At 44.1% G+C, this 144179-nt stretch overlaps 5 protein-coding genes and 2 non-coding genes across 8 annotated transcripts; all 7 read right to left on the reverse strand.

Moving 5' to 3' along the window:
• Positions 1–331: 331 nt before the first annotated feature.
• Positions 332–32427, reverse strand: CDK7 (cyclin dependent kinase 7). 2 transcript variants are annotated; one of them, XM_056112666.1, is made up of 12 exons: positions 32303–32427; positions 31932–31991; positions 28012–28045; positions 24210–24277; positions 23325–23393; positions 20288–20398; positions 17037–17155; positions 15299–15398; positions 13537–13623; positions 6639–6788; positions 1280–1427; positions 332–526 (listed from the first exon to the last, which is right to left on the reverse strand). In XM_056112666.1, exons 1-12 carry the CDS (start codon positions 32366–32368, stop codon positions 498–500), a joined length of 1041 nt encoding a protein of 346 aa, XP_055968641.1. In that variant the 5' UTR covers positions 32369–32427; the 3' UTR covers positions 332–497. The 2 variants fall into 2 exon arrangements, with proteins under 2 accessions (XP_055968641.1, XP_055968642.1); XM_056112667.1 differs by lacking the exons at positions 28012–28045; positions 31932–31991; positions 32303–32427 and having other exon boundaries at positions 24212–24277.
• Positions 32428–37092: 4665 nt separating this feature from the next.
• KGD4 (alpha-ketoglutarate dehydrogenase subunit 4) lies at positions 37093–46449 on the reverse strand. The gene is made up of 4 exons (XM_056112669.1): positions 46361–46449; positions 40474–40537; positions 39430–39617; positions 37093–38019 (listed from the first exon to the last, which is right to left on the reverse strand). Exons 1-4 carry the CDS (start codon positions 46400–46402, stop codon positions 38002–38004), a joined length of 312 nt encoding a protein of 103 aa, XP_055968644.1. The 5' UTR covers positions 46403–46449; the 3' UTR covers positions 37093–38001.
• An 8839-nt stretch (positions 46450–55288) lies between these two features.
• Positions 55289–70216, reverse strand: CENPH (centromere protein H). The gene is made up of 9 exons (XM_056112668.1): positions 70043–70216; positions 67593–67648; positions 64386–64434; positions 63922–63996; positions 62044–62100; positions 61435–61498; positions 60561–60612; positions 58311–58474; positions 55289–55790 (listed from the first exon to the last, which is right to left on the reverse strand). Exons 1-9 carry the CDS (start codon positions 70144–70146, stop codon positions 55695–55697), a joined length of 717 nt encoding a protein of 238 aa, XP_055968643.1. The 5' UTR covers positions 70147–70216; the 3' UTR covers positions 55289–55694.
• Positions 60095–60219, reverse strand: LOC130021873 (small nucleolar RNA SNORA54). The gene has a single exon (XR_008792220.1). It is a non-coding gene; the product is annotated as a small nucleolar RNA SNORA54 (small nucleolar RNA).
• Positions 70217–73693: 3477 nt separating the features above from the next.
• On the reverse strand, positions 73694–83647 carry CCNB1 (cyclin B1). Its single transcript, XM_056112665.1, has 9 exons — positions 83627–83647; positions 82861–83031; positions 82610–82759; positions 80569–80751; positions 76723–76881; positions 76260–76496; positions 75877–76017; positions 74129–74239; positions 73694–73958 (listed from the first exon to the last, which is right to left on the reverse strand). Exons 1-9 carry the CDS (start codon positions 83645–83647, stop codon positions 73851–73853), a joined length of 1281 nt encoding a protein of 426 aa, XP_055968640.1. The 3' UTR covers positions 73694–73850.
• An 11490-nt stretch (positions 83648–95137) lies between these two features.
• On the reverse strand, positions 95138–128205 carry SLC30A5 (solute carrier family 30 member 5). The gene is made up of 16 exons (XM_056112664.1): positions 127870–128205; positions 119657–119779; positions 116661–116727; positions 113922–114007; positions 112004–112091; positions 110985–111072; positions 109627–109703; positions 109257–109427; positions 108068–108356; positions 107707–107915; positions 106603–106760; positions 104649–104778; positions 102698–102899; positions 101767–101993; positions 97222–97350; positions 95138–95976 (listed from the first exon to the last, which is right to left on the reverse strand). The coding sequence occupies exons 1-16, from the start codon at positions 127968–127970 to the stop codon at positions 95806–95808; spliced, it is 2316 nt and encodes a 771-aa protein (XP_055968639.1). The 5' UTR covers positions 127971–128205; the 3' UTR covers positions 95138–95805.
• Positions 128206–130682: 2477 nt separating this feature from the next.
• LOC130021931 (U6 spliceosomal RNA) lies at positions 130683–130787 on the reverse strand. The gene has a single exon (XR_008792257.1). It is a non-coding gene; the product is annotated as a U6 spliceosomal RNA (small nuclear RNA).
• Between the last annotated feature and the right edge of the window lie 13392 nt (positions 130788–144179).

Consider the following 144179-nt stretch of genomic DNA (forward strand, 5'->3'; position numbering starts at 1 on the left):
CTTGCTCGCCTTGCACACTACTGTAAACCTGTGATGACGTACGGACCATATCATCAAAGCAACTAGTAGTGATTTTTATTACTGTATTAATAAAATGCATTTATAATTCTATACTTCTGGGAACTTTTTTTGGGGGGTCACACCTGGCGATGCACAGGGGTTGCTCCTGGCTCTGCACTCAGGAGTTACTCCTGGCGGTGCTCGGGGGACCATATGGGATGCTGGGAATTGAACCCGGGTCGGCCGCGTGCAAGGCAAACGCCCTACCTGCTGTGCTATCTCTCCAGCCCTGCTTCTGGGAACTTTTGAACTTCAATTTAAAGAAAGAGAATTGTTTTAAAATACATTTAATAAAAATAACCCAGTTTTACATATTTTACATGTGTAGAATATTTACAGATTCCTTCTACAGCATTTACTGTTTACTATTTTTCCATCATTTGCCTTTTGGACTTCTTTTTCTTCAGTAGTAAAATACTGTCCAGTGTTCTCTGTAACTAAAAAATTAGCTTCTTGGGTAATACTCCTAGAGGGGGAAAAGAATGAAGTTGTTCATAGGTAATCTTATGAAAATTTTAACCAGCTACCACTGCATTCCAACCAATTATTTTTTAGTAGCACTTGTTAAATATTAACCACACTCTATAATAGCTGGAATTTATAATGTAGTTACACAATTCTCAAAACTCAGATATACTTCTAAGTGCCCATTTCTATGACCTAAGTATTCTTTTCCTGTTTTTGCTTTTGTGCCTGTGCAGTGCTCAGGGGTACTCCTGGCGCTGCACTCAGGAATCATTCTTGGCAGAGCTGGGAGAGCGTCTTAGATGCCAGGGATCAAGCCTGGATCCAAACTTGGGTCAACTGTGCACAAGGCAAACACTCCACTCATTGTACTATCACTCCGGTAGTAGAATTCTTAATGGAAGCAAATTTAGCTAAAATACTACTCTATCCACTCTTTTTTTTTTTTTTTTTTTTTTGCTTTTTGGGTCACACCCAGCGACTCACAGGGGTTACTCCTGGCTCTGCACTCAGAGCTCAGGGGACCATATGGGATGCTGGGAACCGAACCCAGGTCGGGAGCGTGGAAGGCAAATGCCCTACTCGCTGTGCTATCGCTCCAGCCCCTACACTCTTTGTAATTTACGTTCATAAAGTAGTGCTGGGAATAGCTCACAACTACATTTTTTAGATGTCCTTCAGTCACTAGATATAAATTAGCTATTTCGTTTTCTGAACTCACTTCAAGGGTTTTTGTTTTGTTTTGTTTTTTTACCTTGTTCCAAGGTCTCTGTTCGTTTCCGCTTTGTTGCCACAGCTGGGTTTGACTGCTCCTTTAAAGTTTCCACTGGACAGTTTGGTCTTGGCAACTGACATCCAGGTGTTGGCCCTGGCCGATTACTGAAATACTTAGTTTTCAATGCCTTTTAAAAGAAAAGATACCACAAAAAATAGATCTTAAGTGAAAAGATGAACTATGTTTTTTGAAAAGCTAACCTCCAAAACTGTTGAGAGCATAAAAATGAGAGGGCCAGAGAGAAGGTACAAGGGTTAACACCCTTACGTAGCTTGCTAGGTTGAATCCTGGCACCAGATATGGTCTCCCAGGCAACCCACATGTGGCCTGAATACAGAGCCAAGTGTGGTACCTGAGCATTGCTGTTGTGGCCCAAACACCACAAATCACAAATCACAAATCATCCTGTTATACGTCGATTGCCTCGAGCAGGCCCCAGTAACGTCTCTTTCATCCTAGACCTGAGATTATATTCAAGGCCCTTTAAGAGAATGAGATCCATCATTGTTACTGGTGTTTGGCATATTGGGTACGCCACGGGGAGTTTGCCAGACTCTGCCGTGTGGGCAGGCTACATTCGGTAGCCTGCCAGTTTGTTCAAAGTAGGAGTGAGATAATAAGATGTCATAATAAGGTGTAATCCCATCAACGGCCAAGACTCAGAGACTATAAAATCCAGCTCCCGGACGAGAACAGTGCAGTCTCCTGCCCCTGCGCCTGGCTGTTCCTCGCCGGGGTCCCTTGGAGGGGAGCGGGTTGAGCTTTCCTCCCCGCCCCGACCAGGGCTCTGGCAGCCGAAGACCTCCAGGACCAGCCACCACCATGCTGAGACCACTCTCCGCACACATGAAGGTACTGGCAGAGGGACAAAGTCACGTGGGTTCCGGGGCCGAGATCTCCAAGCCTACTCGGATTGGGGTCGAGTATCCTCCACCCAGATCCTCCAAACTCCAGTAGGCGGGGGTCACACCCACCAACTGGCCCCCTGGCGCCGTGTAATCCCATCAGCGGCCAAGACGCAGAGACTATAAAAACCAGCTCCCGGAAGAGAACAGTGCAGTCTCCTGCAGGCCCAAACACCAAAACCAAAAAAACCCTATGTAAGGTCAGAGAGACAGTATAGGGATTATGGCATTTGCTGACCCTATATAGATCCCTGGCATCTAGGTCCTCCAGCACTGCTGGGCTAGAACTCTTCTCCAACTCCAACTAAAAAAAAAAACCAAACAGGGGCTGAAGGGATAGCACAGCAGGTAGGGCATTTGCCTTGCACGCGGTCGACCCGGGTTTGATTCCCAGCATTCCATAAGGTCCTCTGAACACCGCCAGGGGTAATTCCTGAGTGCAGAGCCAGGAGTAATCCCTGTGAATCGCCAGGTGTGACCCAAAAAGCAAAAATAAAAAAAAAATAAAAAAAAAAAACCAAAAAGCACATTAACATGGATTCCACCGTGCAAGCCCCGAGGTGTCCCCCAGACGCGGGAGACAAAGCAGATCTTAGCCTCTCTGTCTCTCCCTTTACACCGCCCAAGCCGAGCTGGCCTCTTCTTCCCACCCACCCAGGTCAGTTTTCCTGCCACCTCTCAAACCCGGGACGTGGATTCCACCGTGCAAGCCCCCAGACGTCCCCCAGATGCCGGGAGACAAAGCAGATCTGAGCCTCTCTGCCTCTCCCTTTCCGCCGCCCAAGTCGAGCTGGTCTCTTCTCCCCATCCAGTCTTTACTCTGGGGACACACACCAGGTATCCGTGGGGGTGTGGCCACTTTAGAAGTGGGCATGGCCTAATTTCGGCCGCAAGTAGTTTACTCGAACCAAGAAATCTATGCCCTACACCTACACATCAACATGAAGAAACAACGCAAATCCCGCCACAGGGAGACGACGAGGAAACAAGTCCAGAAGCCTCAGTAGGTGCTAGCCACCTTAGGGACCTCTCTGACAAAGAATTAAGATATGAAGTCATCAAGATGTTCAATCAACTCAATGAAACAGTCAGACAGATATCCACTAAATTGAAAGAGGACGTGAAAGAAACAATCGATCGCACAATCGACAAAATACAGGAAGAAATGAGAGCGGAAATTGGAAAGTTTCGCACAGAAATAGCAAGGATCAGAGATTCCATAGATGAAATCAAAAACTCACTCTGTGCCCTCAAAAATAGAATGACCACAGCTGAGGAAAGAATCAGTGAGCTGGAAGATCAGCTGCTCCAAGCCAACACGCAACAACAAACAGTGGGAAACGACCTCACAATAGCTCTACAGAGAATCAAAGGCCTAGGAGACGATTCCAAAAGAAACAACATTAGAATCATTGGACTACCAGAAGCTCAGGGAAACAATCCCAATGAAAAAACCATGGTTAAACAAATCATTGCCAAGAAATTCCCAGAGCTCCACAATACAGCCATTCAGATTCAAGAAGCCCAAGGGTGCCAGCTAAAAGAGACCCTAATAGAAACACTCCAAGACATACTATAGTTAGAATGATCGATGCTGCCGATAGTGACACAATACTGCAAGCAGCAAGGGCAAAAAAGGAAATCACATACAAAGGAGCACCCCTTAGATTCACAGCAGACCTATCAGAGGAAACCCTCCATGCCCGAAGGCAGTGGCGAGATAGAGTGAAAAAACTCACTGAAATGAATGCTTCACCAAGAATACTCTATCCGGCTAAACTCTCACTCAAAATCGAAGGAACGTTACAGTATTTTCTAGATAAACAGCAGCTGGGGAACTTCATAGACTCAAAACCAAACCTAAAACAAGGGCTAAAGGGGCTACTATAAGACAAGACAACCCCCACAACCACAACAACACCCTTACAGAAAGATGACACAAAACCCCATAACCATACTCTCTCTCAATGTCAACGGTCTAAATTCACCATTTAAGACACACGGAGTGGCAAAATGGATACAGAGACAGAACCCAACATTCTGCTGCCTACAAGAAACTCATCTCAACACTCAGAGCAAACACAGACTCAAAGTCAAAGGATGGAAAACAATCCTGCAAGCAAACAGCTCCTGCAAAAAAGCTGAGGTGGCCATACTAGTATCCAACAACATTAATTTCACCTTGAAAAAGATTACAAGGGACAGTGAAGGCTATTTTCTCTTTATCAAGGGATACGTACAACAGAAAAAAATCACACTCTTAAATGTATACGCACCTAATGAGGGAATAGCTAAATATTTAAAACAACTGCTAACAGATTTTAAGGAGGACATTGCTAGCAACACAATAGTAGCCGGAGACTTCAACATCGCCTTATCACCTTTGGACAGATCAACAAGAACAAACCCCAGCAAGGAATCATTGGCTTTGAAAGAAGAAATAGAAGAGAAAGGGCTTATAGACCTATACAGGGCTTTAACCCCAAAAAGAAAGAATACACATTCTTCTCCAGTGCACACGGAACATTTTCTAAAATAGACCATGTGCTAGGACACAAAACATACCTCAACAGAATCAGGAAGATAGAAATAGTATCAGCCATCTTTTCAGACCATGATGCACTGAGGATAGAAGTGAATCACACACAGACACGGAGAACCAAATCAAACACCTGAAAATTAAACAACTCAATGCTGAACAACGAGTGGGTCAGGAACAAAGTCAAGGACGAAATCATATGATTTTTATCTTTTCTTTTGTTGATATGGTGGATTATGTTGATTGATTTCCGAGTGTTAAACCAGCCTTGCATCCCCGGGATGAATCCCACAAGAAAGCTAGAAATGGCTGAATGGGCTGGAGCACATGCTTTGTATGCAGGCCTAGAGTCGCTGGCTGAATGAACCACATGGCCCCATACACACTGCCAGGCTTGCACCCCGCCCCCCCCAATCAATACAAAAATCCCAAAAAGAAAAAAATAGTTTAAGGAACTTCTCACAATTTATCCATCTTCAAATTCCTACATCTATACATGTTCAAATTTCAAAGCATATGTTGGAGGTGGGCATTGGGGTTAGGGTTTAAGTTCATACCCATGGTGTTTAGAGTTTACTTCTGGATCTGTGCTCAGGGATCATTCTTGGTAGGACTCGGGGGACCTGGAATGCTAGAAATGCTAGGGATCAAACCAGGATTGGCTGCATGAAAGGAAAGCACCTTACCATCCTGTACTATCTCTCCAGCCCATATAAATTAATTTTATAGAAACTTCTGTAAAGGTACAATAAGTGAAAACGATTTAAATTCCAACAGTCCTCCACAATTTCATGTTTTACGTAGAAGGGTTTGCCAAAGATTATTCCTATTTACTAGCAGTACAGTTTTTTGTTTTGTTTTGTTTTTATTTCATACTAAAATTCCAATAGAATTTTATTCTCAAATAGTTTAACAAATTCATACTTTATTTTTATCATGGTATTATTCAACCATATTCAGCCATAATAATTTAATAGTTTCCTTCTGGGTGATCCAATTTGTATTGTCTTATTGTACTTTAACAAAATATAGGAACATATTGTTACATATAAAGACTTATGAACTTTCTTTCATTTTTTGTCAGTTTCCTTCTTTGGCAGGTAGAGAGGTTGGGCCCTGCCTAGCAGTGCTCAGGATATTCTCCTGGCCCTGTATTTATCACACCTGACAGGGTTAGGGGGGATCATAAGTGGTGCCAGGAATAGAACCTGGGTTAGTTACGTGCAAAGAAAGTGCCTTACCTGCTCTCCAACCTCCCAGAGTTTTTTTTCTTTTTTTTTTGGTCACACTGGCAAAGTTCAGGGATCACTCCTGGCAGACTTGGGGGATGCCAGGGATCAAATCCAGGTCAGCCACATGTAAGGGAAGCATCTTACATGCTATCCTATCTCTCCAGCCTTATAGCCTGTCTATCTTTTAAGTACAAAAACTGTGTTTTCCTTCCTCTAAACTACTTATAAGTCAATTATGAAATATATATATTTTTTCCAAATAAATCTCCTGTAGTTGTATATGATGTATTCTGAATGGTACTTGAACACCTTGGCGGGGGGGGTGGGGATAGTATTCTTTAGAACAAAGCAAAAACAAATCCTCCCAATATTTAGAAATTGTTACAGCTGCTATGAAATTCTATTTTTATTTTACTGATGTTACACTTAATATACTCAAGAGGAGCAAGGTGAGAGCTCAAAGGTCTAGAGCACATACTTTGTATGTGCGAACCACAAGTTCAATCCCTGGCACTGCACTTCTTAGACCCGTCACACCCTTACCGTGCTGCTGAACTATAAAAGCCTATACCATGACACATGACTTGCCTGAGAACTGCTTGGGAACAACCCCTAACCCCTCAAAACAAAAGATAATCCTCAAAGAAGATAAACTGAAATACCTGTGTAGCTGTAATTCGAGTACACGGATTAAATAAGAATAAGCCTTGTATGAGATCCAGTAAATCATCTCCTGCTGCACTGAAGATGTGTTGTAACGGGATTCCAGGGAAGCTTTTAAATGTCACAAAATCTGGAAGACTACACATGTCCTGAAAAATTATGTTGATAATTAAAGCGAGTAAAAGACTTGAAAAGCACACAAAATCTCAAATGAAAGAAATAAACACAAGGAAGATATAATCTATACAGAAAATTCCAAGTAATAAATTTTAAACCTCTTAGAATTAGTGAGCAGTCAGCTGCAGAATATAAGATAAACATACTAAAACATAATAATTCTAAATGCAAGTAATGGACAAGGAGACACTAAAATTAAAAACAAGTGCCATTTAAAAGCACTCAAAAAGAATAAGGGGCGTAGGAGATGGTTTAAGAGGTTGGAGTGAATGCCTTGCATAAGAACCCAAGTTAAATCCTGGGAATTCCAAGGACCACAAAGCATTGCTGGAAATGATCCCTCCTCCTGCCTGTACCACTGAGTGGGCTTCTATCCCCGAAACAATAAAACTGCTTAGGTACAGAACTCCTATACTAAGCTACATTACATTGACTAAATCAAAAGTTGTAAAAAGACTGTGAGACCTATCGTATTCATGAATTGGAAGAGTCAATACTATACGTTATACACATCAAGAGATGAGCAGGTTTAACATAATTCTTGTTGTAACCCCTGAGCATCACCAAGAATGACCCAAAAATTTGAAAAAAAAAAAAAAAAGTTAAAAAAATTACAATGAATCATCACAATGCACCCATCAGGATACCTAAAATAAAATAATGAAAACACCACCATATCCTGAGAACGTTACACAGAGAAGCTGAATTATTCTACATTGCTGTTAAGAACATAGTTTTTTAGTTCATTTTGAACATAAAATAACAGTTGTATAAAATAAATATTAAACTACAATACAACTCAACAGCTGCATTCCTATCCTGTATCCTAGAGGGGAAAAATACCAATTTGTGCTTATTTAAGAATCTATACATGAATGCTTGACTGCAACCCTAGTTTTCCTTCTTTTTATCTTTTTTTTTTTTTTTGCTTTTTGGGTAATACTCAGCAATACTCAGGGATTACTCCCAGTACTGGTGGTGCTTGGGGGACCATATGGGATACTAGGGATCGAACCCAGGTCAGCTGCATGCATGGCAAACACCCTACTGGCTATACTATCTCTCTAGCGTCCCATAGCTTTATTATTCAATAGACCCCAGACGCAAAAAACCTTCAATGAAATGGTTAAACTGTAGAACATTCATAGTTCATGACAATAAAAAAGAATTATTGATACAATATAGGTGAATTTACAGACTGTACTTTTCTTTCTTTTTTTTTTTTTTTGGTTTTGGGTCACACCTAGCAATGCTCAGGGGTTACTCCTGGGTCTGCACTCAGGAATTACTCCTGGCAGTGCTTGGAGGACCATTTGGGATGCTGGGGCTTGAACCCGGGTTGGCCCCGTGCAAGGAAAATGCCCTACCCGCTGTCCTATCACTCTGGCCTTACAGAGACTGTACTTGAATGTAGAAAAGGTCCCCACAGCTAACATATTTATTTTTTCGTATTTTGGGTCACACCCGGCATTGCACAGGGGTTACTCCTGGCTCATGCACTCAGGTATTACTCCTGGCGGTGCTTGGGGGACCATATGGGATGCTGGGAATAGAACCCAGGTTGGCCTCATGCAAGGCAAACGCGCTACCTGCTGTGCTATCGCTCCAGCCCCACCAAAGCTAACATATTATATGATCCCACTGATGAAGATTCTTGAAAAGATATGATAGAACTGGTAACAGATTAAGGAAGGCATTGGGTGGAAGTGACTGTAACTATAAAAAGACAACATGAAAGGTCTCTGTGGTAATGTGCTATGTCTTAACATCAATGTCAACATCCAAGATGTAATGCTGCACTAATTTCCTAAGAAGTTACTATGTGGAAAGCTATATAACAGGGCTCTAGGAAAAGGATGGAGAGACAGTACAGGGGTTAAGGTGCTTTCCCTGCACACCGCCCATCATGCTTGATCCCTAGCACCATAAGGTTCCCAAATAAAACAGGAGTGATACCAAACTGTCCTCCCTGCCAAAAAAAAAAAAAAAAAAAAAGCACCAGGGATAATTGCTATGGTTTCTTACAATTGCATTTAATCTATAACAGTTTCAAAATAAGAAACTTAATTAGGTGCTGGAGAGAAGAAATATGCAGATGATTTCATGTAGTTCCCTGAGCATACTTGAGGAGTGATTCCCGAGCAGAGCCAGGAGTAAACCCTTAGCACAGCTGTGTGGCCCAAGAGCAAAATGAACAACAAAAAGGATCCCGCACCCCACCCCACATTTGGGCCACACCCGCAGTGCTCAGGGCTTACTTCTGGCCCTGCACTCAAGAATCACTCCCAGAAGGGCTTGGGGGGTGGGTGGTGGGTTTCTGGGGATTAAACCCAGGTATGGTGCATTTTCTTTTTTTTTTTTTTAATTTATTTATTTATTGAATCACTGTGGGAAAAGTTACAGAGCTTTCGGGTTTAGGTCTCAGTCATGTAAATATCAAACACATTTCCCTTTACCAATACTTATTTTTAACCCCGAACCCCAATAGACCCCCACCTCCCACCCCTCTCAATTCTTGTGAGGCAGATGAGTTCTAGTTAATACTCTATCTACTTTGACTAGATAGATTGTTTCGATAGAAGATGCACAATTATTGTTTAGAGTTTACGACCCACCCCCCACAATCAGATATGCTGAAACAGCGTTGTGAAATGATTTGCTTTCTACGACTTGGTTTAAGAATAAAATGATGGATTTCTGCTATTTTACTTATTAACCCTGGAAGAATTTCTATTAAAAGTTAGCTAGTTAAGAGATTGGTTTCTGTGCCCTGGAGTCGTGGCCGTGCCGGAGAGCCGCTCGTGGGGGGCAGTTGGCGACCTCGGTGGGGCGTGGGGGACGGCCCACAAAGCCCCCCTTCCCATGAGGTCCCTGCCGCTCCCGCCAGCCCCGGCTCAAACCTGCTGTCCACAAGGCTCCCGTGCGGCCGCCATCTTTCTTTCCAGAGAGGAGCGGGCGGGCCGGTCAATGCCCTTTCCCCTCCGGGCAGGCTTGGTGGCGCGGTTCAACACAAGTCCATTTGCTTTTCTGCTCCAAGCTGCTGGTTCTCTGTGCTAAGTCCTTGTGCCTCCGGGGCCGTGGCCGTGCAGGAGAGCCGCTCGTGGGGGGCAGCCGGCGACCTCGGTGGGGCGTGGGGGACGGCCCACAAAGCCCCCCTTCCCATGAGGTCCCCGCCGCTTCCGCCGAGCCCGGCTCAAACCTGCTGTCCACAAGGCTCCCGTGCGGCCGCCATCTTTCTTTCCAGAGAGGCGGAACAAAACAAAACAAAAAAGGTGTGGCCCCCAAATGAAAAATTAGAAACAGGACATCAGGAAATTAATAAAAACAAAACACCCCAGCTCTACTGTAAAAACATGGGTGGCGCGATAGCACAGCGGGTAGGACGCTTGCCTTGCACGCAGCCGACCCTGGTTCAATTCCTCCATCCCTCTTGAAGAGCCTGACAAGCTAAGAGTACCCTGCCCACAATGGCAGAGCCTGGCAAGCTACCCGTGGCGTATTTGATATGCCAAAAACAGTAACAAGTCTCACAATGGAGACGTTACTGGTGCCCGGTGGAGCAAATCGATGAACAACGGGAGGACAATGTTACAGTGCTACCGTAAAAACATAAGATTTCCACTAGAAGGAGCCTATTGTCTATTAAGTTAAAGAATTTCCTAAAGCAATCCCCCTTCAAAAGTCCTATACGGGGGCGGGGGTGGGGGGTAGGGTATGGTGCCGCCAGCAGGTCAACCTGTACCTGTGAGGTGAGTGCATCAGCAGCCTGATGGCGCCTTCAGACTTCCAGATACCCCAAAATTGCTGCTGTGCCTCTGGCCAGACCCCAAAAACTTGGGGCAAAGTTTACCAAGAAAGTACACGGCCAAAAGTTAGGTATGTGGGAGACACACCCACAAACCACCTCCAGCTCAGCTATATAACTGGAAGCAAGGCCTCTCTGGTTCCTGATTGAACTGCTTAATGGCCATGATTCCAGAGACTCAGAAACAAATCTCAAAACCCAGCGGCTTTTGGCAGAAATGCGTCCGGTCCCTGCAGTAAATTACCAGTGCTGGGCCAACCCAGGTGGGAATAGGTTTCATGCCTTGGCCTGTTACCCCCCCGGTGGCCCAGTAGCCGCCATCCTTCAGAGGCCACTGGACAGTCAGGTTTGGGCCCCCAGTGACGAGACACGCAGGGCCTCACAGGATGGGGGTGGAGTTGAGCCTGTCCTCCCCATGCCAACGAGACCCCAAGTCATCGCCCATGAACGGCCTCTCTGGCTCCTGTTCAAGCTGCTTAACGGCTATGATCTCAGAGACTCAGAAACAAATCTTGAAACCCAGTGGCTTTTGGCAGAAATGCATCAAACCCCACAGTAGGTTATTGTTGCCGGGCCACCCCAGAGGGGAAAGAGTGTTGTCACTCTACCTGCTCCCCCTTGGCAGCTCAGTGGCCGTCATTCTCCAGAGGCCATTGGACAGTCAGGCTTGGGCCCGCAGTGACGAAACTTGTTGGGCCTCATGGGATGGGGGTGGAGCCGGTCCTGTCCTCCCCGTCCCAACGAAACCCCAAGTCATCGTCCACGAACGACCTCTCTGGCTCCTGATCAAGCTGCTTAATGGCCATGATCCCAGAGACTCAGAAACAAATCTCGAAACCCAGTGGCTTTTGGCAGAAATGTGTCTGGACCTCACAGTAGGTTACTGTCACTGGGTCACCCCAGGGAGGAAATGGTGTTGTCACTCTGCCTGGTCCCCCTTGGCGGCACAGTGGCCGTCATCCTCCAGAGGCCATTGGACAGTCAGGCTTGGGCCCGCAGTGACGAAACTTGTTAGGCCTAACAGGACGGTGGGGGGAGGCGGGCCTGTCCTCCCCACCCTAACGAGACCCCAAGGTAGGGGGAGGGTGTGGGATGGGGGTATACTGGGGTTTTTGGTGGTGGAGAATGGGCACTGGTGAAGGTATGGGTGTTTCATTGTATGACCGAGACTTAGACCCAAAAGCTTTGTAGCTGCTCTCATGGTGATTCAATAAATAAAATTATAAAAAATGGAAAAAAAAAAGTAAGGTGGAGTTCATAAACAATTCAATCAGCTAATCAGTGGCTGAATAAATAGCAGCACTCTTACAAAAAAAAAAAAAAAGAAAAGTCCTATACGGTAGAAATAAAAAAATTATTCTGAATCCTCAAAAAAACAATTTAATAGTCATATACCTTATTTAAATTGTCTAAATTTAGATTTCTTCTGCTAGAGGTACAAATAGAGCCTTTTCAAATCTCCAACAGTTAAAAAAAAAAGTCCTAAAGGCCTGAGAGCGAGCTCAGTGGCTGGAGCTCCAACTATGCCTGCTGAACCCAGCATCATAGGGTACCCCAAGCACAGCCAGGAGTCAGCACCCAGCAGGGGGAAACAAATCAAATCAAACAAGTACTTGAATTAAACTGGGTTTTGTTTTGTTGTTTTGTTTTTAATTGAGTACAGGTCTATCAATTTGAACACATAAATAATTTGTAAAATCACCACAATTAGGAAACAGAACAGGTTCATTATTCTCCCTGCAAAATTCTCTTGGATAAATCACTTAATTTCACTACTCTGCAATTCTCTCATCTGTAAAATGCAAATAGCACCTACCTAATAGGACTATTGAATTAAAGGAAACATAACTAAATGTGGTTTAAATATAAAATCTATGAAATGTTTCCAATGAATGGTATTACATGACATAATGAACAAATCATAGCTATTAGGACAATGTTTTTCAACTGGAACATATAGCAAATTTAGATATAAAGTTGAGGAGGCCAAAAAATAATACAAGTAGTAGAGCACATGTCTGAGTGAGGCCCTGACTTCATTCAGCCCCAGAACACTGCTAGGTGGAACAGAATAGCGCTTCAGGCATGTGCTCAGGGATCATTCTTATAAAGGCTATGGGGACCATACAAGGTGCAGGGGATAGAATCCGGGTTGACCACATGCAAGGCTAGTGCCTTTACCATGTTATGTCTTCTTCACCCACACTTAGTACTTTTTGTTGGCAATATAATGGGTAAGATACTTAAGAACCAGGGAGAGGGCCAGAGAGATAGCACAGTGGAGAGCGCATTTGCCTTACGTGTGGCTGACCTGGGCTCGATCCCCAGCATTCCATATGGCTCCCCCCGCACCGCCAGGAGTGATTTCTGAGTGCAGAGCCAGAAATAACCTCTTGCTGGGTGTGACCCAAAAAGCCAAAAAAAATAAAGAACCAGGGAGATATACTGGCCTTGTATGCTTGTGTGTACACATCCTTAGCTATGCTTTACACCAAATTAATGTATAGGCTTAACAACATAAGTAATCACATATTCTATCAAAAGGCTAAATGTAAACAGATCACAATTTGGTGGGGCGGGGGGGGGGGGCAGCTGGGCCAAAGCTGATGATCTACCGGGGTCACTTCTGGCTGTGCACTCAGGAATTACTCCTGGCGATGCTTGAGGGATGAGATGGGATGCCGAGCTGGCCATGTGCAAGGCAAATGTCCTACCCACTATCCTATCACTCTGGATCACAATTTTAACCTTTCACTTCATACAAGTTGTGCAAGGAGTATTTAAGACAAAAAAGGAAAAACTAAGACAACATATTTAAGCAGTTTCCACGTGGTTGCTCTATACAAAGGATATAACAATTAAGTAATTTTACAGAAACTTAACTAAACTTCAAAGAAGAAAATATGAAAGCTTACAGGCCACTGTTCTTCTGTTGGTGTGCCCAAAGTTTCAAAAATTTTTGTAAGCTGATCAAGATCTGAGTCTCCAGGCAAAAATGGAACCTGAAAGAAAGAAATTTCAAGAAATTTATGTCTTGATTTCTTCCGTAAGCTGCCAAATGGATGAGCTCAAAAGCTGAAAATATACTAAAAAAGACATTTAAGAGATAAACTTGGCAGAGAGACAGTCAAAGAACTGAGCGTAAAGCTTTTGCTTGCAGAAGGCCAGGATTCAGTCCCAGCATCAAACAGTCCTCCGAGCACTAAGGGATATGGCCCCAACACATCAAAAAAAAAAAAAACCTTTTTTCTCTGGTATGCAGAAGCATTTTCTGTGTTCAAGGGAACAAGAAAGCTGTATTTGTGTCCTGTGTCACATTTATTTCAATATATACGGCTTACAGGAAGGGAGGGTAGGGCCTGGTATCTAGAATGTAGAGTGAACAATCTCTCAGCTTCAGAAGGATTCTCCAGTATTCCTTGATCCTTACTGTTCAGAAGGACTAAACTTTTGTTGTTTTTGTTTTGGGGCCATATCCACTGATGCTCAGGAACCACTCCTAAGAGTACACAAAGAATCATGCATTGTCAGAAATTAAACCCAGGCATGATCTCCTGCATGCAGAGCACATATCCTAGCCCTCTGAGCTATCTCCCCAGCCTAAACTAATCTTTTTACCTAAAGAAGTTTCTAAGTCAGTATCTTTATCTCCAGTCAAAGAGAGTGTTAAGATGGTCTCAGAGGAATACAACAGACGAGGTATGCTTTGCCAAATCAGAGCTAAAATGAGCCTCTTACATATATTTACAGTTGCACAGAGTTCCACTTACTATGAGTTGTATAAATATCTCTTCAATTCTACTTTTTTTTTTGGGGGGGCAGGGGGACACCTGACAGTGCTCAGGGGTTACTCCTGGTTTTGCAATCAAGAATTATTCCTGGTAGTGCTTCAGGGATCATATCAGATGCCGTGGTTTGAATCTGGGTCAGTCATATGCAAGAGAAGTGCCCTACCCATAGTACTATTGTTCCAGTCCCATCTCAACTGTACTTTCAGGTAGCCCAAACAAAAATTAAGCCCCAGGAGTACAAAAGTTCATCCTACACACATCTAGTTGCTATAGAGACACTACCATATTCCAAATCAATAAAGCTGTTTTTTTTTTTAATTTCAGATCACAGAGATCTCTAATAAAACATCAATGGCTCCAAATGAGAGGTGCTCTAGTCTCACATTATGATTCTGCATGTAGGGAGAAGTGGTTTTTTTCTTTTCTTTTAACAGTTCTGCTCATTGATTTTTTTGCTTTTCGGGTCACACCTGGCAATGCACAGGGGTTACTCCTGGCTTTGCACTTAGGAATTACTCCTGGCAGTGCTCAGGGGACCATATGGGATGCTGGGAATCGAACTCAGGTTGGCTGCGTGCAAGGCAAACACCCTACCGCTATACTATCACTCTAGCCTCGCATTGATTTTTTTTGTTTATCTGAACAGTGTCTTTCCACTCTGGGAAGATAAATTTTTTTCTTTTTATTTTGGATTTTGGGTTTTGGGGACATACCCAGTGATGCTCAGGGGACCATATGGGACAATGGGATGCTGGGGATCAAACCCAGATCACTACGTGCAAGGCAAGCACCCTGCCTGCTGTACTACTGCTCTGACCCTGGGAAGAAAATTCTTAAATATAAGAACAGATACCTAATGAGGTATGTACATCAATACAAGACTTACCCTCAGAAGCAATTCTGCTAATATACAGCCAACTGCCCACATGTCCACACCTACACCGTACATTCTGGCACCAAATAATAACTCAGGGGCCCGATACCACCTGAAAAGAAAAAGAATCATTTTAGCATGGAATTACTGGAGAATTTTATCTACAGAATGTGAGATGGGGCTTAGGAGAACTGAACCCAGGGCTCGTACATACAAGGACTATGCTCTGTTATTCAGCTACATCCCCTAACTCCAAGGCATTTCTTTTCGGGAGGAGGATGGGCGGGCCACACCCGGCAATGCTCAGAGGTTAAACATGGCTCTGCAATCGGAAATCACTCCTGGTGGTGCTCAGGGATGGTGGAGATCGAACCCAAGTCAGATGCAAGCAAGGTAGGAACTTTACACACCGTTTCCCAGTGTGGGGACAGAGATACTAGTACAGAAGAGCACTTACCTGGCATGCGGCCAACCAGGTTCAACCCCAGGACCTATCAAGAGCAATCCCTGACCACAAGAGTCAGGAGTAAGCTGTGAGCACAGCAGGTGCAGTCCAAAGACAAGAATAAACTCAGTGAAGCACATCAAAGCACTGACTAAATTCTTTTATTAACTCAAGAAAAGATGGCCTGGGGCCAGAGCGACAGTATAAGGGTAGGTCATTTGCCTTGTACGCAGCCCACTCGGGTTCAATCCTCAGCATCCCCTATGGTGCCCCAAGCACCGCCAGGAGTAATTCCTGATGCAGAGTCAGGAGTAACCCCTAAGCATTGCTGGGTGTGACCCAAAAAGCAGAAAGAAAAGAAAAAAAAGAAAAGAAAATTAAAGATGGTCCTGGGGCCAGAGAGAGAATCAGAGTGCTTGCCTTGAACGTAGCCTACCCTATTTGATCCCTAGCACTACATATGGTTCCAAGAGTCCCACCAAGATGATGCAGAACCCTGCCAGGTGTGGCCCCAAACCTAAAGAAGTACAAGTGGTAATATGAAAAACTCAAAGTATCACAAGCCATGAATAAAGAGAGAGGTTAAGGTGCTTGCTTTGCATGAGCTGACCTCAGTTCAATCTCTAGCACCACATATGGTCTTCCCCACAGTACCACAAAGAGAGATCCCTCAGTACATATCCAAGTGTACACTATGAGCATAGCCAGGAGTGACCCAAGCCACCTCTGCATATACATATCAACACTTTTTATATAGTACATTGACATAAAATGTGTCATCAGAACTAATCAATGAAATTTACATAAGACATAAGACCCTTCCCCCAAAGTCAGCTGATTGTTCAAGAAGTTTGAAAACTACCTAAAAAAATGTACAAGAACTATAAATTACTCTTAGGTGTAAGTAAAACTGAACTAATACCCAGAACTAAACTAATTCAATTGCATTTGAAAGAAACATTGTAGTTTTTTAAATCAGGGGCTGGAGAGATAGTACAGGGGTTAAGGTGCTTGCCGTGCGTGCTGCTGACCCAGATTCTATCCTTGGAACTGCGTGGGACCCCAAGAACCACTGCAAGCACAGTTAGGAGTAGCCCCAAATACTGGCAGGTGAGGACCCCTCTATCCCATTAAAAAAAAGAAATACATTAACATAAATAGTCTACAATTTTAAAAGATCAACCATTCCTGAAATCTGACAAAATAATTCAGAGGAAAAAAAATATTTCAGAGAAGCCAAACAGTGTTTACTTATGATTAACATCCTATATAATAAAAGATTTAAGTCACTTAAGTGATTCTTACCTGGTCACTACCTGATGTGTATAGGCTCTATTGGGGCTCCCAAATGATTTTGCGAGGCCAAAATCTGCCAGTTTTAGAACTCCATTCTCATCTAGCAACAAGTTGTTTGGCTTTAGATCCTGTATCATGGAGTTTTTTAAAAGGTTAACAGGATGAGGTAGAATGACATCATGATACATTCAGTTGGCTTACCTCTAAACTTATTAACAACAGGGTAACGCCCACATTTACGTATATTTTGTTGTTTTGGGGCTACACCCAGCCATGCTCAGGGCTTACTCAGGAACTATTCTTGGCGATATTCTGGGGAACCATATGGGATGCCAGAGAAGAAATTCTGGTTGATTTGATACAAAACAATAACCTTACACACTGTACTATCACTTCAGCCAGTATCATCACATTTTATTTTTAATTATATTTTGGTTTTGGGGGGCCACACCCAGCGATGCTCAGGGGTTACTCCTAGCTCTGCACTTAGGAATTACTCCTGGCGGTGCTTGGGGGACCATATGGGACGCCAGGGATCGAACCTGGGTCAGCCGCATGCACGGCAAACACCCTACCCGCTGTACTATTGCTCTGACCCCTCATTATATTTTAGACTGATGTAAAATACTATTAAAAATCAACGTAAGATTGGTCACATATAAAGTGAAACCTTAAGATACCCAACTTCAAGTTACCTACTTCACAAAGTTGCTGTATTAATAATTTTCTATGAAGAACCTTTGGAAGCTGAAGTGTGGCCCCAACCTTCTTCACACCAAACCCAACCCCCAGCCCACCCTGCCACACCCACCAAAGGTGTGCACCCATCAATGTTCTGTATGCCCATGATTGATATTTTTATATTTTATTTTGGGGAGATCCTGGCAAGCTACCAAGAGTATCCTGCCCACATGGCAAGGTCTGGCAAGCTACCCATGACGTATTCGATATGCCAAACACAGTAACAAGTCTCACAATGGAGACGTTACTGGTGTCCACTTGAGCAAATTGATGAACAACGGGAGGACAGTACTACAGTGCTATTTTGGGGAGGGGAGTGTCACGGTTAAAACCCAGGGCCTCATACATTTAAAGGTTCACAACTGGGGGCCAGAGGATAGAGCACCTACTTACTTTGCACGAGGTCAACCTGGATTTGGTCCCCAACACCCCATATGGTTCCCCAAAGCCCTGCTAGGAGTGATCTCTGATAAGGAGTAAGTCCTGAGTACTGTTGGGTGTGGTCCTTCCTTAAATAAAAAATAAATAATAAAGAATTTCACTTTGAGTACGTGGGATACCAGGGATTTGACCCTGTAACCATGTTTGCATGGCAGACAGTTTAATCCCAGACCCCCAAGTGTCTAAATTTACTAAAGTGCATATATAGTGCTGTTATTACCATATACAAAAAAACACATTTTTTGAGTGTTTATGAGGAGCCATTCAAAGGCTGGGGGGGGGGGGGGAGAGGAAAAGGCACTTGAGGCCACACCCAACTGCACTCAAGACTCACTCTTTTTTTTTTTTTTGCTTTTTGGGTCACACCCAGCGATGCTCAGGGGTTACTCCTGGCTCTGCACTCAGGAATTACTCCTGGCGGTACTTTGGGGACCATATGGGATGCTGGGAACGAACGTGGGTCCGCCATGTGCAAGGCAAACACCCTACCCGCTGTGCTACCACTCTGGCCCCATCAGGACTCACTCCTGACTCTGTGCTCAAGGACCATATCGGGTGTTGGGGAAAAACCTGAGCCAGACAGGTGCAAGGGAAGTACCTTAACTGTTGTACTATACATCTCGGGCTCTTTTAGAAACATCTTGAGGGCAGGAATTTTGCCACACCCAGCTGTGCTCAGAGGTCACTCCTGGCAGTGTGCTCAGGTGTCCATATGCAGTAGGGGGATGCACATGCAGAGGTTAGCTGCATGCATGAGAAGAGCCTTAAGCCCTGTACCTCCTCCGGTCCCAGAACAATGGTCTAAAGCCAAAGGATCTAGGTTCTGGCACTGTCACTTATTAACTACTGATCCTGAAAATAACATATAATCCTGGTCTGGTCACTTAGCAACTTCATCAATTAAAAAAAAAAAAAACAGCCAGAAGAATTGGGTCTCTTTCATTTCTGAAGTTCAAAAAATAGGGACCTTAAGGAATAACTCATTAGCGTAGACCAGCTGCCCTGCAAGTATATGGTCACAAGCTCAAAACCCCAGTACAGTCACCTACACTGAGCCTGACCTGGCAGCTCTGCTCTGTGATCTCTGGCACCATAAGCAATTTCCAGCTGTACTGCAGGCATGTGTGTGTAAACACCACCCAGGTGTACAATGCCCAGTAAGCAGTGCCACTCAAATATTCATTCCCCAACTCAAGAGTGTCACCCTTACGTGCCTGGGTATAAGCATGACAGCCAAAGGAGTGCTACTGGTGCAAATGGTGGTGTAGTAACAGTGTCTGCTCAGAGCAAAAACACTAACAGTGCCAGGTAAGAGTGTTTGCATTGCATTAAGCAGACCCAGGTTTAATTCCCACTCTGTATGAGCTCCCGCAGGAGTGATCCCTGAGTGCAGAGCCAAGAATAAGCCCTGAGCACTGTGGGTATGGCCCCCAAACCATAATAAAGATTTTTTTTAACTAAGCACTACCCACCAAAAAAAATTAATAATATTGTAAACAACATAGCCATAATAAGAAAAATAGAGGTGGCTAGAGAGATAGTACAACAAGTAAGGCACTTGTCTTGCACACAACCCACCCACGTTCTATCCCAGGAACACTGCCAAGAAAAACTTCTGAGTGCAGAGCCAGTATGAAGCCCTGTGTACAGCCGGTTGTGACCCAGAAACAAAATAAAAAACAGAAGGTCAGGCCCAGTGAGCATCTGAGCCAACTGCTTCAGCATTGCACTCCAATGTGCAGCCCCTGGCACACACCAGGAGGGAGGGGCATCACAGTCAGGCGTGTGGGCGACCCTTCATCATCGCAGTATCATCATCAACAATGAAGGGAAGATGAATGGGAATAGGGAATTTATTTTTAATAAAAGGGTTAACAAGTTTTTAGTGTTCTCACAAGCACCACTGGGTGAACTGAGCAGATATAGAGGAAGAAGTTGGGACAAATAGTCCAGCTCTATCTTTGTATGGTCAATTCACAGACACAGACCAGTTATGAACAAAATTGGTTACATAAAACATGTGTATGAAACATCTGAAAAACTTGTCCACACCAGTAAGACTGAGTTCAAAATCTTACCCTGTGTAGGATCCAATGTTGATGTAAATACTCCAACCCTTGGAGAGTCATCAGCATGTAGGCTTTGATGTGTGATGGTGTCAGCACAAGACTATTATCCTTTATAATCACCTACAAAGCAGGTATATAATACAACCATACTTCATTATTTCAAATAAAGCCCAGCATATAAAATCATTTGTTGACATAAAATGAGTTCATTCACACAGGAGACTCTCAAGAGAGGGTGCCTTAAGTTTCCTTAGAAGCAATGTCAGAATTTCTAATTACGTTATCTTTGGCTGGCTGTGGGGGGTGGGAAAGGCAGCGCTTTATCTTCTCACTTTTTGCTTTTAGGCATGAATGTAGCAAACCATCTGTTGTTTGTGCTTGCCCCAGGACATAAGACTGTTCAGATAATAGGGCTGAGCACTCATTCCTTTGGGAACCTACCTGTTTCCAGCTTGGTGCATATAGCTAAAACAGGACTGATCATTACTTACGGCCTCCAGAGGCCGATCCATTACCCAGCCATCACAGTGCAGTTTGCTGGTCAAGAGACAGATTCAGGGATGTGTATGATGCAAGCCAAATCAGTCAACCAAGTACCTGTGCTAGTGTCCATGGGAATGAAGCTAGATTCCAAGCAGATAAAGCATTTTCTTTCCTCCAGGATTATTTAACTCTAAGGATATGAGCTAGAGGTACCTGAATACAGGCCCAAAACAAAGGCAATGAATAAAATAGAACTGAGTTAAAACAGAGAGTTCTGATGGCATTATTTGTGACTTGCAATTAACATTAGTTAATTCCTAAACCAGCTTTTTGAGCTATAAATTTATTTCTCTTGGTATAAGCCAAGATTTAGATAAAATGCACCCCTTTTAGTTATATAACTACTACCATAATAAAAATAAAATTCAATGAACTCTTAAAAATTTCTTTAGACCCCCTCTGTACTCAATCCTTCCCTCCATTACCAACACTGACAATAACTGATCTCTAATGTCTCTTTAGTTTTTAAGGTGAGGCTCTCCAGAAGTGCTCAGGAGCACAGAGGCCACTCCCAGTATTGCTGCATGGGCTGATGGTTCAATGTTGAGGCCTGGTGATGACATTGCCTGGGTGAACAGTGCTGGGGGTCCCCAGGGCCATCACATCCATACCCAGCGCTACTCAAGGGTTATGTGACACTCAAGATCAAATTTTGGACCTCCACATGCAAGGCATAAGCTTGAGTCCATTTTTGATCTCCAGACTATCATGTAAGTGAATCATCTAATACACAGTCTTCTGAGCCTGATTTTCTCATCATCTGCTGCATATTTCAGTTTTTTGAAGGAAGGTTTTGGGGTCACATTTAGTGGTGCTCAGGCTTATCACTGACTCAGGGCTCGCAGAACATTCCTGGCAGGGCTTGGAACCATATGGGGTACAGGGCAAGGAACCTATTCAGCCGCATACAAAGCCATTTACCTGCTGAACTTTTGTCTCCAGCTCCAGCAGTGATTCTTATTTTTGGGGGTTTCGGGCCAGGCCCATCAGCGGTCAGGGTTTATTCCTGGCTCTGAGTTCAGGGATCAGTCCTGGAAGGGCTCAGGAGACCATATGGGGTGCTGGGGATCAAGCCCCAGCCAGCTGTGTGCAAAGTCACCCACTTTACTATCTCTCCAGCCTGTTCTAGTGGTATTGTTTAAAATTTCTAAACACCATTCTATAATATTCTCCGGCCCTCTCGGAGAGCCCAGTAAGCTACCGAGAGTATCTTGCCAGCACAGCAAAGCCTGGCAAGCTACCCGTGATGTATTCCATATGCCAAACACAGTAAAACAAGTCTCACAATGGAGAGCGTTACTGGGCCCACTGGAGCAAACCGATGAACAATGGGGAAGACAGTGCTACAGTGCTACTTACTTTGTTTATACTATTGTTACATCAAGGATAACTTGAGTTGTTTTCTGTTTTGAGCAATTATGAATAAAATTAAACATCCATACCATCTGATTTCAGCAGAGACATATTTGTTTCTCTCGGATAAATACCTAGATTGGTATTACTAGCTCGTAAATTGAATGTACATTTAACTACGCAAGAAACTGCAATACATCCTGAACTGAACACCCTGATCCTATCTGATCTATAAACAGGACTGGGTCTGGTTAGAAGATGGCTTGGGAATACCAGTGCTCCAGGATTCGGGGTTAGAGATATAGCAGAGTGAGTAAAGTGCCTGCCTTGGACAAAATGGTCCCCAACCCTAAGAACAGATGGTTTTGGCTTTTTAAAGAACAGCATTTTTTTTTTTTTATGTTTTTGCTTTTGTTTTTGTGATCACACCCGGAGTGCTCAGAACTTAATCCTGCATCGGAGCTCTGGGATTACAACTGGCAGAGATGAGGAGCCATGCAGAATACCAGGGATTAAACCCAGGTCTGCTGCATACAAGGGAAGTACCCTACCCACTTCATTATAGCTCTAGTCCCTAAAACAGCATTTTCAAAATGTTGAAATTCTGTAACAATTTGCACAAACTAAATCCTCAAATACTCCTCTAAAAATGAAGGCAGTAAGGAATAGAAAAGTTGGCATTCACAAATGCTAATGAAATCCATTTGCACTGGAATACAGCTAATGACTGGGCTAAGAGGGAAAGTCAACTCGCAGAGCACATGTCTAGCAAGTGCAAGGCCTCAAGTTCTATCTGGGAACTATTTCTCATGAAAGAACTCAGGAGAATCTTGACTTGAAATTACATCTAGATTTCAACACAATTAAGCATTCTTCTGACTAGCAGTATTTTCAGAAGTGTAAAATAAATGTACTTTTTTTTGGGGGGGGTTTGACTTTTTGGGTCACACCTGGTGATGCACAGGGGTTACTCCTGGCTCTGCACTCAGGAATTACTCCTGGCGGTGCTTTGGGGACCATATGGGATGCTGGGAATTGAACCCGGGTTGGCCGCGTGGAAGGCAAATCCCCTACTCGCTGTGCTATTGCTCCAGCCCCTAAATGTACTCTTCTGATAAACAACAAATTCTCTTAAGAATTTTAATCTTACCTCTAGATCAGTTTCCATAAAATCAAAGACTAAACTAATATTAGATTTATGTCCAAAAGCATCCAAGAGCTGCAAAACACAATTTATAATATCACAATATGGTTCTATATTGAATATAAGACAGTACCAAGCCAACTGACATTATTTAAAAAAAAAAAAACTTAAACTAGCACTTAGAGACTTAATTCCATGTAATGTTTAAATAATTTTATTGCATATGATATTTATTTGCTAGAAATCAGTACTCTGAGACACGAAATGATTAAACTTTACTATTTCTTAAAAATCACTAAAAATTTCTTTCCTCAAATTTCAGCAGCTATATTAAAATAGAATTAAAGAAAACTTTCATCTCCAATTCAGAAAAATGCCCCAAATTGGTGTTTAAGAAATCCTCTAAATATAGCAACAGTAATTATCTCTCATTAAGTGAGTACATTCGCCATGCAGGCACTATTTCAGGTACTTTACACGAACTCCCAACCACCCCATAAGAAAGGAAATGTGGCAAAGTAAAGGAAATGTACTTAATGTCTTACATATGATAAGAACTTCCAAGGCTTCACAATCTAATAAAACTAACCTGCATGCCAAATTTTATTTGCTCAACCAGACTTCACTATTTTTTAAATACAGTGTCTCCTGCAAAATTTAGAAGATATGTTCTATCCTGAAAACACTGTTTCTGAGTCACACTTTCTGGTTTTACTCCCTGCGGCAACACACCAGAGACCTTACCTAGGTTACAAACATGGTGCTCCACAGAATCATTTCTGAGGTACATTATTCTGCTAAACTTTTACCTTTCCTACAAGGCTCACCTAGGAGCCTTCAGTCAGTGATGGCAAGGTTCCAAGCCCCAGAAACAACTTAGGTCATACTCACACCAATTATATTTGGATGACTTAGCTCCTGTAATAATTTTATCTCTCTTAAGGCTGTTCTATTTATACCTGCATAAAAAGACAAAGTCAGAAGTGAAAAATAATTCTAAAGATTGCGTCTTTCTTAAAAAAAATTGAGGTTGAAGAGATAGTATGGCAGATAGGAAACTTGCCTTACATGCAGCTGACCTAAGTTTGATCCCCAGCATCCCATATGGCTTCCCAGGCACTGCCAGGAATAATTTCCGAGTGCAGAGCCAGGAGTAATCCCTGAGCATTACTGGGTATTGTCCAAAAAGAAGGGAAAAAAGAAAAGAAAAATAATGGGGACTATTTTGGCAATTTTTGTAAAATATGTTCTTCTGTTACATTTATTTTTCAGCTTAACACAAACGATGACAAAAGATAAAGTACTTATTTTATGGCATAACATCTAAAGACTGTTGAAATGGCATGTACAAGTATATAGTGCGCAATAGCTAAGTTAATAATAATTTCCCTTCTCAAGACCAGGCGAGAAGCAAGCAGGCCAGCAGTTAAATTATACTTTTGATTTTTCATTCTTTCATTCCTTTGTTTTGGGCCACACCCGACGATGCTTAGGGGTTGCTCCTGGCTCGGCACTCAGGAATTACTCCTGGCAGTGCTCGGGAGGACCATATGGGACACCAGGAACTGAATCTAGCCTGGGTTGGCCTTGTGCAAGGCAAGGTCAAACAAATATATAAATATTCATTTACAATAAATATGTAAGTAATAAACAAAATGTAATATAAAACAAATGTGTGAATAATTATGCAAATAAACATGTGAATAATAATTCCCTTCTCTTGCCAAGTAAATATTAATGGCAGAACCTTTGTGCTAATAGCAAAACAGTGATAAGATAGTATATCTTTTCCAATGTAGAGGAAAATATATAAAATTAGGGGCAGACCAATATAGTACAGTAAGTAGGATGCTTGCTTTGCACAAAGCCAACCCAGGCTAGATTCAATTCCTGGCATCCCATGTGGTCCTCCCAAGCACTACCAGGAGTAATTTCTGAGTGCAGAGTCAGGAGCAACTCCTAAGCATCGCTGGGTGTGGCCCCAAACAAACCGACAAAGGAATAAAAGAATGCAAAATCAAAAGTATGATCTAAATGCTGGACCGCTTGCTGCTCTACCATTCCAGGGAAAGCTTGCCTCTGGCTGATAATCACTGGGCCTGTTCCCTAAACCTCCTGGGTCCCAACAGGCTCCATACCTGACCAATGCCATATTAAGGCCCATTCACAGATCAACAAATTCATGGTGCTCACAGTTATTTTTTCTGTCATTCTGTGAGGACAGACAGAGAAGACAGGAGAGCAAGCTCTAGCTTAATCACTTGGAGGGGTTTACTACAAAGACTCGCCCCCAGCATAGCAAGAACACTAGAAAACCAATGGGGAAAATCCATAGAAACCTATCAAGTTCAAGGAGCGAAGAGTATGACCGAAGACATAAACAACCACAGTAAATCCTCAGGCAGTGTCTCTAGTGACACTATGATGAGGATGTTCAATGAGTTCAAAGAAACAATAGCAGAGGTAGTCGGCAATGCACAAGAAGTCTGAGTGTCGATGAAAAATCTACTATAATCAGAAATGACAGTAATGAAGAACATGGTAGATAATATGAAAAATGGTCATCAGAAGCTCTGAACAGCAGAACAGCAGAAACTGAGCAAAAGCTCAAGGAGCTCCAAGACGAGGAGGAGGAAACTCCTAGGAAACAGAAGGTGGAAAGTAGTCTGAAAAGAAATGAACAGAATTTCCAGAACCAAAGAACTATGGCAGAGTTTAAGAGAAACAATATAAGAATTATCCTAGTCCTTAAAGAACAGGAAAGCAAATGTTACAAAGAAACAATAAAGAACTCATTAATAAGAATTTCCCAGGGGCTGGAGCAATAGCACAGCAGGTAGGGCGTTTGCCTTGAACATGCCTGACCCGGGTTAGATTCCCAGCATCCCATATGGTCCACCGAGCACTGCCAGGAGTAATTCCTGAGTGCAGAGCCAGGGGTAACTCCTGAGCATCGCCGGGTGAGACCCCAAAAACAAAAACAAAAACAAAAAAAAAGAATTTCCCAGAGTTGAGGACTACAGGTACTGAGATCCAAAAGGCCCACAGGGTCCCAGTAAAAACATATCCAATTAGGAAAACTCCCAAAATATATTAATACTCAAAATGACAAAATACAAAGACAGAGGCTGAATACTGACTGCAGCAAGATCAAAAAAAGGACTTATATATAAAGGAAAGTCCAAAAGATATAGAGCAGATTTATCAAATGAGACTCTACAATCCAAAAGAACATGAAAGGATATAGTACAAAAACTCAATGAAATGAACACCTCACCTTATCCAGTTAGATTATTATTCAGATTTGAAAGAACTATAGAGAGCTTCATGAACAGGCAACAGCTTAGGGAATTCATAGCCTTGAAACCAGTTTTGCAAGAAGTGTTAAAAGAGCTTCTTTAAAAGAAGAAACTTGGGGTTGGAGTGATAGTACAGTGGGTAGGGCCTTGCACGTGGCCAATCTGGGTTCGATTCCTAGCATCCCATATGGTCCCTCGAGCACCGCCAGGAGTAATTCCTGAGTGCAAAGCCAGGAGTAACTCCTGAGCATCGCCGGGTGTGACCCACAAAGCAATAAATAAATAAATACATAAATAAATGAAGAAACTTTCCATCATTTAGCACTGAGCATGGCACTCAATAATGGTGCATATGGCTGTACTCTACTAGATTAACAAACAGGAATACATCATCATAAAGTAACTTTTCTTGATTTTCTACTAATTCTATCTGCCATTACTTTATTTTTTTATTGGACCAAGAAATATGAAATAAATTTATTATATGCCTGCCAAGGGGGTAGGCTGAGGGGTGGGATGGAACATTGGGATAGGAGGGAAAGAAACACTGGTGGAAGAAAAAAAAATATGATTTAACACATAGGTGATGGATCCTTTTTACAGATTTTTTTTCCCCTTTAAACTGAACAGAACCTAGCACTCTAGCAAACAAGTTTTGAAAACAGAACAAATAACTCTTTTCCAACAGGAAAAGGGATGTAGAGGTGGACTAGATGAACGCTGGACAATGGGGGAGGGTCTGAGAAACTTGGTGGTTTGCACAAAGCCTATACATCAAAAGCAAAAACATTAACAGGAAAGACAGGAGAGAAGGGAGGGAAGGGAAGGGGATTTTCTCCATACACCTTTGGGGTGTTTTTCTGCTGGGGAACTGGGTTGGGCCACATCCATGGTGCTCCGCACTTATCCTGGCTTTGCACTTAGAGACTACTCCTGGTGGTGCTCAGGGAGAGCAAATGGAGTGCCGGACTGAACCCAGTTTCACTGCATGCAAAGCAAGCATCCTACTCACTGTATTATTGTTCTGTCCCCCACTTTTTGTATTTTTTCCATGTATCTTTCATAGTAAGCCTTGTGTACTTCAAAAAAGAGTATATCCTGAATTGTTAAAGTAACCAGAAGTTCGGAAAAAGATGAAACAATGACTTGTACTACCGCCTGAAACAGTAATGAAGAGCACAAGACAAGTCACTCCTTACCTGCTGCTGTCCATTTACTGAGGGGACTTCAGAGTACCTTGAAAACCCAAACAGAAGAAATAACAACTATCCTGTCTCCATCCTAAGAATATCTTCAGACTTTCGTGACCCCACAGAAACTCTAACACTAGTATTAGTTCCATTAGAATTAGAATGAGAACCGTTCTGTTTTGTTAGAGTATACGAAGAACTTACCATCTTTAGCTTCTGACCTATGTCCAAGTTTGATCTAGTAAAGGGAAAAAAAGCAGAGTATTATTATAATATGCTGAATATTTAAATCATAAACACTGCAAAAAAGTCATAGTGAAAATATGTAACAACTCACACACACAAAATTAGTAGGTATCAAGGGAGTGGAAATCGTAAGACAAAATTAACAATATAAAAGCAAACTCTGTCATTTCTTGTCTGTTAAGTCTCTTACTTACACATATAATGGAGTTCAGAAAATAAGTGTTCTTTATTTTTGGAAGAGTAAATGTGAAATATCTGAGGGCAGTTTGCCCTAAAGGAAAACAAAATAATAATAATAAAAAAAACCACGATGAAGTACAGGGGTTAAGGCCATAGGTGTATGACCCAACAACACAAAAATGGGGGCCAGAACGACAGTACGGCAGGTAGGGTTTGATCCCTAGTATCCTACATGGTCCCCTGAGCACTGACAGGAGCAACTCCTGAGTGCAGAGCCAGGAGCACTGTCAGATATGATAATAAACAAAACAAAACAAAAAACCCACAAAAATGTGTGAATTTTTGCTTTTGTTCTGGAGCCACATCCGAAGGAGAGGGTGCTACCCAGAAGAAGGATCAGGGACAAAGCAACAGGAGTCTGGCTTTAGATTCCCCACCCAGAAGGCCAAGGGGACAACCAGAAGCTAAAGCAGCAAAGATGAGGTAGACGCACGAACCCTCACGGCAGTGTTTGGTGGGGGAGCCTAGGTTTGGAGGCCTGAAAGCTAGTCGCTTCTTCTACTTACTTGCCAAATATTTGTTCCCAAACAAAATCAAAACAAACTCAGACACCCAGCAGTGCTAGGACTTACTCCTGGCTCTGTGCTCAGAGATCACTCCAAACAGGGTTCAGGGGACAGTATGTAATGCCAGAGATCAAACCTGGAGTCAAGCATGTGCAAGGCAAGTGCTTTACCCACTGTACTATCTGCCTGGCCTCTATTCAAAATGCTTTATGCATCACTGGGTGTGGCCCCAAAACAAAGACAAAAGAAGACAGAACAAATGAAATCATCTGGGAATTAGAAGGAATTTCAAATGCTCAACAGACAGATGTTTAGTGTGGCTAGAATACAATGAAACTGACAGAATCAAACAGATAAATTTCTAGTCTGCAAAGGCACTGGCGTTGTGGAGATTCAATCAATTCTGTTAGAAGTAGTTGTCATCATCTGCCACCAGTTTTCTTAGACAACAATTACCACAACTTCCAGAGCTTTGCCGGAGACTTAGCTATGTGGCCTTTTGGCCAGCGTGTACAATTTCTATTATTGAAGCAGTCACTGTGTCTCCAGGAGCTGCAGCTTCTCTGTAAGCTTGCTGTGGCAGAATAAAGAAAGAAGGCACATACACATTTCTACAGAAATTCCATGAGAGATTTTGAAGAGATGAATCTCTCAAAGAGCGCAGTAACTGGGGGACATAAAGTGTTTCTTTAGGTTAACTCTCAGGAAAGTTTAGTCACTAGCCTTTACTCCTAAGCGACAATGGTACTCTGGGTCACAAAACAATTTCCCTTGATAAATAATTAATAAATGTCCCAGGGAGGACAAAGACTAGATTTAGAAAAGGAGAGTCCAGGATTTTAGAAGGGGCTATCCCTATATCAGCTGGAACCCAGGACATGAGAGAAGTCAGGAAAAAGTAAATACAAAAAGGGCAGGAAGAACTGCAGAATGGAAAAGAGGAAACCAAGAGAGTTCAGTGAAGCAGGGGGCCATGCTTCAAAAAAGAAGCTGACTTTTTGAAGGATGGGAGATATGTGCTGAAAGTGGATAAAGGACCAAACATGATGGCCTCTCACTATCTGTATTGCAAACCATAATGCCCAAAAGGAGAGGGTAAGAGAGAAATTGTCTGCCAGAGGCAGGGGGAGGGTTGTTGGTGGGGAGAGGTTGATACTGGGGACACTGGTGGTGAAAAATGTGCATTGGTGGAGGGATGGGCGTTCAATCACTGTATGATGATGGAGGAGGGGGAGGGGGAGGGGCAGTGGGAGGGGGTGAGGAGGAGGAGGAGGAGGAGGAGGAGCAGGAGCAGGAGCAGCAGCAGCAGCTGAGAAGAGCCAGCTAGAGCCATCATACAGAGGGGAGGGCATTTTCCTTGCACTGGCCAACCAGAGTTTGGTCCCTGGTACCCTATATGGTCCCCTGAGGACTGCCAGACGTGATTCCTGAGTGCAGAACCAGGAGTGACCCCTAAAGAGTTGAGATTCTTAAAGAGCAACAGATTCAAAGTAGAAACAAAAGCCACTCAGGTGGGGCTGGAGCAATAGTACAGTGGGTGAAATGCTTGCTCTGCACAACTCCCTCCTAGATTCAATCCCCAAAACCCCATATGGTCCCTGGACCCCCGACAAAGAATGTAGAGCCAGAGTGTAGAACCAGGAGTAAACCCTGAGCACAACTGAGTGTGACTCCCCCCCACGCCTCTTTTCCCCTCCTCCCCCCAATAAGAACGACTAAAGTGAGGTCATCTACCCCAGCAACAGGCCCTGAGATCTGAAATTTAACAGCTTTTCCTTTAGGGCAGGATCACTTATGTCAGTGGTTAAGGGTACAGCAGTACAGTGGATAGGGCATTTGCCTTGCACAAGGCCTTCGCGGTTCCATATCCCCCCATTCTATAAATCCTATATGGTCCCTCCACACCACCATGACTAATTCCTGAGCGCAGGGCAGGAATAACTCCTGAGCATGGCTGGGTATGGCCCAAATGCCACCCCCCCCCCATATGTATGTGTATGAAAACTTACTTTGGACAACCTGGCAGGCTACCAAATGTAACCAGCCCCCAGAGCAGAGTCTGGCAAACTCCCCGTGGTGTACCCAACACGCCAAATACCAGTAACAATGATGGGTCTCATTCTCCTAACCCTGAAAGAGCCTTGAATATGGCACTTTTTAAAATCTCAGGGCTAGGGGCCTGGAGCAATAGCACAGCGGGTAGGGCGTCTGCCTTGCACACGGCCGACCCGGGTTCGATTCCCAGCATCCTATATGATCCCCTGAGCTACTGCAAGGAGTAATTCCTGAGTGCAGAGCCAGGAGTAACCCCTGTGCATTGCCAGGTGTGACCCAAAAAGCCAAAAATAAAAAATTTTTAAAAAAAAGAAAAAAATAAATTCTCAGGGCTAGGGTGAAGGAGACATTACTGGTGCCTGTTTGAGGCAATCGATGAACAACAGGCTGATCGTGATCGTATGAAAATGGGCTGGAGCGACAGCACGACGGGTAGGGCGTTTGCCTTGTGCGCAGCCGACCCCGGTTTGATTCCTCCCTCCCTCCCTGAGAGGCCAGCAAGCTACGGAGAGTATCCTGCTGGCACGGCAGAGCCTGGCAAGCTCCCCGTGGTATACCGGATGTGCCAAAAATGGTAACAAGTCTCACAATGGAGACGTTACTGTTGCCGCTGGATTTTGATGAGCAACGAGAGGATGTGCTACAGTGCCACGTGTATGAAAACGGGCAATGACCTCAAGCCCCGCTTTAACGGTGGCATCCTGCCATATCACCTTAGCCAGAAAAAAGGGAGCCAGAAACTCACTGCCCAGGGCTGTTCTGAGCTGGGCCGACCTGGGAGTCGCTTGGAGTGGCAAGCACAAAAGCCACTGCGGGGGCTGTTGGAGGTGACAGAAGCGTTTCCCCGGCGATTTTTCTGTGCACAGAAAATCGCGCCTCTGCGATAGGGGCCGGCACCGGTGGCTGCGGACCCCCAACCCGTGGGCACCCACTTGCCCCCACGGCTCCCGGCTGCGAGGCAGGACGGCCGGCCTCGTCGTCACTTCCTCCTCCAACAAGCGACCTCGAGAGTCCGTCCCGGAGGCCGCGTCCAGGAGCTCGTGCGGGCGCAGGGCTCCGGGGAACCGCCTCACTCACTTTCTTGATGGCGACAATCTGGTTGGTGTTCTTGTCTCTGGCCTTGTAAACCGTGGCGAACTAGAGAAGAGGGGAAAAATATATATATATATTATATATATTAAAGCTTTCTTAACGTTAAGTTTGCGGGTCCGGCCTCCCCCCACCCCGTTGGCCATTCTGTCCTTCCCGATCTGGGGGAAGCCACGAAGCCAGGGGGCGCGGGGGACGCGCTGACGCAGCCACGCCGCGGCCCGGCGCTCCTTCCCGCAGGCCACGGCCCGGGGGGCGACAGGGGCCTCCTCGCCGCGGACGTGAGCAGCCGGCCGGCCCCGAGGCGCCCCCCAAGCCAAAGCCGGCCCGCGGCCCCCCGCCCCGCCTCGGCGCCTCACCTGTCCCTCCCCGAGGAAGTCCAGTTTCTCATAGCGCTTGGCTCGCGACTTCACGTCCACAGCCATGGGGGACGCGACGCCGGGCTCCAGTGGCGACGGGCGAGCTCGCGGAGCAGCAGGAATTTAAAGCCACCCAGTCCCGGCCCCCAACAGCCACTTCCGGCGTGCGGGCTGCGGGGCGGAGCTTAGAGACGCCTCACTTCCGGAACGGGCGGGGCTAAGGCGGAAAGCGTCCGGCCCGGGGCGGGCCCCGCGGACGCCCAGAGAGCGTGCTGGTTGGCTCTCCGCGGCGGACCCGCCCCGCCACGTGACTTCCGGTCCCGGGCCGCGGCGGAGTGTTTCTTGGCGATAACTGGCTTTGTCGCTCCACCGCTGTGTTGACTTCAGTGTCTTCCGCGGTTACCTGCTATTTCGCATGCGATGCTCTTAAGTTAGCGGGAATTCCACATCTGTGTGCGAATGAGGAAAGCTTGGCCTTTGTCGCTGACCTCCCTTTCCGGTTCTTGGGCGTCCTGTCGCCATGGTTACTGCTGGCCGTGTAGTCCCGCAGGCTCCTTACCTAGATCGACCTTAAATTATTCAGGGCTACAAAAGTAGAGAAGGAGTATGAGGGAAATTGTCTGCCATAAAGGCGGGGGAGGGGTGGGATAGGCTAGGGGTGTTACTGGGAATATTGGTGAAAACTGCACTGGTGGAGGGATGGGTTTTTGATCACTGTATGACAAACTCTATCATGAAAGCTTTGTAGTAAAACAAAGTTATGCAGGGCTAGTCAAGAAGCCTTCTTACTCCAGTGCCTATAGGAAGACGTTATCCAGGGAAACATCCTAGTTACAGGCTTCGGTTGGGACTCAGTGGTAAAGCACTTGAATGTGTTAGATCATGGGTTCAATCAATCCCATACAGCAAAACAAATCAATCGGGAGCTGGAGTTGGAATGTATCCTGGTATCCCGTATGGTCCCTGTGGCCTACAGCACAGAGCCAGGAGTAAGCCCTGAGCACTGCTGGGTGTGTCCCTTAAACAACCTAGTCAACTGAATGATTTTATACTATGGCACAGACTTTCAGTCATCAGTTTTCTACTCTGTAAAATGGAAATAATAGATGATATTGGTAATTGAGACCCATCATTGTTACTGGTGTTTGGCATATTGGGTACGCCACGGGGAGTTTGCCAGACTCTGCCGTGTGATGGGTCTCATTCTCCTAAAGAGCCTTGAATATAATCTCAGGGCTAGGATGAAGGAGACGTTACTGGGGCCTGCTCGAGGCAATCGACGAATAACAGGATGATTTGTGATTTTGTGATTGGTAATTATGAGGATTAAAAAAGTTTAGATATCTATGTTAATTTAATGGACTTAATTTATTATAATAAACTCGTGTTCATTTATCAGACGTAATTTATTACAATAAACTAAAAAATAAAAACCAATTTATCGGTGAATGTACATTGGGTTCTTACTATGTGTTAAACTCTGTTGTAGGTTCTGAGCAATAAGCAAGAACGAAAGACAAAAGAGCTGCCTCTGTCAGAGTCAACCCAGATAGATGGCCTTCTCAGAATGGGGGTCCCAGATTCACCTTTCTGCCTGAAGGTCTAAGAGCCCCACCCCATACCTGAAATCCTCATACACAGAAACAGCCCAGTTCCACTATTGAACCCCTGGTAACTGGAAAGAGGGCTCAAAGGATTAAAGCATATGCTCTGCATGCTGGATCCTGGGTGTGATCCCTGGCACCCACATGGTCCAGGCATCCTTAAGTATAGTTGCCACTCAAAAAAATTTTTTTTAGTCTTACTTGCTGGAGAGGTAATTCAAGAACAAGCCCATGCTTTGCATATATTAATCCCAGGAATGAAACACCCCTGCCCCAAGCACGGAGCAAGGAGTGGTTTCACGGCACTCCCACAGTAACTCTAAAACAGAAAAAACACTGCCTGTTATAAAAGGTTATATTTTAGACTTAGAGGCAAGGAAAAGCTGAAAGGTCAGGAGCCAAAGAGACAGCCCAAGGGGCTGAGCACATGCTTTGCACTGCAGGACATTTGGGTTTGATCCCAAACTATAGTTTCCTCCTACCCCCCCACCTCCCATTCACCACAATGCTGGAAGTTAAAAACATTGCAGCAGTAAAGTGGTTGTACATCTGACAAGATTCGAAACACTACTGTGACTTCAGTCTGCGTCTGAAGAGCCACCATCTAAATCTACTATCCCCAAACTCCTTCCTTTCAAAGCACTGGTTCTTTGAATAAATTAAGAACTTAAAAATAAAGTGTCCATGTGGTAAATTTGCTGATGTATATATATTGGTTGTGGGAGTAGAATTAATGATAATGCTAGGCAGTAATAATTACAAGGTACTGAGCTAGAGTACTTGAAGTGTCTTAAGAACCCTGATATTAATAGGTCTTCTAAAGGCAACAAAATACCAAGGTTCATAATGTAAAGGCTACATCCTTGCACTGGATCTAGACTACTGTATTTATTTGTATACTTGATCACTTGACTTCCCATTAATCATAGATTTGCTCGAGCTGGCGCCAGTAATGTCTTCATTCGTCCCTGTCGCGTGCGAGTGTAGCCCAATGGCATCTGTTCGCTCTGGGAACATGAAGAGCCTCAAACCGATCGTTCATGATCTTCACGAAGAAGTCTGACCATCTGGTAGGTGGGTGGCCACGCGGTCTTTTGTATACTGGCACCACCTATCTGTAGTCACTAGATATATCATTTCCACAAATTATTTTACCTTTCTTTTCCTATACCCTGTCTGTAATAAAGATCGATTTGTAAGGTAGCTGCCTGGCTAAAATGATTACACATTTCAAAAGCCCTGAGAATTTATTAGTCATTTTAGAGCTAGTATATTGGAAACTTCCAGAGTTTGTTTGATAAGTACTTGGCTCTTTATAAAACTGGTGCGTAAGCAGATGTCTCATATGTTGCAGAAAATACTTCATCTTTACACCTTCTGACAGTCATCTAAATGCCGTGCAGCGTCTGCATAGCTTAACAGTTTACACAGCCCTATCACACATCTGTAACACCCAGTTCCCAAGATGACCCCACAAATTTTTGCACTTAAATACGCTTATGTAATCTCCCTCCAAATATAAAGGTTGTACTGTGTGACCAGCGGATATATACAAATATTTGTGTGATTCTGAGGCTAACTCACAAAAGTGCTGCTACGTTTGCCTTGGGCACTAGGGTCATCTGCTCAGGGATGACTCAGCCATCAAGCACCAGAGATAGTAAAGGATTAAGGCATATGCCTTGCATGCAGCCACCCTGGTTTGATCCCTGGCACCACATGCTCCTGATCCTGTAACAAGTCAGCTACCATGTCATGAATTCACTCAGTCTGAGAGCGGAAGATGTGGAGAAGGACTGGAACTCCTGTCAACTGCCTGCATCACCCTGCCAGCCATGTGAATGAGCCAGTTTGAGCAGGGTCCTCTCCTATCTTCAGATGACTGTCACCCCAGGTGACATCTGAATGAAATTTCATGAGAGACTTGAGTCAACTCCTTGGCCAAACTGCTACAAAATTTCTGACCTGGAGAAAAGAAGAGCTAGTGATTGTGTTTTGACTCACTGAGTTTTGGGGTTACTTGTTACAAAGCTGTAGGCAATACACTAATTTTATCTCCCCACACTACTTGGTACTTTAGAGGAAACTGACACTTGGACAAATTAAGCAACTTGTTAATGGTTACATATATTTAAATGCTTAATCCCTAAAGGAAAACAATAGTCCTCAAGGCCTAAGTAAAATACTTTGTTTTTTGGGTCACATTCCATGAGGCTCCAGGATTATTCCTGGCTCTGCACTCAGGAATCACACCCAGCAGTGCTTGGGACACTACATAGGATGCCAGGGTTCCAACCTGGGTCAGCCACACGTAAACTAAGTGCCCAACCCACTGTACTACCTCTCCCTGCCCTACACAGAATACTTTGCCATGGCTGGACTGACAAATTCTGTAAACATGATAAATTTAAAATGTAACTCAGTAGTTTAAAGTAGCCCTCGGACAGTTCCAGTATTGGGGTTTCTTTCGTTTTGTAGGGGCTTTATTCAGAGGGAAGGCCACACCTGGCCATGCTCAGTGGCTAACCCAGACTCTGCTTGGTGCTTAGGAGAACATGCGCTGCCCAGGATCAAACCCAGGGCTCCTAAAGTGACGCAAAAGCACCGGTCTTGAGAACTCTTCTGATCCCATCGCTGGAGTTTCTATCTACCTGACCCATCTATTACCCAAGTCACACTTTCCTAAGCCCGCTGTTTCTGAAAGCAAAACACCGCCTGCCCTCCTTTTGTTGAAATGAGAAAGCTAAGGAGTGAAGAGAATAGTGCTAGCAAAGAAAAATTCCAAACTGAATTTTTAAATGATGGCCAAATAAATCAACGGGGCCAGGAAAATGCTCTGAAGGGTTGAAGCACATGCTTTGCCTGTGGAAAATGGACCCTGAACACAGCCAGTGTGGCTTCCACACCAACAAACAAATCAATCATGAATTCTAAATGTCTAGAACAGTTTATGGCTAGCACCAAACCTCTAGATCATATTTGCATTTGACAACATTTAGCCAGAACAATTTGTTAGAGGTGCCAATCCCCTCTTCTTCAGAAACTAGAATTAACTCTGAATTAAAAGATCAACTCATAAGCAAGTGGGCAAATATAAAAATGTACACAACAAGAATTCTGTCTGTATTATTCATGAACTACTCATATTATTAGGGATGACTCCTTTAAAACATATTCTAGAAATCATTAAAGGTATGGAATAAATTTATTTAGTTTGTGAGACTTTCACAATATTATATATACCCTTGGCACAGGAAGACCCTGCTAATAGTTTCATAAATAAATATTTAGGTTGATTTATAAAGCTTTCAGACATTAAGTTTGAGAAAAGTAACTTATCAGACTTTGCATACATGATAATAAAAATGATAAAATGGAAAAAAGAACATGACTTTCTTAATAATCCTCAAAACAGAACTCAAATGCAATTTTCTAGTTAACATTTATACCTATGCTATACTCATTTTGACTTATATATCCCACCTTATACTGTAATTTTTGTTTTTCAGATTGAAATTTACACATAATGATTTATGTTAACTCTAGTTCTTAATACCACAAAGTCACCTGTCTTACTTTGGCTATTTTATCATTTACAGTAGCATATACTTATTAAGCCAGTTGTATTTGAGTAACTTTTGTGAATAACAAATATGGAGTCATTTTTTGATTTCACCAAATTTCAAGAATATCAGTTTCCAAAAGCAGCGATTCTGCCTGATGAACTGTTTCTAATGAGAAGCTGAAAGAAAAGCAAAATTATGGGAAAACTAAGATAGTTACTAGACAGTGTGTGCTTTTCTTAGTTCAACACCGATAATATCTGATAACTACAGTAAACTAATACGCTATATTGAAAAATGTATATTTTAATAAGTATAAAGTATATAAACATCTAGGTAAGCTTGTGGAGAAGCTGACCATGATACATAAGTTAGGAGATATAAGTGTCCTTCTAAATTTTCTATATATTTTTTAAACATAATATTTATTAAAACTGTTTAATGTACAATTTCTCATTTGTCATTTTGGAAGTCCTTTATTGTAAAGATCATTCTTTTGTCTGAAGACAAACAGCAGCCACATTCTGAGTGATTATTCTGGACCTCCACGCTAAAAAGAAAAAAGAAATAAGATTAGGTGATATGTTTATAAAAAATGTTTTTACAGCCACTATTCATATTCACACTATTTTAGGTACATAACCTTTAATTTTCAGAATGTTATTTTGGGTCCCCCACAGCTGGGGGACACGCTTATCATGTTAAAGATTATTTAACATGTGAAAGATCAAGGTTGATCTATACTGGTAGTTTTAAGATTTCTTGGACTCAGAAGCCCTAGACATATTTTTTTAAAATTTTTTTATTTTTTGCTTTTTGGGTCACACCCGGCGATGCTCAGAGGTTACTCCTGGCTCATGCACTCAGGAACTGCTCCTGGCGGTGCTCAGGGGACCATATGGGATGCTGGGAATCGAACCTGTGTCGGCCATGTTGGCTGCGTGCAAGGCAAATGCCCTACCCGCTGTGCTATCGCTCCAGCCCCAGCCCTAGACATACTTTATAAAAACATATTGAGGATTCTAAAGAGCTTTCTTCCCATTTAACATACCTATAGCTATTTTGCCACAATGCATTTGTACATATTCCTTTATGCACATTTACTGAAGCTTTCCTGGCTTAGTTATTTTTCATAATGCTGGAAACTATTTCTTAGTTACAAGCACATCTTGCAGACAGTAGGTGGGGGGGCTGAAGAGAGAGTACAGTGGGTAAGGTGCTTGCCTTGCAAGCAGCCGACCCGGATTCGATGCCATATGGTCTTTGAAGCCCGCTGGAGTGATTTCCTGAGTGCAGACTCGGAAGTAACTACTTGTGAAAAACAACAAAATGTAGAAAAAGAAAAAAGGAAAGGCAGTGGGAAGAACACGTAAATCAACATAGACAACTCCAAAAGACAGAATATATAGGGCGTTTGCCTTGCACGCAGCCAACATGGCCGAGCCGAGTTCGATTCCTCCGCCCCTCTCGGACGGAGAGCCGGGCAAGCTACCGAGAGTATTCGATATGCCAGACACAGTAACAACAAAGTCTCCAATGGAGACGTTACTGGGCCCGCTCGAAAATATATATATATATATATATTTCCCCCCTTTGTTTTGAGGACGTATCTGGCAGTTTCAGAGGTTTCCCCTGGGTTAGCACTCAAGAATTCCTCTTGTTGGTACTCAAGGAACCATACCAGGGATAGAATCCAGGTTAGAACCATGCAAGGCAAATAGCCTACCTCCAGTACTATTTCTCAGGCCCTTTGTTTTGTACAGGGTAGACCCAGCAGTACTCAAGGATCACTCCTAGTGGGCTCAGGGACCATATGTGTACCAGGGATCGAACCTGGGTCAGCCGTATGCCAGGTTAAACCCTCTGTACTATGTGTACTCTCTACCCTGTGGTCTGGCGCTGAAAAGCAAAAAATGTTAAGGTATTTTAGAGAGCATCATGCTAAAAAGCAAGAACATACTTGGATAAATTCCATTTCTTCTTGAGAAACAAGTTTCCTTCTGTACTTCTGAGGTAATGTTTTGATCATTTCTGCAGTATCTGGTGGACCCTGGTGCATCAGCCAGTCTGGTGCTTTACTTCCCTTAGAATGCTGTGACATTGAAGAAGAGTGAGAAGGTAGCCCTGCTGACCCCAAAGCTTCAGACACTGAAAAACCAGAACAAAACAGACCAGAAAGTAATTGGAGAAACTGTTCAGGTGATACTTTTTATCTATTTTTGAAATGGTATTATGTTCAAAGAGCTGACTATTATAGTGTAACTCTTTGCATTTACATTTTAGACTATTTACATGGGGTGGGGGGGATTGGAGTAGCTTGGGGGCTACTCCCGGCTCAGTGCTTAGTGGACATGTGGTGGCAGGGACTAAACAAGAGCTCCCTAGAGACAAGCATGTGCTCAGCCTTTTGAGCCATCTCGCTAACCTGCAGCGGTTCTTTTCAAACAAAAAAGGAGGGTCAGTGATGGGACCAGTGGCAGAGCTCGTGCCTTGTATACAAGGCCCTGGGTTCCATCCCTGGCACTGTAGTTTACTCCTCGCTCCACACTCAGGAACCACTCCTGGCTGTGCTCGGGGACCATATGGGGTGCTGGGGATCAAACCCAGGTCAGCTACATGCAAGGCAAATACCCTACTCACTGTATTATTGCTCTGACCCCTGAATAATTTTTTTTAAAAGATTAGCTGGGAGAGAAATTTAGGAATGACTATTATACTCCACAGTCTCTGCAAATATAAGCATGGGATATTCTTCTAAAAGATAGAAAGGGGGAAGAAAATTAAAATTTCCTTACATAAACTATGTATCATTGAAAAATGGAGACAACCACTGTTGAATTAACTTTTAGATGACAGCAATAAAAGCTAAATTTCTATCTGAATGCAATCAAGGTAACATTTTGATATTGACTACAAAAAGCTGCCTTATTTAAACAAGGAATTGTCTATAATAGACTTATAAATGCACGTACATATATACTTTTTAACCTAAAGTATAACTTACCATTAGGTTTAGGATTGTCTCTTCTGTCAGGAAACCTGATTAATGGAGTATGCGGCTTGACTACCTAAAATAAAAATGAATGTGGGGGGGGGAGATGAAGCACTAAAATAATCTCATTAACCATAAGAGACATTTTATCAAGCTTTTTAAATATTTTTGTTAAAAAAAAACTTAGGTTTTACTGACGACCTTAAATTTTACTATTTATTCCTTCCCAGTAGGCAGCTAGTTTAAGAGTTATTAATTTGTTTATCTTATCTACTATTCATAATAAAATGTACTTTATACACTACATTTTACTATATTAACAACTGACCTTGGAGCCAGAGTGCTAGTACAATGGGTAGGGCACTTGCCTTGCATGCAGTTGACCAGGGTTCAATCCCTGACAATCCAAATGATCCCTCAAACTCCACCTGGAGTCTTCCCTGAGTGCAGGGACATTTTTGTACATCGTATTTATGGTGGGTGTGGCAGGGGTTGGGGAAGTAGGTTTCAAGCAGTGCTCAGGAGGCTCTGGGGTTACAGTGCTACTCCTTGGCGCTGCGGTTCAATACAAAAGCCCTGCAGTACCTGGGAAACCCAGGCCAGTCAGTGCTCAGAGCCTCCAGAATTACTCAGTGATACTTGAGGGGCCATGCAGTGCCAGAGAATGAACCCCAGTTAGGCACATACTGGTCACTGTGTTTTACCCACTGTACTATCTCATAGCCCAGAAATATATTTGAGAATAATATTTTTATAAAAGACATTTGAAAAGTAGAACTTAAGTGGACCTCCCATTACAAAACCTTCAGACTATAAATTCTATAAAGTGTCTTATTTACATCTAAAGTAACTGTTTCTCCAAAACAATGTGTTTGGATGCATATGTATATATGTATACAAATTTTATATAAATATACATATATTTTGCATTTTACGAGTACAGAAATAAATAGGTTTCTTAAGACTTACCTAAAAACTCACCACCATAATTCTGCTGCCGTGAGAAAATGCTGAAATATATAGTCTTCCTCAGCATAAAGTATACTTAAGTCTTTCATATTCAAAAAACAAAGCATGTTCCCTCTATTGTTTCTTCTTTATATCCTACCTTCCTGAAAACATGATCTATTCCACTGTCCCTACCTCACTTAAGAATTTAAATGTTCAACATCTGCAGAATGCACTTCAAACTTGGTTTTGGACCATACAAGGCTACTTTCACATAGTTTTTCCATTATCTCTAGCCTCAGTCCTCATTGCTGTCTTGTGCACCTGTCCCTGAAGTTCAGTGCTTTTGTTTTTGGGTGTGTGTGTCGGGGGGGGAGTTGTTGGGCCACTCCTGGGCTGTACTGGGGATCCTCTATGAAATGGAGGTTCAAACCTGTGTCAGCTGCGTGAAGGCAAGCACCTTATCCACCGTGTCACCTCTCTCTCCCGCCCCTATTACAGGTGTTCTGAAGAGCTTGCAATGACCAAATTCTTCATGCCATTTCTCTTCCTATTCAATCTAGAGCTAGTGTTCACTGCCCAGAAAACTCTCCTTAACCCCCACCAACTTTGAGGCTTCCCCTTTCTCTAGACTGACTCTTGTAAATTCGTCCAAATGACAAGCTTCTATTCAGCTTCCAGATTCCGAAAGATTTTAAAACTCCTCCTGAGCACTGGAAAGGGAGCTCAAGAGCTGCACCCAGGTTCCATCCCAGCACTGCAGGGTCCCCTTAGCACCACGAGGAGCAGAGAAGGGAGGAGGTCCCAACATCACCAGCTGTGCCCCCAAACCAAACACTAATAAAGGCCCCCTCTGCGGTCAGGGACAGGGTTCAAATTGGCTGGAGAGAAAGCTCTGCATCCCGAGCACTTATTCCTTCCTCCTCTTTACGCCCCGTCAATGACAGAAAACAAACAAACAAAAACCAACTTTAGTTCCATGATATCCTAAACATCTTAATAGTTTTCAGGGGATAAAAAACTATTGTTCGGGGCTGGGGAGACACTCCAAAGAAATGGAAGCCCTGGGTGGCTGTGTGTGTACATGGAAGTCATGTGCCACTGACCTCTGCGGTTATCTTCTAGCCCAGTAATTACAAATCTTAACTGTGAACTTTAGCCTTTAGTATTTTGTGGCTGGAAAAGGTTGGGCCACATCCCGCCGTGCTCAAGGCTTACTCCTGGCTCTACACTAGGGAGTTCACTCTCAGTGATCGTCAGGGGACCACACAGTACCAGGGATTAAAGCAGGGTCAGCCACAAGCAAGGCAAGCACCTTACCCCTATATACTATCTCTCTGGCTAATATAAAAAGCTTTAAAGTTTGAATTTTACTTATCTACTACCAACTGGCAACTAAAAGAAACACTACTGTACACTTTACACAACCATGTGTGGTATTAAATTCTCAACTCATCTGGGTAAATACCAAAGAATGTGACTGTTGGATTATATTCTGATAAAAGTATGGGTTCTTCAGTAGGAAACTGCCTATCTAAATTCCAAAACAGCTGTATTATTAAAAATTCAATCCCAATGCAATGAATAGAACTATTTCACATGTTTATCAGGATTTTGTTTTACCAGGGTTCTAGATTTTAGCCATTCTCATAGGAATGTAGTAGAATCTCATTATTATTCTAATCTGCAATTTCCTAAGAACACATGATGTACCCTTTTTCATATGCTTATTTGACATCTGTTTATGTTTGATAAAGTGTCTGTTCCAGGAGCTAGAGATAGTGCAGAAGATAGGGCATTTGTCTCGCATGTAGTCAACCTGGGTTCAATCCCTGGCATACCATATAGTACCCTGAGCCTGCCAGGAGTGATTCCTAAGCAGAGAGCCAGGAGTAAACCCTGAGACCATTAAGTAAGGCCCCAAAGCCAAATAAATATATTAATAAAAATAAAGCTGAAGGAGAAGCTTTCCATCTTCTATCAAAAAATAAATAAAATAAAGTGTCTTTTCAAAACTTTTAGCCATTTTCAAGCTTCTCACATTTATTCACATGACTTCAATGATCTTCAAAGCCTTGAGAGTGCTGGGTTTTGTTGGCTGGATCACTATTGTTTTTTTAAAAAATCTAATAATTTCACTAAGATTCTACCAACTTGTCAACTTTACTGGCTCAGTTCACTGCTCATCTTTTATGTTACTTCTCGTTTAGTTTTAACTTCTGACAGGTTCTTTGCCTTTATTTCCCTTTATGGGAGGGAAACTGGGGCCACACCTGTCAGTGCTCAAGGGCTAGTCCTGGTGGTGCACAGGGGATCAGATACAGTGCTGGGGATAAAAATAGGATCTGCTGCATGCAGACAACTGAGCCTTTTCTCTTATAGACTCTACACTATCAGTTCCAAACCCTTTCATTTCTGTTGTTCCCTTTCCTTCCAATCACTCTTTCCATCCTTTCCCTTGTATCTGGCTATAACCCACAGTATTCAACGTTGTCTCACCGTTTTCTTGCTTTCACCTCCCTTGTACAAATTTATACCCTGAATCAGTCTAACCACCATCCTCCTCCTATGCCTCATGCAAGTTATTTCCTGACTGAAACACCAGCACCTGTCTATTCTTTTATTTGCCCAAATGTACCAAATATGTACTTTTTGGTATTAGATATTGAATTTGTACCTATATTCTCCTAAAATTCCTTCTGCATACCCTACAGTAGGGGCTGGGGCGATAGCACAGTGGGAGGGCATTTGCCTTGCATGTGGCTGGCAGGGCCGACCCCAGTTCGATTCCTCCACCCATCTCGGAGAGCCCGGCAAGCTACCGAGAGTATCTCATCTGCACGGCAAAGCCTGGCTAGCTACCCGTGATGTACTCGATATGCCAAACACAGTAACAACAAGTCTCACAATGGAGACGTTAGTGGGCCCCTCGAGCAAAATCGATGAACAATGGGAGGACAGTGCTACAGTGCTACCCTACAGCACAAACCTCCCTACTTAACAATGTGATATTTTGTGAATTCCAAACAGTCTGTGCCAGTCTGTTGAAATACTATTCTTTCTTCAAATTTTGGATCAACAGCCAAATTCAGCTCTATGGAGACACCACGTTCATCTTGGCACCATAATTCAGTATGAGCAAAGGCCTCAATCAAAGATACTCAAGAAATTTTGCTGGGCTGGAGAGAGAGTACAAAGGTTAAGTAAGGTGCCAGCTTCTCATGCAGCTGTGGCCACTACAAGCCAATCCCAGCACCACACATTTTTCCTGAGCACTATCAGGAGGGATCCTGGGGCGCAGTTCCTGAGCACAGCTGTGTGCTCTCCACACCATTTAACTTTTTTTTCTACAGTGCTATGCAATTAATGCTCTGTGTGTGGGGGGGGGGAGGGGGGTGAACCCAGTTGGCTGTACTTGGGGTTACTCCAGTTTCAGTGCTCAGAAATTACTCTTGGCGGTGCTCCTGGGACCATATGGAATACCAGAGATTGAACCCAGGTCAGCCTAGTGCAAGGCAAGTGCCCTATTCACTGTTAAATCTTTCCTGCCCCAAGTAGAACACAATTATTGCATACTGTCAGCAATTTTCTTTGCATTATGAATATGGGCATGAGTTTTTGTACACTTTAGGAGCGAGACCATTCCTTATATCTCTAAGCCCCCTTTCTTGCATGTATCAGTAGTTGTGATTACTGTGTCCTACCCTCATTGTAACAAATCTACCACACATCATTCATATGTTTTTTGCCCACTAATCCAATTTTAAACCCAGCTATCAATATATCAAAAGATACTTGTCCTTTGCTAGATGTTCCTTTTATCCCCAGAGAATCTTCACAAACATTCAGTAATTTCCCGCAAAATAAACTTCCCAATAAGTAAATGAGGTTTATTTCCGCAATGGGAACAAACACTGTGATCTGGGGTTATCGTTCTCACTGTTTCAGCTTAAAATTAGGTCATTGAAGAGATGAGGGTGGAGAGAGAGTATAAGGGAGAAGACCCGGCTTCCTCCACAGCACTGCAGGGGTCGTGTCGTGTCGCGTCGTCTCCCCCCCCCACCATCCCCTACTGTAAGCACCAAAACAATAATAAAATGCGCTGTGCAAAAAGAAGTGCATTTCTGACATGGAATCGAAGGGTGGCCATACCACACTACACTTCCTGCATTACAAAGTAAGTCCTATGAAACAGCCACATACAAGTAGTCTTGCAAACCTTGCATAAACCTACTTCACCTCTCCCACTCCGGCTAGCGACCACCGCGGGGAAGCACGCGCACCGGCTGTCAGGCGTCGATGACTGATACCTGGGTGGACAATACAGTCCCTCTAACGCGCCTCTCTAAGCTCCAAAGCACAAGCCCGGGCAGCGCGACGCTAAACCTATACGATGAACGAAAAACGGCCTTTGCTTCTTGCTCGCCCATTCTGCTCCGACCTGGTCCGGAGCCAGACGCGGACGCGGGTCGTGAGGAAGTGGCCCCGGGCGAGGGCACCGCGGGCCGGCGCGGGGTCACGGCCGAGACCTTGAAGGGACACCGGTCAGGCCGGGGCCGCTTCCTCTCCCTCGCGGCGCCCGCCTGCCTCCCGATTGGCCGCGCGGGCACAGCACGGGCAGCGCCAGCCGCCCATTGGCCCGGCCGGAGCGGCGAGCCCGCAACTCCGCGGAGGAACGTGGTCCCGGCGGAGGGCGGCCGGGCTCTCCGCGCCCACCCGCCCCGGCCCCCGGCCCCCGGCCCCCCCCCGGGCCCCGCACCGCCGCCCGGCCCCTCGGGCTCAGGTGCCAGCTCCCACACCCACCCCCCGGGCACCCCCGCCGGCCCCGCCAGGCCGCGGTCTCCGCCAGCCGCCGCCGCCGCCGCCTTTCCTCCCCGGCGCCGTGACTCTTGCGGGCACCACAAGAGTGCCGCCCCCCCCCCGGCGCCGAAAGGCCACGGAAGCTTCTTACCTGGACGACCCTGCTGGCAGACGCCATCTTGCTGCCCATCATGACCCCCGAGAAGGGGCAGCTTCCGGGGCGCTCGCGTCCCGCTCTGCTAACTAAAGTCTCGGCAGCCGGGGGCGGGCGGGCGCTGGCGTCACGGGGAGGGGCGAGGCGACGCTGGAAGCCCCTCCCACCGCGCCGCTGGCCACACCCCGCCGCGCCTGACTCCGCCCCTTCTCTTCTCGCCTAGGAACTGCCCCAGGAGCTCTTTTCCTTCTTTCCTTCTTTCCTTCCTTCCTTCCTTCCTTCCTTCCTTCCTTCCTTCCTTCCTTCCTTCCTTCCTTCTTTCTTTCTTTCTCTTTCTCTTTCTTTCTCTCTTCCTTTTTCTTTCGTCCTTTCTCTCCTTTCTCCTCCCTCCCTCCCTCCCTTTCTTCCTTCCTTGAATCACCATGAGATAGTTATAAAGCCTCCATGATTGAATTTCAGTCATACATGACCAAACACCCATCCTTCCACCAGTGTACATTTTCCACCATCAATGTCCCCTGTATCCCTCATGCCACCCCCACCTCACCCCACCCCGGCCTCTATGGAAGGCACTTTCTCTCTACTTTAGGGCATTATGGTTTATAATACAGATACTAAGAGGTCGTCATGTTTTGTCCTTCAGCACACATCTTCCATCCGAAGCTAAACCTCCAATCATCATTGGCTTAGTGGTGCCTTCTCCATCCCAGCTGCCTTTTTCACCAGCAGGAGGCAGGCTTCCAACCACGGACCAATTCTCCTGACCCTTGTCTCTACTGTCCTTGGGTGTTAGTCTCACACTATGTTATTTTATATTCCACAAATAAGTGAACTTATTCTATGTCTGTCCCTTTCTTTCTGACTCATTTCACAAAGTATGATACTCCATGTCCATCCACTTATAAGCAAATTTCATGACTTCATCTTTTCTAACAGCTGTATAGTATTCCATTGTGTAGATGTACCAGAATTCCTTTAACCAGTCGTCTGTTCTTGGGTACTTAGATTGTTTCCAGATTCTAGCTATTGTGAATAGTACTGCAATGAACATACAAGTGTGGAATTATGTTTTCTACTGTTGTTGTTGTTGTTTTAACCATTGATGATTTGTCTAAGTTCCCCATTAGCTTTGTGTGATGTGGAAACATGTCCTTTCCAGATAGCCAAAATTCAATTTAAAACCAAGTAATACAACTGGCTACTTCCTCAAGTGAATTATATATATGGGGCACTAGAGAGAGTGGTAGATGCCAGTTGTAAAGGAAGGGATTTCACGGTCCCAAGCATGGTTTCATGTGGCCTTCTGTTACCTTTGATCCTGACTTTAGCAGTCTTGTTGATTGAATCTAAGTGAAAGTTGTAGTGTTGAGGTTTGAGCCATAGTAGTGTGGGTAGGACACTTGCCCTTCACGCAGTGGACCCAGGTACCAATCCCAATATGTATGGTCCTCCCAGGCACAGAGAATAAACCTGAGCACTGCTGCTTGTAGCCCCCAGACAAAAACAAATGAGATGTTTTAGATTTGGGTATGCAAAGTACACCCACTGGTGCTTACTGAACACTGGCGTCATACTATGCCTGAGATTCAGGGGGACTCCAGCATGTAAAACATGTGCTCCAGCCTTTTGAGGCCCAAGTTTTTCTTTTTGAATCATCAGCCATCCATACCATTCTTACAGTTATATTAAGTTTTATTATCTATATTAACTTTTTTCTTTTTGGGTCACACCTGGCAATGGGATGCTGGGAATCGAACCTGAGTCAGCTGTGTACAAGACAAACACCCTACCCCCTGTGATATTGCTCCAGCCCCCTATCTCTATTAAAACTTTATAGTTTGGATTATCAATGTATCATGGGCATTTATGTATCTGTAGCTAAGGTAGCTTTAAGCTAATGTAAATAGTTTGAATGTCACATCTGTTTTGATGGTGTTTCTAAACCTGAGAAGTTTTTTAGAAGTATAATGTACTAAACTCAAACGCGGACTTTGATTCAGTAAGTCTGTAGAGAAACACTCAAATTAATTATCTGGGTCAGCCCTATCTGCTTACTTCTCTCCAGCCCAAACTTGGCAATTATTGTTTTGTTTTGGGGCCTCACCTGGCAATGCTCAGGAGTTATTTCTGGCTCTGTGTTCAGGAATAACTTTTGGCAGTACCTGGGATTCCAAGCACCATAAACAACTTCAGGGATCAAACTGGGTTGGCTTCATGCAAGGCAAGTCTCTAGCACTCAACTTTGTCGCTGACCCTATAACTTGGCAAGTTTTAAATGCAAAATAATCAATGATTTATCATCTTGTTTAGCACACTTCAGGGAATTTGTTCTACAAATATTTTTGCATATGTTTTGTTTTTTGTTTTGGTGGTGCTCAGGGGCTACTCCTGGCTCTGTACTCAGGAATTACTCCTGGCAGTGCTTGGGGGCACCATACGGGATGCCAGGAAGAGAACCCAGGTAGGCTGTGTGTAAGGCAAGCACCCTACCCACTGTGGTATCACTCCGGCCCCACTCTTGTATGTGTTTTTATTTATTTATTTGCTTTTTGGGTCACACCCTGTGATGCTCAGGGGTGGCTTTGCACTCAGGAATCACTCCTAGCTGTGCTCGGGGGACCTTATGGGATGCTAGGAATCGAACCCGGGTCGGCCGCGTGCAAGGCAATCACCCTACCCACTGTGCTATTGCTCCATATTAAAAATATGTGTTTTTAATGATAGTTAATTCAGTGTGACATACTCTGCATTATTAAAAACTAGACATTAGGGCTGGAGAGAGAGTATAAGGATCAAGGTGCTTGTCTTGCACATGACTGACAAACACTTCGCCCCTGATCTCTCTCTCCAGTCCACTATAGCCTTTCCTACCTCATGTTTACCCTGTTGCAATTACTCGGAGGCTGTGGGATTCAAGTGGTGTAGCTTAAACTGTATTGACACAATTACACAGGATTCTGCATAAAGGTGAGAAAAGCCTGTATAGTGCAAACTCAGTTTTGTCTGTTGCAGCAGCTAGGCTGTTGATCATCCTAATAGAGAAACTAGCATCTGATGGGCTTAAAAGATAGCTCAATGGACTGAGCTGCACATAGCCAAGACTAACCTGAGTGTCTTCTGGGTATGGCTCCAATGTAAACAAAAGAAAAAAAAATTGGCACACAACAAAATCTAAAATCTACTATGTTAACTTGGTGATAAGGCTTGAGCAAAAATGAAATTAATATCAAGAGTCTTGGAAAAATTACAATCATTCCATTTGGGAGAAGTACCTGGAGATAACTTAGAATGATCATGTACACTTCTGAGATTAGAGCATATAAAGAATAGCCTCTGGGCATACCACAGTCAAGAGTACTGGAACTATGCCAAGTATAATAAAAGAGATATTGTCCATTTTGCAAACAGAAATAAAAGGGAACAGCTTGCATTCAGATATTCAGGTAGTTGTGGAGCTGAGCAGCTTCTAGACCAGAAAATAAAGAAACGAGTTTTGGGTTGCTGGGGAGATAGTGCAGAGGTTAAGGTGCTTACCTGGCATCTTATATGGCTGCCTGACTACTGGCCCTGGTTCAATCTCCAGCACCACATACAGTCCTCTAAGCCCTGCCAGGAGTGACTCCCCCAGCACAGAGCCAGGAGGAAGTCCTGTGTACAGCCAGATTGCCCCCACAAGCCCACCACAAATAAAAGGTTTTGTTTGGCTTGGGGGCCACACCTGGTGGTACTCAGGGGTAACTCCTGACTGCACTCACTCCTGGCAGTGCTCAGGGGTCCATATGGGATGCTGAGGAATTAAGCCTGGGTCTTGCTGGGGAATTGAACCTGGTTGACTGTGTGCAAGGCAAGGACCCTCCCACTGTACTATCTTTCCAGCCCCAGGGTTTTGTTTATAAATACTGAGCCTCACCTAGCAGTGCTCAGGGCTTACTTCCAGCTGTGCTGAGGGATCACTCCTGGTGGGATACAGGGAACCATATGCTATACTGGGGATCAAATTAGGACCAACCACATGTCTGACAAGTGCCTTAACCTCTACACTATCTCTCTGGCCCTAGAAATGAAGTTTTTGGGTGGCTGGGTACTTCCTGCTCAAAGGACTCAAGTACATGCCTGGCATTAAGATGTACCAACTTTGCTCCCCTGAACCCCATGGTCCCCCAAGCACCACTAGGGTGGTCCTTGTTGCCTTCAGCTCTGCTGGGCCTGAACAGCAAGAGATCTGATATACATGAGTAGCTTTCAGTTCCCAAGTCTTGCTTGGGCGGTCCCCCACCAAATAATTTTTCTGACCAAGAATAGAATTCGGTGGTAGACCAAACACTCTGCATGTATAAGACTTGTGGGTTCTCACTCTCCCCAACACCAAAATATAATAGTAGTGAGTTTAGCACACTGTGTTTTGTCACAATGCAGACATTTCAATTTGAAAAATTACTGAGATCCTTGTAAACTCACATGCAAGTGTAAGAATAACATCACCTGTACCCTTTACCTAGATTTGCCCAGAGATATCTTGCGAAACAGCACAAGATCATAACCAGGACAATTCTCATTGATAATCAGTATAAAGAACAGTCCCACCGACACAAGCATCTGTTCTGCTGCCCATCTACAAATGTGTCCACTTTTCTCCCACCCTTCCGTCCTCCTTGACCCATGGTCTCTTTCTCGATCATCTTCTTTGAAGGATGTTGTAATGAAATCCCACATGTGGGATTGGTATTTCACTCAAATACTTGGCTTCTGGGACTGGTTTTTCACTGTCAAATTCTCTGGCCATTTATTCAGGCTTATAGTTGGCTGATTTTACAGAGGGAGGGGACGGTGATGCTAACTCAGCGGAAGGAACATGGGCCAGGTCAAAAAGCACTTGATACTTTTTTTTTCCCTTTTTGGGTCACACCCGGCAATGCTCAGGGGTTACTCCTGGCTCATGCACTAAGGAATTGCTCCTTGCGGTGCTCAGGGGACTATATGGGGTGCTGGGAATCGAACCTGTGTCGTCCATGTTGGCTACATACAAGGCAAACGCCCTATCTGCTGTGCTATTGCTCCAGCCCCAGCACTTGATACTTTTTGGTGCAGAATGCTAAGAAAGCCCAGTAATCCAACCCCATCCTTGAGCTGGGTTTGGCATGAGTGCTCTACCACTGACACACACCCCTACCCCCAAATAAATTTCATATTTCAGGGACCAAAGCGATAGTATAGTGGCTAAAGGACTTGCCTTGCATGCAGCCGACCAGGGTTCCATCCCAGCATCCCATATGGTTCCCCAAGCACTGCCAGGAATAACCTCTTGAGCACCGCCAGGTGTGACCTCCCACTCCCCACCAAAACAAAACAAAACAAAAATGAAATAAATTTCATGGTTCAGTATGGTTAAGTACATTCATATTCCTATACAATTATACCACTTCCGGAACTTTTCCTCTTTTTTTCACCTTCCCTAACAAAACTCTGTACCCAATAAATTAAATATTAAATAAATTCCCCTCTCTTCAACTCGGAAAAACCAACAATGACTTTTTCATTATCAATTTGACTACTCATGGAATCATACAGTATTTGTTTTTTAGCAACCAGTTTATTTCAAAAAGCACAATACCTTCACAATGCCTATTTTCTTTCTTTATTTTATAAAATCAACAGAATAGAATTGAGAGTCCAGCTATAAACCCTCAAATGTATGAACAGTTAATTCACAACAAAAAGGCTAAATGCACGAAACTGAGCAGGAAAGCCGGTTAAACAAATGGTGCCAGGAAATCTGCCCATGCAAAAAAATGAATGCAGACTCTCTAACTCACATCACACATAAAGACTAACTCAAAATGGAGTAAAGACATTAATAACATATCTATCTCTCTGTTAAACATTGAGGAAAATAGAGGTAGAACTTGCCAAGATTTTGACTTCAGTTTTGGACTTCAGAGTTTTGTATGATGTAACTTCATTGGCGCAGATTCAACTATTTCATACAGTGTCAGGATATTCTTTTTTAAGGACAAATCACACTGCGTTACATGTATATAGTGTATTTTATTTATCCACTCATCTGTGGTAATTCTTCAGTGTTTGGTAAAAAACTCGAATGGAACCATTTGAGTCTAAAAAGAAAAAAATCGGGGCTGGAGAGATAGTACAGGGGATAAAGCACTTGCCTTGCATGCAGCCAACCCTGGGTTTAATCCTGAGCCCTGCATGCATGGTCCCCTGAACACCACTAGAAGTGATCCCTGAGCACAAAGCAGAATTTCTGAGCAGTCATGTGGCCCCCCAAAAAACTAAACACCCCAAAAGCAAAAATAAAAATTTAGAGGCCCAAGGGCACTTCAGTGGCTGAGCCTTGCAGGTGTGATCCACAGTTCATGAGTCCCATCGTTGGTACCATTCCGCATGCCGAATATGACCCTGGTGTCACTGCCATTCGAAACCTCTAATGCCACAGGGTATGCAATTTCAGTACAGGACAGCCAAGAATATGTCAACACTGCAACTAGAAGAAATGTGAAACCTCAGTGAGCCCCAAAATGAAAAGTGGATGACCCTATGGGCCAGAGACATAGTACAGTGGTTTTGCACACAGCAGATCAGGGTTTGATCCCCGGGTTCCCATCCGAAGTGGTCCCTGATAAAGAGCCAGGAGTAAGCCCTGAGTGTCTCCGTGTGTGGCCCAAAACAAACAAAGAGGGAAGGAAAAGAGGATACTAATAATTAAAAATTACAAATTCAATTTTCTTGGTAGTTATTCTACTATTCAGACTGTATGTGTTGAGTATGTTGTAGCAGTTTGTTTTGGGGCTGCACGCAGCAGCACTCAGTACTCTTTACTTTTTTTTTTTACCAGACATACAAATTTTATTTTATTTCATTTTATTTTTTTACTCTTGACTTTTTGCTCATGGATAATTCCTGAAAGTGTTCAGGGCACTCTAAGGGGTGCTGGATATCAAACCCAACTCAGTTTCACACAAGGCAAATTCCTTAATCCCTGTACTATCTCTTCAAGGTAGCTAATATTTTTAAGGAAGTGGTTTTACGGTCACGGTCACGGTCCTCCCGTTGTTCATCGATTTGCTCGAGCGGGTCCAGTAATGTCTCCATCGTGAGACTTGTTGTTACTGTGTTTGGCATATTGAATACGTCACGGGTAGCTTGCCAGGCTCTGCTGTGCGGGCCAGATACTCTCGGTAGCTTGCCGGGCTCTCCCAGAGGGGTGGAAGAATCGAACTCGGGTCGGTCATATTGGCTGCATGCAAGGCAAACGCCCTAACGCTGTGCTATCGGTTTATGTAGTTTAATTTATTGAATACATATTCATAATTGTCACCTTCTTTTGATATCTGTACTGCCTATAGTAACATTCCTGTTTCATTCCTGATATTGGACATTTCTGCTTTCTCTATCAGTCAATTGTAACAAAATTAACACGTTTTGTTGAATTTTTCAAAGAACCGGCTTGGCCACCAACACTGCCTGGTGCAGCCTGGAGAGTCCTGAGCACCACTACCCCTGATGGTCCCTGAGCACTGAACAGTCATTCCTGGTTGCCAAGTATCACCAGGAATGGCCCTGGTCCTCGGAGCACTGCTTGGGAGGCTCCAGTCTAAAAAGGAACCAGTTCTTATTTTTTTCTTTTTGGGTCACATACGGCGATGCTCAGGGGTTACTCCTGGCTCTGCACTCAGGAATTACTCCTGGCGGTGCTCAGGGGACCATATGGGATGCTGGGAATAGAGCCCCGGTTGGCTGCATGCAAGGCAAATGCCCTATGTGCTGTGCTATCGCTCCAGCCCCTCCTGTTATTTTTCTACTCATACTTTCATTGATTTGTTTTTAACTTTGGGTTCTATTTTCTTTTTGGTGTGTGGGTTTGAGTCACACAAACCCACAATTCCCCCAGGGTGATCCACTTTTTGCGTTCCTGGCAGAACTCTGTAATCATGGGTCACTCTTGGTGGAGGGGTTGAGGACTGGGGAGGGGCAGAACAGTTCCGTTCGGAACTGAGGTCTGCCACAGCTGTGCACCTTACATGGGATATTGGGGATTGAACCTGGTGGTCCACATGTAAGACACGTACCCTACCTGCTGTACTATGGCTCCAGTCCCAATTATCCGGCTTTCTGATACACCAAGACAGCCTGGCCTCATTCAGTTTCACTATCCACCAATCCTGCAGAGAATGTCTTTCTTTGGTCACTCCCCACCATGTATATTTGAGGGTGAGTTTCAGAATGATCCTTGTAAGAGCATAGAGAAGGCCCAAAGGGCAAGTACCTCGCATGCACAGGGCTCCGGGTTCTACTCCTAACAAAAAATGCCTTCCTTGTCACCAAGGGGACAACTAAAACCAGATAAGTACTTTAATATACGGCAATATTTCCACAGAGTTATGTTTTTTTTTCCCCCTTTCAGGTTTTGGGTCAAACCCAGTTCTGTTCAGGACTTAACTCCTGGCTCTATGCTCAGAGATCACTCCCGGTGGGCAAAGGGAACCATATGGGGTGCCGGGGATTGAATCCAGGTCTGCCACATGCAAAGCAAGTAATCTACCTGTGGTACTTTCACTCCATTCCTAGAAAATCTTTTCAGAGTCACAGTCTCCCAATGTACAACCATGATTACTATGGCTGTGGATATGCTTTACTTTTCTCCCAGGTTGTAAGGCCTTATTTTTCTGTTTAAAGAAATGCTTTCCTAATATTTTGGCAAATAAATAAATGCATATGAGTACTCCAAATGAGAACTGAAATACTCAGGAATGTTGGAGAATAAAATATCCATATTCAGTACAAAGTTAGGTTAGATGTTCTTTAGGACTTCCTTTTTTGAGGGGGGCGGGGAAGAAGGCATACCCAGCAGTGCTCAGGGATTATTCCTGGCAGTGCTCAGGGGACATATGCAATGTCAGGGATTGGACTCAGGTCAACCATGTGCAAGGCAAGCACTCTGCCTTCTGTCCCATCACTCTGGCACATCCTTTAGGACACTTCAAAGGCAAAGAACTTCAGATTCTTTTAAAGCAAGCAGTCACTTTAATGATCATATTTAAAACAATTAAGTTCATCGCAATTTGCTGTTACAGTGCTAACTCAAGCTAAAAAGAATCAATTCTGCAGCATTACATTACTTTTAAACACATTGAAAAAACCATTTCACTTAAAAGTTTCTTTTGAAATGACATATAAAAGACAAAGTCAAAATAACAAAACAGAATTTTTTGCGTGGAAAAGGGGTTTGGACCACACCTGTTGTACACGAAGGCTAGTTGACTCTGGATTCTGTGGAAAACGTATGATCTCTCTCTAGTCCAAAACAGAATTCTTATAAGATCTTGCTGAGGTTCTTTTCAAGCTGAAGAACAGTTTCCTTCAGGACAGGATCCTCTGCCCAATTGATTTTACTCCCCAAAATGAGGTTCTGTAATTTAAAAAAATATATATTCATTGAAGTATTCAGAAAAAAAAATGTACAGAATTTAAAAAATTTTCCCCATTGTTCTTAGCAAATACTTATTGAACAATGACTGGTTGTGAGCACTTACCCTGGAATAAGACAAAAAACAGGAGAGGGTCTGGAGTGAAGAAAATATGGCAGGATGGGCATTTGCCCAGGTTAGATCCCCAGCATCCCATATAGTCCTCCGAGCACCGCCAGGAGTAATTTCTGAGTGTAGAGCCAGAAGTCACCCCCGAGTATTGCCAGGTATGACCCAAAAAGAGCCCCCCCCCTCAGAAAAAAAAAACACAGTAGATTTGGAGGGGGAGAGGGCACACCCAGCATGGCTCAGAAACTATTTCTGGCTCCTGATGATGCTCAGGGGACTAAGCAGTGCCTTCAAGCCAGGACATCATATAGAATATGTTGTATGTGCTTAATCCCTTTCTCTAGCCTATCCTATCCCCAATAATAGTTTTGATTCTTTATTTCTACTTTTAAAAAAAAAATTAAGTTTTGGATTTTGCACCACACCCAACAATATTCAGGGGTTACTCCTGACTCTACACTCAGGAATAAATCCTGGCAGTGCTTAGGGGACCTTATGGGGTGCTTGGATCAAACCTGAGTGGCCGTTTGCAAGGCAAGCGCCCCACCTACTCTGGCCTCTTCATTTCCACTTTATTTGCAAGGAAGCTCTTGGGCCACACCCAGTTGTGTTCAGGAATCACTCCTGGCTCTAAACTCAGGAATCATTCCTGGTGGATTCACGAGACAGTATGAGATGCCCAGGTCAAACCCAGGTCGGCCGTGTACAAGGCAAATACCCTACCCACTGTAGTATCACTCTGGTCCCTTACCTCCACTTAAAACAGTGATAGTACACTGGGTAAGGCACTCACCTTGCATGTGCCCAACCTGGGTTCCCTGGCACCTCAAATGATCCTCTGAGCCTTCCAAGAGTGATCCCTGTGCACAGAACTAGGAGTAAGTCCTGAGTACTGCATCAGACATGGTCCCAAAACAAAGAAAACAAAACACTCCACAGGGATGGGGTCAGGTGGAGCAAATGCTCTGCTTAGGGGTGTTGGCCAGTTCAAGCGATAAGTCCCCAGACTCACCACAGTAAAACCCAGGCATTGAGTCAGGGGTAGCCACTGATCACTGTTAGGTGTGGCTTCAACACAACAAACAAAGAGCACAGGGGAAACAGGATGTCACACTCCACAAGGACATCCTCTACAGATATAACAAAAGTTCAACTATACGCCCTCAAAGTTTAAAACTGATAGTCTCAAGAGATAACAAAATAACAAATAAAAGCCTCAGGATTAGGGCTGGAGATAGTGCTAGGGTGAAGGTATGTGCCTTCCCTGCATGAGCTGACCCTAGGTTGATGCCCAGCACCACAGGGTCCCGCCAGCATCACCTAGTACAGCTCTACAGACCCCGCGGACCTCCAAATACGCTTCTGGGGGCTCCTAAGCTCTGTTGGGATGCCTCATGTACCCAAGACTTCAGGCCTCTGCACTGAGCTACTGGCCCTGTTGGCCTAGAAGCACCAGATGGTTCCCAAGGTCTCCTAACCAGTAAAATATTTTGTGAACACTCCAGACTAAATAATACATTAAAATAGGAAATGGACAGAACTGCCAACATTTATTTAGAAATTACCTGAATCAAACATTGTGCTAAAAGATTAACATAAACCATCCTTTTTGGCTTTCACAACTACACTAACAAGGAAAGCGATGCTTAGAAAAGGTAAATTATAGAGAAGAGGTACTACAGAGGTTAAGGAGTTAAACTATGTATATGGCTGACCCCATTTCAATACCCAGCACCACATGCTGTTCCCCTGAAAACCACCAGGAGTGCTCCCTGTGCGCAGAATCAGGAGTAAGCCCCGAGAACTGCTGGGCATGGCACAAAACAAGAAGAGAAAGAGAAAGAAAAGACTGACAGAGAGATAGCATTGGGGTAAGGTGCTTGCCATGCAGACACCTGTCCTGGCTCCGTTATCCAGAAGCCCATATGATACCTGAGCCCCACCCAGAATGATCCATGAGCACAGATCCAGGAGTCATCCTGAGCAGCCAAGTGTGGCCCCCAAACAAACCACAAAGAAACATAACAATAAACCTAGACATATGTAAAAATACCAATATCCAGTTCTGAATTATCTTGTTGAGATAAGAAACCGGCTTGCTCTTCATACCTGAGTTTTCCCCTGAACATGTAGCTTGCTTGCTGTCTCTCTGCCCATTTGAGCTTATGTTCTCTCTTGAACATGAATTTCTTTCCTTCTCCCCTACCACTCTACACCTTTCTAAGTTAAGTTTCAATAAATAAAAACTATCTTGCTTCGCAAAAACAAAAAAAACAAAAAAAACAAAAAACAACAACAAAAACTGAAAGTATGTCGATACACTCCCTTCAAGCGTATGCACTGAAAGGAATGTACTTATAAAGACTTCTCCCTTCCCAGTATACCAAAGTTACCTGAAACACATTCTGAACAACCGTGGTGATATGTATCTCCATCTGTAGGTTCTGTTTTATGGCCTTTATCTTGTCTGAATGTCCCATACTATCCAGATCCTCTTTCTGTTTGTTCTTTTCAGCCTGTATTTCTGAAAACTTACTTTCTGAAGCTTGTTTTAGTTCTATTTGGTTAAAAATAAAACAATATATTAGAAGTGACAATAATACAAGGGGGAATCTTGAGGAAAGGCCCAGACCTAGTGATGCTCAGGGGTCACGCCTACAGGTGGTTGGCAACCTGAACTGGGGTCAGTGGGTTGCAAGGAAAGTGCCTTACCTGCTGTACTCTCTCTCCAGCCCCAAGAGTATCTTGAAAATTATGAAGCAGAATAGTTTCTGGTTATTTCAGTCAAGAGAAAAATTTAAATGTTACGGACCAGAGAGAGAGAGAGAGAGAGAGAGAGAGAGAGAGAGAGAGAGAGAGAGAGAACAGCAGGAAAAACATTTGCCTTGAATGCAGTTGACCAGGGTTTGGTCTCCAGCACCACATATGGTCCCCTGGACCCGGCCAGGAGTGATTCCCAAACAGAAAGCCAGCAGTAAGCCCTGAGCACCACCAGCTGTGGCCCACAGCACCCCTCACTCCCTCCTTCTCAAATTAAACACTGAAAATTGATTGCATTTTTATAGCAAAATAGAATTTTCTCTTTTACTATTTAAAAAAAAATAGTAAAAAGCTGGAGAGATAGTACAGAGGTGGTACACACTTGTCTCGAACCCAGCAGTCTTTCGTATGGTACCTGGAACACTGCCAGGAGTCAGGAATAATTCCTAAACACTGTTGGGTGTGCCCGCCCCCCCAATCAATAAGAAAAAAACATAATAACAACAAAAAAAATCCGGAAGAGACAGTACATGGCCAAGGCAGTGGATAAAGGGTTTGCCTTGCACATGACCAACCTGAGTTTGATTCCCAGCATGGTATATGGCCCCCTGAGTGACACCAGTGTGATTCCTGAGCACAGAGCCAAGAGAAAGCCCTGAGCACCACCTGGTATGGTCCCCAACACACACACACACACACACACACACACACACACACACACACACACTTTACTTTATCCACATATATTTTTCTGACTGCAAATTCTCCAGAAAATGTGTATTACTTTTGAAAATACAAATTCAGTAAGTGTTTAAGGGGCCAGAGCAACAGTAAAGGTGGTAGGGCATTTGCCTTACACGTGGCCGACCTGGCTTCAAGCCCCAGCATCCCATATAGTATCCCAAGAATCACCAGGAATAATTCCTGAGTGCAGAGCCAGGAGTAACCGCTGAGCATCGCCAGGAGTGACCCCAAAAGTCACAGGGAAAAAAGGTGTTTAAGGGCCCAGAAAGATAGAATGGGGTGATTACCCTGTGTGCAGGTAACACTTGTTCGGTCCACATATGGTCCCCAGACCATAGAGCCAGGAGTAAGCTCTGAGCAGTCAGGTGCACACACATAAAATAAGTCCTATATTTGTACATATATTTACATGGGGTGCAAAGGAAATGGGAATGACACCTGCCTAACCAGGTCACATGGAAAGGGGGCACGACTTTCTCATTATGCTCCTGCATCTCTGAGAATGTATTAATTCCCCCAACCCCCATGGAGAATGTATGAATTCTCCCAGCCCCCACTGAAAATGTATTAATTTTGTGATGGAGAGTACCAAACAACAAGACTTAACCCAAGCAAACTGCATTCTGTATCCTATTTTTAAACTGCCACGTCCAAAACTTTAAGATTATGTGTGCTCTGTCTCCAAGACCTTAATCTGAGAGTCTAATCAAGTCAGTCAGAAATGGGTCGTTGGACTTTCTGTTGCACTGGAATGGAACCCATGAGCCACGGCAGACTAATAGGTCACGAACAGTGCTCCAGAATTTTGAGAAAATTGGAAAATAAGTTTCTCAGTGGTTGAGAGACCTGGCCTTCTGTATCTCTGCAGTAAGTGAAAATATGGTATTAAAAAAACAAACAAACAAACAAACAAAAAAAACGTTGAGGGCTGGAGTGAGAGTATTGGGTAGGGTGGTTTGAATCCCAGTATCCCATATGGTTCCCTGAGTACAGCCAGGAGTAATTCCTGAGTGCAGAGCCAGGAGTAAGCCTTAAGCATGACTGGATGTGACCCAAAGAGCAAAATAAAAAAATAAATAAAAAATTTGAAAAGGAAAAAAAAATTTTTTTTTAAATTTACACATCTTTTTTTTACATACGCAGTCTCTTCTTCCTTACATCCAACAGTTTTTCCTCCAAATCCCAAGATTCCTGTTATTAAAAAGGAAAAATTAAAGTCCATTATTTTTTGTAGGAAGTGGGAAAAGGAGACTTTCCCAACGTATTTGGGGCCTTGGGACCACTCTGTGACACTCTGGTGTGGGCCTGTCAGTTCAGTGAGTGGGCCACGTGGTGCAGGTCACGTGGAACAAAACTGGGGCCTCGAGCATGTAGGAGTGAATGAGGGCAGGAAGGTTGGTTGGTTATATGTACAGGCACTGTGATTTACAAAGTTTTTTTTTTTTTTTTTTTTTTTTTTTGCTTTTTGGGTCACACCCAGTGATACTCAGGGGTTACTCCTGGCTCTGCGCTCGGGAGACCATTTGGGATGCTGGGAATCGAATCCTGGTCGGCCGCATGCAAGGCAAACACCCTGCCCACTGTGCTATCACTCCAGCCCTTCAAGTCTCATTCTTTTTTTTTCTTTTGGGCCACACACAGTGATGCTCAGGGGTTACTCCTGGCTCTGCACTCAGGAATTACTCCTGGGGGTGCTCAGGGATCATATGGGATGCTGGGAATCGAACCCGGATCAGCCAAGTGCAAGGCAAAGCCCTACCCGCTGTGCTATTGCTCCAGCCCCTCAAGTCTCATTCTCAATTCTGCTATTTCCAGAAAACAAAAGGGACAGGCAGCAGGTAATAAGCAACACTAGAAATAACAGAATTATAAGAAAGAAAATTTATGAACAGTGAATTCTAACCATACCAGTTCCCTTGAGCAATCCCATTTAATCATATACAATGAAGTTTAGCCACAAAAAATTGCTAATAAAATCCTGAAAATAAATAAGCGGCAGAATGTGCAACTTACCTGCTGTGATTTCATTATTGAATTACTTAGCTCTAATGTGTGTTTCAGGTTATTCAGGAGCACACTGAAAAAAATAAAAATGCAATTATTAATCTTTATATTACAAATAGTCTAATTAATGAGTCAATTAGTATATGTTTACTTTGACAACATCCATTACACATCTGAATAGAAAGTCATTATTTAGCAAATAAACTTAGAAAAATTTGATACAATTAAATTTCTGTTTAAAACCAGAGATGTGGAGGGTCAGAGAGATAGTACAGCGGATAGAGCACCTGCCTTGCATGTGGCTGGCCCAGTTTCAATCCCCAGCAATCCTTATGTCATCCCCTGAACACCACCAGAAGTGATTCCCTGAGCATAGGAATAAACTCGGAGCACAGCTGGGTGTGGCCCAAATAAAAAAATAAAAGAAAATCAGAGGTGTGAGTCAGAAAGACAGTTCAGCACACAGGGCATTTGCCTTACACATGGCCAACCCCAGTTTGATTCCTGGTATTGCACATGGTCTCCTGAGCCCTGCCAAGAGTGATCCCTGGGTACAGAGCCAGGAGTAAGTTCTAAGCACTGGGTGTGGGCAAAAAACATACAATAAAAGAAGTGTACCTTGTGTTGGTGTCAAATTTTTTCAGGTTTCTTTTAAGAACTGTTGAAAGTTGTATCCTATGGTGAAAGGAAAGACAGATATTATAAATCACAGATAACATATATGTACATGAAACAAAATTTAACATAGCAAGCTAAAGACTGATTTCTCTTTATTTTACTTTGTTTTTCTTAATTACTATATAGTTCTTATATTTTATTAATTTCAGGTATAAAATATGATGATGATGATGATGATGATGATGTGTTATTGGGGACCAAACCCAGGTCCGCCCACATGCAAAGGACAGTGCTCAACCACTGAATTACACCCCATGAACTGCTCTTTATGTATACAGCATGAAATGACCACTGCAAAAGCAAAGCTGACATGAAACATAAGCAGGGCCTGAAGCAGCACTGCATGGCAAACACTGATGAATAAAACACAGAAACAGGAAATAACATGAAGATGAAGGGACTGTTACACATGGTCATGCACCGTGAGCTGACAGCTAACTAGACCTGAAAGAACCTGAGCTTAGCTTCCCAGCCACCCACCACGATGAAGAGCCAGAAAAGAGCTGTCAGGCAGGAGCCAGAAAAGAGCTGTCAGACAGGGAGATTGGCACGGGGCTGGCCTTGGATGACAAAACTGCAACTACCAAGCAGGGAGGAAGGGCCCAGGGGAAGACAGACTAGACGGACTGATCTGCGCACTAGGTAAGGATCTTTGAGCTCCCCAGTGGTGGTGATGAGGTGCAGTAACTGCACATCAAAACAATAAACGGTAACACTTTTCTACAACACGGCCGAAGAGAGTACAAGGAAAGGCACTTGCCCTGCATGTAGCCAAACCCAGCTCTCTCCCCGGCACTGGATGTTCTCCCAGCATAGTCAGGAGAAACCCCCAAGCACCACTGTGCGTGTCCCCCACCCAAATAAATAAAATACAACAGGCAAAACATATAGTTATGAACATATTTAGATTCCACGACAATTTTTTGTGCATATTTGGACCATATTTGCTGGTGCTCAGAGATTAATTCATGATGGAAGGTCAGGGGACCATATGTGGTGGCAAGGATGAAATCTGGTTTGGTTGTGGACAAGGCAAGTGCCTTATCAGCTGTGCTCTCTCTCCAGTCATGACAATTCTTTTATTTGAGCAATAAATACCAAATTAAATTAGTTTGCCCAGGAGCGACAGCACAGCAGTAGGGTGTTTGCCTTGCACGTGGCCGACCGGGTTGGCCCAGGTTCGATTTCTCCACCCCTCTCAGAGAACCCGGCAAGCTACCGATAGTATCTCGCTTGCATGGCAAAGCCTGGCAAGCTACCCGTGACGTATTCAATATGCCAAACACAGTAACAACAAGTCTCAAAATGGAGATGTTACTGGGCCCGCTCAAGCAAATCGATGAACAACGGGAGGACAGTTTAATTAATGCAACACTTTCTTTTTTTTCTTCTTCTTCTTTTTTTTGCTTTTTGGGTTACACCCAGCGATGATCAGGAATTACTTCTGGGGGTGCTTGGGGGACCATATGGGATGTCAGGGATCAAACTTGGGTTGGCTGCGTGCAAGGCAAACACCCTCCCCGCTGCACTATCGCTCCAGCCCAATTCATTCAACATTTTCAAACACCATATGGGAGGTAATGTCTTCTATGCTCTTGATTCATCTTTCCTTATTAACTCTACCTTATATAGCTTCTTCAAACAAGAGTTTTAACAAATGAGTAACTTTTCTCTTACAGCTCAAAATTTGTGTGACTATTATCTAATCATTTCATTTGATGAATTCATTTGGACCAGCTAAAATATTCTCCCCACCTCACACCATATCCATTTTGCATTTAGTCCGCAAAGTTTTTATTTAAAAAATGCAATAATTACCTGTCTAATGCAAGCTTTTTTATTTCAAAAGCAACTTTTGCTTCTTCAATTTCATTTTCCAGGTCTTCAATTTTACTATCAAAGAAGCAGGAAAGAATATCAGAAAAACATCATTATTGGATAATAATAAAGTGAACCTTTGAAAAAAATAAAAATTATACCCCCTAAAGTCTTCTACAGACTCACCACACTGACGTATTTACAAATTTGAAAACTGGTGCCTATTTGAGATACATTTAGCTAAGTACCTTGGTAAAGGGACGACAGACAGGATTCTGTGATCAATGTGTATATATGAGCCTACACCTCACGTCTATAATTCTTCCACTCACTCCTGACAAATTATTTTGGCAAAATTCAGAGAAATAAAAAGAAAGACACAGTTGTAAGAAAGATAATAAAATCTAAGTAATGACTACAAATAAAACAAGACATATAAAAAAAAACTTGAAAATATGACATACGCTTCAATTTGCTGTTCTTGCAAGAATTGTTCTGGAGTTTTTTCTTCATCTACAAATAAATAGTTTTTTAAAATCAGTATTATTTTAGAATACTGCTGTCCACAATAAATACAAGTCAGAGTCAGAGTGATAGTACAGGGGTTAAGAGGCTCAAGGGCATGGCAGCTGACCCAGGTCTGATCCCTGGCACCACAAGCCTCCCCGAGCAGTGCCTGCAGGAACTCCTGAGCACAGACCCAGGAAAAGCCCAAGTACTGCCAGCTGCGACCCCAAACCCTCCTCTCCCCAAAATATACATAAGCTATAAGTGCAAATCAAGTCTGCAAATTTAAATTGCTGAAGCGATAGCACAGCAGGTAGGGTATTTGCCTTGCACCCGGCTGACCCAGTTTCGAGTCCTCCGTTCCTCTCGGAAAGCCCGGCAAGCTACCGAGTATCCTGCCCGCACGACAGAGCCTGGCAAGCCCCCTGTGGTTATTTGATATGCCAAAAACAGTAATAACAAGTCTCAAAATGGAGACGTTACTGGCACCCGCTCAAGCAAATCGATGAACAACAGGAGGATAGTGCTACAGTGACAGTCTCCACATTATGACAGCAAATAAACTAACACTAATATAGCTTATTAAACGTAATGCATCCAAATCAGGTAAACATTGTACAGAACTGCTGGCTATCATATTGGCAGAGAGTATTAGAATAATAGAAAATAACTACGATTAAAAAAATAAAAAGTGAAAAAAAATTCCTAACTTATGTCTATATGATAGCAATTAGACAGTGGTAGAAAGATCCTGGCACTTTGGTGGTGGCTGTGGTGTGGCAACATTGCAGGTCTGAAACACTACTATTCAGAGTATCGTAAACTGGGCCTGGAGTGATAGTACAGTAGGTAGAATGCTTGCCTTGCAAGCAACCAACCAGGATTCAATGTCTGACACCTCATGTGGTCCCCCAAGCTCCACCAAGAAAGATCCCTGAGAGCAAATCAGGAGTTCGTCATCGTGAGCACCACAAGGCACAGCCTAAAACAAACATCAAAAACCCTCCTGTATACCACAATGCCTAAATTAAAAATAAAAAGTTGACAATAAGCAATATTAGAAAGAATACAGAATTGGAAATCTTAAATAGTGATTGAAATATACTAAGTGATAAAAGCATTTTAGTTGTTAGCTCTTTAAAAAGTTGAAGAGGACATATGACCTCAAAATTTTGCTTTTAGGAGGCATGCACATGGTTCCCTGATGATCACCAGGAGTGACCCCCAAGTCCAAAGCCAGGAGTAAGCCCTGAACATCTTGGGTGTGGCCCCAATCCTCTTGCCATCCCACAAAAAAATGAAAGTCCATATTCAAAATGGACCAAAAAATTGCAAACAAGGGCTGGAGAGATAGCACAGCGGGTAGGGCGTTTGCCCTGCACACAGCTGACCTGGGTTCGATTCCCAGCATCCCAGATGGTCCCCTGAGCACCGCCAGGAGTAATTCCTGAGTGCAGAGCCAGGAGTAACCCCTGTGCATCGTCAGGTGCGACCCAAAAAGAAAAAAAAATGCAAACAATTCAAAGGACCATCAATAAGCAAACAAATACTTTTTTAATAAAGAAAGCCAACATAAAATGTAAGTAAAAGTAAAGGCCCTCCCATTGATCATCGATTTGCTCGAGCGGGCCCAGTAACGTCTCCATTGAAGACTTTGTTGTTACTGTGTCTGGCATATCAAATACTCTCGGTAGCTTGCTGGGCTCTCTGACATAAAATGAATTACTGAAAATAACAATATGGATGAGTCATAAAAATACTATGCTATGGGGGCTGGGGAGATAGTTCAAGATCTAGTCAGACCTCCAGTCTAACTGGAGGTCCCAGTTAGACTGCTGAACACTCCAGGGAGCAGCCCAGAGCATGGCACAGTGAGGCAGAGATGGGGCTGGTAAAATAGTACTGTGAGTAGGCACTTGCCTCACACGAAACCAGCCTAGGTTCAATCCCTGGCTACCATACGCTCCCCCAAGCCCACCAGGAGTAATCCCTGAGTGCAGAGCCAGAAGTCAGCCCTGAATGAACTGGTGTGGCCCCAGAACAAAACCAAACCAAACCCAAATAAAAATGTGTCCCAGAAACAAACAAAAATCCCTGAGATGCTTTAGTAAGGGAGTAACAAATGGCCAATGGCAACTGAACTGGCCGACTGGTCTGTAGAACTGAGCTTACCGCAGGGAACTGGCAGGGTGCAGAGGCCCTGAGAGAGTGGTAGAGGAAACTGAAACCCTGCTGCAGAGTGTGGTGGGGGAATGTTGTAGGCAAAAACATCATGAACAGTACTGTAAATCATGTTGCCTCAAATAAAAAAAAAGAAATGTTTTTCTTAAAGGTTAAAAAAAGATAATAGCCAGACACAATGAACGGACTGATGAGAACCTAATTTCCTTTAAGGGTGATGGGAATGTTCTGGAATTTGCTAATGGTTATGGTTATACAACACTGCAAATATAAAAACAACTGAATCTTTTACTCCTTCACTTTTTTGGGAGCATGAGAACTCCCATGAGTGGTGGGGGTCACTAGGGCTACAGCTGGCAGTGTGTGAGAAGCCTGCAGCCTAGTAACTGACCTGTGCCTATCAGGCATGTGCCCCTGTCCCTAAACTCTATTAAGATGGTGAATTTTGAGGCCAGGAGACAATCCATAGGTTAAGGCACTTACTTGCCTTGTATCCTGCTGACCTTGATTTAAATCTCCAGCACTGCCAGGAATCAGGAGCACAGAGTCAGGAATAGGCCCTGAGCACCCTTGGGAGAGAACCCCCTGCGCCCCCCCACCCAAAAGGAAATAAAATACTCAATTTTAGGGGCTAGAGATAAAGTCAGGAGTTAAGGCACTTGCCTAAATTTCACCATTCCTAGCTGGAATCGCCAATACCACATCTGGTCCCCTGGACTCATAGCCAGGAACCTCCAAGTGAGGCCCAACTCCCCCCATATAAAATGAGAAGTAAAATTATTTTAAAATAATGATAATAATTTTAGGGGTCAGAGAGAAAGTAGAGCTTAATGTACTTGCCTTGCATAGGTTGATCAAATAAACCAAAGTTTGATCCCTGGTACAACATAGGGCCCCCTGAATACCACCAGGAGTGATCTCTGAGTATAGAGCCAGATAAAAATGGAGCTCACAAAACCTTATTTAAAATGAAAAGCACTTACTTGCATCAACTATTGACTTATATTCCAAGAGTTGTTGTTTTGTCTGTGCTCTCAGTCTAGAAACAAATGAAAAGAGAAAGACATATTATTTATTGACATGTTATTAATTACTATATGATAAATCATATTCTTTCAGAGAAAAAAGCAAAAATCATTAAACTTCCAGTTTGGCTTCAGTTTGTGTACGTTCTTTTCACTTTTTTTTTGGGGGGGGGTGGGGGTTGGAGTTTGAGCTACAACCTGTTGGTACTCAGCACTTATTCCTGGGATTGGTCACATGCAAGACATATCTTAGCCCCGTATTATCTCTCCAGACCTGGTCTTACTTAAAATGGGCATACAATGCAGGAGTATTAATATAGCAGGTAGGGTGTTTGCCTTTCATGAGGCCAACCTGTTTTGATCCCAGGCACCCCTTATGGTCCACTGAACCCCACTAGGAGTGATTCCTGAGTACAGAGGCAGTTATAAGCCCTGACTAAGCTGAATGGGCTCCCCCTCCAAGTAAAACGGGCATAAAGAACATTCAGGACATGGGCTGGAGTATAGCTTATCTGCAGTATATTTGCCCACAGGTGAGTGGGCCTGGGTTTGATCACCGGCCTAGGTGCGATCTAAAGCCAGGGCTATAGCTCAGCAGTTGGGTGCTTGCCCCACATTAAAGGGGTCCTGGGAGGGCCAAAGAGATAGAAGAGCAGGTAAGGTGATTGCCTTGCACTGGCAGATGCAGCTACCTCAGCAACCCGTATGATCCCCCAGGTGCCTCCAGGAGTGATTTCTGAGTGCAGAGACAGGAGAAACCTCTGAGCATCACAGCTTGTGGTCCCAAAATAAACAAAAAAGCTAAAAGTAGACCAGCATTTCAAATTTTTTTGGGGGGGAGCTACACCCCACAAAGCTGAGAGCTTACTCCTGACTGCACGCAGGGATCACTCCTGGTAGTGCTCGAGGGATCATCTGGGATGCCCTACCTATTGTACCATCTCTCCCGCTCTTAGTCTAGCATTTTTAAAACACTGAGAGAATTCCTTTTTAAGGGGCTGTAGCCATAGCACAGCAGGTAGGGTGTTTGCCTTGCACTCAGCCAACCTGAGTTCAATTCCCAGCATCCCATATGGTCCCCTGAGCACCGCCAGGAGTAATTTCTGAGTGTAGAGCCAGGAGTAACCCCTGTACATCGCTAAGTATGACCCAGAAAGCAAAAAAAAAAAAAGTCCTTTTTTTGTAGAGCTGAAAAAAGGTCTTACATCTTTTTTTTTTTTTTGGTTTTTGGGTCATACCCTGAGCTGCTCAGGGATTACTCCCAGCTCTGTGTTCAGTGAATACTCCTGGTAATGCTCGGGTAACCAGATAGGGGTGCCGGGGATAGAACCCAGGTTGGCAGAGTACAAATGCTAGCGCCTTATCTGCTGTACTCTTTCACTGGCGCTCCAACAAAATTTTATTTATTTTCCGGGACATACCCGGCGTGGCTCAGAGATTCCTCCTAGCTCTGCACTTAGAAATCACTCCTGGCAGTACTTGGGAGATCCTATAGGGTGCCAGGGCTCCAACCCGGATGGCCGTATGCAAAGCCAGTGCCCTACCTCTCGGTGTCCCTCCCATAAAATTTTAGACTCTGCAATTCTAACTTCAAAAATAATTTTCACTGCACGAGCTGCACGCGCTGGCTGGAGCCACAGTACCGCAGGTAGTAGGGTGTTTGCCCTGCACGCGGCCGACCTGAGTTCAATCCTCTGCATCCCATATGGTCCCCAGGCACCACCAGGAGTAATTCTTGACTGCAGAGCCAGGAGTAAACTCCTGAACATCTTTGGGTGTGACGCAAAAAGGAAAAAAAAAAGCTGCGCGCTGGGCTTCCTGCACACCGCCGGGTCTATGCCACACCCACCCACATTCCCTCCAGTTTCAGATGTGAGCACCTTCTCTCCAGAACCAGAATACAGGAGCACCTCGTCCTCCACGCGTGGTCCAGGCCCCAGCAAGCACGTCGGCGAGCACCGCCACTGGTGTGATGTGTTGGGGTGGGCGCCCGGGCCGGCACGGAGCCAGCTCATCAGCAAAGGCGGGAAACTGATCTCGGGCCAGGAACGGAGCTCGGGAGACTTGCAAGAGCGAGGCCCCGCGGGGGACTCCCAGCACCACCCCCGGGGAAACCCCAGGCAAGCCGGGTGCCAGGCCTGGGGGCGAGGGGAGTCCGCAGCCCCGAAAACCCCGAGCGCCGGGCGCCAGGCACCAACTAAGCCGTCCCAAATCCCCGTAGCAACCCCAGGAGCGCGCGTCCTCCCCCTCTCTCCGTTTCCAAGCAGCGGCCCTGGCTCCCAAAGGTGCTGAAAGGACAAAGCAGTCACACGTGTGCGGAGGGCCCTTGTCCCAACAAGGGGATCCCGGTTTCCCGGGCACAGGGCGCAGCTGGGGCCCGCCCCGCTGCTCCCGCCTTAGGGAACCACCTGAGCAGCAGAGCCAGGTGGTCGTCCAGGGGGGCTGCTGGGGCGTCGGCTTCCGGCGGCGTCCCACCTTCCTCTCCGGAGTCTGCTCGGGACGACTTCTCCATTCCAGGCCCCGGTGGGACGGGGCTGTCCCCGCTGGAGCTACAGAAGAGGACCCCGACCCGGCGGCCCGCCCGGAAGCGGCCGAGTAACGGCGCCCTCCGCCCCGCCCCTTCCGCCCGAGCGCCTCCCGTCCCGCCCTCGTTGCCATGGAGACGGGGGCGGGTTCATCCCCAGTCGATCACTGCTCGGCCGGCCCGCCGCGCGCTGTTTTCAAAATTCCAGACGCCGGAAGCCTCCGTTCTACGGAGCGAGGGGCAGGGCTGCAGCCGCTCGGCACACTCCGGGTTCCAGCGAGTCGCAGCCTGGGATTGAAACGCGCCCACCTGTTGGATTTGCTCATTCGGCTTTTTTTGGCCAGGGGACTATAGGAGAGCAGGGGGAGAGCATCCTAGCATTTGGGAACGGATGTGCCTGGCAGACTGGGAAAGAGAAATATTTGGGGTGTGGGGGCTTCTTTTTTTTGGCTTCTGATCGAGGTCAGAAGGTCCAAACCCCTTGCCTGGTGGAGAAACGAATGTCTCAGTTTCAGAGAAAATTAACGCCCCCCGCCGCCCCGCACCTTCTCCAAAGTAAGGGACGGTGCAGGGATTTGAACCCCTGACTTCCAGCGTGAATCTTACAAGATTTTCATTAGTAATTGACGGCGCCGGAGCCGTAGTACAACGGGTAAGGCGCTTGCTTGCCTTGCTATTTGGCCAACCGGGTTGGATCACCCTCATCCCATATAGTCCCCAGTGCACAGCCAGGAATAAAACCCTAAGCACCGCCGGGTGTGGGCCCCTAAAACAAACAAAAAAAAAAGATTTTCACTGATAATTGAGTTGGGCATCCCCAAGTACAGCCTTTGTTATTCAGCTTTGTTATTCCCAGGGCTGTAATGAGAAACAAAATAAAAATGGCAGGTCTTACAGTGTCTGGTTGGTTTCTAGGTTTCCCTTACGTGGGTCATGTAAGGGTTCACCCTTGGGGCCCAAGCACTGCAACCTTGTACTTTGTATGTTTTGCTTTGGGACCACACCCAGCAGGGCCCAGCTGCAAGCCGGTGCTCAGGGTGCTCAGGGACATCCTCGTGTTTCCCAGTCTTATCTCCCGAACCTGATCTCTGTCCTTTAAGCAGTTGCCTATTGCGGCCAGTGGCAACAGTTGGCAACAGAAAGGCAAAGCATTAATTCTCCTATTCTCTTACATGAGCAAGATTAATCCCAATAGATTAGTCAGTGCCAAAATGACTCGTTCTGATTTAAATTTCTAGTGTCAGGTGTAGTTGAGGTTGCTAATTGGGGATGACATTCGTGAAAATAACGCAATGATAGATTTTAATTGATCACTTGATATTAAAATTAAAAGGTTACTGTGGGTGGCGAGCTATTCTATAAGAATGGTAAATAATAATATTCATGCGATGATATAGAACTACACTCATGTCAATGGCTGGAGATAAAATTCAAAGCAATTATTAATAAATGGTGAAATTGAGCAGTGACTTTATAGCTAAATTCTATTCCCAGATCATCAAACTTGGCAATACCATTAATGAACAAGATGAGGTACTCCAATATGTGCATAATTTGTAGACATATACTTTCCAAAATGCATAATCTGAACTTTACTGTTTTCATATAACATGTTCCTTCACTATGAAGAAACAATAAGGTGGGCAAAAGGATATGGCTGTGCTCACCTGCGTTTGATCCCAGGACCACAAATGGCCCCCAAGTACCACCAGAACTGATCTCTGGGCTGAGTTAGGAGCAAGCCCTGAGCACCAAAGGGAGTGCCCTCAAAACTAAAAACAAAACATGAGAAGCCATAAAAATGTATTTTAACATTGTATCAGAGAACATGCAATAAGATTCATGGAGAAAAATGTTTCTGAATGGCAAATCTGTCCTGGGCTTTTTAGAATTTAGCTATAAAGCCATTGCTCAATTTCAGCATTCATTAATAATTGCTTTGAATTATTTTATCTCCAGCCACTGAGGGACACAACATAACACAAATATCAAAGGAACATTTCAAATCTCATTTAACTTCATGTTGTTTCATCTGGGAGGTAGCTGGCAGTGCTCAGGACCTATTCCTGGCTGTGCCAAGGGGCTGTTCCTGGTGGTGCTCAGAGTACCTTGTGACTTGGGGAGCAGTCACACAGCGGTTCTTAATCCCTGTACTATTTTTCCAGCCCCAACTTTTGTTTTTAAAGTTGCCCACAAATGTCAAAATAACAGTAGTCTCATATTAGCAGAAAACAATGTTAAACACTAACATATCACAGGGGAAAAACAAGTAGAAAAAGAAATCAATGACCATTGATGTTTCGGTTCAATTGAAACAAAAATAGTATGGAGAGGACTTTGATCGGTGTGGTTTGGGGGTTTCCATCACTGATGGTACTAGGAAACTATGCAATGCCAGGAACTGAACCTATGAACCAGCTGTCCTACTCCTGGACAAAGATGGTTTTAATACTATGGTCCTAGATTAAAATGAGAGAATCCCACCGCATATCACAATGTTTACTGAAAACCTATGTGAAAATTTGGAATTTTAGGTATTTATGGTTTGGGGTGAATTGACCTGATCATTTAAGACTGAGAATATAAAAGCCTTCATTAAAAACAAAACAAAAAAAACCTTCAAGAACATAAAATGTATGCATAGCAAAAGACGGCATTGATAAAGAACATGATAAACTAATATAGCAAGTGAAAAAACATTTATTCAGCTAGTATCATAAAACAGCAAACAAGATAGGATATTTTTTGCCAAATTCACAGACATGGAAGACAATGGTTTATCTTCAGTTTTGGCAAGCACAGAGAAAACTAGGTTTGTGTGTTGCTGACATTATCTGAAACTACCTGCCATGAACTTATAACACTTAAAACACTGAATTTAAACTGCTGATAGGATTGAAATACCGGAGAGGTAAAAAGCAGTTGACTTTAAAAAGATACTTTTGAGGATGGGGAAATAGTCAAAGGGTTAGAGTTAGAGGTAGAAACCTTTAGCTTTGGTCACCGGCACCATGTAGTACCCTGAGCACTGAGATGGATGTGCCACAAAAGCCCCAAGCCACAGTTCTGTGGGGCATGACCTGCTCGAAGCCCAGAAGCACTGAGAATGGGGCAGTGCTCATGTGGAAACTTCACACACCAGGTGTGACTTCTCCAACACTGCACAGTGACAAAGGCAAAGGGAAGAAACAAGTTTTTCTCTAAGTGAAAACAGTATATAATAACAGTAGATTACTAAGATTATTACCACCAAAACAAATGAAAAACAAGTGGAGAGAGGTGACAGACTTAAGCAGAACTGAGCAGAAAATCCTGCCAAGGCAACTGGGCCCACAGGGAGCCTCTTCTACTACCAAGCAAAGGTTTTAAATGTCTTTACAACATCAGTCTTTCACAGTTCACATCAATACAGTAAAAGCCAGGTACACAGAACAAGAGCCAAGCACAAAAGTAACAATTATTCACATGTTAGTGTAGGCCCCCAGGCAAATTGAAAGCATCTTTCATACGCCCCCAAATACCTCCATACTGTTCAAACAACTTTTAAATTACCCTAGGAAATAGCCATGAGTTAAGGTCTAAGTAAAAAGGATGAAAATCTTTATTAAAAGTAATGAAACATATATGTACAAATAGCACATGGTGCCAATTTTATTTGCAGATATAGTACTCCGAGTCTTCAAGTTCACAGGTTACACCTTTGCCACAGCCTTGGCTAGGTCTTGAACTAGTGCTGAATTCAGCTGTGCCAGAGTGCTGATCTTAGCGTGCTTGGATGTGGCATATTTGTTCTTGATAGTCTGGAAGAAGACAGTGTAGTAATTATTAAAGAAGAGAAAAATACAAGATCCATCTGAACTCTCATTTGAAACATTTTAACTCCCTTAAAAATAAACTATACACTTGTGGGTGTAAGGTCTTATATCTTCACTATTTTCAACATCCTAGAGCACGCTACTCAATGACTTACCATGTGCTTTGTAAGTCCACTGTTCACCACCACCAGATTCTTAGCTAGATGCTGCATAACAACAAGAAGGGATTCTTCGGTGTAGGACAGGTAATGCTGTAGTGTCGGTGTCTAAGAAAATAACAATATTAAAAGTGTGCATCAAAAAATTGCTCCATAAAAGTTTAAGTGTTATTGACAACAGGGTAGGGAGACAGAAACCATGATGGGTTAACTGAAATTTAAGTTAAGCTAAAGACTCCCGCACCTGGAGCAATAGCACAGCGGGTAGGGTGTTTGTCTTGCACGCGACCGACCCAGGTTTGATCCCCAGCATCCCATATGGTCCCCCGAGCACTGCCAGGTGTAATTCCTGAGTGAAGAGCCAGGAGTAATCCCTGTGCATCACTGGGTGTGACCCAAAAAGAAAAAAAAAAAAAGCTAAAGATTCCCTTCTCCGCAGATTCTCTTTTCATGTTTCACAGGCTAAATAATGTGCTCAAACCTAATTATACAGTTCCAATTGAGTCATTACCCCAAGCTTGGTTCTAAGTTCCTTGAGGCCACCTTTTCCATCCATTTTCCTAGGGTCTAGTTGCACATAACACATAGGAGAATATTTATTGAGTAAATGAAACTGAAAAATTTGCAGCAGGTCACTTGACCAGCTTTAATGTCACATGTGTTATGCAACTAACTGGCTTCCTCATGGGATTACAAAAAGATTTTTTCTTTGGCCACACCTGGAGATGCTTGGCGGTTACTTTTGGCTCTGTGCTCAGGGCACCATATGGAGTGCTGAGGATGGAACTCAAGTTTGCCTTTTTTAATTTTTTTTTGCTTTTTGAGTCATACTGTCACTGTCCTCCCGTTGTTCATAGATTTGCTGGAGCGGTCCCAGTAACGTCTCCATTGGAGACTTTGTTGTTACTGTGTCTGGCATATCGAATACGTCCCGGGGAGCTTGCCAGGCTCTGCCGTGCAGGTGAGATACTCTCGGTAGCTTGCCAGACTCTCCGAGAGGGATGAAGGAATTGAACCCGGCTCGGCCGGGCCGGCAGCTTGCAAGGCAAACACCCTATCGCTGTGCTATCACTCCAGCCCTTATCTGCCCTAGTGGCCTAATGATTTGCTGTCACTGTCACTGTCCTCCCGTTGTTCATCGATTTGCTCGAGCGGGCCCAGTAACGTCTCCATTGGAGACTTTGTTGTTACTCTGTCTGGCATATCGAATACTCTCGGTAGCTTGCCGGGCTCTCCGAGAGGGGCGGAGGAATCGAACTCGGGTCGGCCATGTTGGCTGCGTGCAAGGCAAACGCCCTACCACTGTGCTATCGCTCCAGCCCCTCAAGTTTGCCTTTTACAAAACAAGCAAGCTACATAGTGGACTATCACTTCAGCCCCGGGGTACAGGAAGGTATTAGGCAACACAAGAATTCTGACATTCTTGCACAAACAAGGCATCATTTTTGCTTCATTTGTTTTGGGGCCACACCCAGTGATACTCAGGGCTCACTCCCGACTGTGCTAAGGGATCCGATGCAGTGCCAGAGATCAAACCGAGCCAGCCATGTGCAAGATAAGTGCCTTAACCCCCATACTGTATCTTCGGTCCAAGATAAATCATTTTTAACCATTCCCTGACTAGATTCCATATTTAAACAGAAGCTGAACCGTCTTTAAGTAGAACAACCCTGTAATTGCCAGAATCCCACTGAATTTCTAATTCAGAAGCTTAGGGCAACACAGGCCTGTGGGCCAAAACTTACCCATTCACCATTATCGAGGATTTTCAGTGCTAAGCAAAAAGCTCCGGCAGCAATTTGCGATGGAGGAAAGTGCACCATTTCGTAGTCCAACATGGTTAGTTCCATCAGGTACTTAGCCAAAGTATGTTGTTCAACATCGACCTGGAACAAAACCCCACAGGTCACTGACCTTCTTTCAGTCAGGCCCACACCTGCAACTGAGAACGCTTTTCTACTCCGAACGCAACTGCCCACAAGGCCTTAGTAATATGGGACTTGAGTACAAAGAGAAGCAACTTTGTCCCTTCTCTATATAGTTTCGTGTCCGTCAGCTGAATTAGGTCTGTTTGGCTGGCAGTATCCCCTGGTGTTCCATGACCCAAGCTTTCTCAAGAAACCTGTACCTCTCCAATCTTAGATGCTCTTCGAAGAAAGTGCAGAGGCAGAGGGCGACCTAAGCCAAAATTTAGGGCTCTCAGAATCTTCATTTCCATCTGTCTGATTTGGTGTTTAGAGTAAGTATTGTCGGTCACAAAGGCAAAGTCACCAATTTCTGGAGGGTACATTTCTTCATATTTGCTTGCAATAAACATGGCTGTAACTCCAACCAGCTGCAGCATCTTCTTGGGCACACAGTTATTCTGCAGCAAGAAATTTAAACCGAATGAAGAAACAAGGTTTTTTTTTTTTAAAAAAGAGATACAGAGCTATGATGCAGAAGCAGAGGAGGGAAAAAAATACTTGAGTAATGAATGACACCAAGGCAAAAAGCCCCAGGTAATGACACCAAGACCAATTTTAGCTAAAGTATTTGTATTCGTGGAGGAAGGACCCTGAGAGAGCCCTCAGTCACGGGATGACACTCACCTGCATGAACCGATCGATAATGGAGACAGTCATATACATGGTCTCCTGCAGCAACCGGAATTTCATCTGGACTTGGACTAGCCAGTCAATCAGGATAGCTCTCATGTTTCCAGTGACTTCCCGACCCATGAGATATTTGGGCTTAATAGCTTGCTCTTCCTACAAGAGAAATGTTAATTACTGTTAGTTGGTTTGGGAGCCTCTCGTGGAGGTGCTCCAAGAGTTACTCCCAACTCTGCTCAGGATCGAACCCAGGACCCTTCCATTCATCACAAGCATGCTGCAGTCCAGTCCTCTGAGTTCTCTCAGGGTTCTCCCTGGGGCATTTCTGACTAGAAATGCCCGGAACCACAAAGAATTATTCTGGAGCATGTAGGACCTAACACTTTTGTTTTTGGCTTGGGGGCGATACAGGGCAATGGTCAGGGACTACCCTGATTCATTGCTTGGAGGAACATAGAGCGGCAGAGATGGAACTCAGGGCTCCCACATACAGAATAAGTGCCATAGCCCACTCTACAATTCTTCTTTTGTGTGTACGGGGGTTGGGTTTTCACACCCAGAAGGGCTCAGGGATCACCCCTGATGGTAATCAGGTGACCATGTGTGTTGCTGGACACCAAACCCTGCCAGGCTGCTGGCTCCTTTGAAAATTCTTTGGATTTTTGTTGTTGTTGCTATTGTTTTGTTTTGGGTTACACCTGTCTGTGCTCAGGGATTACTCCCGGTTCTGTGCTTAAGGGTCACTTCTGGAGATCAAGCCCAGGCTGCCAGGGTTGGGCACATGAAAGGCAAAGCACTCTATCACTCTAGCTCCAATTTTCTCTCCCCACCCCCCTCTCTTGCCACACCAGGCAATGCTCAGGCATTACTCCTGGAAGTGCTGGGGAACTATGGGATGTCAGGGATCAAATCCAGGTCAGCTGTGTGGAATGCAAACGCCCTGCCCGCTGTACTATCTCTCTGGCTCCAATTCTTAACTATATTTATAATGGTCCTCCAAAAAGCTCTATTATCAAACAAGAACCAAACATTACACAGGGCAGACTGTGATAGGTCTTTCATATTGGCAGCTCTTAAATTATTCATCACTGCTAGCAGACACCTCATACTGACTTACTCCCCCTCCCACCCACCCCCAACCCCATAAATCACCAAACTATTATTTCAGGTTTTTTCACTTAAAATTTCTAACGCAGGGGCTGGAGCGATAGCACAGTGGGGAGGGAGTTTGCCTTGCATGCAGCCGACCCGGGTTTGATTCCCAGCATCCCATATGGTCCCCTGAGCACCACCAGGAGTAAGTCTTGAGTGCAGAACCAGGAGTTACCCCTGTGCATTGCTGGGTGTGATTTGAAAAGAAAAAAAAAATTTCCTAACACAAATAAGTTACTCATATTTGAGTTTCAGACATATACTGAGCTCAACTTCCCTCAGCTAATGTCCCCGGGTTCCGTCCCACATTCCAGGCTGCCTCCTTGTCATGCACATTTTTAAGCCTGGATTCAATACTTGCAGTGTTGCTGACTCTGTGGTTTGCATACATAGCTATACCATGGCTCCAACCACCAACGTACAGGAAATCCTTGACCCCCTACCCTACCTCTTCCTACTCCCCAGCTTGATTTCTTCCCCTTCCTGTCCTTCTCCCTAAATTCTGGACTCAAGGTGATGGCGTTATTCCCCTTTAATGCCTTGTATTCCCTCTTCCTGTTACTTTATATTCTACAGTTAAATAAGACCATCCTACAATTGCCCTTCTTTCAACTTACCCCACTTAATATGATATCCTCTAGTTCTAAGTTGCAGTGAATTTTATGATTTCATCGTTTCTTGCAGCTGCATAGTGGGTCACAGCCTGTGTTGCTCAGGGATTACTCCTGTCAGTGCTTGGGCGACCATATAGGATGCCGAGGATCAAACCCTGTTTGGCTGTGTCCAAGGCAAACCCCTCCCCACTGTAATATCATTCTGGCCCTCCCCGTTATGTTTTTAGACCACAACTTCATAATACACTCATTTCTTGCTATACACCTGTTTTGATTCCATAGCCAAGCTATCGTGCTAATAATGGTATGCCGATACTCTCTTGAATGTTTTTGGGCCCTGGGGTACAAACCCTGAAGTGGAATTGTTGGCAAATGGCAGCTCAATTCTCATTTTACTGAGAAATCTCCCACAAACTTCTACGTTTACGAAGTAGAGAAAATAGCAGTAGCTACTAGGTCAGCTGGAAATACATTCCTACTGCAGGTCATTAACTCCCAAAACAGATTACAGAAAATGACCAGCACATGTATTTGCTAAAACTACTTCTCCAATATGAGAACATGAACTGTCTTTTTAAAAGACACCAAAAAGTGGGCTGGAGAGGGCGCATCAAGATTAAGGCACTTGTTCTGGATGTTGCAGACCTTTGTTTGATTCTTGTACCATATGGGCCTCTGAGCACTGCCAGGTGTGGCCCATAAACCAAAACAAGACATAAAATCCAACTTGTGTCCATGCAAATAACTGTTCTGGAGTCAAGAGTCCACCATCTTTCCTATCTGCTGACTCGTTTCCAAGAGAGCTCTTTCTTCACCTTTATAAAATAAAAAGTACTAAAAAGATAAAAGAAACCCAAAGGCTGCTCCTGAAAAGGAAATTCTCACAGAACAATCCTTCTTGTAGAAAACAGAGATGCCTAATGGAACCAAGAAGATTTTAAGATGTAATTGTTATTAAGAGAAAAAAAATGCATCATAGGGCCAGAGAGATAGCTCCAAAGGGCTAAGGTCATGCTTTTCATGCAGGAGCCCTGGATTCACAGCAACCCCTACTTCCTCAGCAAGCACCAAGCTGTGAGTAGTCCCTGGGCGTCACCAGGTGTGAATCATAAACAAATTATAAAAGAATGTATTACATGGCGGGAGAATCATAGGACTAGAGAGGTAATACAGCGGTTAATAATATTGACATGCTGCCAGTCTCAGTTCAGTTCTTAGCACTGCATATAGTCCCCGAAGTACCACTAGGAATGATCCGTGAGCAAAGCCAGGTGTGACCGCTAAACGAAGCAAACAAAACTAAAACCAAAATTTGGGGCTTGTGCTTCCAGCTGTGATGACTATAAATTGTGGACTTTCCAGAAGATTCCTGCATATAGGGATAATGAGTGTTACAGGTAGAATGCATGCCTTCATGTTTGACTGGTGAGGGACATGTGCCTCAAGTGGTAGCACACATGCCTTGCACCGCATACTGCTGTGCCTGAGTCCTGTTTGGCCTGGTCTGACAGCCACAACACTTGAACCAGGGGAGGATGTAGTCTTACTGGTAACTCTTCCTACATAAGAAATGACACAGAGTAAAGTGGGTAGGGTGCCTGCCTGCCTTGAATGTAACCAACCAGCATTCAAGCTCCAGCAGAATATATGGTCCCCCGAGCACCGCCAGGAGAGACTCCTTTAGGGTCACAGAGCCAGATATGGCCCCGAACAAAAACAGACGAAAAAAGCCCAAAAGAGTTCATTGAGGGGCTGGGAAGATAGCACAGCAGGTAGGGCGCTCGCCTTGCATGCGGTTGACCCGGGTTCGATTCCCAGCATCCCATATGGTCCCCTGAGCACTGCCAGGAGTAACTCCTGAGTACAGAGCCAGGAGTAACCCCTGAGCATCGCCAGGTGTGAACCAAAAAGAAAAAGAAAAAGAGTTCATTGATCTGATGAGTGATTCATTGTTTTTGGCATTCTAAATGGAAAAATTTAAAGTGAAAAGCTGCCCACTTCCTGCTTGAATGATTGTAAACTGTTAATAAAGTTAGGAATAATTTAGAAAAAAAGAGTTTCTAATAGGAATACTGACCTCCAGTTGTCTCAGGTAAGCATAGATGTCTTTCACATATTCACTGCAAAGGTTTGGGTCAGCTCCGTCATCTGCATCCACATCGCTCACAGCAAGAATCACATCTGAGAAAGCTTGACACAGATACTCTTCTGCAGGGGCACATCCTGATGTTTCCATTGGACTTGGAGAGGGAGTGTCAACCTTCAAACAGAGAGACCTCTTAAAATAGCAGAGACATGGCAAAAAAAATAGAGATAGCTCAGAGGGCTAAGAATGGCAGGGCCTGGTCCATTCTAGGTACTGGCATGATCCTGAGAGCCCCTGAAACCAAACCAAAACAAAGTCAGTAGCCCAGAGAAACATATACTACAGCTTGGAAGGTCAGATTATTGATAACTCATAAAGACCATCTGCTGAATGGTTCCTTTCTTCAAATAAAAGTATTTCTAGTAAAGATGTTCTATTTTCTAAGTCATGGGTATGAAAAATAAAATGTCAACCAAGTGCCATATAAGATAGAACTTTGAAGTTACACTTTACTCATGTACACGTGAATCAGAGGAAGCAAATTCATATGCCTTTCCTCCAATGAAACTGGTAACTGATGAATGTTTTATTAGCATCATGTGAAGTTAATTCAAATGAATGATAGGCCGGACTTTAGCATTTTTCCCCCTTCCTTTTTGGTTCGGGGTCATATTAGATTATGCTTAGGGATCACTCCTGGAGGAGGACTGCACCCAGATAAGCTGCATGGAAGACAAGTAACCCATCTGCTGTACTCTCTCTCTCTAGCCCTGGCCTTTAGACTTCTTTCAAAACATAGGCTAGAGTTGTCACTACTCAGAAGCACAGATTCTACCCTGACTTCCAAGGATTAAATACCGTATCAGTAACTATATTCACCTCCACTTCTTTTGTTTTTGGGAGGGGTGGGGGGAATCCCAGCTCTGTACTGAGGTATCAGTCTGAAAACAAACCTGGGTCTTCTGCACATAAAACATGGGCTCTGCCCATTGAGTCACCCAACCCCTCCAGTCCTTACTGCTCAAACACTTATTGAGCACCTTTCTTCAAGCAAGCTCTATATAGGGCACTATAAAGTGTTGTCAAGGGGCTCTTAATTTTAAAAAATAAACAAATGCGGTCTGGAGAAAATTCAATGGCTGAGCATGTTTTGCATGCAGGAGGCCTGAATTCTGCCTGAATACTGTAAGGAGTCAAATACCAAGCTGGAAGTAGTAGTAGCCCTTGAACCCTGTTTGGGATGTAGCCCCCAAACAAACAATAAGTAGGAAACTGATTCTAGGAAGAGGCATAGAACTGTAAGAAGGAGGAAGAACGTATCAGGACTTGATGGTTGAGCTGTTTTGAGGAATGAACAGGTTAAGTAAGAGGGTGGGGCTGAAAACAGGAGGACTGTCAAAGAACCCTCAGATAATTTGATACGCCTATTGAAGAAAGCAAAGCAGCATCTTTATAGGCTTATCCACCCTGCATCCCCACCCCCCAATGGATATATTTACACATACGATATCCCATATAAAGTTTCATTATCAATTACTCAGCAATTTTCTGAAGAGCTACATTTTTTTTTCTTTTACACCTTACATTACACCTTTAATGTTACAGGCTTGTTATTCTGTGGTCATGGCATAGAGATCAAGATACTCCTTTCAAACAAATTCTATATAGAGCTAGGTTGTGCCAGGTAGTAAAATCAGGCAGTTACTACCCAAAACCACTAATAAATAGAGACAGCATTGGAAATCCAATAAAACTATAGGGTTGCTAAGCCAGACAACTAGAGTTTGAGCCTCAGATGTGCCTGGCGGGAACTCCACTAGAAAAAGACAATACCTTGCTTTTTCAGTATGGGTAATAACACAGGCAGAGAGAATCTTTGTAAAGGTTGTGGGCATTAATAGTGCTCAGCAGAGTTTGCCTGGGGCAGTCAATGTTACTCTTTACTCAAACACTTTTCCATGCATCAGTAAAACCAGAAGAAAAATAAATGAGAGAATCCAAAATTGGGAGGAAAAGAAGGTTTATAGGTTACCAAAATAGGTTCAGGCGAAAGTTTTTCTTCCTTAAGCTCCGGCTCCAGCTCCGGCTCCGGCTCCGGCTCCGGCTCCAGCACGGGCACCTTTTCCAGAGGTTTGGGCAGCTTTTTCGGAATAACTTTGCCAGCAGCTATCGACTTAGCTTCCTGTGGATGCAAAGGGAGAGGGGACGGCAGGTTTCCTCCACCTGCGGCCCCCGTGGAAGTCGAACCCCCAGCCTCCCCGGGAAGCCCGAGCAGAGGGAAACCTTTTTCAGAGGCATCGGGACCTGCGGCTGCTCTCCGACTTTGTTCCCGATGTCTCCCAGCGCAGTTCTCGGCCTCAGCCCGGGCTTGGAGGCTCCGACCGCGGCCACGGGCACCCGCTTGGCGCCTGCCATGGGGATCTTGGTCTTATTCTCGACGTTGATTTTCGAGTTCTGGAAAAGAGCAAGGCATCTTTTGAAAACCGGGCACGGCCAGGCTAGAGCCAAGGCTTCATCAGGGCAAGGCAAGGAGGCTGCTCTCGGGAGGAGAGCGGGCAGAAGAGGGGGCGCAGTGGGGGAAACTGAGGCTTGAAGGACACGCCAGATTTCCGCCCAGGAGCCCCTTGCCCGCTTGGGGCAGGCCTCTTTGCTCCCCGCCGGCCCTCAAAAACCACCAACTTACATATCCACGAAGCCCGTCACGGGCTTTCATCGCAGGACCCCGCTTCTTCCCGGGGTGGGCGGGGGGCGAACGGGGGGTCGGAGCTCGCTCTGCGCCCCTCCACCCGCTTTGAAAGCAAATTTTCCACCGCAACACCGTTCACGCAAGGCCGAGCCACTCCCTTTCTCCTCTTCCTCCACTCCGCCCGACCGTTCCCCGAAGCCCCCCCGACCCCGCCAGAGGCCCGCGGGCCCCTGCACCCCGTATCGCGGCCCAGATTCTGCCCCGGGGCGGGGGGGGCGGGGGGCTCCGGCCGGCGACGCGGGGCGGGAGAACCCGCAGCGAGCGAAGGGCCGCCGCGCTCGTTCGCGGTCCGCAGCGGCTCACCCTGGTGACCCGGAGTGCCATGGCGGCCTCGATCCCAGGCCGAGCTCAGCGAGGGCGGAGAGCACGGGAGCCCCGGACGAGAGCGAGAAGCGAGCTGGAGCAGGAGCAACAGCCGTTCCTCCGCAGCACGCCGGGAGACGCCGGCCGCACCTAAGGTTTAAACCCCGCGCCGCTCGCCCCTCATTGGCCGGTTCGTGGCACTCGCTCCCCGGCGATTGGCTGCCGGCGTTCCTCCAGAACGCGTCTCCGGGACGGGACCGAGACGCCATTCGGGAGGGGGCGTGGCCAGAGCGCGCCTGCGCCCGGCCGCGCGGGGCCCGGCGCTCACGTGGTCTGGCTCCGCGTCTGCGCGCTCGGGCAGCGGCGGCGGCCGCCTGGAAGGCGCCTGCGGGCGGCGCGAGCGCGGACCGTGGGCGCCGGCGGGGACGGCCTGCGTCTCCTGCTCTTAGGGCTCTAGTCCTCTGTGTTATCGTTTGTTTTCCTCTTGCACATTGGCATGGACCGACCTCCCTCCCTCCCTCCCTCCCTCCCCCTTCCTTCCTTCCTCCCTCCCTCCCTTCCTTTCCTTTTCTTCCTTTCTTCCCCCTCCCTCCTTTCTTCCCCCTCCCTCCTTTCCTTCCATCCCACATCTGCTGTGTCAGGCCTTAGATCTGGGCCTTACTTCTGGTTCTATACTCAGGGATCACCCCTGGCAGAATTCAGGGTAACATGCAAGGCAAGCAAATATACCTGCTGAACAGCCTCTCTGGCCCCTTTGAAATGTATATATATATATCTTTTTTTTTTTCTTTTTGGGTCACACCTGGCGATGCACAGGGGTTGCTCCTGGCTCTGCACTCAGGAGTTACTCCTGGCGGTGCTCAGGGGACCACATGGGATGCTGGGAATCGAACCCAGGTCGACCGTGTGTAAGGCAAACGCCCTACCCGCTGTGCTATCTCTCCAGCCCCCTGAAATGTATATTCTTGCCTTTGATCACTGCTGCAAGCATTCTGCTGGAGGAACCCAAGCCCAGATGAACTTTGGGCGAATTTCCCAAGATCACTAATGTGCAAAGCACTGTAAGATATTGAGGAGGGTTTTTGACCCACACCTAACTGTTGAGAGCTATTTCAGGCTTGCCTTGGGCGCTTCTGGGGATCTTGAGGTTCACAGGAATGAACCCTGCCTTTAAGTTTTCTTCCTTTTTTTTTTTAATCTTGCTGTTTCTACAACATGAATAGTTTCTTAAGAATGTAGCCACTGGGGCTGGAGTGATAGCACAGTGGGTACGGCATTTGTATTGCACACAGCAGACCCAGGCTCAATTCCCAGCATCCTATATGGTCCCCCTAGCACTGCCAGGAGTAATTCCTGAGTGCATGAGCCAGGAGTAACCCCTGTGCATGGCCAGGTGTGACCCAAAAAAAAGAAAAAGAAAAAAAATAGAATGTAGTCACTTTACTAACTTGTCAGATTACTTAAATCAATTTGTTCCCCAAGTTAAGCTTTAAAAAAAAATCTTTCATTTGAAAGTTCAAACATCTAAGTGAGGACGGGCCTTGGGGTAATGGTGAATAGATCTTGGCACTCAGGTGGTGGGCATGGAGTAGCAGCACTGCAAGTATAAGACAGTCACAGTCACGGTCACGGTCCTCCCGTTGTTCATCGATTTGCTCGAGCGGGCCCAGTAACGTCTCCATCATGAGACTTCTTGTTACTGTGTTTGGCATATTGAATACATCACGGGTAGCTTGCCAGGTTTGGTACTATATATTGGTACTATAGAAAGAATACATTTTTATAGAACTGGAGATACTACAGGGGGGGTAGGGTGTTGGCCAAGCATGTGGCCAAACCAGGTTCAATCCTCAGCATTCTATATGGCTCCCGAACACCACCAGGAATGACTCCTGAGTGCAGAGCCAGGAGTAAGCCCTGAGTATCACGGGGTATGCCACCCCATTTCCTCTCACAAGAAAACCCCACATTTTTTCAAACAAGAAGTATAAGGACAGTGGTGAAGTGTCTTTGGCACTGGTAAAGATACAGTAAGAACTTTTTATATAAAAAACAAAAAAGATTAACACTATTGTGCCCTTAGTTACTTAAAAATAATAAAAGAAGGAAGGATGAGAAAAAATTCAAGTGTAGAAAAATTGCAAACAAGAACATTACAAGAAACATACTTTACTCTAATTCAATGATTCCTAAGATATTCCCCTTCTGGTTCTTGATGATTTATTTTCTTCAGGTGTGCGTGGAGGCCATACACAGTGATGCTTAGGACTCACTGCTTGCTCTGTACACAGGGATCACCCCTGGCAGTGCTGGGGTATGGTTTGCTGGAGGTGAGGGATACACACACTATATGTGGCTTTGGGGATTGAACCAGGTTAGTCATGTATAAGGTCAGCACCTTATCCACAGGACTATCTCTCCAGTCCATGTCCTGTGTTCCTCGTTATGCATTTCCTTTGTTTCTATGTGTTTGTTATATATCCCTCTCTATCCATATATACCTTTCTTTATTCCTTATGTCACTGTCACTGTCACTGTCCTCCCGTTGTTCATCGATTTGCTCGAGCAGGCCCAGTAACATCTCCATTGTGTATTTCTTTTTTATTTTTTCCTTTTGGGTCACACCCGGCGATGCACAGGGGTTACTCCTGGCTCTGCACTCAGGAATTACTCCTGGCGGTGCTCAGGGGACCATATGGGATGCTGGGAATCGAAGGTGAGTTGGCCGTGTGCAGGGCAAACGCTGTGCTATGGCTCCAGCCCCTCCCTATACATTTCTTAATGAAGAAATATTCTCCTGAATATCACTGTGTTACACCAAAAGAATACACACACAAAAAGAGCAATAAATCTAGATAACTCGTGATTTCTTTTGACTGAAAGGAAGGTTACACATTTTTGACTGTGTGACATCTAGTTCTCAGGAAATCAGCTCTACAGACTCCTGATAGCTATCCATGTGAGAGAAATTTGTGTGTGAGAGAAATCCTAATCACTGGGTTGACAGTTTTCTGCTTGCCTCCACTGTACATTGACTAGCTGTTTGATTTTTTCTGTCCTCACAACTAATAAGTGATCTTTGAAAGACACTCAAGGACCATTTTTTTTTCATCAGAGTTCCCTAGATTTCATATTCACTCATAGGAGATGAGCACTGTGTACAGTTTTATTGCCAACAGCTCTAGCTGAAATTGATCACACACACACAAACACAATTTTTTGAATGACCTTAGGATGCCTGGTCTTTACTGAGCTAGTTGAAGACCCTTTCAAACCACTGCACAGTGAAGTAACTGTTACCTCAGTAGCTCTTCTGTAGAACAGTTGGGCCCACGAAGGACAATAACAATGTCTGGAGACACTTGTGGTTATCATAGCGTGGGAGGTTGCTACTAGCATCTAGTAGGTAGTGATCAGACACACTGCTAATTACACTCGGCTGCACTGCCCAGCCCCATGGCACACACACTCACACAGAATTACCCAGCTCAAAATACTGATAGTCCAATAATGCCAAACTTGAGTGATCTTGCCAGTAATGTACAGACTTATATTCATTATTAATCAAAGTACTAGTTTTGCTTCTAGCATAAGTAGCACAAAAGGATCATACCCTTCCTTTGTTACTATTAAAAACTTTTGACTTGGGGACCAGAGAAATAGTGAGTCGGGTGCTTGCTTGCCTTGCATGTGACCAGCCAGGGTTTGATCTCTGGCACCATATATCTCCAAGCACTGCCAGGAGCAATCCCTGAGCACAGAGCCAGGAGTAAACACCAAGCACGTCTGGGTTCAGTCCAGAACCCCCCCCCCCACACACACACACAAACACCACACATAAACAATTTCTGACTCCGGAGTTGCAGAGACAGTAGAGTTGGTGAGGTACTTGTCTTGCACATTCCAATATAGATTCAACCCCCTGCATCACATGTACACAGTGTCCTAAGCATAACCAGCAATGATTGAATTTTATTTTTTAAGTCAGATTCTTGGGGACTATGAGGCCTTGATGTGTTGCCTGTTCTTTGCATCTTATTAGGTATGCCCCTCCTGCTCCCGTGAGAAACGAAGGCACCCAACAATGGGAAACCCTAGGCAGAGGCATTTGAAAAAAATCTATCATTATGATTGATTTGATATGCTTTTAACAGGGTTAGGCAATGAGGCCACATCAGATTACCTACCAGGTGTATGGTAACTTGGAATCTAATAGTCTCTAATCACTCATTCACTAATTTCAGACCTGAGAATCAAGATTATGCAAAATCCTCTTTTCTAAACTAGTTGGCTCCCTCATAGCACTTCATAGCACTCTTGAATTACCAGTTTACATCCGTAATAAGCAGACTGAAGTCAGGTTTTGTGTCTGATTTTGAGTACTACCAGGTATGGTCCAAAAACCAAAAAAGAAAAGGGAAAAAAAGTAATTTGGTAGGGCTGGAGCAATAGTACAGCAGGTAGGGCATTTGCCTTGCAGGCAGCTGACCCAGGTTCAATTCCCAGCATCCCATATGCTGACCTGCATAGAGCTGAGTCTTGGAGGGGGTGACCTTGGTTTCTTTCACTCAGCACTCTGGTGGCTGGCCCCTATTTAAAAAAACCTAGGGACAGGGAGATAGTTCAAAGGGATGGTAAGTATGCATTGCACATGCCAGGCACTGTTTGGGAGACCCCACCATCCCCCCAAATGCATTTTTGCCTTTTTATTATTACTACTGCTATTGGGCTTTGGAGCCATACCCAACAATGCTCAGAGCTTAATCTTGTCTCTGTGCTCAGAGATCACTCCTGCTGATGCTCAGGGGCCCATAGGCGGTGCTGAGGATCACACCTGGTCCACTTCACGCTATATAAGAAAAAAAAAAAAAAACCATTTCTCCATCAAAACAAAACACCCCACTTCTTGGTTTGGCCCAAAAACTTTTTTTCTTTTTTTCCAGAACAGCGAGGACTTTAATGGGGTGAGTGGAGGCAGGTTTCCTGGTTCTGAAGTGGGCACATGCCATCCCACTGACTCTGCAGAGCAGGGTAAGGAGGGGGCTGTTGAGGCTCCCAGATAGTCAGGGGATCCCATGCTTATGGGTGGTATCAGGTCAATTCTGTTAGGGGAGGGAGGGAAGACTAAGGCACCATCTGCCACCATTTGAAGACAAAGGGCACCCTGCGGTTGTTGGCACAGGCATAGAAGTCTCGGACCTCCATCAGGTAGCAGTTGAAGTCATCAATAAAGGTGCATTTGAAATCCAGGGACTCCAGCACCTGGCAGATGCTCTCTTCCAGACAGCACATGCCCTTGATCTGGGGTGCAAATGGCTTGGAGATTCCCAGACTCTTGCCTGTCACCACCATCTGCAGCACGTTCGGGAAGTAGCACAGCACAAAGAACTTGTCAGAGGGCTGGAGCAATAGTACAACAGGTAGGGGGTTTGTTCGATTTCCGGCATCCCATATGGTCCCCCGAGCACCCCTAGGAGTAATTCCTGAGTGCAAAGCCAGGAGTAAACCTTGTGCATCGCCAGGTGCGACCCCAAAAAGGAAAAAAAGAAAAAGAGCTAGTTAGCCAGCTGGCAGGAGTGCATGTTGGTCAGCTGCTCCAAGCAGAAGAGTTGGGGCACATCGTGACGTCGTGCTCCACTAGGCCGGCTCCCTTTGGTGCATTTCTCCACATAGTCCTTCTGCTTCTACAGGTCCTTGTTGGCTAGAAGCTGGCTGACGGTGTGGGCCTCCTTCATCCTAGAAAGGAGCTGCTCCTCTGGGAAGTCTTCAAACAGCTGCCTATCTCCACAACCCTGTCTTTCTCTTTGGAGTTTGTAGCAGGAGCTGCGGCTGGTCAGGAGTGGCTGGGAAGTCCTTCTAGCTTCCGCTCCTCACCTGTACTGTACGGTGATGTCTGTTTCAGACATTTAATTTTCCTTCTGGCTGGGTGAACTGTTACAATAGAGTGCAATAAGGGGCCAGAGCATTAGTACAGTGGGTAGAGAGATTGCCTTTCATGTGCCTGACCTGGGTTTGATAACCAGCATCCCATATGGTTGGTACTCTGAGCACCGCCAGGAGTAACCCCTGAACATCGGTGGGTGTGACCCAAAAAGTCCTCCCAAAAAACCCAAAACAGTATTGCAGGAGAAAGATCATCTTAAATTTTAGATAAAAGAATTCCTTAGGAATAGCTCTATAGGGCCAGAAAGATAGTGCCAGGGTTAATGCTCCTGCCTTGCACCCTAATTGGATCTCTGGCACCATATGCTTGCCCCACCCAAGCACCACCATGAGGGCCCCAGAACAGAGCTGTGAGCAGGCACTGAACACCAAATGTGGTCCCCTCCCCTCCTCTTCATTCTACACTTACAGCTTCATTATTGTTCTTCTAATAGGGGCTGGAGCGATAGCACAGCAGGTACGGCATTTGCCTTGCACACGGCCCACCCGGGTTCGATTCCCAGCATCCCATATGGTCCCCTGAGCACCGTCAGGACTGATTCCTGAGTGCAGAGCCAGGAGTGACCCCTGTGCATCACCGGGTATGACCCCAAAAGCAAATAAATAAATAAAACTCCTGATAGTAGAAAACTTGAATGGTTAGGTCAATGATTATATAAAATATGTAAAGTTTGGGATTTTTTGGCCACAACTGGTGAGATTCAGAACATCCTCTCGGCTGTGCTCAGGGATACTCCTAGTGGCTTGGGGGACCAATAGGGGTGCCACGGTTGACCCTGGGTCAGACACATGCAAGGCAAGTATCTGACCTGCTGTATTAGCTCTCTGGGCCCAAGGTGAAACATTTATTTTGAATATGGGTTTGGAGTGATAGTACAGCTTGTAGGATATTTGTCTTGCTCATGGCTGACCCGAGTTTGATCCCCAGCATCCCATGTGGTCCCCTGAACCTACCAGGAGAGATTCCTGACTGCAGAAGCCAGGAGGAAGGTCTGAGCACTGCTGGGTGTGGCCCCAAAACAAAACAGAAAGTTCTGAAGGGAAATGATGTGCCCAAAATTGATAATAAAGGACAATAATGGTTGGAGAGAATCAGGAGAGAAATGGTAGGTTAAACAACTAGGACCTTTCTTGGGGGTAAATAATTATAAATTAGATATTATTTTATTATTTCTTTGGGTATCTTTGGGAGGAACCACTCCACGGTGCTGAAGGGCTTACTCCTGGCTCTGTGCTCAGGAATCAAGTGGTGACTGGGTGAACTGGGGTTGGCTGTGTACAAGGCAAGCAAGCACGTTACCTGCTGCAGTACTCTGGTCTGTTTTAGTTTTATTTGGGGGGTACACCTAGCAGTGCTCAGAGGATCATATGTAGTACCAGGGGCTGCACTGGGGTTGGCTACATGCAGGGGAAACACTTTACTCGCTGTACTCTCTCTCCAGCCTCATTTGGCATAATCTTAAAACCTGTTTGTGGGGCTGGAGAGATAGCACAGCGGGTAGAGCGTTTGCCTTGCACGCGGCCGACCCGGGTTCGATTCCCAGCATCCCATATGGTCCCCTGAGCACCGCCAGGAGTAACTCCTGAGTGCAGAGCCAGGACTAACCCCTGTGCATCGCCAGGTGTGACCCAAAAAGCAAAAAACAAACAAACAAACAAAAAACCTGTTTGTATACTTAACATCTACCTCTTTTAAATAGGAAAAATAATAGATTAATGAAAATTGCTTTGACACTAGGTTTAAACTAATGATCCCGTTTGTTGAAAGGGCTTTTCTTACTTCACTTCATACTTTTTTGCTTTTTTATTGAAGAATAATTGTTCATATACCTGAAGATCTGTCTCTGGACTCTCAATTCCAGTCTCAGAGTCTATCCTCATTGTCTCAGTCTATCCTTAATGCCAGTACCACACTGTTTTGATTCACTTGATCACTTGACATCCTGTTACTCATCAAATTGCTCGAGCGGGCACCAGTAACATCTCCATTTGTCCCTGTCACGTGCTAGTGTAGCCCAATGGTGTCTGCTTGTTCTAGGAACACAAAGAGCCTCAAGCCGATCGTTCAAGGTCTTGACGAAGAAGTCTGACCATCTCATAGGTGGGCAGCTACGCGATCTTTTGACGTCCTGTGGAATCCAGTTTGTAACGGCTGGAGTCCAGCGGTCGTCTCCAAATCTCATTACGTGTCAGCCCATCTGATTTTTGATGCCTTGGCAAATAAGACAGCGTCCCTGATTCTTGATCGTCTACGGAGGTCAGAACTCTGGATTCTTTCTCATTCGAGTGAAGTGGGTTACTCCCAGCTACTGTTTTGATTACTATAATTTTATAGTCCAGTGTGAAGAGAAAGAGAAGCCTCCCATCTTCTTTAATGGGTTGCTTTGGGGTGGGGGAAAGAGGGAGAGTAGAAATAAATTTCTACAGTGTTTATATCTCTGAAAAATGTTATTGGTATTTTTTTTAATAGGAAATGCATTTAAACCTATATGCTATTTTGGGCAAGATTGTTAATTTCACAATGTTCATTCTTCCAATCCATTAACAGGGAATGTATTTTCACTTTCGAGTGTCCTCTTTTTTTTTTTCTTTCTGTTTCACACTCGGCAATGCACAGGGGTTACTCCTGGCTCTGCACTCAGGAATTACTCCTGGTGGTGCTCAGGGGACATAAGGATGCTGGGAATTCAACCCGGGTTGGCTGCATGCAAGGCAAATACCCTACCCACTGTGTTATTGCTCTAGACCGTCATTTTATTTCTTTCAGTAGGGTTTGAGAATTTTCTCTGTCTGTCTTTCACCTCTTCTGTTGATTCCAAGATGCTGAGAATCCATCCTAGGTCACCCACACGAAAGGGAAGTGTTTTACCTGCTGTGCTATCTATCTCTCTGGGGCCAAAGATATTTGACATTCTGAGGCACAATTGTGAACAGTATTGTTTAATTTCTTTTTCTCATTTTTGCAAGTAGAAAAGCCATGGATTTCTGTGTATTAATTTGGACTCTGCGGGGCTGGAGCAATAGCACAGCGGGTAGTGCATTTGCTTTGCACGCGGCCGACCTGGGTTTGATTCCCAGCATCCCATATGGTCCCCCGAGCAACGCCAGGAGTAATTCCTGAGTGAAGAGCCAGGAGTAACCCCTGTGCATCGCCGGGTGTGACCCAAAATAAATAAATAAATAAATAATAAAATATATTTAAAAAAAAAATTTGGACTCTGCAACTTTATAAGTCATTGTTTCTAGTATTTCTGTAAAGTATCCAGGGTTTTCTTAGTATCATATCATCCACAAGTTAGTGAGCTCAACAACATGCACAAAATCAAATAAAAATGGATTAAAGACCTTGATATCTGACTTGAATCCTTAAGTTATGTTGAGGAAAACGGGCAGAACACTCCTTAAGCTATGTTGAGGAAAACAGGCATGACATTGAAGCTAAGGGTATCTTCAAGGAGTCAGGGGCTGGAATGATAGTACAGTGGGTAAGGCATTTGCCTGGCAAATGGTGTTGGAAAATGTGGGGAGAAAGGGACTGCAGATGGGAATATAAAATGATCCATCCCTCTTGAAAAACAATATGTCTGCTTGTAAAAAAAAAAAAAACACTTAGAACTGAGCATCTATATGATCCAGCAATTCCACTTCTTGACATCTACCCCCAGGACCCAAGAACTCTTTTCAGAAAAGACATTTGCACTCCTATGTTCATTATTCACAACTGCTAAAATTTGGAAACAACCAAAGTATTTAAGAACAGATGGCTGGATAAGGAAACTATAGTACATAAACACAATGGAATACTATTCGGCTCTAAGATGAAATCATGCAATTCATTTCTACATAGGTGCATAGGTGGGTCTGGAAAGTATCATGCTAAGTCAGAAGGAGAGGGCAGGCACAGAATCATCTTCCTCATATGGGGGGTATTTAAAAAAACAAACAAACAACAACAACAACAGAAAAACAAAGCCGGGATACAACAAATGCCCGAAGGGGATTTGTCAGAAACTCAGACTGGTCTTCAGAAGGAAGTTTACCACATGGGTGGGAGGGGAGGGGGAAACAGCATGGGAGAGGCATAATGGTGGAGGAAGCAGACACCCTAGTGGAAGGGGTGGTTCTGGAATGTGTTACATATGAAACCCTACCATTAACAGTATTGTAAACCACGGTCCCCAATATTAAAAAAATTAATTTTGCTGAACCCTTTTCAATTTTGAATTCATAGTCACAAATATTACTTTTTTCCTTATAACCTGGTAAATTTGGAGTTTTATTCTGATTTTGGTAGAGGGATTGATTTGCCTCCAATCCCAGGACTTGTATGAACTGAATCAATATTCTGGTACTCTCTGTTGAGAGTTTCTCTACTCCCCCATCTACATCCCCTCTATCTTCAGCTTTGGTGTCTCTCTCAAATTGTTTCTCTCACATGAACTTTTTTTCAATCAATATGTTTTTGATATTTTAGTTTTTGGACCACAACGGGTAGTGCTCAGGAATCAATTCTGATGGGGTTCAGTAGACCAATATGTGCCAGGAATCAAACCTGGGTCAGCCGCGTCCAGGGCAAGCAACCTAGCTGCTGTATTATCCTCTAATGATGTGCCTTTAAAAAGCAATGACATCTTTAAAAATGGTGTAACGCTTATTGTTACTTACCTACTTTGGTTTCAATGAAAAAAACTGCATTAAAACATCAGTATGAAATAGTTTTCCCACCACTCAAAAATTTTAATATGTCTTGAAGATTCTTGACCAGAAAATGTGCAAAAGACAAGGAATATCAAAATAACATAACAAATTTCTAAATCTGCTCACATATTAAAACTGGTAAGACAAAAATATGGTTTACAATACAGGCTTATCATTATGGTATAGATAAAAAAATAGTACCCATACTAAAATTAATTTATCTTGTCAAAATTCCTAGTAAAGAATGAAAATATTCAAATGCTTATAAATAGGTATTCAAAAGCTTTTTTTGGACAACATTCTTTGGTGTTCATAAAATGGCATATACTATTAGATATCTTTATCATACAGTCTTTGCAGACTATATTCAGTTTAAATTGAAATTGATAATATATAAATAAGGGATTCCTATAGAAAGTACTTATAGGGTATTTTGATTTTGGTGTGCAATTGTTTAAGGAAAATATTTAAGCAATATAGTTTAAAAAACTACTTATTCTTTGATATTTCTATTTTATATAATTTACAGATTGTGTATATTGATAATCTACAACATACAGATTTGTGTGTATCTATATATAAGGCTCCAGGAAAAAAAAAGTTACAGGTATAAGTGGAGAATTCAACTCTTGAGTTGACAGTCGCTTATGATTCTCATCTGGCTGTTTTATACTATATAGAACTCAAAGAAAAGGTAAATTTCTAGCATTTCTTGGATATCAGCTTGGTAAGCACCTTGAAAAGCCAGATCTATAAAAAGAACGGAGTATTACATTTTGATGGAAGAAGACAAGTGAATGACAAACATGGAAACAACTTGGTCTAACTTTTTTACCCTAGAAAAGCAATTATTCACTTGCAAGAATTACCCAAAGTAAAAAAAATTTATTTTACAGAGTGGTTGTTTTTTGTAATACATCAGAAACTGTAATGTTAAGCTTCCCTGTTCTTACTGATCCTCTCACATCAGTAACTAAAGTTTCTCTGCAATAATTTAGTTTACATTTAGAGTGGCAATACAGATCTTATTCAATGGATTTGTTATAATTAGAAACCAGTTTTATATACAGAAAATCCATAAATATAGAATTTTTATTCCTATTTGCCCTAGGGCTATGCAAAAAATTGACTAAAAAGTTTTCATCTGGGCCTTGTAGTAAACATGTAAATACAGTATTTACAATGGAGGGACCTCTGACAGAAAGCAAACGTAGAAGTAATTTTGGTCTTCACTAAAATCCATCATTTCATGTTCATGGTCAAAGCTGCTGTAAAGTTTTCTAATTATACAAACTTTTAAGATTCCTGTTAGACACATAATTCAAAAAATTATTTTACTTGTACAATGAATGCTTCATTCATATTTAAATTTCCTTGAAGGGTATTTCTTGATTCAATCATAGGGAACTCTCTTTCCCAAATATTGCAAAATGTTTCTGTACAATTATCTGCAACTTCTTTCCTTCTGGCAGCAATATTATAAATACTGAGTCATTTAATCTTCATTGTTCACACTCCAGAGTGCATTCTTGGGTTTATCACATTATGTAAGTACCATCTTTATAGTATTTCATGGATTCCATTTGTTTTGTCATAGCCAGAATGTCATGAAATCCAGTACTTAGGCCAGACATATGTTGGAAGTATGCCTCTTTTTCCACTTGAATTGTTAAGTTGTTTACTCCAGCATCTTTCAGTATTCCTGTAACCTGTTACAAAAATCCATTTATTTTAAAGCATTCAGATCAATGCACTTAGTGTACAGGCCTTAAATTACTGATACCACATTTTTCCACGCCAGAAATTAAACCCAGAGTTTCATACATCTGAAATATGCACTCTATGTATGACTAGAATCACATCCTCTGCATGATAAGATAATTTAAAAAAAAATAGCAGTAGTCAAAGATGAATCTTCAAAGTAATGTTTAGTTTAAATGTTAGATCAACTTTATTAGAAAGTCAATAAATTACTGACCTGTCACTTAAAACAGAAAAAGAGAAAGGCTTCGGTGGGGAGGTCAAATGATTTAAAAAAAAAAAAAAGGAAAGAAAAAGACAGTAAAATAAAGAGAGCAAGAACAACTATTGCTTCCAATATGGTGATAATACAGAAGGTGTTATGATCCTCATTTCCAATCTTTGCACCTGACAACTCTGCTACCATTTTATTTGTTTTCTGTCCATACTACCGTTGATTCCCGGGGTTGTCAGGAATCACTCCTGATCATGTTCGGGGATCATATAGCACGCCAGAGATTAAACCTGGGCTGGGTATGTGCAAGACAAGCATCCTACCCTCTGTACTATGGCTCCAGGAGTCCCTGATTTTAGCATTTTCTTTTTGGTTTTTGGACCACACCTGGTGGTGCCCGGGGCTTACGCCTGCACCTGAGCTCAGGGATCACTCCTGGCCAAGTCTCAAGGAATGGTATGTGGTGCTGGGAAACAAACGCAGGTCCGCGTGTGCGAGGCAAGTTCTGTACCCACTGCACCATCTCCCCTGAGCCCTTACATACTGTTTAATGTAAAACATTTAGATATAAAAAGCTCTATTCTTGAATAGCTACAAGATTAATAATTTAAAGTTAAATAATGATAGAACTATATAACTTAAAATGTGTAAAATGTTATGCATATTTCGACTGAAATGACGTTTTTTCTTTTTGGCCATGTCTAGTGGGGCTCAAGGGTTACTCCTGGCTTGGTGCTTGGTGGGATATCTGAGGCAGGGATCGAACTCATGGCTCCTGCAGATAAAGCTTGCTGTTAAGTTCACTGAGCCATCTCCTTGAATCCTGAAATAACTATTACCTATTTGTTTTGGGGCCATCACTTCTGGCAGTGCCTGGGGGACCAAATGTGGTACTGGGCCAGCCGCATGCAAGGCAAGCACCCTCACAGCTGTACTATCTTTCCAGCTGGAAATTACTTTGAAAACAGGAGATTCTTACCTGTTGTACTATTCTTTGCTCCAGCACATCAGATGTTACTTGTAAATGAATTGTTCCTGCCACAATATTGGCAGAATGGCGCCAAAAGTGAGGGTCTCGGTATGATATCAATCCTTCAATTTTCTGTATCTGTAAAATAAAACAAGATATAAAAAAAGAGACTTAAAAATATAAAGGGCTTAAAGATGAATTTACTCAACACAAAGCACTCTTTACAGTTCAAGAACTACTACTCAGCAGAAGAAGAGAAAAAAAGATGGGGTGTGGGAACGTTGCTCAAGAGGGTGAATGATGTGTCTTGCACTTATGAGGCCTTGAGTTTTGGCACAGGTGGTCCCTGAGTTCCCCCAAGCCCTGCCTGGCAACAAGAACAAAAAAGCAGTAACGAGGATATCACAGATAATGAGAAAAAAGTGGAGAGGGACAACTAGCTAAAGGTGTTTGAAAGTGGAGACAAGCCAGAAACAGCCTGCTGGTGGCCAGGTGCGGTGACACTCTAAACCAGCCACCAAGAACAATACCACTGAGACCTCGTGACTGAAAATAATCTTAAAAAATTAAGATGTCATAAAGTAACAAAATAGGAAACTAACACCCAAGAATGGCAGAGATTAGTACCAGGAATTTTACTCAATGACCCGGAGGACAACCACACATGTTAGGGGAAAAGGGAGCTCAGAAAGAGAAGGGAACACCAAATAAAGGGTGTTGGGAGGATCTGCCCATGATGGGAGAGCATGCTGAAAGTAGACTATCGACCAAACATGATTGCCACTCAATGCCTCTTTTGCAAACCACAGCACTCAAAAGGAGAGAGAGGGAAATGCCCTGCCACAGAGGCAGGGTGGGATGGGGGCTGGGGGTGGGAGGGATACTGGGATCCGTGGTAGTGGGAAATGCGCACTGGTGGAGGGATGGGTGTTTGGTCATTGTATAATTGAAACCCAAGCACAAAAATGTGTAAGTCTGCAACTGTACCTCATGATGTCTCACTATTTAAAAAAAAAAAAAATTAAAAAAAAAACACACACACACAAAAATAAAAGCATCTTTTTCTGATAAAAAAAAATTAAGATGTCATGATAACCCAGAGTGATATCATGGAAGGGATATTTGAATAGAAAGTGAATGGGAGTTAAACATACCTTTACACCCAAAGCTGCAAACCCAATCATTTGAGTCACCATGATTTTACAATACTGTTAATGGTGGCATTTCATGCATTCAGTGTTCCAGCCCCACACCCTCCACCAAAGTGTCCTCTTCCCTCCACCACAGTCCCAGGGTCTCGCTACCATGGGGAGCTCAGTTCCGTAGAGCAGTTCTGGTGCCTTGGTTGTTTGTTGCTAACTCTTTAAGATCTCATGCACAAGAGAGGTCATTCTGCATCTGTCCCTCTTCCTTTTGGCCGACTTTGCTGGAGTGATAGCACAGCGGGTAGGGTGTTCGCCTTACAAGTGGCCAACATGGCCGACCCGAGTTCGATTCCTCCGCCCCTCTCGGAGAGCCCGGCAAGCTACCGAGAGTATTCGATATGCCAGACACAGTAACAACAAAGTCTCCAATGGAGACGTTACTGGGCCCGCTCGAGCAAATCGACGATCAACGGGAGGGCCTTATCTACACTTCAGCTCTATCCACACAAGGGGCAAGTTGCATGCTTTAATCATTTTTTGTCTGTTTTGGGCCACACGGGTGTTGGGGCTTACTTCTGACTCACTCTGGAGGGGCGGGAGGACCATATGTGGTACAAAGGTAGAACCTGGCTCCAGCTGTGTACAAAGCAAGTACCCTATTCTCTGTACTATTGTTGCTCTGGCCCTTTTTCATCAGATGAATAACGAAGCCATTTTCATCTATACAAGATGTACTGTGACTATCTACAAATGAGATGTTCAATGAGCGACATGATTTCCTACACACCAAAACATTCGCATGCTATATAGGCATAATTCCTTCTTGGTGGTAGAATAATGTTTGATTTCTGTAGTTTTCTATAATTTGAAGTTTTCTGTAATGAAAACCTATTCTGTGTACATTTTTGGCTTTGGAAGAATCAAATACAGTGTCAGGAATCAAACCGGGGTTGGGGGGCTGGAGCGATAGCACAGCGGGTAGGGCGTTTGCCTTGCACGCGGCTGGCCAGGGTTCGATTCCCAGCATCCCATATAGTCCTCCGAGCAACGCCAGGAGTAATTCCTGAGTGCAGAGCCAGGAGTAACCCCTGAGCATCACCGGGTGTGACCAAAAACAAAAACAAAAACAAAAAAAAAACGGGGTTGGCCCCATACAAGACAAGTACCTAAACTCCTGGACTCCCTCTGTCTGAACCTCAAAATATACTATTTTTGAAATAAAAACTTTCAGTAGGAGATACGAGAGATAAGAGAGCGACCACACGGGCGAGAAGAGGCTTGCCTTGCACACGGATGCCCTCTTCCTAGCTCCACAATCTCCCAAGCTGTGTTCAGTTCATTCCCCCCCCACAGCACTGCCCTTTTCTCTTGAGTTAGAGAATCATGACTCTGGGGCAGAAGAGATAGTACAAGGGTTAAGGCGCCTGCTATGCACATAATTGACCTGGGTTTGATCCTGAGCACTACCAGATGTGGCCTGAAAACAAAACAACAAAAAACAAACAAAAGGGAACTATGAATTCTGAGTCTTTGCCTGTTTATATGTGCTGCAAATACTTTCTTCTGGCTTATCTTCTGTATTCTCATACTTGTTAATAGAATTCTTTGCCTGTTAATAATTTCCAGTTGGTAAAATCTGCGTTATTTCCCCCCCCCGTCCTGGTTTAGCTTCTGGTCTCACGATAAGTTGTAAGTATTTCCACCAGCGTGAGTCGCACAGAACCCTTACTTGTACCGGGAGGGTTGGATCATCACTCTGGGCAGGATTAACAGTCTGCGTTGGGCAGTGTCTCTCTGGAGAAGCAGGAAAGCAAGGCCAGGCGTGCACATCTGGGTCTGAGGATGTCTGGGTCTGAGGCTGGAACACCAAGGCCAGGGGTGGTACCCAGCTCAGCCTGGCTTTTCAGAGGAACTCCAGATGCAGGGCATGCAGTCTGCTCCTTGCTTTCCCTTTTAGCAAATGCTCTCAACAAAGTCATGACTTCATTCTCAGGTATTTCTGGGGCTGGTTTTGCTTCTTTCTGCAGTCAGCAGTTAATAGCCTCATCGCTGCTGGCCTCGTTTAGCAAACAGGGGAGGAGATTCAGCTGTTTTTCTGTCCTGCATGCCACTGTTCTTTAGCAAAAATGCTAAGCAGAACGCAGTTTTCCAACATTCTTCTCTTCCTGCTCTCAGAGAGCAGGTGGGTTCTTTGGGTTTCTATATGTTAGGCAAAGGAATTTCAATCATGTCTCTTTGGGATTCTGCTGGGCTGTGGCCTATGCAGAAGCACTGGAATGACAGCAAAAGAGACAGGAGGTGCTGCTCGGAGCAGCAGCCGTGCTGAGGAGGGGGCATGCTAGACAGAGCAGCACTTCCCTTACCCACCACATTAAGCTCAAGTCAAAACAAACAAAAAAGGGGGTTTCCTCGTCTCTGGGATGAAAAATATTCTATTTTATTTTTTATTTTTGCTTTCTTTTGGGGGGGGCTTGGGGGGAGGGTCACACCCAGCGAGGCTCAGGGGTCACTCCTGGCTCTGCACTCAGGAATTACTCCTGGCGGTGCTCGGGAGACCATATGGGATGCTGGGAATGGAACCCAGGTGGCCGCATGCAAGGCAAACGCCCGGCTCGCTGTGCTATCACTCCAGCCCCTCCATTCTATTTTAGAAGGGTTTTGTTTGGGGGTCACACCTGGCTGTGCTCAGGGGTTACTCCTGGCTCTGTGCTCAGGAATTAGTGCAAGGGGCTCAAGGGACCGTACGGGCTGCTGGGGATAGGACAAGGCAAACACCCTACTTGTTGCACTGCCGTTCTGGCCCCTATTTTAGAAGCTTTGTACTTCCTTCCACTCCAGATTTAGTCCCCGAGGAACTGTTACATATGGCCTAGAGACACAGCTCTTAGTTTTCCTTCTCCCACTCCTTTGGGGCGGAGGTGGTGGCAGTGTACACGTGCCACGTGCTGGGACAGCACATCAGGATTGTAGCCCACAAAGACACTTGGTTTTGGTGTGCTGGAGAGGGAACACAGTTGTGGTGGTGGTGGGGGGAGGGGGACAAAGCGGGAGATCCATTCAGCAACATGGGGAGGGGCTGAGGCTAGAACTCTTGACCTCATGCCTGCAAGGTGGGAGCTCGAGCACGGAGGTATCTCTTGGCCTCTGCAGACACAGCTCCCCCCCTGCACCCTCCTGCCCCCATTTCACCCTCCCATTCGTTTGCACCATCCAGGACAATCCCAGGGTGGTCACTCCTGTGGGCCCTCTAGTCCCGAGTCAGCCCCTGGGCCCTGAGTTACGGCGCTTCTTTCCCAAGCCAGTTTGGCTGCAAGCAAGGCAAATGCCCTACCGGCTGTACTATTTTTCTGGCTGTGGAAAAGGTATTTTGAAAGAAAAAAAAAACTGTTAAAAACATGAGACGCAGTACCTTTTCTAGAGCGTTATGCAATTCCTTTTCACATTCTGGCGGCAGTCTCAGAAGCAGAATCTGACAGGCATCTTTAAGCAGTGGTATAACACTGAGAAATATTAATATAGCAATAAAAAGAGAACAGAGGGGGTCAGCAATAAACCACCCAAATTGTTCTATAAGAATTGTGGACACGATCACACCAACACTGCCAAGTGTGTCTGCCAAAACATGCAGAAATACACCTGCAAGAAATACACACAAGACATTTAAAATAAAAGCACATTAAACTGATTTTATCCTTTCTATAGGAACGTTGCTAAGAACACACTAAGGACCTGGCACTCCAATACAGACTGGGACTTCAAAATGGCCAAATCATGGTCACTGGTCCTCTATGACCATTAGTTGCTCTTTTCTTGTAAAATTTTACCAGTGCTTTATGACTCTTAGATATTAGCCCTTTAATCAGCAATGGACAAATATTCTCTCCTACTCTATGGCTTGTCTTTTTAATCTAGTCATCAATTCTTTATGGTGCAGAAGTTTCTGAGTTTGACATAGCCCCATTTGTTTATCTTTGCTTGCTTCCATTAAGTTAGATAATGGCATTGAAACATTGACTTCTTCCATTTTTGTTATAGAACAATCAAAATTTACCTGTCCTTTTATAGTAAAAGCCATAATGGCATATTCAGTGTTTTCCTTGCAAGTAACACTTGTGCAACTATTATTGTAAAATGATTCTATAATTAAAGTAATTTAAAAATAAACATTTTTGAACAAATGTGAATGTTTTCTACATCAGATGACTTCAGATCTTTAATTTTAGCCATAGCTTTTGATGTTCAAACATAAAATTCTACCAAAAACCCAGTATTTAATACAAACAAGCAGGGTCATTTCAGAATCCGGGTGAAAGATAAGACACTATTTGGCTAGTACTCACCTCTCATATTAGCATTCATGCCTCCGCCTGCAGATCCATGGCTGTGACCGTGTCCATGGTCACTGTGTCCATGCATATGGTGTGAGTGGCTGTGATCAGATGCGTGACAGCTTCCATGAGAAGCTCCATGGGTATGGGCATGGGCATGGCTAAAGGCACAGATACCAATAAGGTTTACTATCAGCCCTCCAACTGAGACTGGCTAGCAAAAGGAGAAAAGAAAAATTTTAATTTGTAATAAAACGTTAACATGATGCTTAAAAATTACTGTATCATTTTTTCCCATTTATAGTAAAATTTAACTGAGACCTTACGAACTAAATCCAAAGCTAAAAAATGTGAATTTTATTTTATTTTTTATTTTTTTTGCTTTTTGGATCACACCTGGCATTGCACAGGGGTTACTCCTGGCTCTGCACTCAGGAATCATTCCTGGCGGTGCTCAGGGCACTATATGGGATGCTGGGAATCAAACCTGGATCGGCTGCATGCAAGGCAAACACCCTACCTGCTGTGCTATCGCTCCAGCCCCCCAAAAATGTGAATTTTTAAGTATAAAACATCATTTGGTGGAGGGAATTTTTTTTTTTTAAGGAAACTAAAATTCACCAGTGTGGGGGAGAGTAAGATGAAGTAGAGGGTCTGGAGTGATAGCACAGTGGGTAGGGCGTTTGCCTTGCACGCAGCCGACCCAGGTTTGATTCCCAGCATCCCATATGGTCCCCTGAGCATAGCCAAGAGTGATTCCTGAGTGCATGAGCCAGGAGTGACCCCTGCACATTGCTGGGTGTAACCCAAAAAGCCAAAAAAAAAAAAAAAAGATGAAGTGGAGGAGGAGAAGAAGAAGAAACTGTCAGACAAAGAGTACAGTGGGTAGGGCACTTGCCTTGCATGTGGCACCACAATAGTACCTTGAGCACACCAGGAGTGCTCCTTGAGCACTGACTGAGCCAGGAGTAAGCCTTGGGCATGGCTAAATGTGGCCCCCATGCCCCCGAAAAAAACTGCGATTCAATATGTATTTCCAAAATGTAACATCATAGGCCAGGGAGACAGTTCAAAGGGCCGGAGCAAATGATATACGCATGCAGAAGGCTCCTGCTTGATCCCTAAATACTACACGACCCCCGAGCCCTAAACTGAGGCAGCTCCTGAGCACCAGCAAGTGTGGCCCCAAATCAAACAGAACTAAAAAACCCCAGAATGTTCACTCCAAAACTATTTTGCTAGTATGTTTCACCAACAAGTCAAGTAACTACTTTCAGTGGTTCAACTAATTTCTGATTTCCTTTTATATGCCAGATGCTAAACTTCAAGATTAATGATATACTGTTGAGTTTATCAAGATACTTTGCATATCTTTTCATTGTGAAGGAATAAAAACAATTAAACCTCAGTGTTACTTTAAAAGAAGTAAAAGATACAATGAGAATGTTAAGAAAGGGAAACATGGCACACCTAAAAGGGAAAATAAGGGAAAATATCCCTCTACAGGAAACCTCGAGTCTTTGGTGAGTAGAAAGGCAGGAGTAAGGGAAAGGCACGCCAGCGCTCATGTAAAGGTCTGCAGGCACAGGAGGATGGTTAAAGATTTCTATGGAACTAATATAATAAAGCAAAGTCTCTAAAATTATAGTACTTTTACGACTATTGCTAAGTCTATTAATTCTATCATTTTATTAATATAAAGGACACCTTCAAACAAAAACATTTGATAAATCAGAAATCTCTATGTTTTAGAATATGACTTAATATTTAGAGTAGTGAAATATAGTAAAGGATTATTTTCTGAGAGTCAGCACTATAAAAATGTAAACAGCAAGACTGGAAATATTTTGCTTATATTTAAGTAAAATATAAACCTTCTAGATAGCTATAATAAATATAGCTATATTTACACTTGAGCATGGAAAATATTGTAAACAGAAATTCAGAGGAAAATATGACTTACTGTTAACATGTGTGTGTCTAATTCTGGAGGATCAATTAATCTAGTCACTGACTCCATAAACACAAAGAAAGCTATTACCATTAGAAAAAGTCCATTAATAAATCCAGAAAGAATTTCTATTCTTCCATACCTAAAAATATAAAATACATTTTTAGGAAAGAAAAATAACAAATATTCTAGAAGAATAAACGTGATTACTAGTGAGATAGCAAGCAGATATTCATGTACATACGCAGTAAAATCTTTAAAAAAAAATCACTGAGATTCTAAACACCTATCCTGAAAGAATCTGTTAGACATAGCTAGCTGTTGAAACTGCATATATCTATGGGTTCAGATGAGAGCTCAGAGGCTAATGAATGTAAGGCTTTGAGTTTAATCCCTGGAACCATAGCAGGTACTGAGCACAGTCCCAACACCTCTTTTTATTATTATTATTTGCAACTGGGTCATACCCAGTGATGCTCAGGGCTTATTCCTGGCTCTGTCCTCAGGAGTCTCTCCTGGTGGCGCAAAGTGGACCATCCCCAGTGGATGCTGGGGATCAAACTAGGGCCAGTTGCGGACAAGGCAAGCACCCTATGCGCTGTACTATCTCTCTGGCCCCCTAGTGCCTATTCTGCTTGTGCTTTGTCGCTCTGTGGTCTGTGATCCCAGCACAAGTGATTTTTATCTGCACCCCAGCCAGGAGTGTGTGAGCAAAGAGACTGCAAATGGTGTGAGCCCCCTGCAAGCGTTACAACTAAAAAGCTATGTGAAGGCCAGAGTAATAATACAGCGAGTAGAGCCCTTGCTTTGTGCATGGCCCACCCGGGTTTGATCCCTGGAACCCAACATGGTCCCCTGAGGTCTGCTAGGAGTGATTCCTGAGCCAGGAGTAAGCCCTGAGCAACACTGGGTTGCTCCTAAAAAGCAAAACAACCACAAGAAAAAGCTACATGAAAGCCAGGTGAGGAAGCGTGACGCCCTGGAGAGCAGTGACAATAGCAGAAGAAAAGCAGTTAGACCCCCTGTGAGCTCAGTACAAGTACCAGGAGATTCATCTCTATTCCAGAATAGGAATAACTAAAATTTACCCATGCATTTAAGGTAAATCTCACAAAAATCAAAGTTTTTAATATCCGTTAAGTCTAATTACTCAATGAGATAGTATTTTAGAATCAGTCATTTCAAAGTCTGTGTAGTTTAACAGCAATGATGTAAATAACATTACATTCGCGGCCGCGCGACATCTTATTATCTCATTCCTACTTTGACAAACTGGCAGGCTGCCGAATGTAACCTGCCCACACGGCAGAGTCTGGCAAACTCCCTGTGGCGTACCCAATATGCCAAATACCAGTAACAATGAAGGGTCTCATTCTCCTAACTCTGAAAGGGCCTTGAATGTGACACTTTTTTAAAAATCTCAGGGCTAGAACGAAGGAGACGTTACTGGGGCCTCCTCGAGGCAATCGACGAATAACAGAATGGTCATGATCGTGATCGTGATGTAAATAACATTCTTTTTTGTTGTTTTTGGGTCACACCCAACAGAGCTCAGAGATTACTTCTGGTTCTGCACTCAGGAGTCACTTCTGGTGGGGCTCCACTATATGGAATGCCAGGGACCCAATCTGGACCAGCCACATGCAAGGCAAGCGCTCTTCCTGCTGTGCTATCGCTCTAGCCTCAACACTGTACATGCTACCACTTCAAATAAATATCTTGGGCAAGAAGCAGAACATTCACCTGATTTTTGCTCCTTGCCTGAATGATCTGTCATGATATGTGATCTTGAAATTAAAGCCACTCAGCATTTATTAGATGCCTGATTCATTTCCACTTATCCACTTAATTGCTACAAAAATGAAGGTCTAAAATTTATTTACATTAAAAGTAATACAATTTTATTATGTAGATGGAATCTTCTGTGAAGACTCTGTTATATCACCTGGATCATCCATGTACCCACCCGTAGGAGAATATTCGTGTTGCTTTCCATCGACTCATCAGGGCAGCAAAAAGTCCCATGACTAAAGCAGAGCAGTCAAAGAGCATGTGAAATCCATCTGAGATCAGACCAAGGCTGTTGGTCAATACACCATAAAATAATTCCACAAAGGTGAAAAGCTGCAATGTTTGGAAAAGAGAGAGAGAGAGAGACGAAATGCATTGAGAAATACTGTTTGAATATAATTCATCAGAATTTAAACCATTAATCATCCAAACCTTACCTGAAGATATAAGTACCTGTTAACTAGTAATTATACTAGAAACTTATACAATAAACCATAAGAAACTGATAAGCTGAGTCAGGTATTTCCATCTTCAGACTATTTAAGGTAGGTTTTAAAAATACGTCTGTGGAGGTGAAGGGGTAGGGATGGGGCAAATATCCACAGAACTCAACAAACTGGTCTAGGAAAGGTCAGCGTTCTACCGGCCTTCAAGACAGTGCAACAGACGCAGCTTGCTAAGCACTGCTGAACCCCTGAGCACAGAGCCAGATTTAAGGCCTGAGCACTGCTGAGTGTGACCTTCAAAGCCTTACTCTCCCCTTCCCATCACCAACAAAAATGTTAGCATTCTGGGCTACAGTGGTATCTTAATGTGATGTCTTCTGTTTGTTGTCTGTCTGGGACCTGACCTGCTCAGGACTCCATGTGGCTGGGGACCAAACCTGGATCAGCTCTGTGCAAGGCAAGTGCCGTGCTGACTGTACTATCACTCTAGTATCTCTCTTCAACCCCTTCATCTTATGTCTTAACACAGTGAGGGAGCTATGTTAATAGCAAAGCATCAACCTTAGTTATGAAAGAGGTATTTCTTTAGGAGCAGATGAAAGTTTCTAGAAGCTGCTATATTTACTGATATAAAATAACACACTAAACCAACGCTTTTGAAAGAACTCAAATTGTTTTTGCTCAGTCTTAATATGAGTCTGTGATCTTTCTACTACTTAAACTATAACGAGCATCTCTAATCACTAGAAATCTGAGAATTAACTAAAATTACACAGTAGAACTGCTAAAAGATTAGGCTTTTAAGATAAGTCACTAATACTTAAAAATCTTACCAGATTCAAGCATAAGAAGTAAAATATCTGCCTAGAGTCATTCTCCTCAAGGATCTGTTTAAGTGATTCCTTAATAAACCTAGGGATGGACTGGGAGCTATGCTGAAAAGCATCTCCCATGAAGTTATAAAGAGGTGTTCCTTCAGGAGAATATCCAATGAGGGTTCCTTTCTGTCCTCTCTTTGAGGGAGATGATAAAATGTTGGCAGCTAGAGAGAGTTAAGAAACAAAACAGAACATTATCATAAAACTTTTTAGAGGTTCACCCACCAAAACCAACAACGAACCAATTCCCCAAACAAGTAAATAACTGAAACATCAGACTCCACAGGAAAGCCGTGCTGAGGGGAGGGCCACTTACCCAAAATAAAGAATACGGCGCTCACTACCACTCCTCCAGACACGACGTGCTCTGTGCTCTCCTGGTTTGCGGCCCTGTTCATAGCCCGAAGCTGATCTGTTATTGGATGTGTCCAAAAATTTCCAAAAAGGAGAGCACTAATAAAAATGGAAAAGGATCCATAGCGGGCACATTTGGAAACTTCCATTTTGATCAAACAAATGGAATCGACATAGAAATCCAGGATCATGACAAAAAAGATAACCGTTGTGAAAGGCATAATGAGAGAAAACCAAGACTCGACTTTACTCTAGAAATTAACAACAAACAAACAAACAAAAACCAACAGAAATTGTCAATACTATTTGGGTATAAAATTCACATCTTAAAATATGTTTTATTTAAACCTTTTATGTATAAATAGTCTCATGACTCAGTATGATTTACAAAATGCCAAAATATAAGCTATGATATGTTGGGGCATATTTTTTCAGTATTTCCCAGACAGCTTAAAAACAAAAGCATGACTGTCTAATAATTTTATAAGTACCAGAAGACCCATAATCACTGTGCCTAATTTGTAATAGGTAATAAATTATTTCTTCAGTTGATTCCATTCTTATGAGCCAGAAGAATGGAAACAACATATAACGCTGCTTGATTTGAATTTTTTTTTTCCCTTTTCTTTGGCTGGGGGGATGGTAGAGAAAATTTGGGCTATACCCAGCACTACTCAAGGTTTACTCTGGGCTCTGTGCTCAGGAATCACTCCCAGTGGAGCTCAGAGGACTGTCTGTGATACAGGGATTAAGACCTGGTAAGCCACATAGCAAGGCAAGTAAGTACTCTACCTGCTGCACTATCCCTCCAGCCCCTGTATTTTCTATCAACAATACAATAAGGGTTGGAGAGCTAGCTCAATGGACTGGAGGATATACTTTAGATGCAGGCAGCCTGGTTTCAATCTCCAGCAACACATGGTCCCCAAACACCCACTGGGTGGGAGTAACCTCCAGGTACCTTTGGTGGTGCGACCCCAAAGCCAAAAAATAAAAATGAAACAAACTGAAAAAAATTTTTTTATTACAAAAAGGGGAAAAAGCAATGACAATAAGACTCTAGTAAACTTAAGCTGAAGAAACAATATACTGAGCTAAAAATCTAAGTAGTAATCATATTTTCCTTATTACCAGTAAATTTCCACACTTACCTCAGTTGTCACAGAAAGGACAATGACCCATGGGCATAAGAGAAACACAGAAACAAGATGGGATAAAGCCTGAAGACGTTTGGCTCCACCAATGTCTATAGAGAGCTTTCTGGAAGCTGTGTGGAAACCAACTTTACAACACAAAGCCAGTACTAGCAGCAACACTCCACCCTATGATAAAAGTAAGTTTCATTAGAAAGGTATGTTCAAAATTCCACCCTTATATATTTAATATTTAAAAAAGTAACAAGAAAATGTAACTTTTCCCCCATATCAAATCACCAATAGCATGCAGTATTTACTGATGATTTACTTTTAATGTACTTCTAAAGTGCTTTTGATTATGTCAGCAACAGAGAAAAGCACGTACCTTGTGATCTGCCACGCCTAAGAAAGCAATGGCTGTGTACAGCATGTGAGTAAGAGCACTGTCATGATGTCCTTCGGCTAAGGGAGAGTTAGAGTGAAGGAAAAAGATACCGAATGTTAACTCTGAATCTTTCTGAATCTTTTTTACCTGAAGATGACTATGGTCTAGTCTGGGGTTTGCAAATGCGACTATGCTCAATAACATATTTCCCTTAAAACCAAACTAATTTTGGGACATTTATCAATTGGCTAAGCCTGTTCTCTTTTTGTTGGCTCCTAAGCCATTATGTCAGTGGTTAAGACACAGTTGCTCAACTTTTGTATTTTGCCTCAAAATGACATATACAAAGCACACATATGCAGGACAAAGGGACAGGGGCAAGGACAATCCTGAGGTCACTACTATACAACGGAATTACGGCTGTCCTTCCCAAAGGACATAAGATCAGAGGTAAATCTGCTTCTAAATCATCAATCAAAAAGCACCATCACAGCTGGAGAGTGGGGCCGGGAATAGCAGTACAAGCAACCTGGAGTTAAGCAAAGTTAGCTCAACTCTTTGTTTCTGAGCCAAACCTGGGCCATGCTCAGGGGTTACTCCTGGCAAGGCTGGGGACCATAATGGATGCCAGGGATCAAACCCAGGTTCACCTGGGTTGTGCAAAGCAAGCGCCTTACCTGCTGTACTATCCGGCCCCACATCTTAAATTTTAACATTATAAATTATTTTCAGTTAATTAACAGATTGGAGGGCAGAATACCAGTAACCAGAACAATCAAATCTGGCATTCTGATTACACTGAATGGAATGGGTAAGGCGTGAAGATAAAAAAAAAAAAAAAGAAAAAGGCATGTCTGTAGAAGAACGCAAGTAGACATATTTTATTGCAAAGTTGGGATTATAGAGAGTGAGGACTGAACCAGAAATAATTTAGATCAGGAGTGTGCATTTCACTTCCAGGAATCAAAACATTTCACTTCAGGTATAAAGATGCCAAAGGCTTTTCATTTACTTTCAATACAAAGTTCATACTTAATAATCACCACTGATTTCTAAAAAGAGTATTAAGAGAGTAAATTGATTTTGTTTAGTGGCAAATTATTTATTTTATTTTTTCTTTTTTATTAGCACCAGAACAATCTACAGTATTTTTTATTATCCCTAAATTTGGAGTGCTACAGAAAATATCAAGATACTATACTTAATTTATAATTATTTTTTTCATTATTTGAATACCAGTTTAGCTATACTGAGCTATGACACGCTCATTCGTGATGATAATTTAATGCAATCAGTCTCCTTTTTTTTCTTTGTTCTGCCATTCTTCTATTTTTCTGCACTGTATTAGAAAAGGATACGGTGTTCAGCCATCTTAGCCATGAGGTCATCATTGTCGAAAAGCAACAGGCAGATCACAGCAATAATGAAAAAAGTAGCCCCTCTTGTCTGAAAACAAAGAAAAGAATACTCAGGAAGGTTTTTTTAAAAGAGTTGATTTTAAAGACCATGAGAATATAAAATACTAAAGAAAAATATTTTTTAATTTAAAAAATACCTAACATTGAAGTTCTGATACTACACAAGTTGATAATAATTTTTGCATATAAAAGCTCCAACATATTCTGCAGGATATTTAAAGGCACAGAGTACCTGGCTCATTAAGAGCCAGCTTAATGGGCTGGTGTGCAAGCTTTGCATGAGGGGAGCCTGGGTTCGATCCCTGGCACTGCAGGGTCCCTGGAGTACTGCTTGAATATGGTACCCTGAAACAAAAAACAAAAATCCCCCAATAAACCCAACTAAGCAAGGGATATATGGAGCTATTTTGCAACTTTTCTTTTTTCTTTTTTTTTTTTGCTTTTTGGGTCATACCTGGCAATGCACAGGGGTTATTCCTGGCTCTGCACTCAGGAGTTACTCCTGGCGGTGCTCAGGGGACCATATGGGATGCTGGGAATCGAACCCGGGTTGGCCGCCTGCAAGGCAAACGCCCTACCTGCTGTGCTATGTCTCCAGCCCCTAGTTTGCAACTTTTAAGGAATATATATTTCAAAATTAAAAGTAAAAACCAGAGCTGAAGAGACAGTATAGGAAGGCAGACATCTGCCTTACACACAGCTGATCTAGTTGGATCCCAGCACGACATATGGTCCCCTGAGCAGCACCAGGCGTGAGCCCTTAGCACAGAACCAGGAGTAAGCCCTGAGCACTGCTGGGTGTGGTCCAACATCCCTCTCCAACAAAAAGAGTAACAACCAAAACATCTGTAAGAAAATAATAAAATGAACAACAGCACAAAGTCCTGCATCCTTTTAAATTCTAAAATATATCGCTTGGGATAAATTTTTTGCTTGTAACTAATAATGGAAAATTCTACCTTGGCTGGTCCTCCTCCAGAACTAGTGAACAAAACACTAAGTAGTGAGATGACAACAATATCACTGTGTTCAAAAAGCAGCAGAGTTCTAAAAAAAAAAAAAAAAAGCCCAACATTATCTTTCATGAGATACATCTAATTTTTATCAGGAAAACAAATGAGTTAGAGTTAAACAAAAATTTCCCCTGATTTCATAAAATATTATGGGAATAATAAACAGGTACAACTGATTTAGAAAATACTTTGGCATTACCTACCTAGAAAGCTAGTACTACAATACCACCAACATTATTAACAGGGTTACATCACACAAATATCTTGTGTGTGTGTACAGGAAACACAAGACTGTTGCAGAAGCACTGTTTGCAGGAGCCCCAAACTGGAGGCATAAATGCCCACAGAAATGTAGTGTGTGTGGTGCGCTGTGAGCATATACACACAGCTAAACTTACATGCATTAAAATGGGCAAATCTCAAACACACATTGAATGGAAAGTATGCTGCAGAAAAATATACGCAACGTAATTGTATTTATAAAGTGAGAAACTTATAAGGTTAAATACTAAAATGATAATGTGCAGATGTGGTAAAACTACAAAGAAAACGATAATGAAAACTAGATATGCTCACTATTACCTAATGATGGGGGGATATGTAAGTTTTTAAAGATACTGGTAAGGTTTTTTCCTTTGGGGAGTTGAATACAGTAGGCTTAATTATTATCAGAAACATATCTAGTTAGAGTTACTCTTGAAAAAAGTTTATTTTTGGTTTCTGGGACACACCACCTTGGTGCTCAGGTCCACTTTAGTATCCAGAATGAAATTCTTGAGAACACCCTTCATTTTACTGAGCCTCCTCATAATTCCCTCTGCTCATCAATGGCAAGACCCCTTTTCCGTATACTTTTAGGCAATAAGTAAAACTCACAGGAGACAGGAAAACATCAAAACAGGACTATGAACAGCTACATGTTACAGTTCCTTTTAAATGAAGAGGCTCTTTATCACTGGCCCATTGAACTGACCCATTTACACAAAAACATGACACCAAACACATCTAGAGGAATGTGAAATGTGAGTTAACTGCTCCTTCCGGGCTGGCCTAAAATAGCCCCAGCAGGGTGACTGCATTCGTTTCCACTGCCGCCTCCACAGCACTGATTCGGAGATGAGGCCCAGGCCTGGCCCCTTCCTGCTGTGCCTTGGCCTTGATGCCTCTGGCCTGCCCCATCCTTCCTGGCCTTGGTTTCTGCACCTCTAGACTCATGGGTTACAACAGAGTTCTAGACTGCTCCCTACTTGGAACATTCAGCCCGTATGCGGGTTTTGTTCTGTCGCGGTCCACAGGCAAAGCATGGGGGCTATTCATTTCTGACTCAGTGCCTGGAGTGGCTCCCAGCCACACGTGGGGACTGCATGGTGCTGGTGATGGAACCCAGCCCTCTCTCCTGCGAGCAGCCCTTTGAACTGTCTTCCCCATCCTGAGTTAATTCAACTTAAATCTGATGACTGACACACTATTTCCAAGACATTTATTTAGAATCAAATGTCATTTATAATCAAATCACAGTACTTAAGAAAATACCTTTAAAAAAATTCAAAGATTCTGATCTCTTCTTTATTGGTTTATTTTCTTATTTAACTTTTTATTTCTAAAATTAGCCACTAAAACAGAATACCAGTGATTAAAAAGAAAATCTCTTAGGCTAAAAATTTTCTGAAATTCAGTGAATTCAAATGGGTGAGACAGCTATAATATCAACAACATACGAATGGATTCATCAGAGAGCTAGCCTATTTGCTGAGTTATAGCCAATGCTATAGAAGTGACACTGGCATGTAATCTGACATGTGTAATATCAAAGTAGATAAAAGCTAATATTAAAAATAGAATCAAGATATGCACTTTAATTTACCTTAATGGTCCACAAAGAGTAAGGCCAAAAAACCACAGGAGAGAAATGATACACCCAGCAACTGCATGTTTAAATATTTTGATCCACTATAAATAAAAAGACACAACAGCAACCAAAAATTCAGTCATATACATATATATGCTCTGGTAAATATCTCAAAATCTTCAATAAGAGACAAAGGTAAAGATAGTAATATCACAAATTTAAAAGGCTAAAAAATGACATATTCTAAAGTAAAAAAAAAGTTAGGAGTCCATGAAATTTAGGTTTGCATGATAGTATTAGATGGTGGAATGTTTTTTCTCCCCCCCACCCCTTTTTCAGTCCAGGCATTGAATCCAGGCTGCCCACATGGAGTATGTGGTCTTCCACGGAGTCACATCTCTGACCCTTAGATTTGCTTTCCTACAGAACGCTTTCCTAAAATCATCTGCATCTGAGCCTGGGGTGCCTAATATCTCTTCCTTTACTCAATCTTTCTCTGGTAGCCACAATCCCTTCTCTGTCTCTCTGTCCCTCCCTCTATGTCACATTCTCCTTAGAGTTAGAATCTTCTTTTGGTAAAACTTTTTTTTTTTTTTTGGTGGGGAGGGGGTTGGAGCAGGCAGGGCATTTGCCTTGCACATGGCCGACCCGGGTTCTATTCCTCCGCCCCTCTCGGAGAGCCCGGCAAGCTACTGTGAACATCTCACCCGAACGGAAAAGCCTGGCAAGCTACCCATGGCTTATTTGGTATGCCAAATACAGTAACAAGTCTCACAATATTACTGTGTTAATGTTACTGGTGCCCGTTAGAGCAAATCAACGATCAACGGAAGACAGTGCTACAGTGCTTTTTAAAAAATTTTCTGGCCACAATGGCAATGCTCAGGGCTTATTCCTGGCTCTAGGAATTAATCCTGGACGGGCTTGGATTAACGTGGTCCTGTAACTGGGGTTGACCTCATGCAGGGCAAGTGCTATTGTTCCAGCCTGTACTGTTGTTCCAGCCCTCTAATTACTTCACGGTAATAAAAAAATTGAAAAAAATTCTCTTTTTCATTAGTTTTTACTAGTTTTCTAACAAAAAAATGTTTTAGCCTTTAAATCCCTTCAACAACATTCAGGGCTTTGAGCATTTGAAAAGAAACAGTTGAAGGAGTATAATTATTAATCCTAGGCCAGAGAGATAGTACAGAGGATGAGGTGCTCACTCAGCATGTGGCTGGCCCTAGTCCCCAGGTTCCTTCACCACTCCCAAGGGTGACTCCAAAGCTCTGTCTGAGCCACAAGTGGCCCAACCTCCTGTCCCCAAACAAATTAACCCTATTTTCCATGATGCTCTTGTCTCTAAAATGGAGATACTTAGGTCTGTTGTTCTAATAAAAATAAATCTTATGTTTCTAAGCTGTGGCATATATGAAACAAAGAGCAGGATATAATGACTGTACAAAGAGATGACTGTGCAGGGTATTTATGGTAAAGATCCCGAACCTGAAATACTCGAAGGGAATGGTAATGGTAGCAGTGAAAGGTAGTCTACAGTTTACTCTCTCCATGACTTTATATGTATTAGAGCTTTCCTTACTGATCCATTACAAAGCTATATCCCCTGTCTGTTTTACAGGTGAGAAAACAGAAAAATCTGCCAAAAGTAAGCGTAAGTGGGACATATAATATGAATTTTCGTGACTGTAGAAGGTTCTCTCTTCCTCCAATCTACACAAATATTAATCATAGTTTAAATAACAGGGTTACCATTGTTCATGTTTATGATTTTGGTATACAAAGTTACTGCACCTTCTCTATATCCAAAATGCCCAGGACCCTCACTGTCCTGTCCCTTCTGAAAGATCAGAGAGGTTGTCTATTCTAATCTAGCCGTAATCATAATTCTAGCCATTCTTCTTTTTTTCGGCCACACCCTATGATGCTCAGGCTTACTCCTGGCTCTGTGCTCAGGGATCACTCTTGCTGGTACTCAGGGCGCACCATACTCAGTGCCGGTGATCAAACTGGGGTTAGCATGGCAAGCAACACCATTCCTGTACTGTCTCTCCAGTCCACGAGGACTCAACTTTTAATCCCCATTCTCTATCTACTTCCCAGTGCCATTCCTATTAAGTTCTCGAGCAACATACCCATGTCTGATTTGTAAATTTTTTAGAAAAGCTTTTGTTACAGAAAATAATTATAAACACACTTTAAAATTGTCAAAAATTTTATTGAATCACTGTGAATTACAAAGTTACAATTATTCATGATTGGGTTTCAAGTATACAATGTTCCAGACACCAATCCCTTCACCAGTGTCCCCTACCTGCCACCAATGTCCCAAGGTTCCTTCCTACCCTCTAGTCTGTCTCCATAACAGGCATTTTTTTCTTTTGTCCCCCCAGCCCCTTTTAGGTACCATGGTTTACAATACTGTTACTGAGATGCCCATGCACAACACTTTCAGCACGTGGTGGTCCCTTCCCTGAACTATGCCACCTCCCTACCCAGTGGTCAGCTTTCTACTAAGGACCAGTTCTTCCATGGTTTACAATTTTTCTACTTTCTTCTTTAAACATCTCACTAATTTAGCAATTAATTTAGTCCTGAAGTCTCAATTCTGGAAAGACAAGTCAACAGCGGCAAGTGAATCACTATTCTGGTGTACAATTCGATAAATCACTAAGGGACCCTGGGCAAGGACAGAGCACTGGATTCCTGACCCACTGAAAGAAAACTAGGGAAAAGGTTACACTTTTTACTCACCTGGCGTTTGGTAATACTCTTCCCAGAAGAAAATGGCTTTTGAAACAAAACCATAAAAAATGCAGTCCTGCAAACATTGAAACATTAGCATCAATCAATCTTACGTTACAAGAATAGTCTGAAGTAACTATACATATATATATATATTTTAAGTACAAGAATTCTATGCCTTTGAAAAAATTTTGGTTTTGTTTTAGGGCCACACCTGGCTGTGCTCAGGGCTTACTGCTGGCTCCACACTCACGAATCACTCCTGGTGGGCTTGGGGGTCCATATGGGGTAACGGGGATAAAACCCAGGTCATCTGCGTGCAAGACAAAAGCACCCTACCAGCTGTACTATCGTTCTTTTTTTTTTTTTTTGCTTTTTGGGTCACACCCGGTGATGCTCAGGGGTTACTCCTGGCTCATGCACTCAGGAATTACTCCTGGTGGTGCTCAGGGGACCATATGGGATGCTGGGAATTGAACCTGTGTTGGCCACGTTGGCTGCGTGCAAGGCAAACGCCCTACCCGCTGTGCTGTTGCTTTAGCCCCTGTACTATCTTTCTGACGCCAAAGATTCTCTGCTTTTTTAAAAAGTCCCCCCCTCCTTTAGCTGTTGATGACCAAGGCTGCACTGAGGCCTGGCCGTGGTGCTTGTGAATTTTTGCTGTTGTCACTGGGGCTTGGATAGACTCAGCAGCAGTGCTCACTGCGGCTGGCACTCCTTTATCTGAGGTACTCAGAACCCGTGTTTTTGGGCCCACGCTGTCAGTGGGGTGCATGCACGTTACGATGGCGGTGTTTGCCAGGGGTCTGTGACGCTCATGCATGTGCTAGCCAGGGGTCACGTTTCTGGCCGCGGTGCTCGCACATCTTTTAAGCCACAGGGCTTATACACATGGCTGCAGCCCCAGGGATCGAGAGCAGAGCTCTCCGGGCTCTAAGAGCAAGCTGCCTGGATTGTGCTGGACACATGCACATGGCATGCAGGAATTTTGTTTTGTTTTGCTTTTAAGGTCACACCCGGCCAGGTTCTCAGGGGCTGGTCCCAGCTTGATGCTTGGTCTTCACTCCTGAGGACCGACCCTGGGGCTCCAGGATGTAAAACACACGAACCGGGCCACTGAGCTATGCCCAGGCTCTTGACAACGGGAATTTGAACTCAACACCACAGGCTTGAAAGAGCACCTTTCAAGGTAGGTGCTCTGAGCCTCTGCATGATTCCTCTACCCCCAAGACACTTATATTTAAACGACTACTCCAGAGACTGCAAAGTATGTTATCCTCTAGAGAAGCATTAGAGGAGAGCTATATTTATTTATTTTTGCTTTTTGGGTCACACCTGGCGATGCACAGGGGTTACTCCTGGCTCTGCACTCAGGAATTACTCCTGGTGGTGCTCAGGGGACCATATGGGATGCTGCGAATCGAACCCGGTTCGGCCGCGTCCAAGGCAAACGCTCTACCTGCTGTGCTATTGCTCCAGCCCCCAGAGCTGTATTTATTTAAAAAGGGCAGAATTCTAAAGCTTCTACTGCAACATACTGGGAACTCCTTTTTTTGCAACCGTCTTTACAACCAGTCACAAACCACAAAAGAAAAGAAGTCTCAATATTTTTTCATACTTTAACAAAATAATTAGTATTTTCTCCAAAATTTAGTGACATCAAATTTTAAAATAACTGTAATAAAGATTATGACTTGACACTTATTTCTAAACTAGTCACATAAAATAATATAGTGGTACTTAGATTTCCCTAATAGTCACATTTGATAATTACTAAAATTATATTTCCTAAGGTTTTAAGAATATTTTAAAAAATTGTTTATTTTGGGAGGCATTTTTTGGGCCACACCTGGCGATGCTAAGGGGCTACTCTTGACTTTACACTCTGGTATCGAAATTCCTCACAGTGCGCAGGGGACCATATGGAGTACTGGGTTGGCTGCACGTAAGGCAAACACCCTATGAACTGCACTATTGCTCAGTCCTCCCTAACGTTTCCAACAGATTTTTATTAAAGATGATGGTCGCCATTAATTTCAAAGCCCAGAGAATTTTAAGAGAGAATTTCTTATTAGCTGCAGAACAATGTCAAAGTTGTATTACCCAAGGATCTTGCAGTGTGAGGAGCATGCAGTAAACAGAAAACAATGTGCTTGCACGAGACGGTAAGAAGCAATTGTGCCAAAACATGGCTGAGGCAACATTTGGTGCCCGAAGAAGGTGGGGCCACACCAGGAATATAGCTGAGAACCCTCGGACCAGAGAGATAGTACAGTGGGTAGAGCACTTGTTTTGCACCTATGATATGGGTACCAGATATGGTCTTCTGAGCCCACCAGGAGTGATCCCTGTACACAGAGTGAGGAGTAAGCCCTGACTATCACCAAGCATGGTTCCCAACCTCCCCACCCTCCGCCCAAAAATGAAACAAAACAAAACCCCCAAACAAATGGACAAAAAAAAAACCACACCAAAAAAAAAAAAATACCCCAAGCCCCAGAATCCTTCAGGCAGCCACTGAGACTTCTGAGACTGTGAGGTTAAAACCACTTTTATTTGCTGCGGTGCTGGGAACTGAATCCAGGGCTTCAGGCATTTGAGGCATGTGCTCCACTATTCAAAGCTGTCTATAAACTCACAAACCCATGATGGCCTGTTTCACTCTTATTCTTTCAGAATAAGAGTGACTTTTTTGGAGGCTAGCTGATGTGACACTGAAGTGGACCGAATGTAAAAGCTGCCAGAAAAAGCATACTATCCCCATTAACACAAACTAAACAAACAGTCTATATTTTAGCAAACTAGTACATACAATGCTCCGTATATAAAAGTCTTTTTTCTGGTACTTTAGGGTACTCATTCTTAAAAACCGTACATATTCATGTCAGGCTTTGCAATAAACAGAGTAAAATAGTCTATGCAATATTTCCTAATGATATTCTGGTCAAACAGGATTATCAAAAAAACAAAATAAGAAACAGTCAAAGGAAAAAAATCATACTTACCCAAGTTTTGATATAAAAATAAATTGAACAATGTGAACTACTTTTAGGAGATCATATGATTCAAAAAGTCCAACAGCCTTCAAAAATTTGGTGAGGCATAGCAACACAATATATATCGTTAACCTGAAAAGTAAAAAACAAGCTTCAGTATCAGTAAAACCCCAAGGAACTCTGTAATACTCCCCCCCCCTTAATTATACAGGTAATAGAAACCATAAACTCATACAAATAAAGATGAAACAATACTAAAGCCCTCATCATCCACACAACTACTGTTAACACCTTAGCATATACATTTCAGATTATTATTTCCTTTTTTTTTCTTTTTGTGTCACACCCAGCGATGCTCAGGGGTCTGCACTCAGGAATTACTCCTGGCAATGCTTGGAGGACCATATGGGATACCAGGAATCGAATCCAGATCAGCTGCATGCCAGGCAAATGCCCTACCTTCTGTACTACCACTCCGGCCCCCAGACTGTTACTTTCAAGGTACACAAATGTATACATTACACAGCCTCTTACAAGATTAAGAACATAACAACAACAGCAAAACAGGGCTAGGGAGACAGTGTCGAGGTCAGGGATTGCCAGTACTACTGGGCAAGGTCTGAAGCAGTGCCCAGCACTACAGGGGCCCCAGCACTCTGCACGGTCTTGTCCTAGCCGTGGCTGTCAGGCCTGCTTGCCAGAGTACTGCTGGGTACGGCACGCAGGCCCGAAAGTACTGCTCGGAAGGGCCCCTACCAAAACCAACCTCTGAAAAAACAAAAAAGTATATGTGTGTGTGTGTGTGTGTGTGTGTGTGTGTGTGTTGGGGGGAGGAACAAAAAAAAATGGTATTCCCAAAGAGATAAAAAAAAAAAAAAAAAGAACCCAGAAACCATGGGCTAGAGCACACGACTGGCAGGTGTCAAGCACCAAGTGTGATCCCAGCACTGCACTCCCTGTCCTAACTCAGCTCTCAACATTGCCAGGTGCACCCCCTATTAGAAAGGTGAAAATAAAAATGAACTTTATGATGAATCTAGAGGGCTATAGTCCAGAAGTATGAGTTCAAAGTACGGGTGCGCAACGCATACATCGGTGGCCAAGGGCCACCTCCCCAAACTCAGGTGGCCAATTGCGATGGACGAAGAAAGAGGCTGGTAATCAGTGATCGTTTATTCATTTTTTCACAGCATTAGTTATGTAGAATTCGTGAAGGGCGGGGCGGGGTACATATAGGTGGGGTTGAACATTACCATCACCAACATCCTGTTGTTTGTTGATTGCCTCGAGCAGGCCCCAGTAACGTCTCCTTCTATGTCTCCTTTGTTCTAACCCTGAGATTTTTTTTTTTTAAGTGCCATATCAAAGCTCATTCAGGGTTAGGAGAATGAGACCCATCATTGTTACTGGTATTGGGCATATTGGGTACGCCACAGGGAGTTTGCCAGACTCTGCCGTGTGGACAGGTTACATTGGGGTTGAACACAATCCTAGCAATAAACAGACGTAAATACCCTCCTTCAGGAGAAGTTCATCTAGGAGATCAACTCAAGGACAAAAATCCCATCTGGGGGTCTCGCACTCTAGATTACTAGGAGATGTGCTCAAGGTGGGATTCCATCTAAGGTCTACTGGTTTCTCCTTTCCTAAACTAGTAATCTATTTAAACAATCATATTCAATTTACTTTTTACTAATATTTCTAGTCATTTTGTATGAATACAGTAAGAGATATATTAAGCTAAGGAAGTGGCTCTTCCTGGGGCTATCTTGCTGTATTTCCCAGACGACGGTCCTCAGGCCAAGGTAGTCTTTCCTAACCCCAGCAGAGTCCTTGTTCAGTTATTTCTTTGGGTCATGAAAGAGTTTGCGCTATGACCATGCTCTTAACTTATTATACTTCATTTGGCACTTGGCCCTTTTCCGATGCCAGGGTAGCTTACAGTTTGCCCCGGGCCCATCTAAGTCCCTCACTGGTACCCTCCTTTTGGGAGTGTTAGGAAGTAAGGGTAACTGAGACTTAAGTCAGGTAAATAAGATGCATGCCCAGGAGTAAATATTATCCGGAGTCCATGTTACAAAGGCATAGCATGAACTGTCTTCCTGTGTCTATACAAAAAGGACAATGCTAAACCATGCAAAGGATATAAAGGAAAGAGAAAATCAATATAGGATTAGGAGTGTGTGATCCTGATCAAATTGGGTGTGCCTTAGGAGCATCTGAGGGATGTATCTCAATAAACTAACCTCCCTGCGTGAGGCGCAAGGATAAACCAAAGTTATCCAACACGAGGCTTCCTCTTCCTCTGCTTTGCTCAGTAACTGCAGTGAGGGCTGTGGCGGAAATGCCAACTGACAACACCCCTAGCCTGGAAAGGCTCTGGAATTAAAAGTGCCCCATAAAGGGAGCTGGAAAAATGGAGGCTTGTTCACACATCATGCAGTAACTAGAAGCACAGATTCCCATCAGTACAAACCAGGCAATCAGGAGATATGAGGCTCAGCCTCAGGAAAGGTCCAGAGCAAGACAACGAGGAAAGAGGGCTAAAGCACTGAACTACAAGCATGGAGGCTTAAGGAAGCTTCCTTTCTTACTGCAGATCCTCTCTTCTCTCATTTAATCCCAATATTCCAAAAGCAAGACTTCAGATACCACAGCGGGTAGGGCGTTTGCCTTGCACACGGCTGACCTGAGTTTGATTCCCAGCATCCCATATGGTCCCCTGAGCACCGCCAGGAGTAATTCCTGAGTGCAGAGCCAGGAATAACCCCTGTGTATTGCCAGGTGTGACCCCCCAAAAAGCAAAAAATTAAAAAAAAAAAGCAAGACTTCAATCTCCTGGCCAAAGAACTTAGAGAAACTAACTCGGGGAGAAATCCCAATACAGCGGTCTTCTAACTAGATTTTTGAATATGAATATGAATATGGATGAGTAATCAATCCGTATTGTTTTTCTGGAGTGTGGGGGTGGCACATCCAGTTTTCAGGGTGTGATGTATAGGGATCACTCCCAATGGTGCTAGGGACTGAATTCAGGTTTTCTGTAAGCAAAGCACATGCACCAACTATTTTATTTATTTCCCTATCCCTGGAAAAATAATCCCTTAAGTCTACTAGGTTCAGAGAGATAATACAGTGGGAACGGCACTTGCCCTTGACCGGGGTTCAATCCCTGGAATCCCATATGGTTCCTTGAACCTGCCAGGAGTAAGCCCTGAGCACTGCAAAAAAACTGTGTGGCCAAAAACTGCATACTAAACAAAGAAAAATAATAAAAATTGAAAAAGTAACAAAGATGGTAGAGAATAGTATAAAAAAATACAAAAGACCATAATATTCTGAGAAAAGAATTACGCATCTCTGAAAAAAATCAGGCTGCCATCAAAAGAAAAGTACTTCTCTTACAAGCGTTAGGCCTTGAGTTCACGGACCCACATGACCAGTCAACCCACAACCCAGTGGGTGATCCAAAGGTACACACACTGCAACTAAGTCTGTATAACCCCGGTCACTGCAACACAAAGAGGAAAGGGACAGAGGAGAGATAATGTAAGAGTCCTTAAAAAAAAAAAAGCAAAGGAGGCTGGCTGGGAACCGGCTCACTGGGTTGGAGTGCAGGAGGTACCCTGAGTTTGATCCCCCGCAACACAGTCTTCCAGCACTGCACTTCGAGGAGTGACCCTGGAACACTAAGCAGAGTGAGAGTGGTCCCTGGGGGTGAGGCAAAAAAGAAAAAAAAAAAAAACAAAGAAAGAGGAAGAAAGGAATTGCCAAAGGAAAAACTAGAAAATAGGGACGAAATGCTGGTTTTTTTGTTTTTAAAGTTTTTGGGCCACAACCGGCAATGCTCAGGGGTCTGGCTCTGTGCTCAAAATCACTCCTGGCAGTTTTCAGGGAACTATATGGGATACTGAGAATTGAAACTCAAGTCAAGTGCCCTATGCTGGACTATCACTCCTGTCCCCATATTTTTTTTTTTAGATTAGTAATATTTGTGTTTGTTTTCTTTTGAGGCCAAATCTGAAGTTGCTTAGGGTTTACCCTTAGCTCTGCACTTAGATCATTCCTGGTAGTGTTCCAGGGACTATATGAGATGCCAGGGACTGAACCCAGGTCATCTGCTTGCAAGGCAAGTGCCCTACCTGCCGTACTATCACTGCAGCCCCTAGACCAGGAGAAATAAAAATCACAACACTTTAGGAATCCTTGGTCGTGACAAAGAGCCTTGAGCATAGCCCAGGGGCCATTTCTTCAAACATTCCTTGCTCACCTACTCAGTGCCAGGTGGCATGTCCCTGAGGGAGTGCCACCTGTGCCTGAGGGAGGCATGAGACAAACAGCTTCCTTACTAGTAAAATTTATTTTTACTTTTTTTTTTAACTTTTCGGGTCACACCTGGCGATGCTCAGGGGTTACTCCTGGCTTTGCACTCAGGAATCACTCCTGGGGGTGCTCAGGGGACCATATGGGATGCTGGGCATCGAACCCGGGTCAGCTGTGTGGCTGTGTGCAAGGCAAAGGCCCTACCTGCTGTGCTATCACTCCAGCCGCTATTTTTACATTTTTAAAAAACGCCGAGACTATCTAACAAAGCTGTCTGTTTTATAACAAGTCTGATGATGAAAACTGGTTCAGGCAGGGGGGCGGGGGGGTAAAGTCAAAGAATCCAGGTTCTTAGATGGTCTCACCGAGAAGCTGGATATACACCAGCAGCCTCTGGTTTCTTCTATGTGAGAAAACACTCGTACTTGTTTAAAGCTCTCCTGGCTTGGTAACTTAACAATTAAACCCATTTCTGGGAACTGTCCATAACTCTGAACACTGTACTTAGTCGAGAGAGAGCCTGCCCACAATGAGTCTGAGGTTTCAGAAAAGATAGGTAACAGAAAAACATCTACGTGGGCCAGGTAAGTAACAGTTCTAAAAAACACGACAGTGTACACAGCTAATTGTAACTAGGCAAGTGAAGGTGACCCTCTGAGTCTATAGGAGTGTCAAGGCCAGGGAAGGGTATTTCATAGGACACGAAGCAGCATATACAAATTAACACCTAGGAAAGAGCCTTTGGAGAAATAACAGTGTTTAAGCCCAGTTTACTAAATGAATCCTCATAACAACTGAGAAATCAGCACGATTATTTATAAATCAGTAAATTATACAGTTCTTTTTGTTTTGGGGCCATACCCGGCAATGCTCAGGGGTTGCTTCTGGCTCTGCACTCCGGAACTACTCCTGGCATGCTAGGGGGACCACATGGGACGCTGCAGACTGAATCCGGGTTAGCCATGTGCAGGGCGACCCCCTACCTGCTGTACTCTCACTCTGGTCTCAAATTATATACTTCTTAAGCATTAACAATATATAGTTATTTCTAAATAATTCTCGTTTGGCACTTCAATGGCACAACTTGGTCCTACAGAATCATTACTTAACGATAACAATACAGTTATGATCTTTCTTTCCCCATTTTCAATGTTTAGAAAGCAGATCAGGGGCCAGAGAAAGAGCTCAACACGCTGAATATGAATGCTTTTCATGCTGGAGGTGTGGATTTGATCCCTGTCCATGGTCCCCAGCACAACTGTCAGTGAGTTCTGAGCCAGGAGTAGTCCCCAACCCCTCCATCTCCCCTCCACTCCACTGAGCACCATCGGGGTGGATCAAAAATACTGAACTTTTCCCCTCACAAAAACGCAAAAGCAGAGATTACAGGGACCAGGGGGATAAAGTAGTGGTTAAGGGACTGGAGAGATATAGCAGGTAAGGTGCTCGCTTTGCACAGAGATGACCGAGTTCAAACTCCAGCTGTGCTGGGGATCATGGACATCCCATATGATTCCTCGAATACCACCAGGAGTAATTCCTGAGTGCAGAGCCAGGAGCAACCGCTGAGCATCACTGGGTGTGACCCGCTCCACAAAAACAAAACAAAACAAAACAAACAAAAAATAAAAACAGGGATTAAGGTGCTTGCTTTAGACGTGGCTGATCCTGGTTAGATCTTGGCACAGTGTCTGGTTCCCAGGGCACTGCCAGGAGTGATCCCTGAGCAGAGCCAGGAATAAGCCCTGAACACAGAGCCAGGAGCACTGCTGTAAAACAAACAAAAAAGCAGATATTACAAAAGTCATCCTTGAGCAGCTGGTTGATGAAAATGTTGATTTATTTTTATCTTCAGGGCTTACTAATTTATACACTGTGTTTGGGTCATTCAAACCTGCTTCTTGGATTTTTGCCTTCTGCAGCAGCTCACAGTTCTCTGATTAAAGGCAACAAAACAATATGTATAATTCAAGTCTGACTGAGTGAATAGATACTTCATGTTGTATTAAGGTAAGAGGCTTGACGGATGGGGTCTGGGTAACAGACCCCATTATGAGGTGTGCGACTGTGGGAAAATGTACTGAGGAAATCACAAGCTTAGTGTGTAACACTGTCCTAAAAATTTATTGAGATACTATACTCAAAGCACCTGGAACACAGGTATTTAGTAAATATTGGCTTGTCACCCTCTGCCCTTTCCTGTAAAGAGGACTTACAGTAGCCGAAACAGAAACACTTCAAAACAATTCTTATTTGTGTACTCAGGCAAACACACACACACACACACACACAATCTATAATTAAAGAATTTTTAGATTAGAGTTTATTGCAGATACACCTTTTCCCCCCCCTTTCCCTTTTTTGGTTTTTGGGCCACACCCTGAAGTACTCAGCACTTACTTCTGGCTCTATGTTTAGGGATCACTCAGGGCGGGGGACAAGATGGGAGTGCCAGGGATTGCATCGAGGTTAGCAGCATGCCAGGCAAGCACCCTGCCCGCTGTACTCTCTCTCCAACCCCACTATTTGATTTTTAACCTCGGAAGGACAATTCTTGGCCTCCTGAAATCTCTTCAAAGTGCAATCAGCACTAGGGCAGGGGAGAGAGTACAACTCAGCATCTGCTTGGATTGTGGGAGGCCCAGGTTCTATCCCTTCTAACAGAGGTTCCTCCCCCCCACACACCCCTAGGAACAGACCCACCCTCAAGCACTGGTCTGAGCACCCCCACCCTAAAATCATGGGGTGTGGCTGCCCCAAACTGAAACAATTCTACCAGCCCCTCATTTAATTCCATCTGCCAATGACAAGCGCAACTCTGGAATCCAATACTGCAAGTTCACAGGCAAGGTGCAGCAGCACCCCCTTTATCTGGCTGCCCTGACTGGTCACATACTGTCCATTCCCAGAACCATTTAAGCGCTATACATCACGCCCCCCCTTTCCCCCTAGAGACTTGTACTTGCTGGGAACACGGGAAGCCACTTGTAAGATCTGTGGTTATCGACTCCAGATAACCACATTTATTACTGATCCGATACAGCTAATCTACCGTCCATAGTCCTTTTTTGTCAACTGAGCTAGTCCTCTCCTTTATAGCAAGTTTGTTTCCTCTACTGCCAAGTCGGGAGGGGGCAGAGTCGCTTTTCCCTGTCACAGTAAAAGGTAACTGACATGGCTCGTTACTCACCACGTTACGTTGCTAACATCAAAACTAAAAAATGCCCCCACGCACAGATCAGAAAACGAAATTCTGTCTCCAAGAACGCGTTGATTTCCCTGGTCCCAGCAGTCGGTGCGCTCTCCGCCCTCCCACGAGAGGGTGGGAATCTTCTTCCCTCCAGTTGCAGGGCAACGCGCTTCCGACCCCCAAACCCACCCAGGATAATGGAACGCGAGACCCAAGCCAGAGAACGCCGGCCGGGCCAAAGCCAAGGCCGGGCAGGGGGCCTCCCCGCTCCCACCAGCGCTGCTCGCGCGGCGTGGGTCTCTGCCCACTGGACCCGACCCGCAGTGGCCGCGCGCGAGCGGGACCCCCGAGAGGCGGCTGGCTTCCAACGCACTTCTTAAAGATCAGGACTGCTACTGGCACCGCGTGCGTGGTTGGGGCGGGAGGTGCGGGGACCGGGGCGCGCACGTCTCGCCAGCAGGAAGGCCAGCCAAGCGAGGGGGTGGCGGCGCGCGGAGGGTCATCCCCGACTCCACCCGGCCGGCGCCCCCTGCTCCGAGGCACGCCGCGGGACGTCAGGGGTCTGGAGGAGCCACTGCACGAGGGCCAGAGCGAGGACCCTCGGGGGTCCCGGGCGGCCCCGCACACCAGCCGCGGGGCCGGGGGCAGGGCGCGCCGGTCCCGTGCGCCCGGGCTGGGGCTCCCGGCGCGAGTGCGACCGGTCCCTTACCGAGCGCTGGGCACGTCCACCGGTCCGAGGCCGCCGCCGCCGCCGCCGCCGCCGCCCCCGGCGGGGCCAGCGAGCACGTCCCCGCCGTATTTCTGTTCCATCCCGGGGCTCAGGGGCCGCCGCCGCTGTCCCCGCCGCGGGGAGGACGCATGTCTGGCGCTGCCGCGGACCAGCGGGCGCAGGCGCTTCACTCCCCCATGGCAGCGCGGCCGTCCCGGGCTCGGGCTCCCAGTCCCCGGCGCGGCGCGGGCGCTAGGCCGCGGGCAGTTCCGGTAGCGCCGGCTCCCCCAGGGCCGCACCGCGGCGGACGTTGCCAGGCCACGTCACCGGCCCAGCAGCCCCACACCCCGGGGCCGGCTGCGCCTGCGCACGGCCCGGCCCGCGCCGCCTTGGCCCCGCCCGCCGAGGGGCGGGGCCGGGAGGGAGCGAACCTTGGCCCTCCAGGGGCGGCCCTCCTGCACCTGTCCCTGCAGCGCCCCCTGTAGGCTGTCTGGGATGCAGTGGGCGCGGCGGAGGGGAGTATGGGAAAGGCACAACGTGCGATTGAATTTATTTTATTTGATTTTACTTCTATTTTTTTAATTTTAATTTAATTTCCCCCATGTGTTTATTTTTTTAATTAAATCACAGTGACATACAGAGTTGTTCCTGATTGGATTTCAGTCATGTAATGTTCCAACATCCATCCCTTCATCCCGTGTACAAATCCCACCACCAATGCTCCCAGTCTCTCTCTCTTTCTCTCTCTCTCTCTCTTTCTCTCTCTGAATTCAAAGTTGACTGGATTTGGGAGGATTTTTGTTTGCTTGGGTTTTTCTGGCGGGGGGAGAGGTGAAAGATCACACCTGGTAGTTCTCAGGGCTTACTCCTCTGCACTCAAGGATCACGCCTGTCAGCGTCAGGGGTGAACCATGTGAGGTGCCGGTTGGCCTTGTGCAAGGAAAGTATCTCACCTGCTGTAGAATCTCTCCACTCCTAAAATTGACTGTTAAACTGTGCTGCTTAATCCTGGTACATCTGCAAAATTAGGCCAGGGAGGATTAACCTACTAGGGTCATTTTTCTAAAAACATTTAATACTACTTGCTAAAACATTAGGAAGCAGCTCTTGGGTCTGTCTTGGTTTAAATATCAGCTCTGCCACCTAGTAATTGTGTCATCTTACTGCAACTTTTCAAATTTAATTAATTTAGTTTTTTTGGGGGGGTGGCCACACCCAGCATTGTTCAGGTACTGATTCTGGGCTTGTGCTCAGGGCTGACCCCTGGCCCTGCTTGAGGGACCATACACTGAGTGTGTATTTGTGTGTGTGTGTGAGGGGGGGCAAATCAGAGTGGGTGTCCCAAAAGACAAGCACCTATTCCCTGTACCATCTCTTCACTTGCTGAACTTTAACATCTTATCTGTCAACTGAGTTATAATATTCATATGAGGAGGCGGATGGGAGAATATTACAGATTAATATGTGACAAGTTAATATGTAACTGGTATGTAGAAAACAAATGTTAGCTATTTTTATTACCCTGGGAAATTTGGAGGCTGGAATTTTCAAAATAAAAGTGGTGTTCTGATCAGTGAAAAGTATGATTAATTTACAATACGTTTTTTAATATACACAAAGAGTCTCAGTAACAAAAGAACAATCTCTCTCTGTTGGGACTTCGTAATCTGTTGGGGAAATATTTAGTAGTTGGAAAGCAAGGTATGTTTGCCGTATTACACATGAAAGGCACAGATGTTAAGGTTTCCTAAATAAGGTGTGAAGTGGGTTTAACTGGAAAGGACTTGCTAAGAAAAAACTCTGACTTAGAACATGGATACAGTTTTGGATGTGGGAGAAAAGGCATTGTGGGAAGACATATTCTGTGTTTCCTGTGTCAAACACAGGCATTAAAGGCTAAAATTACAGGACTGGAGAGATAGTACAGGGGTTAAAGTGCTTGTCTTGCACACAGTGAGACTCTGTTTAATCCCTGCCACCACATATGGTCCTCTGAACATCACCAGGATTGATTCTGAAGTGCAGTTCTGTAAGTCCTAAGCACTGCCAGGTGTGGTCCAAACACACACACACACACACACACTTTTTTTTTTCTGCCTTTTCGAATCACACCCAACACAGGGGTTACTCCTGGTTCATGCACAGGAATTACTCCTGATGGTGCTCGGGGATGGGACCATATGGGATGCTAGGAATCAAACCCGAGTTGGCCTGTGCTAGCAAACAGCCTACCTGCTGTGCTATTGCTGCAGTTTCCCAGTCAATCACTCTTTTCTTTCTTTCTTTCTTTCTTTCTTTCTTTCTTTCTTTCTTTCTTTCTTTCTTTTCTTTTTGGGTCACACCTAGCAATGTACAGGGGTTACTCCTGGATTTGCACTCAGGAATTACTCCTGGCAGTGCTCAGGGGACCATATGGGATGCTGGGAATCTAACCCGGGTTGGCCGAATGCAAGGCAAATGCCCTACCTGCTGTGCTATTGCTCCAGCCCCCCAAACACAATTTAAAAAAGTAAATTCATTGAAATGAATGCTTTACTTTTTCCTTTTAAAAATTTTTTTGGGGTTATACCTGGTGGCATTCATGGTTTACTCCCAGTTCAGTACTCAGGGATAAATCCTGGCAGCACTCAGGGGACCAAATGTGGTGCCAAGATTGAATCTGTGTCAACTACATGCAAGACAAGAGCCCTGTCCATTGTACCATCTCTCCAGACCCTAAAATAGTGTTATTTAAAGAAACATAAAGAAGTGTGAAGGGAGAGAAGATAAGATCAATATGTGTTCAAGAGAGAACATGGACTTCTCTGGAGGGAAAAAGCCAATTTTTCCCCACAACTTTGCTTGTCATTCTTATGCAAGGACTATGCTAATCTTTTCTGTATCATTCCAATTTTAGTGTGTTTGTATTGCCAAAGCAAGTACCAGTATTAATTTTATTTTTTTAGGCCACATATGGCAATGTTCAAGGATTACTCCTGGTTCTGCACTCGGGAATCACTCCTGGAAGTACTCAGGGGACATGTGGCGTGCAGGAGATTGAACTCAGGTTGGCCAGCTGTATGCAAAGCAAGCACCTTACCCACTGTGTTGTTTCTCCAGGCCCCAGAAGAAAGTTTTTTAAGCGATATATGTATATGCATACATTTTACTATTTGAGGTAAATAATGCAGTCATACTTGTATTGAAATTTTATATCAAAACATTTCATTGAAGTGATATTGCTTTACAATATTACATAGTTTTCAGTTGTAGGGTTATCTTAAATTTATTTTTTTATAAAGATTCTATGGTTTACAAAGTTGTTCATCATAGAGTTTTTTTCAGGCGTACAATGTTTAAACACCAATTCCACCATCAATATCCCGCTCCCTCTATCAATGTTGCCAGGTTCCCTCCCAACCCCCAGTCTGTCCCCTTGGCACCCATATTGCAGAGTTATTTTATATTACTTGCTCTAACAAAACTTAAAGGACCAGCAAATAGAATTATTAGAAAACAAATCAATAAAGTCAGTTTGTGATGACTGATTGCTATATGATTTTTGCCTATATAAATAAAGAAATTCAAATAATTTTTAATTGTCATTTGGTGGGGGTAATACCACACTTGGTAATGCTCAGGGGTTACTCTTTTTCACTCAGAAATTACACATGGTGGTGCTCAGGGACCTATATGGGCTGCCAGGGACCGAAACCTGGTTGGCTGCATGCAAGGCAAACGCCTTCCCTGCTGTACTATCACTCCAGCCCCAAGAAATTAAAATAATTTAATACAATATAGCATATTGCCTGCTCTCACTACAGAACTAAGTTTTAAACTGGTATCGAAAAGATCTGACATTAAATTCTATTTTGGGTGACTGGAGTGATACTACAGAGGGTAGGGTGTTTGCCTTTCACACAGCTGACCAAGGTTCGATCCCTGGCACTTCATATAGTCTCCTGAACCCACCAGGGGTGACCTAAGAGCACAGAGCCAGGAGTAAGCACTGAGCAGCACCAGGTGTGGCCCAACACCCTTCCATCCCCAATTCTACTTTGTTCTTGGAACTTATTGTGGTATTATGTGTACCCTGTCACAAATAAAACTTTTTTTTTTAAAGGGCCCAGTGGGTAGGACACTTGACTTGCTTGTATATGGTTGGCCCAGGTTTGATTTCTGGCACCCCGTGTGGTCCCATAAGCCCTGCCAGGAGTGATCGATGAGTACAAGGAGAGGAGTAAGCCCTGAACATGGGATGATATCGCCCTCCTCCCTCCAAAAAGAAAACCTCTAAAAAGAATTCCTTGCTAATCTATTTTAGAGTTTTCATGAAATAGGCAATACCTACAAATGTAAAATATAGCACGTTAAGAGAATTAAGAAAACTTTAATGGAAAAAATAAGCCTATAAAAGCACAGCGTGGTTTTTTGTTGTCGTTGTTGTTGTTCTTTTGGTTTTTTGTTTTTGTTTTGCTCTTAGGGTGACACCCGGCGATGCACAGGGGTTACTCCTGGCTCTGCACTCAGGAGTTACTCCTGGCGGTGCTCGGAGGAACCATATGGAATGCTGGGAATCGAACCCGGGTCGGCCTCGTACAAGGCAAACACCCTACCCATTGTGCTATCGCTCCAGCCCCCAGTACAGAGTGTTTTATTTTAAGAAAGGTAATACTGGTTTTATAAGAGCATTATATGTTATATGTCCTCTTCGGGGCCCCTTGGAGGGGAAAGGGTTGAGTTTCCCTCCCGGACCAAGGCTCTGGCAGCTGAAGACCTGAAGAACCAGCCACCACCATGCTGAGACCACTTTCCACATGCATGAAGGTACCAGCGGAGGAACAAAGGCATGCGGGTCCCGGGGCTGATATCTCCAAGCCTGCTAGGATCGGGGCTGAGCATCCCTCACCCAGATCCTCCAAATTCCAGTAGGCAGGAGTCACACCCACCAACTGGCCCCCTGGCGCCGTGTAATCCCATCAGCGGCCAAGACCCAGAGACGATAAAACCCAGCTCCCCGAAGCGCGAAGCTGCATTTGCGCGACATCTTATCATCTCATTCCTACTTTGAACAAACTGGCAGGCTACCGAATGTAACCTGCCCACACGGCAGAGTCTGGCAAACACCCCGTGGTGTACCCAATATGCCCAATACCACTAACAATGATGGGTCTCATTCTCCTAACCCTGAAAGAGCCTTGAATATGGCACTTTTTAAAAAATCTCAGGGCTAGGACGAAGGAGATGTTACTGGGGCCTGCTCGAGGCAATCGACAAATATTATAGATACTGCTTAAGTGTCAGAATTAGTAAGTAAAAAAACTCTAGGACAATCAATGTATATGATATGTTGATTCATTATTGAAAATATATATAATTGCTTAGCAAGCTAGGAGTAAACATACTTTAAAAAAAAAACAACATTTCTTAATCTGGGACTAGAGTGATAGTACAGCGGGTAGGGCGTTTGCCTTGCACCTGGCTGACACGGGTTCGATTCCCAGAATCCCATATAGTCCAGGAGTGAAGATCCAGGAGTAACCCCTGAGCATCGCCAGGTGTGACCCAAAAAGAAAAAAAAAGAAAAACAAAAAACATTTCTTAATCTATTAGAGGACAGCCATAAGCACCACGAGTGAGAGCCTACTCGATGTCACATGTTAGGAAGTTTGTTCTGTCTTTTAGGAAAGCTCTTCCAATGCTTCTTGCAAAACTGGCTTCAAGGCTGTGAATTACCTGAACTGTTGCATGTGCACGAAACTATATAGTTTCTTTCTATCTGAATGATAATCTAGGTGGATAGAGTATTCTTGGTGAGGTGTTCATTTTGTTGAGGTTTTGTTTGTTTGTTTGTTTGTTTGTTTTCTGTATTCCTCCATACTCTTCTGGCTCAGAGTCTTGTCTGATAGATCTGCTGTGACTCTCATGGGCCTTCTTTTGCATGTACATTCTTTTTGTATCTCCATGCTTGCAACCTTTTGTCTCTGTCTAGCTTTTGTTATTTTGAGTACAATGTGTGTTGGACTTTTCTTGGTTGATTCTGTTTTCACTGGAACCCTTCAGGCGTTTTTTGGATCTTGGTACCTGCATTTCTCACTCTGGGAAATTCTTTGTTTTGTTTTGCTTAGGGCCACACCCAGCAAAATGCTCCTTGGCTCTGTACTCAGATATTATTCTCATTGGTGGTCAGGGGGCCACCATCACCACAGAATGCTGGGGATGGAATCCGAGATGGTCATGTGCTAGGCAAACTCTCTACTCCCTATACTTTTGCTCTGGCCCTGTTATATTTTATTTGGTTTTACTTACTTTTGTACACTGATAAATGTGGAGATGAAGTATTTTCTTTCAGTTTAACTTTTAGATAGTTGGAAAACATAAGAGAGGGAACAAAATTTTGGAGAACCTATGTACAAAACTATATTTTGTTTCCTATGACTTTTCTATGTCCCTCTCAAGGTTGACATTACCTTCTTTTACAGAGTTTAACTAAATATTATATAATCAGTAAGGCATGACTCCCCACTAACAGGGCAAAGTGCACTTCAAAGTCAGCTGTTTTGCTGCGTCTTGATTGCGTGATCACCATTAATTCCAATGACACAGGAAACCAGATGGGAAGAGTCTCCTTAGTAAGCCGCATCCAGGATCAGAGTATCACATGGTCCCCCCCCACACACACTCACCCCACAAGAGAACTTCACCTGATACTCTTCCTGTTTCACAACGGAAAAGGAAAATAAGACAATGCTTAATTCCGTGTCCTGAGCAGGAAGGAGCAACGGATGTACGAATGCTCTGGAATTCTCTGAGAAACCTGAAGCTTCATATTAACAACCAGTAGCAAGAGAGGGAAGTGCTGCATTGTTTGAAATGGTTTCAGATCTGAGTTTTTAGGGACCTAATGTGTGTCCTCTCTCTAGTGGACTTTAAAGGTGAGCAGTGAAAAAATAAAGAAACAGCAAGATAATGAGGAAATAGAAATACTTCATACTTGGGCATTGTCAGTCAGTCAGTGGACTAAAAAATATATATCATCATTATCATGGTGCCTTAATAAAATTAAAAGAAAAATTTAAAAGAATACTTGGGCCATACCCAACAGTGCTGAGGGCATTCAGGGGACCCTATGAAGTGTTGAGGACTGAACTGGGATTGGCTGTGTGGAAGGCAAACGTCTTACCCCCTAATATTATCTCTCTAAACCCAGCAGATCAAAATTTATGGTGGTCTTGAAGTTCATTATAATCAAGTGTTTTAGCAACTTATCCTTTATTTATTTATTCAACCCTGAGTAGTCAAAATGGAAATTTTACTTGGAAGAGACTCCCAAACAGTGCTCAGGAGGTCTGGCGATTCTGGCCAACCAGGCCCAGTGGTTCAATGCAAGAACTGGAGGATGTGATGCTGCTTGGGCCCTTCAGTACCAGGGATTGACCCAGCACTTCATGCATTCAAGGCAAGTGCTCCAGCCCCAGCCCAAGATGTGGGAGATTAGCATCACCCCACGGAGTTCTGTCAAGTCCCTTCTCTGACAGTATTCACCCCCACCCAACAGGGAAAACAACTTCTTAATTTTTCTTTCACCACAGAGCAGAGCACCCTGTTCTAGAACTTCATATACACACACAATCCCACAATACGTTCTTTCAAAACTTCGTTCTCACTCAGTACATTTTTGAGATTCATCAGTGTTGCTGCATACAAGAGTAGTTTGTTACTATTACTTGTTATTATTATTATTTTGTTTGGGGGGCTAAACCTGGCTGTACTCAGGGTTTTGCACCTGACTCTGCACTGAGGAGTCACTCCTGGCTGGGCTCAGAGGAGCATATCGGGTACTGGGGATCAATCCTGGGTTAGCCATTTACAAAGCAATTGCCCTATTTGTTGTACTCTCTGGCCCCAAGCATTTTCTTGTATGTGTTGCTAGATATTTTCTTATTTTATTTAATGCTTGAACCAACAGTTAATTCATTTTCAGAACAATTAATACCTGGGTTGTCCTAATTTTGGGGAATTAGGAATAAACTCTATTCTTTATTTTGAGGAAGAGGTTTGGGTCACACCTGGCTGTGCTGAGGATTTACTCCTAGCTCTGTGCTCAGGGATCATTCCTGGCAGGGCAGAGGGGACCATATGTGGTGCTGGGATTAAACAGGAATTGGCCACGTACAGTACCTTACCTCCTGTCCTATTTCTCCAGGCCTAAAACCCTATTCTTATAAACTCTTCCCTTTATTATCAAAGGGGAAACAAGAAATCAAGGTGGTCCTCTTTGCTCAGATCAGTATGTTGGAGAGGAATCACCATATCACAGAGTAGGTGTATGTTCAATTTGTAATGTGGCAGATTTTATCCCAAAATAGCTATTTCCCTTTAAAGACTTAGCAATAGTAGATAGAAGTTCTAGTTGCTCCATACGCTCAACAAATGTGGTGATACTCAGTCTCTTAAGTTCTAAACCATTCTGACCAGGCATGTAACTCAGACTTGTCTTGAAGTTATGAAGTCCTAGACTTGACCTTTAGCCCGTCTTCCTGCCTCCCAAACAGAGAAAGTTATAAGCCATTCTGATGACTACATAGTGATATCTCGTTTAATTTTCATTTCCCTATTGTGAATAGAAATCAGAGTGATTTTTCATGTGCTAATTGCTTCTGTGTCTTCTTTTGCCATATGAGTGTTTCACCCAATTTTTTTTTTTCTTTCTTGGGTCACACCCGGCGATGTACAGCCAGGTCACACCTGGCTCTGCACTCAGGAGTTACTCCTGGCGGTGCTCAGGGGACTATACGGGATGCTAGGAATCGAACCCGGGTTGGCCGCGTGCAAGGCAAACGCCCTACCTGCTGTGCTATCGCTCCAGCTCCTCCACCCAATTTTTGATGAATATTTGTATGTATTTTAATGTCCCACTTTCTTTTAATTTTATTTTTTCTTTTAATTTTAAATAAGTGTTTATCCTCCCTCTCTTCCTGCTCTTCATAGTTGTTTCCAATGTTTCTGTGCTTGCTGAAATGATGATGTTTGCACACAAAGAATGCAGTGTGCATGCTAACAGCTGCACAACCAAGGTCTGTGCTCTCCAGCTGTGGTCCTTGCACAGTGCTCCCCTACACTGTGCCGGGGATCTAACTGGGGTCAGTTCAGACAAGCCAAATGCCTTAATCCCTGTGTTATCTCTCTAGTTGACAGCAAATACGTTTGAGTAATTAATCTCTGCAGGATTGAAACACAAGAGTATCTTCACTATCTGAAGAGGAGGAAGAGTCCTTAGTCTCAGTGTAGAGGGCTGGGTATAGTCTAATATGGTTTGCTGTTGTGTGGTCTTCCATCAGGAAAGAAAGAAAGGAGCTACATGGGGCTGGAGCAATAGTACGGCCCATAGGGCATTTGCCTTGCACGTGGCCGACCCATATTTGGTTCCTCAGTCCCTCTCGGAGAGCCCAGCCAGTTACCAAGAGTATCTTGCCTGCAGGGCAAAGCCGGGCAAGCTACCTCTGATGTATTTGATATGCCCAAAACAGTAACAACAAGTCTCACAATTTGTTGTGAGATGTTACTGGTGCCTGCTTGAGCAAATCGATGAACAAGGGGGAAGACAGTGCTACAGTGAAGCAAGATACGCTTTTATGTTTGTTTTGTTTTCTTGTTTTTACTTTTTGGGTCACACCTGCTGTGATCAGTGGTTACTCCTGGCTCTGCACTCTGGAATTACTCCTGGTGGTGCTGGAGTGGACCATATGGGATGCCAGGGATTGAATCTGGGTTGGCTGTGTGCGAGTAAAACGCCCTCCCCAATGTCCTGTCGTTCTGACTCCTAAGCAAGATAGTTTTTATTGAGTGAAACTTAATTAGAAATATGCGAGGGGAGAAAAAGAGAGGACTATGTGGTCAGAGAGAACATGAGCTTCTAGAGTGAAAAAAGCAAACAAGCACAGAGACATGGAGACAAGAAAGCATGGTATGTGTTTAAGAGAGAACAGGGGCCTGAGTGAAAGTTTGTATCAACTGCTTTAAAGAAAATCCAGTCAAGGCCTAAATCAACTGAACTTAAAATCCACCAGGGAAGCTGAGACACGTCACATTATCTAGTTCTAATCATCTCACAGAAGGTCTCTCATTCCTTCCACTTAACAGACATGTTAACAGCTCAGGAACATGGCTTACTGTAATAAATTCAGTCCTTTAAAAAAAAAAACAGGAGAGGATAAAGCATTGAAACCACTAGAGGACGATCTAATACAGCACAAAATACAGCACAATCTCCTAAATGTGAGTTTATAAGGCGTCTGCTGCAAAAAGGCAGGAAAGAGGCCAGGAGTACTGCATCCTGGAATGACTAGGGAAGGCTGTGGGTTTGCTGCTTTCCTTCTGAGGTTTTGCTGTCAAGGAGAAACAGCGCATACTCCATGTCACAGGGTAGTTAGAGGTGACCTTTTATCATACTCGAACAGGTATCTTTGACTTTTCCCTCTCTTTACATCTGCTCGGCATCTCCTCCTCCTGAGATATGCTGACTTTACTCCTTCGTGTGTCGCTAGATTTGGGTAGTTTTTTTATACACTGTTTTATTCAGAGGTAGACATTCTGAGAATTTATAATTGGTTTTTCTTGTGGGGAGGAGGGGAGCATATTCCAAGGTGCAATGTCAGGCATCAAACTGGGATCAGCTGCATGCAAGATAAATGTCTTAACCCCTATCCTGTCACTCCCATTCCTATTGATCTTTTATTTATTTATTTATTTGTGGGTTTTGGACCACACCTTGTCCTTGGACCTTATTCCTGGCTCTGAGCTCAGAGATCATTCCTGGTAGTGCTGGAGAGACCATAAAGGGTGTCAGGGAGCAAACCCTCACCAGTTTTGCCCTGTGGCTTCAGCCCTTCCTGCTGATTTTATATAGAATGCTTTACTTGCTACTGTACTCCTCTGCTACTCCTCTGATTTTACAATGTAATTTATTGGAGTTAAATCTTTAAAACTTTTTTTTTTGGTCACACCCAGCAATGCAAAGGGGTTACTCCTGGCTTTGCACTCAGGAATTACTCCTGGCATGCCCGAAGGATCATATGGGATGCTGGGAATTAAACCCAGGTTGGCCGCGTGCAAGGCAAGTACCCTATCTGCTGTACTATCACTCCAGCCCCAAATCTTTAAAACTTAAAAAAATTTATTGGAATTTTAAAAGAGTTTCCGTACATTTATTTTGATAAGTCTTTATTCAAAAGGGAGTAGGAATATTAGCTTTTTTTTCCCTTTTGTGGCCACACAGAGGTTACTCCTGGCTCTGCACTCAGGAGTCCCTCCTTTGGGTGCTTCAGGGACCACAGGGGATGCAAGGGATTCAACTTGCAAGGCAAGTGTCTTATTAGTTGTACTACCTCTCTGGCTCCTAGCGTGATGTGTTTTTTACTTGTATATAAGATTATTTAGCTGAGTCCCTGGTTATTGCACTAAAATGACCCAGTTAAAAATCTAATTTTATAGGCTTTAGTAGCATGAAGGCTGGCTGAACACTCAGTGAATACAACTGAAACTTGATTAGGAAAAGAGTGACCAGGGAAAATGTCAGGTTGTGATTTGCCTCCGCACAAGGCCCTATGAAAAGTTTCATGTTTACAACCGACTGCGGGGAGAAGAGGTTTCTTTTCCACAGGTGGCAATGAAATAAAAATAATTTACCCCCTGCCAATTGCTGATGGGCATCATACTGAGGACCTTTAACCTGTAGCTCAGCAGTGGAATTCAAAGTGTGCTGTCAAGACTGGAAGCTTCAGTTTCACCTGGAGGCTTGTTAGAAACGCCGATAATTGGACTCCACAGGCGAAGCTGCATTAGAAACTAGGATATAGGACACGGTGTGTAGCAATCTGTGTTTTAATCAACCTTCCTGGTGTGTCTCTCCCCAACTTTGAGAATTCCCAGGTGAGATGGTCTATCCGTTCCAGGAACATCAACCTGACTTTCTGCTCAAGATATTTTGTTTGTTTGTTTTGTTTTTTTTTGGGGGGGGCACACCCAGCAGTGCTTAGTGATTACTCCTGGCTCTGTGCTCAAAAATCGCTCCAGGCAAGCTCAGGGGACCATGCAGGGTAACTGGGATCAATCCTGGCTTGGCTGTGTGAAGGCAAGTGCCTTGCTGGCTGTACTATCTCTTTGGCCTGTCACTCAAGTTTTTGATGGGGCTGCAGAAGATAGACAAAAACCCAAGAATTTACTATGGTGATACATGGCAAGAGACAGGGATTTGGAAACAGAAGCAGATACAGGACACCCCCATGGAGAGGACAATACATAGATGCCTAGATAGGAACAATGAACCAGCACGAACACTGGATAATGTCAGCCACGGGGGAGAGACAGGCTGCTCAGAGTGAGGGGATCTGGTCGATAGAAGCTAAACTGGTGAATAAGGTGGAGAGTCCATCAATGGAGCCAACGTGGGGACCATCAGCACCCCCTCTGGCCTTGTCATCTTCCAGTTCCTTGAAACAAGTCTTACAAGGAATCCACAGACCACCTCCACCCCAGCCCTGATGTTCTCACGGTCCTCTACACCCTTTAAGTCTCCCCTCATGCCACATGCCATGAGGGAGGACCCTTGAAATAACAGATTTCACAGTTCTTCCAGAGGGTACCCAGGAAACACGCCTTTCCTCAAAGAAATACCTCAGGAAGCACAGCCTTTCCTCAGAGGAGCACCTCAGGAAGTAAACCTTTCCTCAGAGGAGCACCCCAGGAAGTAAGCCTTTCCTCAGAGGAAGGCGCCTCCTAGTTAGTGTTGGCTTCTGTGTGACCAGCAAAATACCTGGGTTTGCTGGTAATGAAATGATACCTCCTTGATAAGTCTCAGAGAGGCCTAGTCAGAACCCCTATCTTTATCATTCTGACTGTATTTTACTACTGACTGTATTTTACTGTATTTTACTTCTGACTGTATTTTACTGAACCCGGTCAGTGTTATAAATGGAGGACATCCCTAGAGGCCCCTTTGAGCAGACATCAGGAGGAACTTAGTACTTTTTCTGTGCCTGAGAAAAGAGTGGATTCTCAAGTGTCTCTCACACTGTTTCGTTTGTAGTTTTTTGTTTGTTTTTTGGCCACACCCAGTGGTACTCAAGGCTTACTCCTGGCTCTGTGCTTAGGGATCATTCCCCGTAGGCTTGGGGGAACTGTGGGATGCTGGGGATCAAATTTGGGGAATAAACTTATTCCAGTCATATGCAAGGCAAGTGCCTTACCTGCTGTACTCTCGCTCTGGCCCTCAAGTTACTGAGTTTTTGGTGGTGGGGGTTTGGACCACATCTAGCAGTGCTCAGGGCTGTTAGGGGGCTCCCTTGGTGGCTGGAAAAGTGCGTTGCATGCAAGGCGAATACCTTAATCCCTATACTTTTCACTGGCCCCTAAAGTTGATGATTTAAAACATTTTTCCTGGGGCTGGAGTGATAGCACAGTGGGTTGGGCGTTTGCCTTGCACGTGGCTGACCTGGGTTCGATTCCCAGCATCCCATATGGTCCCCCCAAGCACCGCCAGGAGTAATTCCTGAGTGCAGAGCCAGGAGTAACCTCCGAGCATCACTGGGTGTGACTTAAAAAGCAAAAAAAAAAAAAAAAAGAATCTTTTTTCCTATGTTTTGTTTTGGGGACATACCCAACAGTACTCAGGGGCTACTGTGCAGGACTGGGGATTGAACCCAGGCTTCCCATATCCAACATTTTGAACTATTTTTCGGGTCTTGAAATCAGTTTTTTAAAATCCTTCCTCAAGCATCTCTTGTAGCCGCTTTGAAGTTGTCCCTTCCTGCCAGGGCGGTGGAAGCCCCATCTATATTTAAAACGCCGAGACTACAAATAGGCACGCGCTGGGCTTCCTCTTCAGGGGCGCCCGGGCAGTTTCATCACACGTCAATGCCTTTGGCTCTGGTGCGGGTCCCACATGCCGAATTTGAATCTGCTCTTGCAAAGTTAACATACTTCCCTTTTCAGCAACCTCCGCAGGCTGCCCGAGTGCCGCAGAGGTTTGACTAGCAACGGGGCAGGGTTCTCCAAAGCACGTCCCCATCCTCCCCCACCCCCCGTTATGAACTACGTAAGGATTTAAACATACTCTACCGATAGCAGATGTTTAAAAATAAACACACCAGAGTTCTGACGCAGGGTATTTGAGATGCTTCCATTCGATGGTGTGTGTGTGTGTGTGTGTGTGTGTGTGTGTGTGAGGGAGGGTGGATTGGGTGTGGAATGTGCATTTGCATATACAAATGATGTTGAAAGTGCCAAGGACTTTTTTGAAACTGTAGAAATGATTCCACTGGAAAAGTACAACTCATGACCCTTCTTCCTAAGGGAGGAACAATACAAAAATGTAAGTGGTTAGGTTCTGGGCAGAGAGTTCAAGGTCAGAAGTAGAGGTTTTGCTTATGAGACCTGAGTTTGATCTCAGTACCACATGGTCTCCCAAGTACTGAGCTGGAAGCAGCCTCGGAGGATCACTGAATTGTGGCCTAGTAACAACAAAAATAGCAAAGTAAGTGCTTATTAATTTCAGTAAATAAAAAATGAACATAGTGTCTTCAGAGAGAGATCTGGAAAGCTGGTATAAAAATTAGGACAGGCATCGAAGAGATAGTATAAGGGTTAAGGCATATGCCTTGCATGTGGTCAACCCCAGTTTGATCATCAGCACAACATATGGTCCCCCAGCATCCCTGGGCCCAGCCCTGGAGGGCCCATGTGATCCCAGCAGCACAGGACCCCAAGAACATGCATCCTCAGGGCCTCACATTGACCCACCACTCTGGTTGACCAAGAATTGTGGGTGAGTCAACCACATCCTCCACTCTCGCCCCCCAAACAGAAGAAAGATGGGAATGATGTGTGCTGCTATCTCATATTCTTCAGTTCAGATGCAGTTAGTACAGATGACACTTTAGGGAAAAAGGGTAGGGCTAGAATTATAGCTCAGCAGTACTTGTCATGCATGTGCAAGGCCCTGGGTTTAATCCTGGCACCACATTTTAAAAAAAGAAGAAAGCTTTAAAAAAAAAAAAAGATAAGAAGAGGGGCAGGAGGGATAGCACAGTGGGTAGGGGGCTTGTCTTGTATGCACCCAGTTCTGGTTCAGTCTTAGGCAACCCATATGGTCCCTCAAGCCTTCCAGGAGTGACTTCTGAGTGCAGAGCCAGGAGGAACTCTTGAGCACCGCCAGGTGTGACTCAAAAATGAAAAACAAAAACAAAAGACAAAAAAAGAAAGAAATCAGTCAGAAGTCAGCTACTGGGAACTGTGCTTATTATAACTATGCTTATTATAACTGGCCACAGCAATTAGCGATAGCACAGCAGTAGGGTGTTTGCCTTGCGCGAGGCGGGCTCTGCCGAACTAGGTTCGATTCCTCCGCCCTTCTCGGAGAGCCGGGCGAGCTACCGAGTGTATCTCGCCTGCAACGCAAAACTTTCTGTGACGTATTCAATATGCCAAACACAGTAACAACAAATCTCAAATGGAGACATTACTGGGCCCGCTCGAACAAATCGATGAACAACGGGAGGACGGTGCTACAGTGCTACTTGAAATGAAGGTGCAAGAATGCCGTTTCTAAGGGGCTGGAGAGATAGCACAGAGTGAGGGGCGCTTGCCTTGCACGCGGCCCACCAGGGTTCGATTCCCAGCATCCCATATGGTCCACTGAGCATTGCCAGGAGTAATTCCTGAGTGCATGAGCCAGGAGTAACCCCCGTGCATCTCCGGGTGTGACCCAAAAAGCCAAAAAAACCCAAAAAACAAAACCTAAAAAACCCAAAAAACAAAAAGCCATTTCTACTGGAAAGCCAGTAACTAAGTGAAGAGTATGGTATTTCCACCCTTTCTTTCCCAACTTATATTTTTTTGTCAGTGAGGCTAGATCTAGTGTAAGAAGATACAGGCTGAATTATTGGGTGGACTAGTGAGACTTGGGGAAAAAAAAATTGGTTGAAGAGGCCTGAAGCAAGTTGAGACAAAAATTGGTGGACGTGACAATTTTATTTCTTTGTATTGTCGGGAAGTTTTCCAGGGTTGAAACCTGATGTAAGGGGAGAATAATTTGAATTCAGAATAGTTCTGGATCTGTAAAACCGATAGAAATGCTTCTTGGTGAAAAACAGATATTCCTTTGGAGTCTTGCAACTCTGAATCAGATGAAAGAAATAAACCGCATTTTATGACTTTGACGAGTGACAAGATTTGTCAAGAAGAGCTAGATAGTAAATAATTAGCTTTTTTTTTTCTTTTTGGGTCACACCCGGCGATGCACAGGGGTTACTCCTGGCTCTGCACTCAGGAGT

The sequence above is a fragment of the Sorex fumeus genome, unplaced genomic scaffold (assembly GCF_029834395.1).
Source record: "Sorex fumeus unplaced genomic scaffold, SorFum_2.1 ptg000018l, whole genome shotgun sequence".
NCBI lineage: Eukaryota > Metazoa > Chordata > Mammalia > Eulipotyphla > Soricidae > Sorex > Sorex fumeus.

Bases quoted from the DNA above. Each gene is read 5' to 3' on its own strand.
- CDK7 (XM_056112666.1), bottom strand. From the start codon at position 32,368: ATGGCTGTGGACGTGAAGTCGCGAGCCAAGCGCTATGAGAAACTGGAC. The intron at 23,394-24,209 runs GTGAGTATGACC...TGTGTTTTGCAG, and splicing joins GTCATCCAAATATAATTGGT to CTCTTGGATGCTTTTGGACA. The intron at 1,428-6,638 runs GTATTTCAGTTT...TTCTTTTAAAAG, and splicing joins CTCGAATTACAGCTACACAG to GCATTGAAAACTAAGTATTT.
- KGD4 (XM_056112669.1), bottom strand. From the start codon at position 46,402: ATGATGGGCAGCAAGATGGCGTCTGCCAGCAGGGTCGTCCAG. The intron at 40,538-46,360 runs GTAAGAAGCTTC...TTTTTATTTTAG, and splicing joins CTGCCAGCAGGGTCGTCCAG to GTAGTCAAGCCGCATACTCC. The intron at 39,618-40,473 runs GTAAGTTATACT...CTGGTTTTTCAG, and splicing joins AGACAATCCTAAACCTAATG to TGTCTGAAGCTTTGGGGTCA.
- CENPH (XM_056112668.1), bottom strand. From the start codon at position 70,146: ATGGAGAAGTCGTCCCGAGCAGACTCCGGAGAGGAAGGTGGGACGCCG. The intron at 64,435-67,592 runs GTAAGTGCTTTT...ATTTATTTGTAG, and splicing joins TAAGTCAATAGTTGATGCAA to ATGAAGAAAAAACTCCAGAA. The intron at 62,101-63,921 runs GTAATTATTGCA...CTTTCACCATAG, and splicing joins AAAAAGCTTGCATTAGACAG to GATACAACTTTCAACAGTTC.
- CCNB1 (XM_056112665.1), bottom strand. From the start codon at position 83,647: ATGGCACTCCGGGTCACCAGG. The intron at 83,032-83,626 runs GTGAGCCGCTGC...GCTCTTTTCCAG, and splicing joins TGGCACTCCGGGTCACCAGG to AACTCGAAAATCAACGTCGA. The intron at 80,752-82,609 runs GTAACCTATAAA...CTCTGTTTGAAG, and splicing joins TTTCGCCTGAACCTATTTTG to GTTGACACTCCCTCTCCAAG.
- SLC30A5 (XM_056112664.1), bottom strand. From the start codon at position 127,970: ATGGAACAGAAATACGGCGGGGACGTGCTCGCTGGCCCCGCCGGGGGC. The intron at 107,916-108,067 runs GTAAGTGGCCCT...AACTCTCTCTAG, and splicing joins CGCCGTATTCTTTATTTTGG to CTGCCAACATTTTATCATCT. The intron at 106,761-107,706 runs GTAAGATTTTTA...CAAACATTGCAG, and splicing joins ACTTCTTATGCTTGAATCTG to CTTTTCACCTTTGTGGAATT.